Here is a 144179-nt window from a genome sequence, read left to right on the forward strand (position 1 = left end):
GCAATGGACTTTTACACAAAATGAGTCAAAGCTTGAGCCACAAGAAAATCCGATATGTAATGTCCATGGCTAAATTCCTTTATGAGTGTGTAATCACTCGATTTGGGTGTCCTCTTGAGCTTGTCAATGAGACAATGGAACCCATTTCATAAATGAGGTAATATGATTCTTGATACAAGAATTCTTGGTAAATCTTCACCCAATTACCCCCAAGATAAAGGCCAAGTAGAAAGCACTAACAAAACTTTATGTGTCATCTTAACTAAAACTATAGAGGCAAGTTGCAGACGACTGGGAACAGAAGATTCTGGCTACACTCTAGGCTTATCACACATCATACAAAGTGGCCATTAACACCACACCATTTAGCTTAACATATGGAAGTGAAGCGGTCATTCCTAGGAAATTCTTGCCTACCTACCAAGATTATGGGTCACATTATAAGAAAGGCTCACTCGTAATGTTTTGGAGCAATTGACTCTTTGAGCTTGAGAAACTCAACGAGATGCATCTAAGAGCTATGTATGGTATGATTGTGGAAAAACTAAGGTGCAAGTAATGGCTTGATGACTAGCTCAAGGATAAAGAGATGAATGAGACGAATACGGTCCTTCTTAATAGCATAAAAAGTCACAAAAAGAAGTTTAAATACAAAGGACTAGGACCCTTTCTAGTGACCAAAATAACCCCACAAGGTATTGTACACATTAAAACACTCGATGGCATTGAAATGGTAGGTTATTTAATGATGCTACTACATACCGCTCATGCAAAATGCATTGAAGGCACAATTTGTCTCAAAAAGGAGGGGGAAAAAAATAGAGTGAGATGAAAAGGCAACACAAAGGGAAGCCAAGGAAAAGCAAGCAAAACTTAGAGGAAATCAAATCTTTGTGAACATGGCTTAGGGTAGTGGACCTAGAAGAAGAGGATGGGGAAGTCAAACCTGCCCATTTATGGTTTGGAATGACCACACTGACAGGTTTTACCCAAAAGTTAGCACTTGCAAACACGAGAGTTAATCATAACTTGATTTCCTCTATGACACATGGAACTCTCTTGATCAACCAACTTTAGTCCACACCCTCGCCACCCACTGCCACTACCCATTGCTTTGAATTGTGTTAAATGCCTAGCAATTAATTCTTATAGTTCTATTTCACATTGGGAATAACCCCCTGGAAGGAAAGTTCTATGTCCTGCCCCACAGAGACGGTGTGAGAAGAAATTCTCCTCGGAACAGGATGGATGGGCCACAACAGGTTCACATTAACTGGGAAGCAAGGACAGCAACACTACAACTTACCTCAAGAGGCAAGTTATAGTCTTCATAATAGATGAAGAGCCAGAGCCGCGGATCCCACCACCACAAGGCATACAATCCTCTTCACCAATCCCAACTCCCATGAACACTGAATAAGATAAAATTCTATTGCCAAGAAAGAGGCCAATCCTTTGCATAGAGCCTCTCTCCAACAAAGCCTCATTAGTGACAAACTCAACAATCTACCAAGCCATGCCAATGACACCTCCTAACACTGCTGACTCGACTAACACTACTAATTTCTAGTAGGTCCTGCCCCAAACCATTTCACGACGTGAGACTCTTCGTTCACAAAAGCAAAAATCAAAATCAAAAAATCAAAATTTATAAAATCCGTGAAGTCCGCTTCACGGCATGAAAAGAGGTCCGCCGGCAGCCAAAAAAAAACCTTAGAAAACACCCCTGTTTGGAGGCCCTATCTTCTAAACTGTATATCCGATGAAAGCACTCTAAGGCTCATTAGAAAGCTGACATTGAGCTCTTCATCTTTGGACTTGGTCATCCGAAGTCAAAATCGATCATTTTGGCTTTCGACCAGTAGCCTCAAAATTTGACCCAAAAATCGAGGCAAAAAACAGCCCAAAAACCACGAAAAATCATTAAAAACAACGCAAAAAACGACGACGAGTCATATTCGGGCTACTTTTTGAAAATACAAACGACAAAATCACGGACGACTCAAGGAAACAAAGTTGTAGTACTCTAAAAATACTACAACTCTCTCGTACAGAGTTTTTCAAAATTTCTTTTGGAACACCCTCAAAAACATGCTGCGAATTAGTGAAAAAATTCTTGGAAAATTTTTTTTTCTTGAGACTGATGGAAAATAGATTTTAGGAGCTCCTCTTCCATCTGGGAAGTTACTAGCATACACTTTTTTCAAAAAATTACGGTTCGCGTGCGTATAACACCTAAGTTAATTAGAGCGAAAGGACACTCGTTTGACCCAACGAAGAGAACGCCAGGTCTCTTAAGGCTGTAACGCACTGTGAGAAAATATAAAAAGCAAAAAAAAAACTATGTTTGCTCATTAAGGAGCATTTAGGCATGGCCACGATAGAGGGATTGCCAGGGATCACACAAGGACTGAACCCAATGGTGGCTGACATCCTCGAGCCATTGAGATCTATGTCGTAAATGCACCTCCCAATACCATTGGCTATGCTTATAATAAGCATGGCATCGGGTTTTACACTCCCTGTCACTTTGATCCCACTGAGCTTTAGTCCCTTACCTAACATTTCCACAAATGCTATAGGTACCAACCCTCTCCTAGATGCCCACACCCTGGAGATTCTGACTAGTCTAGGAAGGGGGATAGCCCAAGGACTCAGTGAGTCTCTCCCAACAAAAGCATTCATATACGACCTCAGTGACTCATACAGAAATACGACCGTACAATTTTCTAAAATTATGGACAAATACGACGGAACAACAGACCCTGTTTAAGTCATTCAAATGTTTGAACAAAGATGTGAAGCCTTTGGAAATCTCAACTGTCCCACTAAGGTACATACGTTGAACCTATGCCTAGGGGAAAAAGCTAGTCGATGGTTCAAGACCAACTTCAAAACCTTGAAATCGGCCTTTATACATGGCTTTTCCAGACAAGGTGATCGGGGGAGTGTAACAACAGAACTCTATTCAATTGAGCATCAACCAAATGAATCCATTAGAGGTTTTATCCTTCAGATAAAACTCTTGGACTCACGATATGAGTCATGGAAAAAATTAAATGATATTCAATTGAAGAGATGTTTCATGATGGGCTTAAAGAATAACACCTTACACAACTTGATCATTGTATCAATCCAGAAACATTCGATCAATGTTGTAAATGAAGCAATACGTTTAGATGACAACATGCTAGAAGATGATCATGCTACGAGATGTTCCTCATCTACACCAAGTGAAGCAATGGCAAAAGAAAGATCGATCTCGAAATTGATATTCCATGAATTCTATGTAGCCTTGCTTAAAACCTTCCAATCAACATCTCTAAGAGAGGATGAGCTCCTTCAAAACTAGACATCCTTAATACCTCTACAAGTGAGGAACGAAATGCCTTGTGGTGAGTGCAATCACTCTACGACCATCCCAATCCTCATTGTGCATACAAGACACCTGTTTTTCTATACTACATATATTGTAAAACCCATGACCATGATACTAAAAAGTGTTCCACTTCATCCACAATTGACTCAAAACCTCCATCTCCCATGTGTGCGCTTTTGCCGCATGAGTCGTAGCTGGGGACTTGCTGAACACCGTATGTGAGCCACGAATGGCTGCAAGCATACAACCAGGAAAGCAAGCTCAAACAGAATGCAAAGGTGTGTCACTCACCGCTCTAACCGCCGCCGTGAAGGATTCCCGCGTCGCAGCAGTGAAGGAGGAGCCACCGTCGCCGCTCTACCGCCTCGCCGCCGCCATGCCGCTACACAGTGCTCGATCGCTCTCTCTCTCTCTCTCTCTCTCTCTCTCACGTAGGAGAAGGAAACAAAGGAGATAAGGCAAGAGCACTCTTATATTCAACACATGAGAATGAGAGTTTTAGGGTTACATTTGACTCTTATAGGTGACTTGGCCATTCACACATGGGCGTCCATACATGGCCAGTCGATCCTAACCCTTACCCTGCTGATATTCAAGGTGCGCCTCTCATCGGCGATCACCCAATCCCTTTATCCTTAACATATGGTGCCGACAAGCCCCCGGCCCATGACTCAGAATATTTAAATTAATGACGTAAAACATAATACGTCTCAATGTCCGTCATAGGTTAACATGCCCCCCTTCCTGATGTAGATTCCGTCCTCGGAAGCTATGGTATGGTAAGCTCGATAGGGTTGTTATGGTAGACCGTCTGCAAAACAGGGAAGTAGAGTGAAAGTATGCTGGAATTCAAAAGATATAAAGTGTATAAATTCAAGCATGTTAGACCACAATGGATGTTGCTATGAGACTTAGTTTAAGGGGTCACATGAATGAGCTAGTGTAGCAAATTAACAGGAGTTTAAAATTATTGAAAGTAAATCAAGAGTTAGCAAGGTGTCAAAGGTTAATCAAGGTTTATAACTGGCCTAAGTCAAGGAAAATAACCAAGCTTAATAAATAAACAGATGACCACACTGTGTCTACTCTAAGAACAAGTTAATACCGTGACCCTAGGGACACAAGAAACATCAGAGTTACAGGAGCCTTTTGCCTTTATTTTTTTATGCACGTGACAATTTGTACACATAATGGCGACCTTCCTAAGGCAAAACTAACATCGATCCTGGTACCATGTTTAACACAAGGTATTATCCAGGAATCTATTAGTTCACCTTAGGCAAGGCTACGCCCTACCAACCAAGGCATCGGTCTGGAGTAGAATACTCCTCGCCTACCAAGTATCAATAAGGCGATAGGCCAACATTAAAGCACATCATAGACTTGTATTACCATTTATTGTAGGTTTTTTTTTAAATTTATTTCTTTTGATCTTCGCTCCTGAACTATAATTTGTCTTGCATCCTTTCGACAAAGGGGTAAAAGTTATGTCCTAGAGGTCAACACACACATGACCAGGTGTCAAACATTAAGATGGTTTGACCCTAGACCTAAGATAATCATATTCCAAGGTTAACTAAAGACATCATGCTGCCTAGGAATATATCCAATAAAGTTAAGCTCATTAATGATTTACACTAGCACGTCAAGCAACTTCAAAAACTAAGTAGTACATTGACAATTTTCATGTGGTCATGCATTATAGTTCATGCAATTAATTGAACAGTAAAAACGAAAGAGAGTGGGTATTGAAGAATTACACCTGTATTTTGGAGATCTCCTTGATTCGATGAGAAAAATGCCCGTAATTTGATGAGATATTTATGTATGAGCATTGCGGCTATCTCAGGACTTGAAAGCGAACCCACCTCAAACTTTTCCACCTGTACAACCAACTAACAAGCACTATACCTCGAGAGGCACATCAGTGTGAAAAATTAAAGACTCGTTTAAGGAATCCAAACTTGAAAAAACTTGAAAACACTAACCTACCTACCAGTCACTACACTACTACTGAGGATACGGTAAGAGGATGTTGTAGAGTCCTGGCTCTAGCCTTAAGGCTAAGCCTCTATCCGCATCATCCAAATAAATAAAGTCAGCCTCAGTAGTGCCATGAGTTTCATCCGTCCATTCATCGTCGTCAGATATATCTTTTTCGTATTCCCATCCACATAGACTCATCAAGAATGTAACCATGCGAGGATAGTCATCTTGTGGAAAAGGAAAGCATTGGGCTATCGGGGATATGTCCTCTACTACGGAGTAGGGGTCAGTCATGGTCAATAGGCGAATTAGCCATTCTAATTCCTCAACATTTTCCTCTCTGGCCTGTACATCTATATGATCCCATTCAGTTTCAATTACAGGATAGCACATGTGAAATATCTGAGAAAGGTACAAATGATACCTCTCACCAAAGGTGGGAGTGGATGAAGTGTATGATGATCGTGCATCTGCCATATCTACAAACACAGATATAGCATCAGTAGGTTTATGATAGGTCAATCTAGTTCTTGATTGTATATACGGATATTTCTGCTCTTAACGTGCTCTTGCTTTTTTTACTATTTTTTGCTTTTCTTTTCTTTTCTTTTCTGTGTATGAAGCTATATATATACATCCCCTTGAATTTGGCAATTACATGGTCAGGGGATAAGGTTAAGGAGGAAGCATTAGAATGTCGAGCGTGAGTACATGCTCCCCCTTTCCTTGGGTAGATCATATTTTTTGCAATGATGTTGCAGCCTCTTGGAACCAATTTGTCCAGTGGGTCATAGGTTGTGATGTGGGCAGATAGCTTTTTATGACCCTTGTGGCCACATCCAATTGCAGAGATGTTAGTGTACGCTCCCATTGACGAATGGAGGAAATGGTTTTCGACGATACTATTACAAGGGGAGATGTAGACTCATCGGTCTTTTGTTGGGGTGTTGACAAGAGTAGGTGTAGAGCATGTAGAAACTTCTATATCAGCGTGGGCCTGGCATGAGGAGCTAGAAGCTTCATGTGGCTCCCCCTTCCTGAGCTAGGTGGTAATGATCGATATCGTTTGGGAATCCAAACTAACTCTGGAAGAAGTGGTGCGGAGCACTCTGTTACCTTTCCCTTACCACGGTCTTGAATTGTCGTTAGGGTGGCAACAATTGGTTTGCAAGGTTTTACAAGTGATGTGGATTCAGCTTATGCTTATTAGGGACCCAAATATGGTCATTCCCTTCGTAATACCCTTGGGCTACTAATAATTTTTTAGGGATCCATCGTGATGTTACATTGCCCTTTCTCGGGTGGGTAGCTGTTTTCTTCCTACGAGGCTTCTTGTTTGTACGAGATTGAGCAAGGGAAGTAGCTGTTAAAACAAAGCTTTTGGGACCCATTTGTATGTATTTTTTGGCATAGTAAGCGGAGCTTTAGAGACCACCCTGCATGTTTCCACTCTTGGCATTGAAGCGTTAGAGGGGTGGCAAACAATCAAAGATGGTTTTGCCACTGGACTTTGTGATTTTTCATTATCTAACATTTGAGTGGATGACTTAGGTGCGGGATTTTGAGCGGTCAGACCTAGTGTTGGTTCTTGCATTGTGACTCGTCTGGTTGCCCAATCGATATTGCACTTGGTGGCCATCATCCATTTGCGCCCTAAGTTTACAGTCCCTTCCATGGTACCCGCAGGCATAACCAAAAAACTTTGAATTATGGTCCCCTTGTCATAGGCAACCGGAGTGTGCAGAATTCCTGAGACAGGGGTTTTCTTCTTGTTGATTCATTGAACTTGGATAGCACTCTTGGATAAAGGTGGTTTTCCAAGTTGACACCACACGCCATATGATAACAAATTGTGTTGAGCTCCTGTAACCAATAATGCATTATACAGCACCTCCCCGTAAAAGGACTCTGTAACTCAATTGGGTATCTTAGAGGCGGGTCAGATTCCAGTGAATCCTCGTTTGCCTCCTCAAAAAATGCTTGTGTAATCCCCAAGTTAGCTTCTCGTTGGTGCCTAGCACGCTGTTGACGTTCTTTGGCTTCAATTCTTGCTTGTATCTTTTTAAGCTCAGCTTGTTCTTTAGCTGCCTTCTTTTGATGGATTGCATGTAACTCCTCTTGGCTCAGGGGATCATAGTACCTTTTGAATTTACTCCCATTAAGGAATCCAATGGTTTCAACTCCGTCGAGAGTCTCCACTCGGATGGTACCTTGCGGGGTAATTTCACATACTCTATACGGTCCCTTACCAGCATATTTGAGCTTCTTCTTCTCGTTACGCACTCCATACATCAGGACTTTATCCCTAACCTTGATGTCCTTGTCCTTCAGGTGGCGATCAAACCATTTTTTCCTTCTATCCTTCTCCACAAGGGCATTGTATACAGCCAATTGTCTTTCTTCGTTTAGCCGCTCAAGGATATATAGATGCTCTACTAAGGGATTACCATCCCAACCCTCTTGAGTAGCAACACGAAGACTAGGAATGACAAATTCCCACGGCATGACCGCTTCTTGGCCACATACCATTTTGAATGGTGTGCAATTAATAGCCACTTTGTACGCAGTACGATAGGCCCATAAAGCTGTCGTAAGCTTTAGATTCCAATCTGTGCGATGAGCTTCAATTGTCTTTGTCAAAACAGAGATTGTCTTGTTGGTACTCTCAGCTTGGCCATTCGCTTGCGGATAGTAAGGAGTAGATTTATGATGGGATATCATGAAATTTGTTGTGAGCTCCTTAATCACTTCATTTATAAAATGCGTACCATTGTCGCTCACAAGTTCAAAAGGACAAAAGAAGCGTGTGATTATATTTTCAAAGAGGAACTTGGTTGTTTTCCTTGCATCTGCCTTACGTGTCACCTTCGCTTCAGCCCATTTGGTCATATAGTCAGTGGCCACAATAATATAGCGAGATTGTGTGTTTCGGGCCGCTGGGCTAATTGGACCTACAAAACCCCACTTTTCAAATGGTCGATTTACTTTGATTGGATGTAGGGGCATCTGATCCTTCCGCTGGGTTTTCTTGTATCGTTGGCATTCATCGCAACCTCTCACAAAAAGTGATGCATCTTGGAACATAGTAGGCCACCAATACCCCGATTGTAAGATCTTTCACGCAGTTAAATCTCCTGAGAAGTGACCACCAGCTACGCCCATATGTGCCTCTTGCAAAATGTATAGATACTCATCCTCTCGAGCACAACGCCTAAGAACGTCATCCTTTCCTCTTTTATAAAGAGTCCCCGCTATCAGGCAATAGGGTTTGCATTCTTTGATCAGCTTTCGAGCTAGATCTTTACGAAGCTCCTTGGGTGGAAAGACATTAACCAAAAAGTTAACAATCTTCTCACTCCATTCAGGCATTGTCTTCACCATGAACAGGGAAGTGTCAGGTAAGTCATCATCAACCCCCGTAGGAGCCTCACCATTAGGTATGCAAGACAAATGATCAGCCATAACATGTTTTTTGCCAGGTCTCACAACAACAGTGAAATCAAACTCAAGAAGAATCAATAGCCATCGTGTGATTCTTCCTGTGGAGCATGGTTTGTTTACCAGATACAACAATGCTTGATGATCCACATAGAAAACAAACTTGGTGGCAAGGAGGTAATAACGAAATTTCCTTACTGCATATATCATTGCCAACCCTTCTCGCTCCATAATGGTGTAGTTCATCTCAGCATCGTTCAACGACTGGCAAAGCTAATGGGGTAGTCTAGTTTGTGTTCTCCAAGTTGAGTTAACACACACCCAATAGCAAAGTTTGATGCATCAATATGCACATGGAAGATTAAATCCCAATTAGGCATTCTCAAGATTGGAGCACTCGCCAAGGCCTTCTTTAATAGCTCATAGGGACGGTCACATTCTTCGGTCCAAATAAACTCGATGAGAAGCTTATACAATGGTTGAGCTATCTCGGCGAAGAATAGAATAAACCTTCGATAATAACCAACGTGGCCCATAAAGCGTTGGACTCCCTTATAGTTGGTGGGTGGGGGCAATTCCAGAATGACCTTGATTTTACTCTCGTCAGTGGAAATCCCATTTTTGGACACTATATGCCCTAAGATAACTCCGTGTTTAACCCAGAATTGGCATTTAAAAGGATTTAATGAGATACGATATAATCTACACCTTTCAAATATTTTTCGTAAACACATCAAGTGCTCGTCCCAAGAGGAATGAACACAAAGATCATCTAAGAAAGCTTCACAAAAGTCCCTTAGATATTCCTTAAAGGCCGTGTTTATCAATCGTTGGAATGTTGCAGGTGCATTGGTCAAGCCAAAAGCCATGACGCGAAAGGCAAACACTCCAAACTCCGTGATAAATGTTGTTTTAGCTTGGTCCTCGACTGCAATTGTGATCTGATTGTAACCCGAGTACCCATCTAAAAAGCTATATACCTCCTTGCCTGCCACTCTTTCAAGCACATGTTCAGAATATGGCAAGGGGTAATGATCCCTTCTGGTGGCTGCATTAACCTTTTTGAGATCAACGCACACTCTGAGTTTCCCATTCTTCTTTGGTACGATCACTATCGGAGAAACCCATTCTGAGTGCTCAATTGGGTATATGAATCCACATTTTACAAGCTTTTCAATTTCCTCTTGTACAATCTTTGCGTACTTAGGATTCATTGGGTAGGGACGTTGCTGGACTGGTTTAGCAGTGCTAATCATTGGAATCGTGTGTGGCACACCACCGAGGGGGTGGAACACCCTTCATATCATGATATGTCCAAGCAAATATGGCCTTGAATTCTTTAAGAAGCTTCTTAAGTGCAGCTTCTTCCGTCTTGGTAAGGTCTTGAGCAATAAAAACTGGTTTAGACTCCTCACCCGGATCTGCTAAGTCTATCTCCTTAACTACCCCCAGGGCCATCGTAGACACTGCTACTCCCATTGGTAGGCATTCGTTGGGCTTTTGTGTAGACCACTTTATGTTCCCATGTGGTGAATGATTTGAAATGCTCGGGTGCGGGATGTAAGTCTACTGGTTCTTGTTGTGCCAGGCTTTTTTCTTTCAATTCCGCCTCCTTTTGTTGCTGAGCTAACTCTTGGTTTTGCCGCCTTCTTGCAGTACGACTTAGTTTCGGCTTCTCTTCGATTTCTAATTGGGCAACATCATGAGGTTGCGGAATACACCACATGACACTTTGGAGATATTGTCCCCAATTATCCGCTAACTTCCGATGATCGTCAATAGCTCCTACATAACTAAGCCATTCTGCAGTGGATCTCTCCTTGTTTATTGTTGCAGTTCGTACATTAGCTCGATAGCATTGTCGCTTATGTCTCATTTTCTTCTTACCAAGTTTTATATTTTTGTTTTTGTCAGATTCGAACTCACTTGGTCGATCTTCACTTGTGTCCCCCTCACTTTCGGATGAACTGTAGGAGGTCACTGTCCTAGGCCTTGAGCATCTTGCTTCCACATTTGGGTGAATATTTGATTCATCCCCCCTCCCATCAGGCTCAGAGTCAGTTTGTTCTTGAGATTCATACTCAGAGTTACATTGGTCAGAGTCTTCACTACTGTCAGTTGAGTTTGCCACTTTCTTGCCATCAGGAGTCAAGTGCATAACACCTATCATGTTTATTGGCACTAACGGTGGCATATCTTGCCCCTCAGGTGTTACCCAACTTGTGCCTCTATTTCCCCATGTGTCTATGGTTGCCGCTAGGTGTACCCAATCCACATTATTCGACTCAGTCATACCCGGTAGGACATCCATATAAGGAGAATCTTTCCCATCATCAGTCTCTTTTCTGCATGTATAGCAATACCTTAATGGGGCGGAGTGAATAGTGGTATCCGATCGATTATCAATGATAACCTTGCTTCCTAAAGGATGTGCACAACCATTCTCAAGATCAACTCGAATGACAGAGTCCTGGAATTATAGGTAGACATGGTTTTTCGACCAATCATGCACCATTTGTGATTCCCTCATAAAAGGACGTCCTAAGATCATTTGATATGACATAGGATGCTTGGAGAAATCCATTACAATGAAGGTATGTCTTACCTTGTACCCTAGAACCTTGATCTTAAGGTCCCTTAACATTCCAATAGGTTTAGCAATAGTTCCGTTTGCCATCTTAACCACTATGTTTGTGACTTCGAGGTGAGGTCTCCCCATAGATTCCCAACAGTTTTTAGTCACAATGCTCACTCCAGCACTGTGAGGTCCCTATTCCCACCGAGCAACGGATTCGGGGTACTAGCAACGGAAGTAACACATCAAGTGCGGGTAGGGGTCTCACACTCGGGCCTCGCCCACGGATATCCGGACAAGAGACTAATCCGTCGGTTTGTCCAAAACCGAAACCGGAAAAACTTCCTTTACCCGGAAAGCATGGGCAATTCCACCAGGATAACTCTTTACTCTAACGTAGTCAAGATCATTACGGATCAACTGATCTGACTGCACCTTTAACGGTACTTGGTCAAATCAAGGAAGAAACTTGCACTTGGATCATCGCTTTTTTCCCCATCAAGAGGCACAGCCGTTGATTCCTATCCATAGAACAATTTCTATCCGGGATTTACTTCATCTATCGTAATAATAGAAATTAAATCTCGATTTACGGATCCATCAGTCCAGCCTAACCCCATCCGATCCCATGGGTTAGCCAACCGCCCAACCACTGTAGTGATGGGATCCAATTTGGAATTTGGTTAGGTTTTGTCCCGGGTACCAAGGAAAAGAGTTCCAAGGCCCCCTAGCCGGAAATTCATACAAACATAAAACTAGCCACACCACTTACACACCCAATATGAAAATTGCCTTTTTCTTAGCATCAGCTAACTTTAAAACAATCCTTTAATGAAACCATAGTACCACTGATCACAATCTTCCAATTTATCCAGTTGATTCATAATTTCCCATCATTCCTTCATCAGAGTATCTATGGCATCATTGGCAACTAGAACGCTCACCACCTGTCCACACAGGGGCCTTTTCAATAGTTCCTAGCCCATAATACTCGGCAATATAATCACTTATAAAAATCAAGATGGACTCTCGTTGAAGATCAGCAAGATCAACCAACAGATCCATATAAAGAGCCATGGACTCATCCATTGAAGACCAGCAAGGTCAATCAACCAGATCCATGCCCGGTTTCACAAAACAACTCTTACTCCTTGTTCCAATATCTTCCTCGACGCACGCGTGGGTATCCTGGGCGACCCAGAGCCCGAGCACCGTATGGTCAGCACCCTCTAGGATCCTTCGCAGGTGACCTAGCGCTTCACTCATAGGCCGCTTCCTTGGTCCCTCATCCACCGTACCGGAAGCTCACCATTTTAATCGAACCGAGGCTGGTCAAGACCTCGGCCGACCTTGCTACGCGAGACGTCCTCCATTGACTCTCCGTCAGCAGTTGCAACTTTATCAGATAGGTCTCCACGACCTTAATCACAAGACGGTCAAAATGCTTTCCCAGCATTCTTGACATAAAACAGCCATTTACAAACAGCATTTACAAACAGTTTACAAATACAATTTCTATATTAACTCTCATTTTTCCACATTATCCCTCATACAATCCACATTACTTATTCCACATTTCATTTATATGTGTACTCATCCAATCACATCATTTTCCATCTCTTCACTTCAGATTCCTTCACATCACATATCATATATTCACATCCATATCCACACCCATACATCCACATCCACATCCACATTCACATCCATACATCCACACATACATGCTTATCTCCATTTTCACATCCTCATTTATACATCCACATCCCATATCCACATTCATACATACACATCCATATCCACATCCATATCCGCATTCATACATACACATCCATATCCACATCCACATGCATACATTCATTATCACGTCCTCATTCATACATCCACATCCACATACATACATACATCCACATCCACATTCCCATTCACATCTATACATCCACATCTACATCCACATTCACATACATCCACATCCACATTCCCATTCACATCTATACATCCACATCTACATCCACATACATACATACATCCACATACATACATACATACATCCACATCCACATTCCCATTCACATCTATTCATCCACATCTACATCCACATTCACATCCACATTCCCATTCACATCTATACATCCACATCTACATCCACATTCACATCCATACATCCACATTCACATCCATACATCCATATCCACATTCCCATTCACATCTATACATCCACATCTACATCCACATTCACATCCACATTCCCATTCACATCTATACATCCACATTCACATCTATGCATATACATCTTCATGTATACATCTATTTTCACATTCATACATCCATACTCCCATCTCCACATCCACACATCCATATACATACATCCATTTCCACATTCCCATTCATATAACCCCATATGCCTTCACATCTAATCTTTTACATCACATCCATTCTTGCCCTATCACAACCCATATACATCTTATCCTATCACATACACTTCTTACCTCATCCCATACACATCTTATCACATCTTAATTCATCTTATCACCTCTTATCACCTCTTATACACCTCTTATCACATCCTATCACATCTTAATTCATCTTATCACCTCTTATACACCTCTTATCACATCCTATCACATCTCATATCTATTTATAGAATACAAGAGAATTCTTATATTTGATATAAGATTTCTTTACACATTTACTTATCCATAAATTCTATTTAAGGAGATTAATACTTCCGAAGTAAAATCAATCTTTTATGCATCTTCCTATGCATAATTTCATTTTAAATGAAAATGACACTTTTGAATTAAAATTCAATCTTTTATGCATCTTCCTATGCATAAATTCAATTTAGATGAGAATGATACTTTTGAATTAAAAATCAATTTTTTTATGCATCTTCTTATGCATAAATTCAATTTGGTAGGAATTACACTTTTAGAATTAAAAAAATTTCTCTTATGCATAAAATCCATTTATGATGAAAATCACACTTTTAGTGTAAAAAGAATATCTTTTATGCATACCTATATGCATGAAATCTAATATGATAAAAGTAACACTCTTACAATAAAATAATCAACTTTTATGCATACTTCTATGCATGAAAATTAAAAATGATAAAAGTAACACTTTTGATATAAAAAAAAATTCTTTTATGCATACTTCTATGCATGAAAATTAAAAATGATAAAAGTAACACTTTTGATATAAAAATTTTTCCTTTATGCATACTTCTATGCATGAAAATTAAAAATGATAAAAGTAACACTTTTGATATAAAAATTTTCCTTTATGCATACTTCTATGCATGAAAATTAAAAATGATAAAAATAACACTTTTGATATAAAAATTTATCTATTATGTATACTTCTATGCATGAAATAAAAATGGTAAAAATAACACTTTTGATATAAAAATTTATCCATTATGCATACTTCTATGCATGAAATAAAAATGGTAAAAATAACACTTTTGATATAAAAATTTATCCATTATGCATAATATTAAAATTCAATTTCTCCATGATTGTAATGAAATTCTTTCAATTAATCTAGGATGATAATTCCTAGAATATGGTAGGAAGTCCTCTTTTTATGCTTTGAATGAAATTATTTTATGCATAATTTTTATAAAAATTTTGCCATAGCTCCGCTGCTATGACTGATAAATCTCAATTTTTCTAAGGGATAAAGCTTATCATTAAGAAAATAATTAAAATGATCTCTAATTGGATTATCAATCCATAATGGATTGAATCATTAATATACATAAACTAAAAGCATAGAAAAAAGCCATTAATTTGGCCTCAAGCATAGCTTAATCTTGGGTTAAGGAAAAGCTTTATGAAAAGCTTGATTTGGATTGAGAACGGTTCATGAGTATGACCATTTCTTGAGTGAGAGAGAGAATTTACATAAAAATCATTAGAATTTAAACATAAATGAAAATTAACTTCAATAGCATTATGTAACTCTTCACTACTATTCAAACTTCAATAGCATTAAAAAAAAACCATACCAATTAAACTTCTCAAGCTTGAGAGGGGTTGAGAAGAGAGAAACATTGAGAAATTATAGAAAAGATAAATATTCACTAATTACCTTACAAATTGCTTGATTCTTTGTTCACGGTAGAGGCCCCCAACCAATCAATTGGTTAAGTATGTTGATGGAGCCACTAATGGGGATTGAAGAAGAGGGAAGCTCCAAAAACTAGTGAATTATTAAATGAATTCACAGTTCTTGGCTTAGGTGGAGTAGAGTAACGATGCATAAACACTATCTATTTTTCAACAAGGGGGAGGCTTCTATTTATAGGAAAAATTGAGCTCCTAACCAAACAAACTGATTCTAGAATTTTCTAAATCAGTTTGGTCAATATTTGACCATTTTTAGGTCAGTTAAGCTAACTTTTTGGAACTAGACTTGAATGAGGAGAGAGGAGAGATGAAATATCTCAATTTTTATGAGTTTAAAACTCATTCAAGCATGTGAAATATGCACCTCCTTTAAAGAACTCATCTTCCTTACATATGTGTCATAATGGAATCATTTTAATATTGCTCATAGTTTTTTTACTAATAATCCTTGTACATTTTCAACTCTTCATCTTATGTGAAATATGCACCTCCTTTAAAGAATTCCCCTTCCTTACATATGTCATATTTTTAATATTGCTCATAGTTTTTTACTAATAATCCTTGTACATTTTCAACTCTTCATCTTATGTGAAATATGCACCTCCTTTAAAGAATTCCCCTTCCTTACATATGTCATATTTTTAATATTGCTCATAGTTTTTTACTAATAATCCTTGTACATTTTCAACTCTTCATCTTATGTGAAATATGCACCTCCTTTAAAGAATTCCCCTTCCTTACATATGTCATATTTTTAATATTGCTCATAGTTTTTTACTAATAATCCTTGTACATTTTCAACTCTTCACCTCATGTGAGCATTTACTCATTTTTGGGTATTTTCTTTTTACAAGTTGGATTTATCTCCTCCCTACACATGGATTGATGCTATTGGTCCATAGGAACCTTAATTGGACCATAGTCTAAAGATTTCTGAAAATCTAGACCCTTAGACTAAGGTTCTTTATACCTATTTCCAATTAATTCCAATTGCACATTGGAAAATTCTTTTTGAATTTCTGTTTCAGGGGAACTCATCTGAATTATAAGAGATATTTTTCTATCCAAAAATATTCAAAATTTGAATATTCTCTCTCTAGAATAATTTCTCTCTCTCTAGGCTAAAATAGTTAGCAACAGGGTCTTTATATTTCTGAAGAGGGTTGATTACAGGGGAAGATACTAGACATCAAAAAGGGGTTGGGGGAGGAATCTTACATTCTACCCCACTTAAAAAATGCGAGATGTCCTCATCTCGCAACTTGTGATAATTTCGCAACATTCACGAATATGAGACTTAGAAAAAAAATTTAATCAAGATTAACCACCAAGATAAGTCTTAAAGAGAGCAAGATTCAAAATACGAACAAGATTTAAACTTTATTCATTCTCGGAACTTATACAGTAAAGATAGAGGAACTCTTTACACTTCCATAAGCCCGTCCATCATATGGTCACAAAAGCAGTCCTCACAAGCTGCACAAGTATAAGGTAACTCATCTATGGGAATGATTCTGTGGGTTATTGCTGCGCCTATCTCAGTGGTATGAGGTGTTCTAACAAAAGGACCTCTGAGAGGCAAGCCAAAAACGGGGTAAAGGCATATCTTCTCATGAGGAAGAAAACACGCCAGTAAGAAGACCCGCTCAGAAAACCCAGGATGCCTTGATCTCATGACGCAGTAGTATCGGGGACCCAAACCCAAAGCTTCAATAACCATGGCCAAGCGGACATTGTTACGAAAGTGCTGCTGACCCCAGGGTGTTACCCTAGTTATGTTTTGATAGGTCCGCCATTTGGTTTGCGCTACAGAAGTTCCCAAGTGAGGGAAAAGTGAGCGCTCATACTGCTCTATAAAATCCTTCTTCACAGATTCACTTGTGTCTTGAAGGTGAGGAATCATTATGGATAAAACTAGTTCTTGTTGCCAAGCCATGAAGGAGATTAAGAAAGAAAGGAGATCGATGGAAGTAAGATTACTGTGAGCGACAAGTAAAAGTTACGACTTATATAAAGGAAGGAGCTAGCGTAACTTAGAAGCCAAACGGTAACTTGCCACTGAAGTTTTACCGTCTTTCCATGATTTGGGTTTGGCACATATTTCTATGAAATACATTAAGAACTTTGAGATGAGGAGATAAAAGAAGCTCGTAAGCTAAGTCGCTTACTTTCTTTGAATTCAGATAAGGCTCAGAATATCTGGTGAGATGAGGAGATAAAAGAAGCTCGTAAGCTAAGTCGCTTACTTTCTTTGAATTCAGATAAGGCTCAGAATATCTGGTGGATAACTTCTTAAACTCCCCAATAGATAAAGAACTTCTTTTGGGCCGTACTCGAATGAAGACCAAAACCTTGGTATCCAAAACACCGATTTTTACTTCTGAACTCATTGTTCTGAATCCTTAAAACAGGTGGAACTCCTGAGAAGTATTCTAGGGAAAAGGTCTTTCTTTCTTAAACAGAATCTTTCTTTTATTTTAGAGATCAAAAAGGGAGATTCTTACTCCTGTATACCTCGAAGGCTGGGGAGGAATCTTACATTCTTCCCCACTTAAAAAGTGCGAGATGTCCTCATCTCGCCAAGTAGAGGACAACTCTTTTTTCTAATTTATTCTAGGGTTCCTTATATTCTGGTCAACCCAACAGAATACGGGGATAAATATCCCTTATATAGAACTCATCATTAAATAACAATTCATTTTAGATCATATCATTCATGTCTTTAACACGATAATGGTCTATCAGATCGAAATTTTTTTCTTTCTGAACATTCCTCCACAGGAATTTCAGTCAAGCAAGTTTTCAATTTGTCATCCCTTAACTTGATATACCGAGTCAAGTGTTAACAGTAGCACTTTGACAGCACAACCCACTAATCTCATAGTGATTTGCTGAATTCATTATCATCATTCTAGTTATGAATATCATCACAGGGACTCGTCCCATTCCCCCTCATTGTGGTTTCATTATATTTCAACTAATTTTTAAAAATCATCATTTTTCAATCAAAATTTTCAATCAGAATCCAAATCAATTCATCCATTCTCAAACAGAATTAAAAATCATATCAATCACATTCGAAATCATCATCTAGATAGCATTAACGCTTATAATTTCAAGTCTTAGATTTACTCGTATATACTGTCAGTAAAGAGCTGCAGTATACTCTCGGTATATACGGGTAGTCACGGCCCTTGGAATTATAAGGTAACTACTATCATGTCTAGGCCTCAAGAAGTCAAGGATTCTATATAATTGCGGTACTTCCATCTGAAGACCCAACTACCAAATTACGAATTTCAGTTTGAATATCAAATTGTATGAATTATCTCACACAATTATAACCTTTTTGTGTTTCTTCATAAATTTTTGATATATTTGTCTTCTCAGTTGATCTTTATTAACCAAATGCTCTGATACCAACTGTGAGGTCCCTATTCCCACCGAGCAACGGATTCGGGGTACTAGCAACGGAAGTAACACATCAAGTGCGGGTAGGGGTCTCACACTCGGGCCTCGCCCACGGATATCCGGACAAGAGACTAATCCGTCGGTTTGTCCAAAACCGAAACCGGAAAAACTTCCTTTACCCGGAAAGCATGGGCAATTCCACCAGGATAACTCTTTACTCTAACGTAGTCAAGATCATTACGGATCAACTGATCTGACTGCACCTTTAACGGTACTTGGTCAAATCAAGGAAGAAACTTGCACTTGGATCATCGCTTTTTTCCCCATCAAGAGGCACAGCCGTTGATTCCTATCCATAGAACAATTTCTATCCGGGATTTACTTCATCTATCGTAATAATAGAAATTAAATCTCGATTTACGGATCCATCAGTCCAGCCTAACCCCATCCGATCCCATGGGTTAGCCAACCGCCCAACCACTGTAGTGATGGGATCCAATTTGGAATTTGGTTAGGTTTTGTCCCGGGTACCAAGGAAAAGAGTTCCAAGGCCCCCTAGCCGGAAATTCATACAAACATAAAACTAGCCACACCACTTACACACCCAATATGAAAATTGCCTTTTTCTTAGCATCAGCTAACTTTAAAACAATCCTTTAATGAAACCATAGTACCACTGATCACAATCTTCCAATTTATCCAGTTGATTCATAATTTCCCATCATTCCTTCATCAGAGTATCTATGGCATCATTGGCAACTAGAACGCTCACCACCTGTCCACACAGGGGCCTTTTCAATAGTTCCTAGCCCATAATACTCGGCAATATAATCACTTATAAAAATCAAGATGGACTCTCGTTGAAGATCAGCAAGATCAACCAACAGATCCATATAAAGAGCCATGGACTCATCCATTGAAGACCAGCAAGGTCAATCAACCAGATCCATGCCCGGTTTCACAAAACAACTCTTACTCCTTGTTCCAATATCTTCCTCGACGCACGCGTGGGTATCCTGGGCGACCCAGAGCCCGAGCACCGTATGGTCAGCACCCTCTAGGATCCTTCGCAGGTGACCTAGCGCTTCACTCATAGGCCGCTTCCTTGGTCCCTCATCCACCGTACCGGAAGCTCACCATTTTAATCGAACCGAGGCTGGTCAAGACCTCGGCCGACCTTGCTACGCGAGACGTCCTCCATTGACTCTCCGTCAGCAGTTGCAACTTTATCAGATAGGTCTCCACGACCTTAATCACAAGACGGTCAAAATGCTTTCCCAGCATTCTTGACATAAAACAGCCATTTACAAACAGCATTTACAAACAGTTTACAAATACAATTTCTATATTAACTCTCATTTTTCCACATTATCCCTCATACAATCCACATTACTTATTCCACATTTCATTTATATGTGTACTCATCCAATCACATCATTTTCCATCTCTTCACTTCAGATTCCTTCACATCACATATCATATATTCACATCCATATCCACACCCATACATCCACATCCACATCCACATTCACATCCATACATCCACACCTACATGCTTATCTCCATTTTCACATCCTCATTTATACATCCACATCCCATATCCACATTCATACATACACATCCATATCCACATCCATATCCGCATTCATACATACACATCCATATCCACATCCACATGCATACATTCATTATCACGTCCTCATTCATACATCCACATCCACATACATACATACATCCACATCCACATTCCCATTCACATCTATACATCCACATCTACATCCACATTCACATACATCCACATCCACATTCCCATTCACATCTATACATCCACATCTACATCCACATACATACATACATCCACATACATACATACATACATCCACATCCACATTCCCATTCACATCTATTCATCCACATCTACATCCACATTCACATCCACATTCCCATTCACATCTATACATCCACATCTACATCCACATTCACATCCATACATCCACATTCACATCCATACATCCATATCCACATTCCCATTCACATCTATACATCCACATCTACATCCACATTCACATCCACATTCCCATTCACATCTATACATCCACATTCACATCTATGCATATACATCTTCATGTATACATCTATTTTCACATTCATACATCCATACTCCCATCTCCACATCCACACATCCATATACATACATCCATTTCCACATTCCCATTCATATAACCCCATATGCCTTCACATCTAATCTTTTACATCACATCCATTCTTGCCCTATCACAACCCATATACATCTTATCCTATCACATACACTTCTTACCTCATCCCATACACATCTTATCACATCTTAATTCATCTTATCACCTCTTATCACCTCTTATACACCTCTTATCACATCCTATCACATCTTAATTCATCTTATCACCTCTTATACACCTCTTATCACATCCTATCACATCTCATATCTATTTATAGAATACAAGAGAATTCTTATATTTGATATAAGATTTCTTTACACATTTACTTATCCATAAATTCTATTTAAGGAGATTAATACTTCCGAAGTAAAATCAATCTTTTATGCATCTTCCTATGCATAATTTCATTTTAAATGAAAATGACACTTTTGAATTAAAATTCAATCTTTTATGCATCTTCCTATGCATAAATTCAATTTAGATGAGAATGATACTTTTGAATTAAAAATCAATTTTTTTATGCATCTTCTTATGCATAAATTCAATTTGGTAGGAATTACACTTTTAGAATTAAAAAAATTTCTCTTATGCATAAAATCCATTTATGATGAAAATCACACTTTTAGTGTAAAAAGAATATCTTTTATGCATACCTATATGCATGAAATCTAATATGATAAAAGTAACACTCTTACAATAAAATAATCAACTTTTATGCATACTTCTATGCATGAAAATTAAAAATGATAAAAGTAACACTTTTGATATAAAAAAAATTTCTTTTATGCATACTTCTATGCATGAAAATTAAAAATGATAAAAGTAACACTTTTGATATAAAAATTTTTCCTTTATGCATACTTCTATGCATGAAAATTAAAAATGATAAAAGTAACACTTTTGATATAAAAATTTTCCTTTATGCATACTTCTATGCATGAAAATTAAAAATGATAAAAATAACACTTTTGATATAAAAATTTATCTATTATGTATACTTCTATGCATGAAATAAAAATGGTAAAAATAACACTTTTGATATAAAAATTTATCCATTATGCATACTTCTATGCATGAAATAAAAATGGTAAAAATAACACTTTTGATATAAAAATTTATCCATTATGCATAATATTAAAATTCAATTTCTCCATGATTGTAATGAAATTCTTTCAATTAATCTAGGATGATAATTCCTAGAATATGGTAGGAAGTCCTCTTTTTATGCTTTGAATGAAATTATTTTATGCATAATTTTTATAAAAATTTTGCCATAGCTCCGCTGCTATGACTGATAAATCTCAATTTTTCTAAGGGATAAAGCTTATCATTAAGAAAATAATTAAAATGATCTCTAATTGGATTATCAATCCATAATGGATTGAATCATTAATATACATAAACTAAAAGCATAGAAAAAAGCCATTAATTTGGCCTCAAGCATAGCTTAATCTTGGATTAAGGAAAAGCTTTATGAAAAGCTTGATTTGGATTGAGAACGGTTCATGAGTATGACCATTTCTTGAGTGAGAGAGAGAATTTACATAAAAATCATTAGAATTTAAACATAAATGAAAATTAACTTCAATAGCATTATGTAACTCTTCACTACTATTCAAACTTCAATAGCATTAAAAAAAAACCATACCAATTAAACTTCTCAAGCTTGAGAGGAGTTGAGAAGAGAGAAACATTGAGAAATTATAGAAAAGATAAATATTCACTAATTACCTTACAAATTGCTTGATTCTTTGTTCACGGTAGAGGCCCCCAACCAATCAATTGGTTAAGTATGTTGATGGAGCCACTAATGGGGATTGAAGAAGAGGGAAGCTCCAAAAACTAGTGAATTATTAAATGAATTCACAGTTCTTGGCTTAGGTGGAGTAGAGTAACGATGCATAAACACTATCTATTTTTCAACAAGGGGGAGGCTTCTATTTATAGGAAAAATTGAGCTCCTAACCAAACAAACTGATTCTAGAATTTTCTAAATCAGTTTGGTCAATATTTGACCATTTTTAGGTCAGTTAAGCTAACTTTTTGGAACTAGACTTGAATGAGGAGAGAGGAGAGATGAAATATCTCAATTTTTATGAGTTTAAAACTCATTCAAGCATGTGAAATATGCACCTCCTTTAAAGAACTCATCTTCCTTACATATGTGTCATAATGGAATCATTTTAATATTGCTCATAGTTTTTTTACTAATAATCCTTGTACATTTTCAACTCTTCATCTTATGTGAAATATGCACCTCCTTTAAAGAATTCCCCTTCCTTACATATGTCATATTTTTAATATTGCTCATAGTTTTTTACTAATAATCCTTGTACATTTTCAACTCTTCATCTTATGTGAAATATGCACCTCCTTTAAAGAATTCCCCTTCCTTACATATGTCATATTTTTAATATTGCTCATAGTTTTTTACTAATAATCCTTGTACATTTTCAACTCTTCATCTTATGTGAAATATGCACCTCCTTTAAAGAATTCCCCTTCCTTACATATGTCATATTTTTAATATTGCTCATAGTTTTTTACTAATAATCCTTGTACATTTTCAACTCTTCACCTCATGTGAGCATTTACTCATTTTTGGGTATTTTCTTTTTACAAGTTGGATTTATCTCCTCCCTACACATGGATTGATGCTATTGGTCCATAGGAACCTTAATTGGACCATAGTCTAAAGATTTCTGAAAATCTAGACCCTTAGACTAAGGTTCTTTATACCTATTTCCAATTAATTCCAATTGCACATTGGAAAATTCTTTTTGAATTTCTGTTTCAGGGGAACTCATCTGAATTATAAGAGATATTTTTCTATCCAAAAATATTCAAAATTTGAATATTCTCTCTCTAGAATAATTTCTCTCTCTCTAGGCTAAAATAGTTAGCAACAGGGTCTTTATATTTCTGAAGAGGGTTGATTACAGGGGAAGATACTAGACATCAAAAAGGGGTTGGGGGAGGAATCTTACAAGCACCACCATCAAGGATTCCCTTTAGAGTTAATCCCTTGGTAGTAATGGGGAGGGTGGCATTAGATTCGTCACCTTCAAAGTACTGTCCCAACTTGTTCACAGGTATTTCAACGACCGAGTCTTCATCTAGGTTGGGTTGTAGATCCCAATGTTCCCCTTCATCTTGAAGCGTGTCGGGTCTATCCATATTTGCAAATTGTGGTAGCCCCGCCTTTAGTTCTCCATTGAGAAATGCCCGAAGAGCTAAGAATAGCTTAGGATCTCCCTATAATTTGGATATGATCGTGGTTCTGATTTCAGAGGACATGAAATCCATTAGCTTAGACACATTCAACGGTACTTTTCGAGACATCGCCCCTTGACTAGGGATTGGTGAAGATGGAATCACTGCCTCTTCGATGGGGTTAGGCATTCCCTCACTAAACATTCTTTCAAGCAAAAAGGGTGTTTTCCCACTTCCTGATGTCCTATCCTCACTTTCTTCCCGAATGATACTAGGTATAGCTAACGGTTTATGGTTCCTGTGAGAGGCTAAACTTGCGTAGGAAACACTGTGTCTGGAATTTTGATTTTTCTCGGGTTTGGCTCCAGTTCTCTTTGTGTTTCTTCCACCAAACCCCTTAAGTGTTGCACTTGTTCAATCTCCTCAACTAGGTTTGGGTAAGTTCCAATCTTTTTCTTGAGGGTTTTTGGCCCACGTGGCTTGTCTTGGGGAGTCTCAGTCAGTTTGGGTGGTCGAGAGGGCATTAACTGACTTGGTTGTGGGGCCGAGGAAGTTTCCTTCTATTTTCCCTTATTTCTGTACTCGCTTGATTCTCCTTCGTTGAGCTCCCGAGTGGGCTCCTCCCTTAAGGCAGTGGCTTTGGTTCCCATGGTTTCTATTGAATCGGAATAATCTTCAGGATCATTCATATACACGGGGTCGTCTCCTGTCCCTATGTTAGTCTTTGAACTAGGCTTGGAGCTCGTGGCATTAAGCGATCTCTTCCGTCGCGTTTTCTTTTTATTTGCTCGAGCAATTGATGCAATATCCCTCTCTTCGAGAATGTAGTTCTGATTTTAAAGCATTGACCGTGTAACTACATTCGCGAGTACGACAAGTATGGTTCCTCGTGCCTGGTTGGTGACCTCAACCAAATTCAATGGCGTAATCTAGGGTGCATTAGGATTATGTGGACATTGAGCAATCAAATGATCTATGCCACAACGATTACATGTAAGTACCGGCATTCCCGATGTGTTCCCTTGATTTGGTTGCATCTGAGTAGCAATCTTCTGTAGCCTATTAGGGCAGTCCGCTACACGATGCGGTCCACCACACTCGTAGCATTGAATAGGTGGTCTCCTCGCCAAGGTATTAAGGTTTTGCCCTCTTGTGGCGAGACCAGCCGCTTGATATACAGGCTTGACTTGCCCGAAATGATCCTCCATGTAGTACTGTGGAGTCATTTCAAACGTATCAATCCCGTATGGAGCAGTGGGGTCTATCTCCTCTTCATAATCCCCACCCGCACTATGTGACTCACAACCCATCTGGTTTATTGGGGTAATCCTTGGATGTGGAGGTTGTGGTCCTAGCACTAGCGGTGGTAACGGCACAGACTGGACTACATTCAGGTTCCTTTGGTTGGTTGCTCGACAGGTTGTGCAAGCATCAGCGCGGGTACTTGAGGTGTGTTTGACCAGGCTAGTGGTGCCTGATTTGCCAACATTGGCTTAAGAACTAGGCAATCTTTAGATTGATGGCCATACTTACCACATGCATTGCAATTCCCATTGAATTTGACTCTGAATGTGGGACATTCACTCGTGCTATGTGGTCCTAAGCAAACCGAACACCATTGTTGCTCTCTTCTTGGGTACATATGGCTATTTTGAGGAGCTCGATTATCCCTAAAGTATTCTTGGAGGGCCTTAGTAAGGTCGGTCACACAGACATTTCGGATATCTTGGGCTCCTTGGCAATAGGTTTTACCATCATTGGCTCGTACCTAGATACTTGCGAACTAACGGATTTTATCTTCGAAGACACCTTTTTACCTGCAATCATCAAGTTGTCTTCTAACTGGATTGCATTGGCACTGCTTCCCACGTTGTAAGACCTCTAATGACTAGGCCATTGTATATGTCCTCGTGGCGCAATCCTCAGATGAATCTATCGAGCAGTTGGTTATTATTGAAGCGCTCATCGGGAGTGCAACGAGAATTTAAATGCTTCAATCGACTTATAAAGTCTCTCACTGACTCCCCTTCCTCGCGTTCAGCTTTTTGGAGTTGAGATGCTACTCCCCAAAGCACACCCTCACGTATGTATTCTTTCGAGAACAATCTCTTGAGAGTGGGGTAGTGAGTGCGCTCTTCAATCCTTAAGGTTCGATACCAATCTCCGGCCTTCCCACTCAAGGTTAAGCCTAAGGCTTTACACTTATGCAGCTCATTGTGCTCTTCCAAGGAATCACACACGTGTTCAAAGACTTCAATGTGCTTCCTAACATCCTCGTTACCACTGAAGTTTTGAGTGAGCTTAGCCACTTGTACCGCCTTGCTTCTGGGTTCTCTCTCAAGCATGCCCCGCATGTTTTCTGTAATAGATCGTCTGATCGTCTGAGCAAATGCTGCGAGATCACCTAGGTGAGCAGGCATAGTTGGTGGAGGCACTTTTGGGATAGCCTGGTTGATAGAAGTTGGCGTTGGTCTGGGTATGTAGGCAACTGACGTAGAATATGATATGTGACTAGGCCTAGCTCCTCTTGGATAAGGGTTGTGATAAGGAGGTCGTGGAGCATACGCCATTGGCATACTAAGAGGCATAGGAGCTACCTGAGCCTGAGTAGCGATAGGTACATATGGTCAATAGGCACTGGCACGCACTTATGTAGGTACTGTTCTACTAGGTAGCAGTGTCGTACTAACTACAGTGGTAACAGGTGCACTTTCTGTCATGCTCATCATTGGGGTAGGCATTGTGGATTCCTTAATGGAAAGTTGAGCCAAGGTTGGAAAGCTAAAGGTACTGCTCGTGGGCTCAACCTGCATTGAGACTCCAGGCGAAACAACATACGAAGGGTTTATGGGACTCACCGAGGGACTCCAATTGTGATAGGGTTGGTTGTTTGGCCTTGCCCGTATCCAAAAATCTCATAGGGCCAGTGGAAACTAAGTTCACTCCCCTATTTTTCCTCTCAATTTGGATAATTCTATGAATAACCTCACATATCATTTGTTGTTGCTCCTCTAGGTTAGTGGTGCTAGATGTAGATCGTAGGACTTCTAACCAACCTACATGGTATGTGTAACCCGTGTATAGGTCAGTTAGAGTCTCTGCGTGTAGATCATATTCCCAATTTTCATTGAGAAATATCCCATCTAGACTTGGTGTGCCAAAGGGTTCTCTTGAAGTGGATGCAATGTCACTTCTTATGGATTGGCTTCTAGGGACCTCTACTTTAGGAAGAGCATCGGAAGGTGGTAGCTCAGTAGGGCCCTCATTAAACGAAGTGGGTAGAATATCCACATGGATACTCTTTGGGAGGGTAGGGTCCACATGAGATGTGAATGGTGAATCCACTACCCCTCCTTCTTCATTTACTTCACTTGTCGCATGTTCAGAGCGTGTAGCTCTACTAAAGGTCTCTATTAGACGACTAAACATGCTAGATCCGGGTTATGGGACCCAAACTGGCATGTTTTGGCTTGTCTCCTCAGGGTTCTTGGTAGGGTGCCCTTCCATGGCTTCTGAGTCAGAGGACGAGTCACTATCCACTATTCGTGGATCTTGGGTTGCACTCCCTTGGGTTCCAGCCAAAGGCCAAGATGCTAACGTGGAGGGATGGTGTGAGCCTGCGTAAACTGAAACTCTTTCTAGTGGCTCAGGCTCTAGTACCCGACCAAAACTATATGCTGTGACGGTTGCTCGACAGGTTGTGCAAGCATCAGCGCGGGTACTTGAGGTGTGTTTGACCAGGCTAGTGGTGCCTGATTTGCCAACATACGCTTAAGTACTAGGCAATCTTTAGATTGATGGCCATACTTACCACATGCATTGCAATTCCCATTGAATTTGACTCTGAATGTGGGACATTCACTCGTGCTATGTGGTCCTAAGCAAACCGAACACCATTGTTGCTCTCTTCTTGGGTACATATGGCTATTTTGAGGAGCTCGATTACCCCTAAAGTATTCTTGGAGAGCCTTAGTAAGGTCGGTCACCCACAGACATTTTGGATATCTTGGGCTCCTTGGCAATAGGTTTTACCGTCATTGGCTCGTGCCCAGATACTTGCGAACTAACGGATTTTGTCTCCGAAGACACCTTTTTTCCTGCAATCATCAAGTTGTCTTCTAACTGGATTGCATTGGCAGTGACTGCTTCCCACGTTGTAAGACCTCTAATGACTAGGCCATTGTATATGTCCTCGTGGCGCAATCCTCAGATGAATCTATCGAGCAGTTGGTTATTATTGAAGCGCTCATCGGGAGTGCAGCGAGAATTTAGATGCTTCAATCGACTTATAAAGTCTCTCACTGACTCCCCTTCCTCGCGTTCAGCTTTTTGGAGTTGAGATGCTACTCCCCAAAGCACACCCTCATGTATGTATTCTTTCAAGAACAATCTCTTGAGAGTGGGGTAGTGAGTACACTCTTCAACCCTTAAGGTTTGATACCAATCTCCGGCCTTCCCACTCAAGGTTAAGCCTAAGGCTTTACACTTATGCAGCTCATTGTGCTCTTCCAAGGAATCACACACGTGTTCAAAGACTTCAATGTGCTTCCTAATATCCTCATTACCACTGAAGTTTTGAGTGAGCTTAGCCACTTGTACTGCCTTGCTTCTAGGTTCTCTCTCAGGCATGCCCCACATGTTTTCCGCAATAGATCGTCTGATCGTCTGAGCAAATGCTGCAAGATCACCTAGGTGAGTAGGCATAGCTGGTGGAGGCACTTCTGGGATAGCCTGGTTGATAGGAGTTGGCGTTGGTCTGGGTATGTGATTAGGCCTAGCTCCTCTTGGATAAGGGTGGTGATAAGGCGGTCGTGGAGCATACGCCATTGGCATACTAAGAGGCGTAGGAGCTACATGAGCATGAGTAGCGATAGGTACATATGGTCGATAGGCACTAGCACGCACTGTTGTAGGTACTGTTCCACTAGGTAGCGGTGTCGTACTAACTACAGTGGTAACAGGTGCGCCTTCTGTCATACTCATCATCGGAGTAGGCATTGTGGATTCCTTAATGGAAAGTTGAGCCAAGGTTGGAAAGCTAAAGTTACTGCTCGTGGGCTCAACCTGCATTGAGATGCCAGGCGAAACAACATACGAAGGGTCTATGGGACTCACCGAGTCTCCAATTATGATAGGGTTGGTTGTTTGGCCTTGCCCGTATCCAAAAACCTCATAAGGCCAGTGGAAACTAGGTTCACTCCCCTATTTTGCCTCTCAAATTGGATAATTCTATGAATAACCTCACATATCATTTGTTGTTGCTCCTCTAGATTAGTGGCGCTAGATGTAGATCGTAGGACTTCTAACCAACCTACATGGTATGTGTAACCCGTGTATAGGTCAGTTAGAGTCTCTGTGTGTAGATCATATTCCCAATTTTCATTGAGAAATATCCCATCTAGACTTGGAGTGCCAAACGGTTCTCTTGAAGTGGACGCAATGTCACTTCTTATGGATTGGCTTCTAGGGACCTCTACTTTAGGAAGAGCATCGGAAGGTGGTAGCTCAGTAGGGCCCTCATTAAACGAAGTGGGTAGAATATCCACATGGACACTCGTTGGGAGGGTAGGGTCTACATAAGATGTGAATGGCGAATCTGCTACCCCTCCTTCTTCATTTACTTCGCTTGTCGCATATTCAGAGCGTGTAGCTCTACTAAAGGTCTCTATTAGACGACTAAACATGCTAGATCCGGGTTGTGGGGCCCAAACTGGCATGTTTTGGCTTGTCTCCTCAGGGTTCTTGGTAGGGTTCCCTTCCATGGCTTCTGAGTCAGAGGACGAATCACTATCCGTGGATCTTGGGTTGCACTCCCTTGGGTTCCAGCCGAAGACCAAGATGCTAACGTGGAGGGATGGTGTGAGCCTGCGTAGAGTGAAACGCTTTCTAGTGGCTCAGGCTCTAGCACCCGACCAGAGCGTAGATACATATGACGTGGGTACCCTACGGGCGTTGGTAACTACCCTTGAAGTCCACACAAGTGGTTTCTTAGGTGTTTCACATCCCGTTTTTACTTGTTTTTATATTGTTTTTAACCCGTTTCTAACCCCCTTACTTATGGTCGAACCTGAACTAGGGCGTGTGATAGCTCAAAACGAGCGTGCTTTACAGCACCGTGTTCGCCTATCCAGAGCTCCTATGGTCCTCAAAACAGTCTGTTTCCTTGTGGGAGAAAGGGTGAAGGCCTATTTGCTTATGGAGGAAAGGGTGAAGGCTTTATCCCACATGCTCACTTCACTCCTTGGGGAGTGGGCTACATATAGGGCTCAACTCCCCATAAGCTCTCACTTGAAAGAAAGCTATGGAGGCTCACTCTCCTATATATATATATCAAAAGATCGTGACCGCGGCCGGGATCGGGGTGTCGGGGTCAATTGGGGGTTTTTCTTTTCAAAAAAATTTTCTCCAAACAAAAAATCCTTCCTCTCCACACGTTTGGTTTTTTTCTAGAAAAAAATTTAAATTTTTTTTTCTAATTTTTTTTTTCTTTTTTCTTTTTATTTTTTTTTTATTTGGGATAAGTTTTCTAGGGTTTCTTTCTAAGGTTCAGACTTTGCCGCAGCGCAGTTCGCACACAGCGCAGGCCTGGGGATTCAGAAATTTTCCCTCGCGTAGAAAACCAGAGAACAGAACGCACACCCACACGCGGAGCGAAAAAATAACAAAAGAAACAGAAATGCAGAAGACAAATTGCACGAACAGATTGCAGAACACGGGAACACATCAACATCAAACACACAGTCGCCTTTTCTACAGTGTAAATTTCACTTCACGCAGCAGCCCGAGCTGCAAACTGGAGCTTGGTGCAGGGCATCTCCCCGGCAGCGACGCCAAAAATGTGCGCTTTTGCCGCACGAGTCGTAGCTAGGGACTTGCCGAACACCGTATGCGAGCCACGAATGGCTGCAAGCATACAACCAGGAAAGCAAGCTCAAACAGAATGCAAAGGTGTGTCACTCACCGCTCTAACCGTCGCCGTGAAGGATTCCCGCGTCACAGCAGTGAAGGAGGAGCCGCCGTCGCCGCTCTACTGCCTCGCCACCGCCGTGCCGCTACACAGTGCTCGATCGCTCTCTCACTCTCTCTCTCTCTCTCTCTCTCTCTCTCTCTCTCACGCAGGAGAAGGAAACAAAGGAGATAAGGCAAGAGCACTCTTGTATTCAACACATGAGAATGAGAGTTTTAGGGTTACATTTGACTCTTATAGGTGACTTGGCCGTTCACACATGGGCGTCCATACATGGCCGGTCGATCCTAACCCTTACCCTGCTGATATTCAAGGTGCGCCTCTCATCGACGATCACCCAATCCCTTTATCCTTAACATATGGTGCCGACAAGCCCGGCCCATGACTCAGAATATTTAAATTAATGACGTAAAACATAGTACGTCTCAATGTCCGTCACATAGGTTAACACCATGCACCAAACGAAAACGGTCCCAAGGGTAGAAAATGCTCAGGAAGAAGCAGTTAATCGAACACTTCAATATTTCTATTATCGTGGACCTCACAAGGTGGCAGACTGCACAGTTTGGAATACTTCCATGTCCATAGTCTCACTGACACTTTATGACCCATGTATGAACAATGTGGCATTGATCACATGTTCCAAGATTTTCCAAGACGAGTTGCTTCAATGCAACTTGCCTCACAAAATAAACTCTTAACATCTTAAGTGTACAAAACGGGCAATTATCCACGGTACCCTTGAATGTGCTTACATGCTTATTTACAAGCCAAGGCACAAGAGACGATCAAAAAGGATACAAAAGACAGTACCTCAACCTGGGTAGAAGAACATGCTTTAAAGAAGAACCCAAAACAGAAAACAAAACCTTCTAAACCCAAGAAAGACAAGGAACTACAAACTATCAAAACCAAGGTTGAATTAAAAGATATGGAAAAAGAGCCTATGGAGAATATAAAACCAAAAGAACCAAAGCTACACATGATGCAGAAGCATCCACATCAAAGGCCACCATACAATCCACAAAACCCATATGTGTGACATAGGGTACAAAAACCCAAAAGAAAATTCAATCTCGTCGCTCGCATGGACAAACATAATGAAAAACTGACAATCCAAAGAAAGTAAGAAAAAAAAACAAGTTCTAGTACGTCACTAAGTGAGGATGAAACAAGTTCTAGTACGTCACTAAGTAAGGATGAAACAAGTTCTGACTCTTCACTCAGTGTACCACATAGACCAATCAAGATACTAGAACCCACCCAACCATCCCAAATTGAGAATCATGATCACTTTAGATATGTGGAATGCAAAAAGTAAGCTCAGGATAGCTTGCTTAGCTTGGTTGAGTGTCTTACAAGATCACCGATTGTGATTGAGCCTCATAATGCCAATCCAGATTTAATCTTAGGACATAAATTGACTATTGCTGCCCAAGCACCACTGTGCTTTGCTAGCGATAGAGTCATCATGATGGTCAACGAAAAGTTGACGAGACCGTACTGCAAGAAAGAGGATCCAACTTTAATGGATTTCTATGATGTTGAACACACAAGGTTACAAGCCTCTTCCACACAAGCCCCTCTATACAATGACCTACCATCTGCGTCAACGACCGACTCCGATAAAGCATCCACTCCTTCAACCCCATCCTCACCAATGAAGTTCAATGTCAAAATCTCGCAATCAACAACTATTCCTGAGGAAGTTCCCACAACTCAACTATCTATCTCTAACAAGAAACTCAAAGGAAAAGCCTCGGAACCTACGCATCTTCATCAACAAACCTCACCAAAGGAGAGAACCACATGCTCGAAGGCCTCGTCGTTGACAACCACTCCACAAGAGACTCTAGCCTCATCATCATCAACAATGCCCATGAGTCTCAAACCTATAGCCTCCGCGTCAAGGGTCCCAAACCTTCCACATCAACCCAAAAGAAAACTCCACCAAGACAACCACAAAAAAGATATCTTAATAGTATCAAGATATGGATGGAGAAGCAGCTCAAGGCTACTATGAAGACACCAATCAAATTTGGGTGTCTCGACAGTCAAAGCCTCTTCCTCAACGTAGCACTCAGAGTCCAAGGAAAAAGAAAAGTACTCCATAATACCATCCACCAAAGCCTATGCGAGTTCCTCAAAGAACTTCACCAACTCAACAAGTGTGGGTACTAAAAACATTACTGCAAGCACAAGGATACTACCAAAGAACTACCAAAGCTTGGATCCCCTGGCGCATCACAAAGTCCCCTACGCTTGCACAAAGAAAGCCTCACCACCAAGCACATCCACCACCTGTTTGTAATGCTTATCAAAGATGGGTGCTTGTGCATGTGCTTCAACAACAAGGATACTATGATGGTAATCCTATCATATGGTTGCCAAAATCGAACAATGTGAAGAAAGCCTCACCACCGACTTCAACCTCAACAGCTTCACCTAAAGTTCAACAAGAATGGAGGCCCAAGCAACAAGCAACAAGCAACAAGCAACAAATCACTTAACCACTCTCGTGCACTCAACAGCAACACAAGAGCTTATGTATTCAAGTAAACAATCAGCAATCTTACCTACTGCCTCGACAACATTTGTGCAACAAATTCAAGAATCAATACCCACGTCTGCGAACGACGGAGACTTATGAGTGTATCAAGGACAAAATAACAGTGCTCTTGTCACCCCTCTGGATGTGAGAAATAAGTACACAAGAACTTGTTGCTCGCAAGCCATGCTCTAGCTGACCCATAAAATCAATTAAAATAAAAAAACATCAAGGTCAAAACCTGTAACTTCACGAGGTCAAAACCTGCAATTTCACGAAACTATACTTCACAGAATTCCATCTCACTGAAAGAGTCTATATAACTCAATTCTTATATTTTATGAATATCTGCTTCATAAGAACACTTAAATATACATAAAAACATAAAAAGCATATGGACAGAAGAAAGCAGGAACAGGTCCTACTCAACAACATTTGACAAGAATCCTGCCACATAAAGGGACATCATCGAAGGCCAATTTCTTCAAATGATGAATGTCGCTTCAATGAATCAAATGAGGAACTCAGAATCACCATCTCGTTCTGATGATTAAGTCTATGTTCCTCTGGATCATTCTCTCTTCTCTCCCATTATTAACATCTCTTAGTATTCCCACTAATAAAAATCACATGTAACCTTGCTGATGATTGCTAAAATTTTACAAAAACTGAGCTAATATATATATATATATATATATATATATATATATATATATATATATATATACAATCATTCGTAAAAAAAAGCCCACCTCCCACCCCGTTAAGAATTTCCAATAAACCACTAACCTCTTCATTCACTAACTAGCTTTTCTTATTTCTTCCGGAAAAACAAAGACCATTCAACGTCACTGCCATTGACAAAGCTTGTTTATTCTCTCCACACAAAGATCTTCAACGCGATCACGAGGACACGATCGTCATCAGAAAAGAAAAGATGTTAACCCAATTCTAAGATTAACAAGAGCTACCATCATTATCTTACATCAAGAAATCACAATAAATACACCAAAGGGTCATACATTCAAGATATGAAGCAATAATGTCCAACGCTACAACTTGGACGGACTCCCGTAAGGTGTGACGGAGTATTTATGATGATTCCCACTTTAAGAGTGTGTGATAGTAAATTAGGATAAAGTCCTAAGTAATGTACCTCATAGATATATTATGAGAATAATCATTGTAATAGTATTAGACCTCTTATAAGCTTACAATGCCCGACCAGCCACGATTTAAGTAAGTGTGAACACTTATGACCATGTATATAAGTGAATCTCTCTCATAATACAACATACTCTCTCATTGTGCAATTAAGTCTTGCTTTTGCTAATCTTCTTGCTAATCTCTCCCTAATGCATGCTAATGAGTGTGTGAGTGAAGTGAGGTGAGAGGAGGGACGAGTACCCGTAGTGCAACGCGACGGTATGACAACGCTCGTGGGAGGCACACTAGAATTGCTTCTCAAAGAGTTGTAGAGCTTGGAGACCTCAAGGATTACGAGCTCGGCCATTAACGACAGTTGCGGTTCACCAAGTAATCTCTTATTGGATGTGTTTCAAGGAGGATTAAGGTGAGCCATAATAGTACTTTATGATGGATATTAAATTCTTGGATGGTAGCTTTCTATCTCGAACATTGTCCACAAGCTCAAAACTTGGGTGAGTTGTAAACTGATGAAACTACATCATCGCTATACGTCAAGAATAAAAGAGTCAAAGGATGTAGAGTCAAAAACAGTTTTGCCCATAAGTAGGACAATTTATTTTCATTGGCTGTATACATGCTTTTACAGAAGTCATTAAAAGGGTTCAAAGCCCGTTAGTAAAAAATTGAAGTAAGAACGGTTTTGTCCATAAGTTGGACACTATTTTCATTGGCTGTATACATGCTTTTACACAAGTCAAAGCCCTTAAGTAAAAAACTTACAAAAACCAAGAAGTAGACAACGTTTACTAAGTATGGTGAAAATAGCAGTAATGGGGATTTAGACCATGGATCTCATACAGAACTTGTGTATTCACCATTTATTGTGACCGTTGTCAAGCATTGGAGGCTTTAAAAACTACCCTAGTGCAGTGCCGCTACCTTGGATGGAAATGGTACAAAGATCTATTTTCCTACTGTGGTCAGTAAAATCTCAAGTGGCCTCCACCTTTGTCATTGGGAAAATCTGGTCTATAACATCATTGGACAAAATGCCATTGGGATCAAGATCCTTTCTAGCTTTATTGAGGGCCTCCACTGGAAAATGCTTGCTCAGCCTATCTTGCATCCATCCTTCGCTCTCTTCATCGTCAGCAACCTACAATTGAAAGAATATGTTACACACTTCCAAGCAATATGCACTATGTACAAAAACAGACTGTAAATAGAAGATTGATAATCTTAGCACCTCAATCTTTGCCCAGTGCTCAAATGCTGCATAGGCATCCCAAATCTGCCTCTGAGCTGCATGCCGATATTCCATGAAGCGGTTGGTGATCACCTTCCTCTGCTCTTCATCAGATGTAGGAAGATACATAATGATTCCGACCTGACAAGATACGTCAGTTAGGATCTCTGCACCACCTTGCCAACCTCAATCACTCCGATGGACAAAGACACCTTGACTTGAATTCAGAAAAAGGGCATTGCATTGACTGAAGGCTTAGCAGAATAAACCCTTCAAGGCCTGAGTTATTCATAGACTCACTTACCCAGGAGAAAAGAGAATCTTTCAAAGGGCTAAATGCCGGGCTAAGAGGACTCCTGCTACCAGCCGTCCAGCGTTGCTCGATCGGAGCAGGTGCAGGTATGCCTTTTTCCTTTATCAGATCCAGCAGATTCTCCATGTAGCTTAAATCTTTGCCATTGGGTCTTTTGAAGGAGCCAGCAGGAAAACAAACTTCTGAAACCCACTGCTGCCCTCCACAATCGAAACCAAGTATCTCATCGCTCCACCCCACCCTGTATCCTTCACAGCGTTTCCAGTACTCTGCTTCGACTTTGTTCACTCGCACAACGTGTTCACGATTTAGAGGGTCCATAGCAAGTAGTTTATCCCTGAGTTCAGTGAAAGATAGATCTGCCAATTCTGCATCAGAGAGTAATGTGACAGTTCCTGTCCTTTCAACATCTGTTTCACCAGGTGCTGAAGATGACGGTGTAATGCTATCCCCACCAACATCATTTGAGATGGCTTTCTCAGCTGCTCTGTATTCACAGCAGCAAACCGCAATGTCAAGATGAAATCGCATCGTAGAACAGCTGCCCATGATTATACATGAATATAGACATGACCATATAAAGGTTCAGAAAGCAGTAGGAAAAAACATGTGCACCTAAAGTGACAAACCTGTATTTGACCGCTGACTCTTTGTAAAAGAAGCGCACATGTTTCAACCGCTCTTCATCACTGTACTTGGATTTGAAAACAGGCGGTTCTTTGCCTTCAGGCAAAGGATTACATTTCACTACAACCACAGCATCTGTATCCGGAATCCACATGTACCTCAGATGCTTGTTCTCCTGCAGCCACTTCCTGTGTGACGTTTACAGGTGAGATTTCTGTTCACTACAAGAATGCAGGATGTCTCTCCTCTAAGCAAAAAAATACTTACTTGTGCTTTTTCCGGACTTCCTTTCTGGTGGTAACAAAAGTGTGTTCCAATAACTTCTGCACTGGTACGCATTGCAAGGTGACCTCTGCAACCACTCCAAGAGTACCGAGGCTACATCGGGCAAGGTAGAAAAGCTCTGGATCCTTTTCAGCAGAGAGATCCAACGTTCCTTTAGCAGGAGTGACCAGCTTTAAGCTCACCACTTGCTCATCAACAGGAGGTAAAGCCGCTCCAGTACCATGGGCACCAACCTACAACATCAAGAAACAACACGTGTTTGTTTTTCCTTCAGTAGATCCTTCTGTAGTCACGATTTGGAACCCGCCAAAGATGGCTTGGTCTCCCCACCTAAAGGTATTACAACTTGTGGTCGCGAAGCAGCCACTACCATCCATAGCCTGTGAGGATGGGACCTCCCCTCCCCGAGTCTCAATCTCTCACCACTAGGCTACACGCCTGTTGGCAGAAACAACACATATTTTAAGAAACTGTATCACTACACTGCTCTTGAACAAGTCCTTTCCATTTTCTGAAAACCTAATCACCCCTTTACCATCCCTATGCCTAGCACACTATTCATGTTCTAGGACTGGCTGTCCAGATTGATGGAGCAAGCTTTGAATAGGGTCAATGCAGCAGCCAGGGAAACCATGAAGAAGTGCTTGAAAGCAATATAAACACTAGTGCAGAAACCAGTTATAAGCATCAGGCCAATCAGAGCAGACACGATGTCAGGACAACATTGAAGACTCTGTACTTGTAAATGGAAACAGTGGGTCCAAATTTCTATCAAGGATTCTGGGTGTTCTCCTATCACTGAAGTTATGAATGATGTAACTGGGATGACCTGCTTTCAATCGAGACTGCACTACAGGTCTCCCTTCCATCCCTGTTGTTTCAAGTTAGGAAAAATGTGTCAATGCATCAAGAACTCCCATTATATACATGTCATGTGCATGCCCAGTTGGGGCATCCCATGGATAAGAGGCTGTATGTGGGCTGATGGGCAGCAGACAGGTGGCAGACAGGCGCCCATGGTGGTGCTTTTCCAGCTAGCCAACCAGCACCCACCAGCTGACCAGCCCTGTAAATAGATATAAAAGGGCAGTTGAGAATCATTGTAGGGCATCATTCAGAGTCTACAAGCTTCTGGATCCTCAGATTTGCAGGCCTCTTCTGTGTTTTTCATTTACGCACAGCAGGACAGCATGACTTGCATTGCATGGTAGTTATGCATAGATATGCACTACAAATCTTAGTGTCAATCCGGGAGCACATTGTATATATTCATGTTTTGGCAATATTCAGAAGTTTAGGGTCTCCCTTGCCTCCTTTCTATTGTATGTTTGCTAAGTAGGATTAGCATTAATCTCGGTTTTGCTTAGCATTAATCCAGAACAGCTTCTGCTTGCATATCACAATACATGTGGACATAGCAAGCAGAAGCTTAGAAGAGGGTGAGATCAAAATAACGAGATGTCATCCACAAAAGAGGACGAAAGATAGCTACTGAGTGAACACACCAAGGACGAGGATGTACTACCCTTAGGCAAAGCGCACAGGCTACAGGAGTGAAGGAAGCAGACAAACATGAGCCAAAGGGCATATTCAGCTTGCAACTCGGCTTATTAACGCCCAAAAAGATCATGTAGGACAGCTAGACCAGTTATGATGGTGCATATAGCAAGCAGGATAAGTGTACCACACAGGCCACATGCACCAGAAAGCAAGACTTGTGGAAGACCACGAGCATCTGATGGTGTACCTGGCCAACCTGCATTGCCCTGCTTTGAATAGAAAAGCCAGCTGACCACTTGGACAAAAATTTCAAAACATTTCCACGATGTGGGGAAGCCCCCTATTTTGAGCATCTTACCCAGACCTTGGACAAGGCTGGTCTAGGGCTGTCTTTGGGCTGGAAATAGGCCCTGAAACAGTCTCCAAACTTGCAGTTAAATGTCTGTGCTGCCAAAATCTGCTCTCCACACTTTGCTCCATCTGTTCCCAACAAGTCATTCTCATAGGCCTTGCCTACAAGAACTAAAATCCCCATCACAAGCGTGCAATTGCTCTACCCAAAGGCATCACAGCCTGTCGTAACTCTTGATGGTCTTGTCCCTTTATCAAACAGGCTCACAATAGCCTGTATTCCTCCTAAAATACCCATTATAAAGGAGATGGCCATCCAAATGGTCCACCCTTGCTTTGTGCCTTGTGCTCTAGACTAGCGCACATTTGGGGTCAGTGGATCCTTGCCTGGATCCTCGACGATACGGCTTTCTGGTGGGCCTGAGTGACCTTTTTCCGTACCCGGAAATGCCTGCAGATTTTACCAATTTCATGAACGAAGATTCATCCATGCCAATGGTGCATTGCATGTTGGTAAATAGAGTTTAGCATAGATTAGGGTGGAAAGCAGAGTGGATTAAGCATGGTGATTAAGCTAATGATAATGATCAACACAAGAGAGAAGAGCTTCAGACACAAAAGAGATTAGAATTTAGCACAATAGCCAAAAGGTCTTTTTTCTCCATTAATTGTTGAAGCCTATTAAGGCACCAGCATACATCAAAATGAACACCCTATTGGCATATTTGTTACTCTTAAAACCTATGAACCCTGGCCAATGAGGCGATAGCTCAAGTGGTGAAGGTGTTTGCCTAGGACCAGCAGGTCCTGGGTTCAAAACCCCCCTTGGTGCTTCCTGCCCCTATGGGCAGATAATTAAGCACCTACAGGCGGTGGAAATTTGGAAAATCAAACTACGGGAAGATCTTGGGCCTAAGGCCAGTCGGGAAAAAAAAACTATGAACCTTGGCTCACTCCATTGTTGATGGATGATTATTTGCTATTTCTAACATTGCATACATGTGTGCATTGTTGGAAACCCTTTTTGCATGATGTTTTACATGCCTACCTGGTTTGTGTGTTTAGTTCCGAGTAGGGGACGCCCCTGTGAACTATGCGCATGAAATTGTTTGCTGACATGTTTCCGTGGCATGTGAGCAAGTGGTAAGTATTGTTTAAACCTTTGTTCAGAGTTACGGGTTATTTCTTTCTATTTTGCAGATTCACCCTTCATTTAAGTGTGGGCGGACAAGTTATAAGTCAATTTGATTCACACTTTATTAAAGTGTGGACAGACAATTTATTAGAGAGTTTGAGACTCCGGTCAGTCAGGCAAGAATTCACATGCCCGTTTTTAATGAATGTGGGCATCGACACCTGTGTGGCCACTAGCACTTGGCAGTGGGCACCTTCTCCACTTATGGGAGAGGGGTGGCCATGAGAGAGGTGGTCCGATGAGGTCTCTCTTCCCTATAAAAGGCCATAAATCTATCCACTCTTTCCCTCATGATGATCTACGCGGGGAAAATTTTGCCCACACGCACCACATATTGGTTCCCATTCTTGACAATCTTTTTAACAAAGCACTCTGTGAAGGCTTCCCACCCTCCTGGACTACCAACACCATTGTCCCCATCCACAAAGCAGGAGACCCAACGGACCCAGGTAACTACAAGACTATCACGATTGGTCACACAGTGGCCAAAATCTATGGGGAAGTACTGGAGGACATGATGAGCTCTATGGCAGAGAGGATGGGAAACAGAGCATCGAGCCACGTAGGCTTCAAGAGAAACTTCTCCACACTTGACCATATCTTTACTTTACGGGCTATCATAGAGGAGGGGAGGTCCTCAAAGAGACATGTGTATTGTTGCTTTGTGGATTTCTGCAAAGCCTTGGACTCTGAACCTTGATCCCGTCTCATAGGACGCTTGCAAGAGCTCCAATTCTCACATGAGATGATATGGGGTGTGATGGCACTATATGAGGCAGTACTCGGCCGAGTATATGCACCCGGTGGGACCTTAGGAGATATATGTAGCACTATTGGGCACATTTCCAAGAACCTCGCACTAAGAGCTGGCTCTTTGATACTCTAGCACGACCAAGGCTGACTGGAGGAGCATAGAGAGGCTACAAGTGATGATGTTGTCACGCATGATCAGAAGTAAGCCATCTGTACCACATGACATTCTACATGCAGAGTTCGGGGTGGCCGCAGATCAGTTAGTTACTCCTCAAGAAATTATAGATGTCGAGGACATGACATTTGTTCCGCACGAACCTGAAAAGATTCTTGGATTTCGTGAACGAAGATTGCGTAATACGCTTATCACGGAATACAAGATCAAGTGGAAGGATCGTGTTGAGGAGGACGCTACATGGGAGACATTGACTACTCTTCAGAGAGATTACCCTGGCTTTTTAGTGAGCTCAGGAGTGAGCTCTTAGAGGAAGGGGAGTATGTCATGTGCACAGTATGTATCTACCGTGTGCTATACGCAGTTTCGAGGCTTGGGGAAGCTTGGAACTAGGCAGGCTGATTGACGAGCTGAGTTAGGGAAATACTAACGTGCGGGCACCCAAGTATGGACGGGCGGGCACCCAAGTGTGGACGCCCGATGACCGGCCAAGAGCCTATAAAAGGGTGGCCAAGGTTAGTTATTGTATTATAGAGAGTCTCGCAAGTTTGTGAGAGCTCTATGGTCTTGGAGCTTGGATCTAGTGCAGACGTGCACCTGCTTTATGCAGCCGAGGCCGACAGCAGTCTCGAGGCCCGCGAGGGCAGCTTCGTGGCGGTATGGGACGTCGCGAGGAGGAGATTGGTCGGTACGTCATCCTAGTTAGCTCAGCTCGTGGCTCGGTGGGGACAGCCAAGACTATGGGCTTGCCCACGGCTGTCATGGTAGGGAGGTGAGTCAGGCCTGCACCCCCTTTGCTTGTTTGTTTGTTCGTTTGTTTGCAGGATTCGAGTTTCGAACCAAGATCGATCACGAGGGGATCCGTGGGGATTTGACATAGTATCTGCATCTTCCTCTGCCAATGCATCACCCAAGGTATCTTGATGAATTTGAGGCATTTTAGGATCAATTTGGGGCAAGTTCAGCTGCTGATTTTGCTGGTTTTAAGCAGGCATAGGTGGCTGTAAATGAGCCGAAACTGGCTCTACATTGTCCACATTTGAATTGAATAAAGGCAACAAAGTATCAAAGACATCTTCCAGCCCAATAGACGGCTGTTTGGTACATGAGACAAGTGGTTGAGATGCATATTCGTCAAAGATAACATCTCTTGACACAATGATCTTGCCTATATTAGGCACATAGAGTCTGTATCCTTTACTCTCAGTACTATAACCAATGAAAATGCATTTGATTGCCTTTGCATCAAGCTTATGTCTTTGTTGTGTGGGCACATGCATATATGCCAAACACCCAAAGACTCTCATATGAGTCACCACTGGAATCCTCCCATTCCATGCTTCATAGGCAAGTCTTAGATTTCAAGGCTTTAATGGGGCAACGGTTATGCACATAATTGGCACACATAACCGCCTCAAGCCAAAACTTACTGGGCAGATCCTTGCTTTTGAGCATGCAACGTGCCATCTCCATGAGTGTACGATTACGTCTCTCTGCAACTCCATTTTGCTGAGGAGTATAGGGTAGTACACTGATGAGAATGTCACGTGCATCCCGCACTTGGATGCCACGTAGACATTTCTGTACAGAAGGTGCAGGACCTGGGATGGTGAACTGGTCCCATGTGAGCCCAGTCCGGGACGAGTCAGCCAGGGATCCATCTCAGTCGTCCGAGGTCAGGTGTGCATTGTCCTGCACATGAGTCCAAGGTCAGGTGTGCATTGTCCTGCACATGAAGCAGTGCCAATCCGCGCTGTGAGTCTCCCTCTGGAATGATGTCAGATGTGCTGTGTATCTGGTTTGCAACTGGATGCCAGGCCTCTGTAGGCATGTAGTTTGCATGTAGAGATGGGGCCAGCCCATAGGGCTACCCCAGGGCAAGGATTTGCATTTGCATAATTAGCATGGGCATGGGGGAGGTATAGAACCACCCCCAAGGGGCCAGGAGGGCCCAAGATATTGCCCACCAGCCAAGGCAAGGGCTGGAGGGGCTGTCGGCCAGCTCCAGAGCTTCTGGACAGGCAGCCGACAGAGTTTAAAGCCCTAAACAGCAGTCGACCAGGTGTGGGAGGCAGTCCCACACCCATGCGCATGGTGTCCAGTAGTTAGGAGGCTGTCCCAGAATATGTGCGCAGGCTGGACAGCCATTAAACAAGTGTGAAAACACTTTATTAAAGTGTGTGAGTATTTTATTAAAATACTCAGTCGTGAGGCTGTCCTGAAGCCAGCCGACTGCATGAAGGGAGTAGTATAAAAGCCCAGCCCATAATTCATTGTAGTCATCTCACAATTCACCAAGTGCTCCAAGCAACCAAGGGCCAGGACAGCCAAGAACATTGCTAAAGCAAAGGGGTGAAGGACTGAAGGTCAAGGGCAGGTTTTCCAGCCAAGAAAAGGTCAAGTACTTTGTATTTGTTTCAGATTTACATCATTCTAATAAAGCAAATACACCATCCGTGGTGGGGGCCCTACAGAGGGTAATTGGGACCCAATACTGTGTCCTTCTCCATCTTCCCCTTCTCTCTCTATTTTCTGCACATCGTCTTTCAGTTTGTGCGTTAATTCCGTCGCGAAAAGAGTGCTGTTTTCTGAGTTTGAAGTACCGATCCTTCTCCGAAGTTTCCGCATATTACAGTGGTATCAGAGCCTACTTCAAGGACGAAGATTCAGCAAAGAAAACCAGAAAATTTTTTCGCTCGTGTGGTTGGTTTTTAGACGCCGGTGGACTCCCCCTTTCGGAGTGACTCCTGTCCCTCGAAGGACGGTTGGTTTTTAGCCTCCGGAAGCCTCCGGAAGTCTCCCACACAGATAGTGGATGGTCAGATTGCGTTCCGGAAAGGAACTGCATTTTCCCGCTATGGCGAACTTCGGCGACGAGAGAGAACCAGAACCATGGGACCAGGGTGCACCAAGCAGCCCAGCGAGGGCAAACGGCTTGAGTGTACAAGACATGTTCCAGCAGATGATGTGAGCAATCGCAGACCAGACAACCAAGTTGGATGAGCAGAAGGCGCGGATTTTGGCTCTGGAGGAGCGTTCTCGCTCTCCAGCGTCGCGTTTTCCATCTCCTCCTCCCTCTCCTTCCGTACCCCAGATACCAGATCCTCGTCACAGGGACCCTTTCGAGGGGTCACAGCCGCAGCCAAGCTCCTTGCTTGAGATGCAGATGCGTGCATTGGAGATTCGACAACGAGAAGACGAAGCCATGGGACGAGTGGAACACGAGCGTTACCTCAGAGCTTTGGACGCCAGATTGACACCAGCAGCGCCCTCGAATCATTTTCCCGAGAAAATGAATTTCAGTAAGTATAATGGTAAACTCGATCCCACTACTCTGTATTCATGGTTACATCAATTTGAAGCTTACTTTGCCGCAGTTAGGAAATCAGATATTGACAAAGTGATCTTAGCCAGTTGGTATTTGGAAGGTGAGGCCATTCCTTGGTGGACTCAGTGGGCTCATGCCCACACCAGATCAGGTATGGCAGCTTATGGGTGGGACGAGTTCGTCCGTGACCTTAAGCAGCGGTTTCTACCGCCCCACTACCTTGAGCGACTCGAAGACGAGTTCAGGGGTGCGCGTCAGAATGCGCAACCAGTCCTTCAGTTTGCCAATAGAATTTCGACCTTGTGTCTACAATTAGGCTTATCTGATGCGGACAAGAAAGGGCAGTTTTTGTATGGCCTGGACACGCACATCCAATGGGAGGTGCGTATGTTTAGACCAGCCACCTTTGAGGACGCACTCTCGCTTGCGCAGAGTGCAGAAATGAAACACAATGGTGGCAAGCCCAAGACTTCCCAGCCGGCTTCTCCCAAGGCTAACGCTTCGGGGGGCAAAAGCCAGAACCAGACGGGGTCTTCCCCAGGACAGAGCCCGGGAGCCTCTGGCTCCAAGAACTCGAACAATGCGTCTAAGCTTACTCCAGACCAGAAAGCGGAGGCAGGCAAGACAGGTGGCAAGTTGAGTGCTGAGGAGCTTGCTCAGTACAGGAAGGAGGGTAGATGTTACTTTTGTCACACAAAAGGACATACTTCTCGGGATTGTCCGAAGAAACCTCCAAAGGCCGCCGCCGCCTCCACAGCTTCCGTGGTGAGCACAGCTCCCACACAGACCCCAGCGGCTACCCCTAGTTCTTCCACCCCCGGTGCTTCAGTTGGAGCAATTATTAGCCGGGAGCTCGAAGATAAGCAGAAGGGCGCCCATGACCAGGAGTATGAGCGCAACGAATTGCTCAAGTCCTTTGGCTACATAGGTGGCCAGAGAGTCGTTGTCTTGTTTGACAGTGGCAGCACGGAGGATGTGATCACGGAAGAGGCCGCTAGGCGTGCCCGTTTCGAGCTAACTCCGGTGGACAAACAAGTTGAGGGTTTTAGCACAGGTATGACAACGAGCGTCAAGTATGAAGCTCTAGGTGCTAAATTAGTGATTCAGGGCATAGAGTTTGTGCGTGACTTTATGGTTGCCCCTCTTGTAGGAGCAGACATAATTTTGGGTATCCAGTGGTTCCACAAGTTTCTTCCTGATGTCAAGTGGGACAAGCACACGTTCCAGATTGATCGGAATGTGTCAAACACCCCGGTGACCATTAAGTGTGAGCCAGGTATTCCAAACTTTCCGCTCATAAGCCACTTGCAGGCTAAGCGAGCAGTCCGGAAAGGCGCACAGTGTGCGATGATTTACATCCAGACAGCCCAGACGGTGGCCAGTGCTTCCGAGAAGTACTCGGTTCTCCATGAAAAGTTCCAGAAGATTTTTCTTCGGGACAGTCTCCCTCCCCAGCTCCCCCCGTCCAGACCGGAGGATCACAAGATAGACCTCCTCCCAGGCTCGGAACCCCCGAGCAAGTTTCCGTATCGCCTTTCTAAGGCAATGGAATCGGAGTTGGACCGCCAACTCCAAGAATTGTTGCAAGCTGGCTTCATCCGCCCCAGCGTGTCGCCATTTGCAGCACCGATCTTATTTGTCAAGAAGAAAGATGGGTCTTCTCGGTTGTGTGTCGATTATCGTGCACTCAACAAGCTGACTATCAAGAGCCGATTCCCGATGCCTCGAATTGACTACATTCTCGAGAGGCTGAATGGAGCTAAGGTGTTCTCTAAATTGGATTTAAAGAGTGGGTACCACCAGGTTCGGATTGTTGAGGGGGACATCCCCAAGACAGCTTTCCGTACAGAACGGGCCCACTATGAATTTGTGGTCATGCCATTTGGTTTGACGAACGCCCCAGCTACATTTAACCGCATGATGATGCGTATTTTCCGGGAGTTGATTGGAGTGTGTGTGTTCATATTTCTGGACGACATACTCATATTTTCAGCTACAGTTGAGCAGCATGACATTGATGTGGAGAAAGTCCTTAAGTTGCTGGAAAGCAACGAGCTCTATATCAATGAAAAGAAGTCAGAATTTTATCTGTTCCAGGTACATTACTTGGGATATAAGTGGCCGAGATTGTTAACTGGGAAGTACCTCAGACTGCTTATGACATTAGATCATTTGTGGGTATATGCCAGGCATATTCCACCCACATTGATAAGTTTTCTGATCTCTCGGCAGACCTCACCGATCTGCTAAAGGGAGTGAAAACAAGGAGGCAAAAGATTCGAATGACTCCACGAGCGTTGGAGGCATTCCAGAACCTCAAGGTGGCTTTGTCAGAAGCGCCTTGTCTAGCCCTTGCCTCGTGGGACGAACCATTTCAGGTGATCACCAATGCGAGTAACATCGCAATTGGAGGTGTATTGCAACAGAATGGTCATCCGGTAGCTTACATGTCTCGTAAGTTACTGCCCGCCGAAAAGAACTACTCAGTCTATGATCGTGAACTCCTAGCAGTCATACAGGCCTTGAAACATTGGAAACATTTTCTGTATGGCCGTGACTTCGAGGTTCGCACTGACCATCAGGCATTGCGCTGGATTCAGACGATGCCCAGTGCACAGTGGAGTGATCGACAGCACCGCTGGAGTCAGATATTCCAGCAGTTTGGTGGCATGATTGAGTACCTTCCAGGAAAGGCCAATCCAGTGGCCGATGCTTTGAGCAGGAAGGGACAAGTATCTACGATTCAGACCACTAGACTAGACCTTGTTGGTACAGGACTAGAAGACATGAAGCACACGTACGCGGATTCCGAGGAATTCGGTACACAGTGGGAACAGGCATTGGATGCCACAGGACCATGCCATTTTCTGATACGCGATGGTTGGCTTTACTACAAAGGCCGACTATGTGTCATGAAATCATTCCGGGCAGCTCTTCTCCATGATGCCCATGACGCCATTACAGGTGGTCACAGGGGCATGAATTCGACTCTGGAGAAATTAGAACGGCAATACTATTGGCCAAAGATGAGGCGTGATGTGTTTACCTATGTACAACGCTGTGACATTTGTCAAAAGGTGAAAGCTCCTCGTGGAAAGAAGATAGGGTTGTTACAGCCTTTGCCAATTCCTGAGGGTCCTTTCCAAGACATTTCGATGGACTTTGTCACAAATCTGCCTCCCAGTCCGAGTAAGCGTAATACACAGTGTTTGACTATTGTTGACAGGTTCAGCAAATTTGTGATGCTTATTCCTTGCAGGGCCAATGTGACCGCCGAGGATGTTGCCCAGCTATTCATTCGGCATTGGTACCCGATTGGTGGGATTCCTAGGACCATAGTGTCAGACCGAGATGCCAAGTTTACCAGTCATTTTTGGAGGGCATTGTTTGATAATTTTGGTACTAAGTTGAATTTTTCCAGTGCATTCCACCCACAGACAGATGGCCAGACAGAGATATACAACCAGTTGGCCTTTGATGTGCTGAAGTGTTATGTCCACGATCAGCAAGGTAAGTGGGAATCGTTTTTGCCTTTAGTTCAAGCTGTTTTGAATGACTCTTTTTCTTCAGCTATTGGCAGGACTCCATATGAGGCAGCGTTTGGAAGGCCTTTCCAGTCGTTGTTAACCAGGACTTCGTCTTCCGTACCGGAGGCGAACAGAGTGACGGAGTCTTACCAGGAGATCCTAGAGTCCGTCAAAGACATATTGGCTAAAGCGCAAGAGGCCTACACTCGACAGGCCAATAAAGACCGAAGGGACATGAAGTTTTCGGAAGGAGATTGGGTATATCTTCGGATTATGAAGCAAAGATTAAAGCAGGTGGGCAAGCGATGCCCAAAGTTGTCTTTCAGGAGCTTCGGACCATTCCCTATCCGGAAAAAGATTAATGAGGTGTCTATGCAGTTAAAGCTACCTCCGAGTTGGACTATGCACGATGTATTTCATGTCAGTTGGTTAAAGCCATATGCAGGTCCACCCCCTTCAGAGGTCAAAGACGAAGCGGAACCAGACATCATTGATGAAGCAGCAGTAATGGTTCCAGAACAGATCCTTCTGCACCGTTTCAAGCATGGCTCAGGCCGAAGACTACGACAGTTTCTCACGAAGTTTCAGGACCGAGGAACTCATGAAGCGGTATGGCTCGACAAAGAATTTTTCGAAGACTATCCGGCTTTATTGACGGATTATTTGGAGGCTATGCAGCTTCCGTCAAGTTAAGCAGAAGGGGATGTCACGTGCATCCCGCACTTGGATGCCACGTAGACATTTCTGTACAGAAGGTGCAGGACCTGGGATGGTGAACTGGTCCCATGTGAGCCCAGTCCGGGACGAGTCAGCCAGGGATCCATCTCAGTCGTCCGAGGTCAGGTGTGCATTGTCCTGCACATGAGTCCAAGGTCAGGTGTGCATTGTCCTGCACATGAAGCAGTGCCAATCCGCGCTGTGAGTCTCCCTCTGGAATGATGTCAGATGTGCTGTGTATCTGGTTTGCAACTGAATGCCAGGCCTCTGTAGGCATGTAGTTTGCATGTAGAGATGGGGCCCCAAGCAGCCCAACGAGGGCAAACGGCTTGAGTGTACAAGACATGTTCCAGCAGATGATGCGAGCAATCGCAGACCAGACAACCAAGTTGGATGAGCAGAAGGCGCGGATTTTGGCTCTGGAGGAGCGTTCTCGCTCTCCAGCGTCGCGTTTTCCATCTCCTCCTCCCTCTCCTTCCGTACCCCAGATACCAGATCCTCGTCACAGGGACCCTTTCGAGGGGTCACAGCCGCAGCCAAGCTCCTTGCTTGAGATGCAGATGCGTGCATTGGAGATTCGACAACGAGAAGACGAAGCCATGGGACGAGTGGAACACGAGCGTTACCTCAGAGCTTTGGACGCCAGATTGACACCAGCAGCGCCCTCGAATCATTTTCCCGAGAAAATGAATTTCAGTAAGTATAATGGTAAACTCGATCCCACTACTCTGTATTCATGGTTACATCAATTTGAAGCTTACTTTGCCGCAGTTAGGAAATCAGATATTGACAAAGTGATCTTAGCCAGTTGGTATTTGGAAGGTGAGGCCATTCCTTGGTGGACTCAGTGGGCTCATGCCCACACCAGATCAGGTATGGCAGCTTATGGGTGGGACGAGTTCGTCCGTGACCTTAAGCAGCGGTTTCTACCGCCCCACTACCTTGAGCGACTCGAAGACGAGTTCAGGGGTGCGCGTCAGAATGCGCAACCAGTCCTTCAGTTTGCCAATAGAATTTCGACCTTGTGTCTACAATTAGGCTTATCTGATGCGGACAAGAAAGGGCAGTTTTTGTATGGCCTGGACACGCACATCCAATGGGAGGTGCGTATGTTTAGACCAGCCACCTTTGAGGACGCACTCTCGCTTGCGCAGAGTGCAGAAATGAAACACAATGGTGGCAAGCCCAAGACTTCCCAGCCGGCTTCTCCCAAGGCTAACGCTTCGGGGGGGCAAAAGCCAGAACCAGACGGGGTCTTCCCCAGGACAGAGCCCGGGAGCCTCTGGCTCCAAGAACTCGAACAATGCGTCTAAGCTTACTCCAGACCAGAAAGCGGAGGCAGGCAAGACAGGTGGCAAGTTGAGTGCTGAGGAGCTTGCTCAGTACAGGAAGGAGGGTAGATGTTACTTTTGTCACACAAAAGGACATACTTCTCGGGATTGTCCGAAGAAACCTCCAAAGGCCGCCGCCGCCTCCACAGCTTCCGTGGTGAGCACAGCTCCCACACAGACCCCAGCGGCTACCCCTAGTTCTTCCACCCCCGGTGCTTCAGTTGGAGCAATTATTAGCCGGGAGCTCGAAGATAAGCAGAAGGGCGCCCATGACCAGGAGTATGAGCGCAACGAATTGCTCAAGTCCTTTGGCTACATAGGTGGCCAGAGAGTCGTTGTCTTGTTTGACAGTGGCAGCACGGAGGATGTGATCACGGAAGAGGCCGCTAGGCGTGCCCGTTTCGAGCTAACTCCGGTGGACAAACAAGTTGAGGGTTTTAGCACAGGTATGACAACGAGCGTCAAGTATGAAGCTCTAGGTGCTAAATTAGTGATTCAGGGCATAGAGTTTGTGCGTGACTTTATGGTTGCCCCTCTTGTAGGAGCAGACATAATTTTGGGTATCCAGTGGTTCCACAAGTTTCTTCCTGATGTCAAGTGGGACAAGCACACGTTCCAGATTGATCGGAATGTGTCAAACACCCCGGTGACCATTAAGTGTGAGCCAGGTATTCCAAACTTTCCGCTCATAAGCCACTTGCAGGCTAAGCGAGCAGTCCGGAAAGGCGCACAGTGTGCGATGATTTACATCCAGACAGCCCAGACGGTGGCCAGTGCTTCCGAGAAGTACTCGGTTCCCCATGAAAAGTTCCAGAAGATTTTTCTTCGGGGCAGTCTCCCTCCCCAGCTCCCCCCGTCCAGACCGGAGGATCACAAGATAGACCTCCTCCCAGGCTCGGAACCCCCGAGCAAGTTTCCGTATCGCCTTTCTAAGGCAATGGAATCGGAGTTGGACCGCCAACTCCAAGAATTGTTGCAAGCTGGCTTCATCCGCCCCAGCGTGTCGCCATTTGCAGCACCGATCTTATTTGTCAAGAAGAAAGATGGGTCTTCTCGGTTGTGTGTCGATTATCGTGCACTCAACAAGCTGACTATCAAGAACCGATTCCCGATGCCTCGAATTGACTACATTCTCGAGAGGCTGAATGGAGCTAAGGTGTTCTCTAAATTGGATTTAAAGAGTGGGTACCACCAGGTTCGGATTGTTGAGGGGGACATCCCCAAGACAGCTTTCCGTACAGAACGGGCCCACTATGAATTTGTGGTCATGCCATTTGGTTTGACGAACGCCCCAGCTACATTTAACCGCATGATGATGCGTATTTTCCGGGAGTTGATTGGAGTGTGTGTGTTCATATTTCTGGACGACATACTCATATTTTCAGCTACAGTTGAGCAGCATGACATTGATGTGGAGAAAGTCCTTAAGTTGCTGGAAAGCAACGAGCTCTATATCAATGAAAAGAAGTCAGAATTTTATCTGTTCCAGGTACATTACTTGGGATATAAGTGGCCGAGATTGTTAACTGGGAAGTACCTCAGACTGCTTATGACATTAGATCATTTGTGGGTATATGCCAGGCATATTCCACCCACATTGATAAGTTTTCTGATCTCTCGGCAGACCTCACCGATCTGCTAAAGGGAGTGAAAACAAGGAGGCAAAAGATTCGAATGACTCCACGAGCGTTGGAGGCATTCCAGAACCTCAAGGTGGCTTTGTCAGAAGCGCCTTGTCTAGCCCTTGCCTCGTGGGACGAACCATTTCAGGTGATCACCGATGCGAGTAACATCGCAATTGGAGGTGTATTGCAACAGAATGGTCATCCGGTAGCTTACATGTCTCGTAAGTTACTGCCCGCCGAAAAGAACTACTCAGTCTATGATCGTGAACTCCTAGCAGTCATACAGGCCTTGAAACATTGGAAACATTTTCTGTATGGCCGTGACTTCGAGGTTCGCACTGACCATCAGGCATTGCGCTGGATTCAGACGATGCCCAGTGCACAGTGGAGTGATCGACAGCACCGCTGGAGTCAGATATTCCAGCAGTTTGGTGGCATGATTGAGTACCTTCCAGGAAAGGCCAATCCAGTGGCCGATGCTTTGAGCAGGAAGGGACAAGTATCTACGATTCAGACCACTAGACTAGACCTTGTTGGTACAGGACTAGAAGACATGAAGCACACGTACGCGGATTCCGAGGAATTCGGTACACAGTGGGAACAGGCATTGGATGCCACAGGACCATGCCATTTTCTGATACGCGATGGTTGGCTTTACTACAAAGGCCGACTATGTGTCATGAAATCATTCCGGGCAGCTCTTCTCCATGATGCCCATGACGCCATTACAGGTGGTCACAGGGGCATGAATTCGACTCTGGAGAAATTAGAACGGCAATACTATTGGCCAAAGATGAGGCGTGATGTGTTTACCTATGTACAACGCTGTGACATTTGTCAAAAGGTGAAAGCTCCTCGTGGAAAGAAGATAGGGTTGTTACAGCCTTTGCCAATTCCTGAGGGTCCTTTCCAAGACATTTCGATGGACTTTGTCACAAATCTGCCTCCCAGTCCGAGTAAGCGTAATACACAGTGTTTGACTATTGTTGACAGGTTCAGCAAATTTGTGATGCTTATTCCTTGCAGGGCCAATGTGACCGCCGAGGATGTTGCCCAGCTATTCATTCGGCATTGGTACCCGATTGGTGGGATTCCTAGGACCATAGTGTCAGACCGAGATGCCAAGTTTACCAGTCATTTTTGGAGGGCATTGTTTGATAATTTTGGTACTAAGTTGAATTTTTCCAGTGCATTCCACCCACAGACAGATGGCCAGACAGAGATATACAACCAGTTGGCCTTTGATGTGCTGAAGTGTTATGTCCACGATCAGCAAGGTAAGTGGGAATCGTTTTTGCCTTTAGTTCAAGCTGTTTTGAATGACTCTTTTTCTTCAGCTATTGGCAGGACTCCATATGAGGCAGCGTTTGGAAGGCCTTTCCAGTCGTTGTTAACCAGGACTTCGTCTTCCGTACCGGAGGCGAACAGAGTGACGGAGTCTTACCAGGAGATCCTAGAGTCCGTCAAAGACATATTGGCTAAAGCGCAAGAGGCCTACACTCGACAGGCCAATAAAGACCGAAGGGACATGAAGTTTTCGGAAGGAGATTGGGTATATCTTCGGATTATGAAGCAAAGATTAAAGCAGGTGGGCAAGCGATGCCCAAAGTTGTCTTTCAGGAGCTTCGGACCATTCCCTATCCGGAAAAAGATTAATGAGGTGTCTATGCAGTTAAAGCTACCTCCGAGTTGGACTATGCACGATGTATTTCATGTCAGTTGGTTAAAGCCATATGCAGGTCCACCCCCTTCAGAGGTCAAAGACGAAGCGGAACCAGACATCATTGATGAAGCAGCAGTAATGGTTCCAGAACAGATCCTTCTACACCGTTTCAAGCATGGCTCAGGCCGAAGACTACGACAGTTTCTCACGAAGTTTCAGGACCGAGGAACTCATGAAGCGGTATGGCTCGACAAAGAATTTTTCGAAGACTATCCGGCTTTATTGACGGATTATTTGGAGGCTATGCAGCTTCCGTCAAGTTAAGCAGAAGGGGATGTCACGTGCATCCCGCACTTGGATGCCACGTAGACATTTCTGTACAGAAGGTGCAGGACCTGGGATGGTGAACTGGTCCCATGTGAGCCCAGTCCGGGACGAGTCAGCCAGGGATCCATCTCAGTCGTCCGAGGTCAGGTGTGCATTGTCCTGCACATGAGTCCAAGGTCAGGTGTGCATTGTCCTGCACATGAAGCAGTGCCAATCCGCGCTGTGAGTCTCCCTCTGGAATGATGTCAGATGTGCTGTGTATTTGGTTTGCAACTGGATGCCAGGCCTCTGTAGGCATGTAGTTTGCATGTAGAGATGGGGCCAGCCCATAGGGCTACCCCAGGGCAAGGATTTGCATTTGCATAATTAGCATGGGCATGGGGGAGGTATAGAACCACCCCCAAGGGGCCAGGAGGGCCCAAGATATTGCCCACCAGCCAAGGCAAGGGCTGGAGGGGCTGTCGGCCAGCTCCAGAGCTTCTGGACAGGCAGCCGACAGAGTTTAAAGCCCTAAACAGCAGTCGACCAGGTGTGGGAGGCAGTCCCACACCCATGCGCATGGTGTCCAGTAGTTAGGAGGCTGTCCCAGAATATGTGCGCAGGCTGGACAGCCATTAAACAAGTGTGAAAACACTTTATTAAAGTGTGTGAGTATTTTATTAAAATACTCAGTCGTGAGGCTGTCCTGAAGCCAGCCGACTGCATGAAGGGAGTAGTATAAAAGCCCAGCCCATAATTCATTGTAGTCATCTCACAATTCACCAAGTGCTCCAAGCAACCAAGGGCCAGGACAGCCAAGAACATTGCTAAAGCAAAGGGGTGAAGGACTGAAGGTCAAGGGCAGGTTTTCCAGCCAAGAAAAGGTCAAGTACTTTGTATTTGTTTCAGATTTACATCATTCTAATAAAGCAAATACACCATCCGTGGTGGGGGCCCTACAGAGGGTAATTGGGACCCAATACTGTGTCCTTCTCCATCTTCCCCTTCTCTCTCTATTTTCTGCACATCGTCTTTCAGTTTGTGCGTTAATTCCGTCGCGAAAAGAGTGCTGTTTTCTGAGTTTTGAAGTACCGATCCTTCTCCGAAGTTTCCGCATATTACAGAGAAATACCACGTAACTGCATGTAAGCTGTGAAATCATTTGACAAATATTCCCCTCCTCGATCTGTACGCAATGTGACAAGCTTGTGTCCACAAGCATTTTCAGCCATGGGACGGAAGTCTCTGAAAGCTGCAAAGGCACCTGACTTCATTTTTAAACCATACACCCAACAAAACCGAGTGTAGTCATCAATGAACGTGATGAAGTACAAGTGTCCTCCAAAAGATGGAGCCCTCATGGGGCCACAAAGATCACTATGAACAAGCTGTAATGGTCGGACAGCCCTCATAGCCCCATCTTTAGGAAAGGAATTCCTGTGCATCTTTCCACGGATGCATCCCTCACATACATGCTTGAAGGGAACCTGCATAGGAGGAAGCTCATGCACCATACCTTGCTTCTGCAACAAGCGTACAAGAGATGGGAAGTTCAAGTGACCAAACCGAGCATGCCATAACTCAGTGTCACTCAACACACGGGATGTGGAGGCAATCATAGCATCATGAGAATAAGTACTCCTGTCATACATATCAAGCCTATACAAGCCACTGCATAATGTCCCAAAAAGCATAAGAGAAGCTGAATCTCTGCTTTCATACACTGAGCAACAATGATCAGAAAACTGAACCTTAAACCCAGATAATGCAAGGGCTGAAACCGAAATGAGATTCTTCTTAATGCCTAGTACATATAAAGTGTCACAAAGTAAAGCTATCCCCATCACATGGGGTTAGCTCCACATTGCCAATGCCTTTAATGGAGTAAGAGGCATCATTAGCACACATAACTATGCCACCTGGAGGTGAATCCTACAAATTAGCAAAGAGATCTCTTTTCTTTTCACTCTCAATGCGCTTCCTACATTCCTCAATAAGATGGCCAGGTTTTCTACAATAGTTGCATCTCTTCTTTTTCTTGTTGTCACACTCTTTAGACGAGGTAGAATCTGAATGGGCATGTGGTTTGCCCTCAGGTTTACCACTAGATGAAGCCCCAGATTTACCTTTGTTTCGATCAAAGGCACCAAATGCTTGATCAGCAGAAAGCATAGTGGTCCTATTAGAACGAGACTACTCCTCCTGCAGTAACAGAGTCACCAACTCATCAAAGGTATACAAGTTTGGATTACCCTTCACCTGAGTAGACGAAGAGTAGTAGCAAAACCTTGATAGGATTCTGGCAAACCCTGAAGCACTGTAGATACAAGTGAACCATCTGGAATGACCTCATCAATATTGATGAGCTGCTCTCGCAAATCCTTGATGCGGGTAAGGAACTTGTCCATTGAGTCACCCTCATCCATATGCTCAGACTCAATCTTCTTGCGAAGATAGGCAACACGGGCCTCATTGGGAACCTGATACAAAGAACCAAGTACATCCCATGCACCCTTAGAAGAAGTGCATGAACGAATGTGCGGTATAACCTGCCTTCTTCTGCATAAGAGGGCAATCAAAGCATGTGCTTGAGCATCCTTGGCATCCCATCTCAGCTGTTCTGGAGTGGGTGGCAAAGGTACAGAAGATGTAGCACCACCTGAAGATACATCATCACCTGCATCCATGGTTCCTGAAGTACTTGCTGCTCGTGCGGCCTGACATCAGCCCCTGATACATAAACCAACAAATTCTTTGCAACAAGTACATGTTTCATCATGTATGCCCACATAGGATAGTTGGTGCCATCCAACTTATCCTCAACGGAAAGCATACCAAATAAATCACCAGTATTCCCAGACATGGTGGTCACAAGTGTGTTCAAACAAGTAGTAATGCTGCAATAATGCTGTAACTCCCAAAAAATTTGGGAGAAATGCTCCAATGCCAACGAAATGTGCCTACAATACCCAAAATTGCCTACAAAAAGTGCCAATTTCTGCAAAGTCGAGTCTATTTCTGCAAAATCCCCAAATTTCTAGTGCAATTACGCACCAAATCTGCTGAAATCAATGCCAATGTTGCAATTGTAGGCTGAGGGCTCAATGGTGAAAAGCCCCAAAAATAATGCAGTTAATTTGCTAATTTTCTAGCAATTTCTGAATTTTTAAAAGATTGCAAAAAAAATCAGTAAGAAAATTACTAAGCTTGCAGTGGGCGGCTTCAACAAGTTGGAAGGCAGGCAGCACATATAGTCGGCACACAGGTTTAGTCGGCAGGTGCGAGGTCGAAAAGAGCACAGCCACTTCAGTCAACACACAGCAAGACTTGGCGGCGAACAGCAGGGTGGCGCACGTCTGGGGCAGGGCGACGCAGATCTGGGGCAACGAAGGTACAATCAACGGGCGGCGCTGCGCAGCGAGGGCGCACAGGGCGTCAGCGCTGAGAGGCAGCATGCAGTCGGGCGCATAGGGCGGCAAAACGTACGGTGCAAGTACAGCCGGGCGACGGCGATGCTGGCGAGGAATTCACCGGGCTGTGGCAACAGCGCGTAGAACAACAGCACGCAGAAGTACAATCAGGCAGTACATGGGAGAATGTGGCGTGTACGCACAATAGGCTGAAGCTTTGATGGGCAGCAGGGGGGCAAACCCTAATGCTAACCCAGCCAAGCTCTAATACCAATGTTGGGTAGGAGCATGGTTAGTTAGTACGAAAGGTACGGTACGGTACGGTACGATAAAATACGGTACTAATTGGTACCTTAAAATTTTTTGAGGTACGGTACGCTATTAGTACGTTTTTTTTTAAGAAATACTTCCTAAACTTAAAAATTGTAGACAAGAAGTTACAAAATAGTAGAACCATGAACATAATGTCATCATGCCATTAGAGTACAAAATTGCTACAAAAGGATAGGCCAAAAACTCATGGCATGGGTGACCGCCAACATGCGTACATACATGATACTACATACTACAATACATCATCTATGGGCTAGAAGGAGATAGATGCCCAATGCCTAGAGAGCTATAACATATCAAAAGTCTACATCATCACCAACATCTGCATGATCATCAACATGATCACTACTAGAGTGTCCATCAAGAGAGTTCTCTGAAGAGGACTATTCGAAGGTGGACGAGACACTCTGGGGATCATTCTCGCTAAGTAGGTTGCCATCATCATCAAACAAGGACTCTCTAGGCCGTGGGGTATCATCATGAGGGGGCAATGGAATATCATCATGAAGGCGGGGATTGGAGCTCGAGGATCCCCGTCTCACATATGTGCGAAGGCCACCCTTTGCCGATACCGAAGGAGGAGGCCTATGAACTCCAACTGCTCAGCCCCGTCCATGCTGACTCCTGGTGCTGCGAGTATCTGCTGCCACAAGCTCACTATAGAGCTCCATGAAGATTGCCTCCTCCTCATCAGGCAATATGATCACTTGCCTAATATGGCAATGGCAAGTGCACATGCTCCTGACAAACAACTCCCTATAGGCTGCAAAGGGCAATGAATGGCTCTCTAGAAGACTGAAATTGCTCCACGCAACAACAACACTGCAAAGGGCAATGAATGGCTCTCTAGAAGACTGAAATTGCTCCACGCAACAACACCACTGCCAAAAAAAAAAAAAAAAAAAAAAAAACGTGCGGTATCGTACGAATCCGTACGGTACCGTACCGTACAACAGGTACGTACGACTGAAATCGTACGACGTACGGAACTAACCCTGGGTAGGAGGGAAGCTAGCCTGCACACACATACACATGCACACAACCTCAAGCACAGAGAAACGTGAGAGTACCGGAAAAGATATACTCAATAATATTATAATATTGTTAGTACATAAAGTAGCCTAGGGTGAGGTGCCCAACACACATAAGTGTGTTCACACGGGGAAAAAACTTGGGTCCAGTGTCACACGGAAAAAGTGCCCGTGAGTAAGCTGTGTTCACACCTGAACTAGCCGGGAGTGGTCATGACCAACAGACTTTCTGGCCACCTATGTAGCCAAAGGTCTTGAGCAATTCGTTGCGCTCATACTCCTAGTCATGGGCACCCTTCTACTTATCTTCGAGCTCCCGGCTAATGATTACTCCAACTGAAGCATTGGGATTTGAAGAACTAGGGGCAGCCACTGGGGTCTGTGTGGGAGCTGGGCTCACCACGGAAGTTGTGGAGGCTGCGGCGGCGGTCTTTGGAGCGGTAGTCTTCTTAGGACACTCCTGAGAAATATGTTCTTTTGTATGACAAAAGAAACACCTACCCTCCTTGTACTGAGAAATCTCCTCAGCACTCAACTTGCCACTTGTCTTGCCTGCCTCCACTTTCTGGTCTGGAGTAAGCTTGGACACATTGTTTGAGTTCTCGGAGCCAGAGGCTCCCGTGCTCTGTCCCGGGGAAGTCCCCGTCTGGCTCTGGCCTTTCCCCCCCGACGCGGTAGCCTTGGGAGTAGCCAGCTGGGAAGTCTTGGGCTTGCCACCATTATACTTCATTTCTGCACTCTGCGCAAGCGAGAGTGCATCTTCGAAGGTGGCTGGCCTAAACATACACACCTCCCATTGAATTTGAGTGTCAAGGCCATACAAAAACTGCCTTTTCTTGTCCGAATCAGAAAAGCCTAATTGCAAACATAAAGTCAAAATTCTATTAGCAAACTGAAGGACTAGTTGCACGTTCTGACGCGCTCCCCTGAACTCATCTTCAAGTCACTCAAGGTAGTGGGGCGCTACTTAAGGTCGCGGACAAACTCATCCCACACATAAGCTGCCATACCTCAAAACCACATGTTTTCCTTTGATTGCCACTGAGGGATCTCCAATGTCGATGAAAGGGATAGCTCTGCACAGCTTTCTTTGTAGAATCTCGCATTCCGGGACATAAGTATCATTCGCAATCTCCTCGTCCTCCAATACCTCCACCTGTTCCCAACCCTCTGACAAACCAACCACCCTAATTTCTTTTGCAATCCATTGCTGCTCGTTCTCTTCATTAATCTGTGATAGTACTTCTTTAATGAGAATTTCTTTAGGCTGTGGATCAAGTAAATTTACCTGTGTGATTTCCTCCCTCTTTTCTTTTTCGTGTTGTTGTTCCTTAATCTGTTTCTCCAGGGTTGAAAGATGTTGTTTTGTCTGAAGTAGTTCATTTTGCAAGGCTGAATTTGTTTGCTGAAGATGTTGAATCATGCTCAAGAGGTACCGCTCCCATGGTGATGGTTTTTCATTGGGTTTGGTAGGAGGGGAGATAAGGGTTTCGGAGAAGGTTTTCTTGCTGGCCATGTCAAACTGCTGAACTGTTTGAGAGGTTGCTCTTCACGAACCCCACCCCCATGATGTGCAAGCCCTTACCTGCTTGGGGATGGGTTACAACCCTACCCTACAACTAAGGTGCGCAGGTGGGCAATAGGTGCACAAGTGTGTATGTGAGTAGTAGGAGAGGTGGGCAACGGAAAAGGTGGGCAGCGAGAAGGAAAGAAGGAGAAAGAGAAAAAGAAAGAGAGAGAGAGAGAGAGAGAGAGAGAGAGAGAAAGAAAGAAAGATTTTATTAACGTCTTCCAAAAGACCGAACTCGGCCTATGAGACAAATCGGAGTACCTGTATGGGGTATCCTCTGTCATCCCAACAAAATAAAAAAGTACTGAACAAAAAAAAGCTGAATCTGGGTGTGCAGGGGATGGAGCTCTACTACTAGGAGAATGCAAAGCTATATGCATGGAGTATACAATCATGATATGCAACCTAGCTAGCTCCATCCTGTACCATACTGGGGGTATAAAATGGTATACATCAGTGAAGGGGGTGTCCACAGCTCCCTGAAGAACATGCCTGGGTGTGCTCTGAAGCGAGCCAGTCGCTCCGCACCCTCTCTGTGAAACTGAGCTCTGATCTCTGTCATCTCTCTCTGGTATAGGCATGGTGTCCGAAAGCCAGGTGTCCTCTGTCTCCTGCGGGCTCTAAGTGTCTCTGCTCTCTGGAGTAATTCCCTGCCGTGTAGGGGCTGGGAGGGGGATGGATCTCTGAAAAAATGTAGTAATCTGTGTCTGTCGCCCCCCCTCTGGAGCTGTCTGAGCCTGTAATAATGTCTCTCTGTGGCGCTGTATGTCTAGAATGTATCTCCCCAGTATGCGCTGGTCTGCTGCCTCAAAGATCTGGCGTAGGGAATGTGGCTCTCTGAATAAAATGGGATATCTCTCTCTCATGGCTGTATATGCTCTACATCTGCATACATAATGCTCCTCACTCTCCACCTCCTCTCTGCACAATCTGCATACCCTCTCCTCTCGGGGGATCCGTGCTGCTCTGCCAGTCTCAGTCTCCAATCGGTGTGATGAAACTCTGAGCTGACAAATAGCCACTCGGGAGCCGTGTGGTAAAAAGCCCTCCATGTATCTAGGCCTCTCTATAAATCCATCATCAGTGATACTCATGAAGTGATCTCAGTAGTATAGCATCTTCGGTGGAAGAGGCTGTGTAGGCGATATCCATGTCTCTCGTGTATAGAGCTGCCATAGATCCTGTCTCAATACTCTGTTCCTCTCACTATGAGAGAGACGGATATGTGGTGCATCCCTGTCATACTGGAATGGTGGTAGATGATCCATGTCTAGGCCATGCTATGAGAACCAATGTGTGACATGTGCATACCATGATCCTCTGTCTCCTGCCTCAACCAACTGTCTAGATGCCTGAAAAGCTCTGTATGATAATCTGTCCTGTGGCATCTCTCTAAATCTGCATATAGACTGAAATATGGCCTCTACCATCATAGGAGGCGCAGCAAACTCTACTCGGATAATGTCATGAGGTACTGACGGTTTGCTGCGTATCATGCGTGCCATCATGAGGGCCTATGGTCTCTCTATCTATGTCCACCAATGGGTAGCAAGGCCTGGCGCCCATACTGCTGCTCCATACATCAATGCCGATGTGACTAATGTGTCAAATAGCCACCCCTTCGTCCGGGGCTCCTGAAAATGCGCCTGGTGGCATTGTCTCTCTAGCATAGCCAATGCTGCATATCCCCGTGTCAATCTAGCTCTGGCTGCTGAACCCATGGTGAAGCGTGTGGCTGCTGCAGAGAAGGTAACCCCTAGGTACACGTATGATGTCACCACCTCCACCTGGCATCCTGCGAGAGTGAATGTCAGCTGACTCCTGCCCTATCTCGATGTATGAAAGACCATAACCTTGGTTTTCCCAAGGTGACCCCTCTGTGTGCAGAAATCATCGAGTGCATGTAGATGCTGCTGTAGACCACCTGGGGACTCAGACACTAATACAATATCATCAGCATAGAGCATAATATGTACTGAGGTACCTGCTAAATCAACTCCATCTCTGCCTCCCCGTGTAATGAAGTCAGCCACCTCATCAATGTATAACCCAAATAGCATGGGGGAAAGTAGGCATCCTTGCTTCACACCAATGGTGCTAGCAATAGTCTCGGACATACCTCCTAGACATCTGACTCGCCCAAAAACCTGCTCATATAATGCATAGATGCCCCATGTCATATCTGCTGGTATGCCAAGAGACTGCAGGCGCTGAAAGAGCCTCTCTCGTGGTACTGTGTCAAATGCCTTGCGGAAATCCACAAAGCAGCAATAGAGCTTTCTCTTCCTCACTCTGGCCTGATCAATCATACATCTCAAAGTGAATACATGGTCAGTGGTAGAGAAAGCTCTCCTGAAGCCTACCTGCCCTGATGAGCGTAAACCTGCTCGCTCAGCATATAAGCTAAGCTCTTGCTCCAGCACTGCACCATATAGTTTAGCCAGCACGTGGCCAACCATAACCGTCCTATAGTTGCTCGGATCGAGCATATCCCTTGTTTTGTGAATCGGCACAATGGTGTGCATCGTCCACTCCGCAGGCAAACCCTCTGCTAGTGCCCTGTTAAACAGGTGTGCAAGAAAAGGAGCTAAAGAATCTACTGCATATATGAGATGCTCACCCTTCAGGCCCATATGGTCGGCGGCCCGTCCATGCTGTAGGCGGCGGATAGCTTCCTGTACCATCGAGTGGGTAAAGAAGCTAGCTGTGGTAGGTCGAGGCTCCTGTGGCTGAGGTATAGGTGGCTGCTGTGGGGCATGGTATAGACCCTCTGCATATGTGTGCCATGTCTGTGGGTCTGCAAATAGGTGTCGGGGTCCGGGGCTCTCTGAAGTGCCGCCATGAGACAGGGCTATCTCTACTCATGAAGAAATGAAAGATCTCTAGCTCCTGTATCTCTGCGAAGGCCCGCCTTTTGCGGCGAGTAAGTCTCCTCATCTCTCTCCTCGACTCCTGCTCTGTGATGGCTCCCAAGGCTCTCTGCATGCGGAGCCGTGAGTATAGGGCTCTGCACTCATCATCATACCATCTGTTATGGGGCATAGTCCCAGGTCTCGCAGGCTCTCCTGAGTGTACACGATGTGGGAAGCTCTGTACTGCAGCCGTGTGTAGGAGTGATGCCAGCTGGGCTGTAATGGTATCCATAGATGCCAGGGGATCCATGAGTAGGAGCCCATCCTCTACTCTGCCAGTGTATATGTCAGCCATGTCATGTGTGAAGTAGATGGTAGTGTGTGGTGTCGGTACGTGGGGGGCTGGTGATACTGGTGATCCGGCTAGTGAAAATGCCAAGTATGTATGATCTGCCCCAATAGGACAAGGTGGAATGGAGAATGAGGTGACAAGCTGTGATGCCTCCAAAGACCCCATAATGTAGTCTACCACCGTGCCTCCGGTCCGTGTATGACCCCCATGTGGGAAGCATGTCAGCCCTCCTGATCCCGGCCGCTGTAGAAAGAAAGAAAGAAAGATTTTATTAATGTCTTCCAAAAGAGAGAGAGAGAGAGAGAGAGAGAGAGAGAGAGGGGGAGGGGGGGGGGGGGAGAAAGAAAGAAAGAAAGAAAGAAAGATTTTATTAACGTCTTCCAAAAGACCGAACTCGGCCTATGAGACAAATCAATGTACCTGTGTGGGTTATCCTCTGTCATCCCAACAAAATGAAAAAGTACTGAAGTATTGGGTCCCGAATACCCTCTGTAGGGTCCCCACCACGAATGGTGTATTTGCTTTTATTAGAATGATGTAAAATACTGAAATAAAAGACTGATTGAACCTTTCTTGGCTGAGAGGAATCTCTGCCCTTGACCTGCGATCCTTCACCCCTTCTACGTTAGCTTGATCTAGGCTGTCCTGGCTCTTGCTTCAGCTTCAGCACTTGACAAATGATGAGATGAATGAACTGAACTGAGGCATGGGTATTTATACCCCTCTAGACAGCCAGTTGGCTGGTTTACAGCAGTCGGCTGTCTCAAATCTGCCCCATGACTGAATAAATACATTAAAAAGTGTAATAAATGCTACGCAATACTCCACACTAGGCTGGACACTTATGCGCATGATCAAATGGCTGCTTGGCACTTAGGCGCATGGAAAAAGGGGCTAGGCACTGTGTGCATGCTGTACTGTAGGCTGAGCAGCCTGTATGGGCTGCCCCACACTTGCCCTACAACCCTCCTAGGGCTGGATAACTAGTCGGTTATCCTTGCAAAGCCCCTAGGGCTGTCCTACAGCCTTCCCATGACCTACCAATGGCTGGTGGGTACAGCCAAGGCCTTCCTGGCCCTTAATGGGGATTGTCTTATGCTTTCCCCATGCCCACATGAGTTCCTGGGGTAGCCCTATGCGCTGGCCCCTTTTCCTAAATGCAAACCCTAACTGTCTACACAGTGCTTTGGCATCCAGTATCATACATATACACAGTCACTGACATCATTCCAGAGGGAGACTCACAACACGGACTGTGAAACCGGCCTCTGGTAGAAACCAAAGTGCGGTAGACTAGCAGTCACCCTTCCACTTGTAGTCCAAATAAAAATAACAAATTTAACTGGAGCTAGAGTGCCCCAAAGCTGAAATGAGAACGACACCTGTTGGCCCCAAAGCTTGGCGCCCCTTTCGGTATTTCTTTATTCAAATTCAAAAAGATGTAAAGCTGAGTACAACAAAGCCAGCCAGGAGAATACACATGTATGTCCAATCTGGTAGCCCACAAGACCTCTTAGCACAGAGGATTCACACACAGATCTGTGTCCCACAAAAGCAACACTCTGTGCTTCCCTCTGATCAGCCAAGACAATTCAGCCGGGCAGCCTTGAGCACACATCTGGCATATCCCATGAACATGGTTCCACAACTCAGCACAAACATACATCCACTGTCCAATCTCTGTTTCCACCCTTTCAATCTGCCATACCCCTCCTCTCACAAGGGGCCAGATAACACAAGTCTGGAGCAGACATAAGCCAATGGAAAGAAAGAATGATGGACAAGTTCAGAGCTTACCAAATCAGCACGTGGTTCTGCACTCGTGGGACAGTTCGTACCAGTCTATACTTGACAACGACTGTCTGTACTCTTCCCCCTGCAACCACTTGACTGTTGCACCAAATAAACTCTGATAAAATCTCTGCCTGCAACAGTCTCTGCAGCCACCTGTACCGTACAGGACAGCACTTGCACAGCAGCCGCCGGCTGTCTATTCCTGCCAGGGCAGACTGTACCAGCGCCGCCAGACCCTGCTCTGTCCGTACAACTGTACCTGCAATCGTACAGCTGCCACGTGGACTGTACCTACAGCTGTACCTACCTACGCCGCCTGAATCTGCACAACTGACAGCCGCCTGCAGCCGCCAGTACCTGTTGTACGGTACCCTGTCAGCGCCACCTGTACCTGCAGTCGTACACTTGTACCTGAAGTCGTACAACTCTGTACGGCCTGTTTTTCTCACACACAGCAGCTGTTAGAAGTCATCTCCTGTCTATATTTATACACCAGGGCCTCTGTTGTGGGTGTGCCCGCCCTGTATAAGAAGTTTTATCATTTTTCCACACTCCCCGTATTTTTCCCTATTTTTTCCCATTTATTCTAGTGGTGGGGAAGGTTGCCAGAGGGTGGCAGGAGCACTCCAGTGCTGGCCGACTGCATACAAATGAGTCGTGGGCTACTGGACTGCTGGCCGACTGCACTTTCTCAGTCGTGGGCACTTCTCTGCTGGCCGACTGCATTTATGCAGTCGTGGGCACCTTTTCTGCAGTCGTGGGCACTTTTTATGCTGGCCGACTGCTCTCCCAGGGGCATATATATAGGCCCCTTGCCCCCACCACTCATTCATTCAGTTTTCTCGGGATCTTGTGTATAGAGAAGAGTTTACACACCTATCTCTCTGTGTTTCTTGTGCTGTTTATTTTTTGCAGTCTAGTTTGGTTATCATTTCCGCTGCATATTCTGACATGGTATCAGAGCCCTAGGCTCGAGATAGATCTTGGGAGTTTTTCTGAGCAAGAGGGGGAGCGTTAGGCTGCTGATTGGTGGACTGTTTTGGGCTGTACGGGAAGAGAAGGTGCAAGAGGAAGGCGGGCTAAGGTGCTGGACAGCCACTTGCAGGTTTTCAGATTTTTTTTCCCACCCACCCACCCTTTCAGGCTACTCTCCGCGATGGCAGATTTACTAGAGATGGCTGAGAAGCACGTGAAGATTCCGACTCTCCCCACGTTCCCAGTGGATCGTCAGTTGGACGGGTCCAATTACGGCATCTGGAAGGTCATGATGGAGTCGGTGCTGGAGTCATATGACCTTGCTGATTTTATCATCATCGGGGTTCCACGGCCGGAAGCTGAGGAAGGGGAGTTACTATCGACGAGGAAGGACCGAGAGGCACAGGCACACATGTGGGATCGTGTCAACGCCAGGGTCCGGTCGTTTATTTTCCTCAATTGCACACCACAAGTAATCAATCATGTGAAGCACATGACGCTGGCGAGAGGCATATGGGAGCACTTGGCTTCTTTGTATAACAGGGTATCCCCCATGAAACGGATCTCCTTGGAAGTGCAGATGCGGGTTATGAACCCTGCAAAGTCTTCGACGATGCGGGAACACATCAACAAGCTGCAGCCCCTTCAGCAGGCAGCTGGGAAAGAGATATCATCTGAAGATATGGCCATCACTTTGCTTTCCCACCTGCTTGGTCAGTATTCTGCTTTCTATTCCTCGTTGATCACGAGTGGCAAGCTCAGCACCATTACTTGGGAGGAGCTTGTGCCAATGGTCTTGGACCAGGAGGAACGTTTCACGAACCCTCCTCACAGCGGAGGTTCAGAGGCCTTAACTGGCCAACGGTCGAAAGGCCGGAATAACAACAAGGGCAAAGGGAAGGCTTCACCGGAGAAGTCTTCTGAGAAGAAGCCTCATCCACAACGAGAGAAACTGAAGGCGAAAGATCTTGTAATGATTGTGGCGAGAAAGGCCACTACTGGAGGAAGTGCCCTAAGCGGACAGGGAAGAGTGCTGATTCCTCAGCCTCAGCTACCAAGACTCCAGCATTTGTGCACTTAGAGATGGTGGACTCTGATGCTTCATCATCTTCGAGCGAGGAGGCAGTTGGCTTCACCGCAAAGGATACCCGGGAATGGATTCTCGACAGTGGTGCTTCCAGGCACATGACTCCATCCCGTGACTTCTTTCTAGATCTAAAACGGCAGTCAGGTCGTATCTTTATTGGCGATAACTCCACTATTCCGATACATAGTGAGGGCCGGATGGAGATTATTCCCGACGGCAAGGGGGGCAAGCATGCTTCCCGTGTTCTTTATGTCCCTGCTCTGGGCTTTCATCTTCTGTAAGTGCATGAGGTATGCAAGACTGGCTTTCGGGTGGAATTTGAGGAGCATTCAGTTGCTCTAAGGGACCGAGAGACTGGCAAAGTTGTTTGGGAAGGCGGTGTGGAGAATGGCATCTACAAGCTCTCTGCACTCTCCTCATTGACAGGTTCTCAGGTCGGAGATTTGTGGCACTTTCGTTTTGGCCACTTAAATGTGGATGCTTTGAGGCGCGCCTTCCGGGACCAGATGGTGGTTGGCTTGCCAGATGTTGGTAGTAGGCAAGGGCGTTGCAACTCTTGCATACGTGGTAAGCAGCACAGGGAATCCTTTCCGAAGCAGGCTTCCAGGCGGGCTTCGAAACCATTGGAGTTGATTCACACTGATTTGTGTGGACCTCAGCAGATACCATCTTTGGGAGGATCTCTCTACTTTATGCTGCTTGTTGATGATTGTACCAGATTCACGTGGGTCTACTTTCTTTCCCAGAAGGACCAGGCTTTTGCTCGGTTCAAGGATTGGCACGTGATGGTGGAGAAAGAGTCTGGATTTCAGGTCAAGACTCTCAGGGCTGACAAAGGAGGTGAATTCTCCTCGACTGTATTTTTCAGATTTTGTGCAGATCATGGCATCAAAAGGGAATTGGCCAATACCGGATCGCCTTCGGAGAATGGAGTTGTTGAACGTAAGAACAGGACTGTGGTGGAGATGGCGAGGACCATGCTGGAGCATCGTGATCTTCCTCGTCCACTTTGGGGTGAGGCTGTGGCAACAGCTGTCCATACCATCAACCGCTCTCCGACGACTTCAGTACCCCATATGACTCCATTTGAGGCATACTTTGGCAGGAAACCCGATGTCTCGCACTTCCGTGTCTTTGGGAGTGACGCGTATGTACATATTCAAAAAAAGCAGAGGGGGAAGCTTGACTCCAAGCCCCGCAAGCTGATATTTGTGGAGTATAACTCTCTTTCCAAGGGATACAAGTTGTATGATTCAGATAGGAATGAGATTGTTGTCAGCCGGGATGTGGTCTTTGACGAGCATGTTCCAGCATCCACTGTCGAGGAGCCGCCACTTCTTGGAGATCCAGATGAGTCTGATGATGACTGATGATGATTCCCAGACTATCATTCCAGTTGATCCACCTCAGTCATCACAAGAGGTTGAGCCCGCAGCTGGAGTAGAGCCCCCGCGACCACAGGAGGCTCCACGATCTGTTCGAGTACCTAGGTGGTTGTTAGACACCCTTCGGGAGTCAGGTGTCACGGAGCTACCCTCCGAGTGGACCACAGAGGACGGCCCTCGAAGATCACATCAAGTCCGAGATAAAAGCAACACGGCGGAGCTTCTTCAGGTGAACTATGCTTTGATGTCTCGTATCATGCGGGATAAAGAGCCCACTTCCGTAAAGGAAGCCCTTTCACAGGATACTTGGAGGAAAGCCATGCAGGTGGAACTTGATGCCATCTAGAAGAACAACACTTGGGAGTTGGTACCGAGGCCGTCGAAGCGGTCAGTCATTGGTGTCAAATGGGTCTTTAAGACCAAATACGCGTCTGATGGGTCGGTGGACAAACACAAAGCCAGGATTGTGGCTAAAGGTTATGCTCAGCGGCCAGGCATCGACTACGAGGATACCTTTGCACCGACAGCGCGGATGTCCACGATTCGGACCGTTCTTGCCCTTGCTTCCTCTCAGAGGTGGCCCGTGTATCAAATGGATGTAAAATCTGCGTTCCTTAATGGTGACCTGCAGGAGGAGGTGTACGTTGAGCAGCCTCCAGGCTTTATTGTTCCAGGATTAGAAGGGATGGTTTACAGGTTACATAAGGCCTTGTATGGTCTTAAGCAGGCTCCCTGGGCTTGGAATCAGAAGATTGATTCCTTCTTTATTCGGACTGGATTTCAGAGATCGGTTGCAGATCCGAACCTGTATCTCTTTCGGGAACGCGGCATGGTCACGCTTATCATCCTTTATGTGGATGATCTCATTATCACCGGCGGTCATGTGGAGCACATTGGAGTGACAAAGGCTACCTTGTCAAAGGAGTTTGAGATGACCGACTTAGGCTTACTCCACTTCTTTTTGGGATTGGAGATCTGGCAGACCCAGAGGGGGTTTTTCGTCTCTCAGCAGCGGTATGTTCATGAGTTGCCTGAGGCCTTTGGGATGGAGAACTGCAAGCCTATCACTTCGCCGATGGACCCGAACACAAGGTTAACCGTTACAGATCCTTGTGAGCCAATTGATGCCTCGCAGTACCGGAAGTTGGTTGGTTCATTGATCTGGTTGCTGAACACCAGATTGGACTTGAGCTTCTCCGTGGGGCTGTTGAGCTCTTTTATGCAGACGCCATTGAAGTCTCATTGGGACGCAGGATTGCGGATCTTGCGGTATCTACAGAGTACGAAGGATCTAGGACTCTTTTACACAGGAGGGAATGGAGTCAAGCTCCAAGGTTGGAGTGACTCAGATTGGGGAGGAGATCCAGACACGAGGAGATCTACTTCAGGATACAGTTTTACCCTCGGCTCAGGAGCAGTTTCTTGGAGCAACAAGAGGCAGCCAACTATTGCCCTTTCTTCGACAGAGGCAGAGTATTGGGCTGCTTGTGGTGCTGCTTGTGAGGTTGTATGGTTGCGGAGGCTGCTAGGCGAGATTGGGTTTCCACAGAGGGAGCCCACAGTCATCCAGTGCGATAACCAGAGTTGTATAGCTATTGCTCGGAACCCGGTTTTCCATGCCCGGACCAAGCATATAGAGATACAGTATCACTTTGTACGTGAGAAGATCTTGGCTGGTGACATCTTGCTACTCTATTGTTCGACGGAGGACAATGCGGCGGACCTCTTCACGAAGTCTCTACCTCAGGCTACGCTCAGGCGGCACTCCAGCTCCTTTGGGTTGGTTTCACAGCCAGGAGCTGAGAGGGGGTGTTAGAAGTCATCTCCTGTCTATATTTATACACCAAGGCCTCTGTTGTGGGTGTGCCCGCCCTGTATAAGGTGTTTTATCATTTTTCCACACTCCCCGTATTTTTCCCTATTTTTTTCCATTTTTTCTAGTGGTGGGGAAGGTTGCCAGAGGGTGGCAGGAGCACTCCAGTGCTGGCCGACTGCATACAAATGAGTCGTGGGCTACTGGACTACTGGCCGACTGCACTTTCTCAGTCGTGGGCACTTCTCTGCTGGCCGACTGCATTTCTGCAGTCGTGGGCACCTTTTCAGCAGTCGTGGGCACTTTTTATGCTGGCCGACTGCTCTCCCAGGGACATATATATAGGCCCCTTGTCCCCACCACTCATTCATTCAGTTTTCTCGGGATCTTGTGTATAGAGAAGAGTTTACACACCTATCTCTCTGTGTTTCTTGTGCTGTTTATTTTCTGCAGTCTACTTGCTCTTGTCTACCCAAGTTTGGTTATCATTTCCGCTGCATATTTTGACAGCAGCAACCAGTCCAGTCGACTCTTCCTCTCCTCCACGCAGGTTTCTTGCATGTATTCACAAAAGCAAGAAAGAGAGAGATGAGAGGCGTGTAACTCCAAAAGCGGAGTGGCCTCTCTCCAAAATTATCCTAGGCTCCCAACTTTAATGTTTATTAAAGTTTCCTAGGGGCCACCCATGATTCAAACATTAATTATATTAATGTTCTTGGTCCCCCTTCACACCTGGAGATGTCCACACATCATTCTCTTTGTGCGGGCACCCCAAATGTGAATCATTTAATATTTTTGCTCAGCAACCACCATGCCCACACTTGTGCTGTTCCATTTTCACAGGGTCATGACATACCCCCCTCTTGAAAAATGACAAGCGTCCTCGATTGCATTCTGGTGATACAGCAAAATATCCAAAGTGAAATATACAATATGGCAAGATCAGCGTCCCAATCTCTCTAAGCCATGCACATGTAACATCATTCACTGCAAACCAATGGTGTAGTAGTAGTCCAAGTTGTATACCACTGTGAACCATACACAACCACAACATCCAACGTGACTAGTACACATATATCACAGAAGTCCCATAAACAAATGTAATGTCAGCCATCAGTACCTTCGGAGACAAAAAACTGCACCATGCGACCTCTAGATGTGATCTGAGCCTGTCTGTGTCAAGGGAGTGGAGGTGCTACCCCCCTCTTGAGCATCAGGCAATGCTCCAGACCCATGCTCTGCTGAACCTGAATGAGTCATAACAAGAGTCGGCTCCAACTCAAAGGCATCGAGATAAAGCTGCAAAACCTGAGGTGAATCTGTTAAGTCACCTTCCTCCATCCACTTCGCATCCATCGGTGAATAGTTCTTGAACTTCACAAGATAGCGACGGGAAACTTTACCTCATACCTTTCTTTCCTTATATGCCAGTATCTGCTCTGGAATAAGAACCTCATCAAGTTCCTCAACTTCCGACTGAGCCTCATCTAATACATCCCCAGGCACATCCCCACGGAAAGGTCTAAGGAGACTCACATGAAATGCATTGTGAATCCTCCAGCGATCTGGTAGCTTCAAGCGATAGGCCACCTCACCAATCTTTTCCAATACCTGAAAAGGCCCATAATAACGCATGCTCAACTTAGGGAATAAGCGCTCTTTACCCTTCATCTTCTTGAGTCTAGCCTTTTCAAATCGCAAAAGAACCCAATCACCCAATGCAAACTCTAATGCACGTCTGTGACGGTCTGCTGCTTTCTTTTGCTTCTACTGAGTTTTCTGGAGTGCCAACTTAACTCTCCGATAAGCTTCATCCATATTCTCCACATACTGCCCATCTGGAAAAAGATTAATGAGGTGTCTATGCAGTTAAAGCTACCTCCGAGTTGGACTATGCACGATGTATTTCATGTCAGTTGGTTAAAGCCATATGCAGGTCCACCCCCTTCAGAGGTCAAAGACGAAGCGGAACCAGACATCATTGATGAAGCAGCAGTAATGGTTCCAGAACAGATCCTTCTGCACCGTTTCAAGCATGGCTCAGGCCGAAGACTACGACAGTTTCTCACGAAGTTTCAGGACCGAGGAACTCATGAAGCGGTATGGCTCGACAAAGAATTTTTCGAAGACTATCCGGCTTTATTGACGGATTATTTGGAGGCTATGCAGCTTCCGTCAAGTTAAGCAGAAGGGGATGTCACGTGCATCCCGCACTTGGATGCCACGTAGACATTTCTGTACAGAAGGTGCAGGACCTGGGATGGTGAACTGGTCCCATGTGAGCCCAGTCCGGGACGAGTCAGCCAGGGATCCATCTCAGTCGTCCGAGGTCAGGTGTGCATTGTCCTGCACATGAGTCCAAGGTCAGGTGTGCATTGTCCTGCACATGAAGCAGTGCCAATCCGCGCTGTGAGTCTCCCTCTGGAATGATGTCAGATGTGCTGTGTATCTGGTTTGCAACTGAATGCCAGGCCTCTGTAGGCATGTAGTTTGCATGTAGAGATGGGGCCCCAAGCAGCCCAGCGAGGGCAAACGGCTTGAGTGTACAAGACATGTTCCAGCAGATGATGCGAGCAATCGCAGACCAGACAACCAAGTTGGATGAGCAGAAGGCGCGGATTTTGGCTCTGGAGGAGCGTTCTCGCTCTCCAGCGTCGCGTTTTCCATCTCCTCCTCCCTCTCCTTCCGTACCCCAGATACCAGATCCTCGTCACAGGGACCCTTTCGAGGGGTCACAGCCGCAGCCAAGCTCCTTGCTTGAGATGCAGATGCGTGCATTGGAGATTCGACAACGAGAAGACGAAGCCATGGGACGAGTGGAACACGAGCGTTACCTCAGAGCTTTGGACGCCAGATTGACACCAGCAGCGCCCTCGAATCATTTTCCCGAGAAAATGAATTTCAGTAAGTATAATGGTAAACTCGATCCCACTACTCTGTATTCATGGTTACATCAATTTGAAGCTTACTTTGCCGCAGTTAGGAAATCAGATATTGACAAAGTGATCTTAGCCAGTTGGTATTTGGAAGGTGAGGCCATTCCTTGGTGGACTCAGTGGGCTCATGCCCACACCAGATCAGGTATGGCAGCTTATGGGTGGGACGAGTTCGTCCGTGACCTTAAGCAGCGGTTTCTACCGCCCCACTACCTTGAGCGACTCGAAGACGAGTTCAGGGGTGCGCGTCAGAATGCGCAACCAGTCCTTCAGTTTGCCAATAGAATTTCGACCTTGTGTCTACAATTAGGCTTATCTGATGCGGACAAGAAAGGGCAGTTTTTGTATGGCCTGGACACGCACATCCAATGGGAGGTGCGTATGTTTAGACCAGCCACCTTTGAGGACGCACTCTCGCTTGCGCAGAGTGCAGAAATGAAACACAATGGTGGCAAGCCCAAGACTTCCCAGCCGGCTTCTCCCAAGGCTAACGCTTCGGGGGGGCAAAAGCCAGAACCAGACGGGGTCTTCCCCAGGACAGAGCCCGGGAGCCTCTGGCTCCAAGAACTCGAACAATGCGTCTAAGCTTACTCCAGACCAGAAAGCGGAGGCAGGCAAGACAGGTGGCAAGTTGAGTGCTGAGGAGCTTGCTCAGTACAGGAAGGAGGGTAGATGTTACTTTTGTCACACAAAAGGACATACTTCTCGGGATTGTCCGAAGAAACCTCCAAAGGCCGCCGCCGCCTCCACAGCTTCCGTGGTGAGCACAGCTCCCACACAGACCCCAGCGGCTACCCCTAGTTCTTCCACCCCCGGTGCTTCAGTTGGAGCAATTATTAGCCGGGAGCTCGAAGATAAGCAGAAGGGCGCCCATGACCAGGAGTATGAGCGCAACGAATTGCTCAAGTCCTTTGGCTACATAGGTGGCCAGAGAGTCGTTGTCTTGTTTGACAGTGGCAGCACGGAGGATGTGATCACGGAAGAGGCCGCTAGGCGTGCCCGTTTCGAGCTAACTCCGGTGGACAAACAAGTTGAGGGTTTTAGCACAGGTATGACAACGAGCGTCAAGTATGAAGCTCTAGGTGCTAAATTAGTGATTCAGGGCATAGAGTTTGTGCGTGACTTTATGGTTGCCCCTCTTGTAGGAGCAGACATAATTTTGGGTATCCAGTGGTTCCACAAGTTTCTTCCTGATGTCAAGTGGGACAAGCACACGTTCCAGATTGATCGGAATGTGTCAAACACCCCGGTGACCATTAAGTGTGAGCCAGGTATTCCAAACTTTCCGCTCATAAGCCACTTGCAGGCTAAGCGAGCAGTCCGGAAAGGCGCACAGTGTGCGATGATTTACATCCAGACAGCCCAGACGGTGGCCAGTGCTTCCGAGAAGTACTCGGTTCCCCATGAAAAGTTCCAGAAGATTTTTCTTCGGGGCAGTCTCCCTCCCCAACTCCCCCCGTCCAGACCGGAGGATCACAAGATAGACCTCCTCCCAGGCTCGGAACCCCCGAGCAAGTTTCCGTATCGCCTTTCTAAGGCAATGGAATCGGAGTTGGACCGCCAACTCCAAGAATTGTTGCAAGCTGGCTTCATCCGCCCCAGCGTGTCGCCATTTGCAGCACCGATCTTATTTGTCAAGAAGAAAGATGGGTCTTCTCGGTTGTGTGTCGATTATCGTGCACTCAACAAGCTGACTATCAAGAACCGATTCCCGATGCCTCGAATTGACTACATTCTCGAGAGGCTGAATGGAGCTAAGGTGTTCTCTAAATTGGATTTAAAGAGTGGGTACCACCAGGTTCGGATTGTTGAGGGGGACATCCCCAAGACAGCTTTCCGTACAGAACGGGCCCACTATGAATTTGTGGTCATGCCATTTGGTTTGACGAACGCCCCAGCTACATTTAACCGCATGATGATGCGTATTTTCCGGGAGTTGATTGGAGTGTGTGTGTTCATATTTCTGGACGACATACTCATATTTTCAGCTACAGTTGAGCAGCATGACATTGATGTGGAGAAAGTCCTTAAGTTGCTGGAAAGCAACGAGCTCTATATCAATGAAAAGAAGTCAGAATTTTATCTGTTCCAGGTACATTACTTGGGATATAAGTGGCCGAGATTGTTAACTGGGAAGTACCTCAGACTGCTTATGACATTAGATCATTTGTGGGTATATGCCAGGCATATTCCACCCACATTGATAAGTTTTCTGATCTCTCGGCAGACCTCACCGATCTGCTAAAGGGAGTGAAAACAAGGAGGCAAAAGATTCGAATGACTCCACGAGCGTTGGAGGCATTCCAGAACCTCAAGGTGGCTTTGTCAGAAGCGCCTTGTCTAGCCCTTGCCTCGTGGGACGAATCATTTCAGGTGATCACCGATGCGAGTAACATCGCAATTGGAGGTGTATTGCAACAGAATGGTCATCCGGTAGCTTACATGTCTCGTAAGTTACTGCCCGCCGAAAAGAACTACTCAGTCTATGATCGTGAACTCCTAGCAGTCATACAGGCCTTGAAACATTGGAAACATTTTCTGTATGGCCGTGACTTCGAGGTTCGCACTGACCATCAGGCATTGCGCTGGATTCAGACGATGCCCAGTGCACAGTGGAGTGATCGACAGCACCGCTGGAGTCAGATATTCCAGCAGTTTGGTGGCATGATTGAGTACCTTCCAGGAAAGGCCAATCCAGTGGCCGATGCTTTGAGCAGGAAGGGACAAGTATCTACGATTCAGACCACTAGACTAGACCTTGTTGGTACAGGACTAGAAGACATGAAGCACACGTACGCGGATTCCGAGGAATTCGGTACACAGTGGGAACAGGCATTGGATGCCACAGGACCATGCCATTTTCTGATACGCGATGGTTGGCTTTACTACAAAGGCCGACTATGTGTCATGAAATCATTCCGGGCAGCTCTTCTCCATGATGCCCATGACGCCATTACAGGTGGTCACAGGGGCATGAATTCGACTCTGGAGAAATTAGAACGGCAATACTATTGGCCAAAGATGAGGCGTGATGTGTTTACCTATGTACAACGCTGTGACATTTGTCAAAAGGTGAAAGCTCCTCGTGGAAAGAAGATAGGGTTGTTACAGCCTTTGCCAATTCCTGAGGGTCCTTTCCAAGACATTTCGATGGACTTTGTCACAAATCTGCCTCCCAGTCCGAGTAAGCGTAATACACAGTGTTTGACTATTGTTGACAGGTTCAGCAAATTTGTGATGCTTATTCCTTGCAGGGCCAATGTGACCGCCGAGGATGTTGCCCAGCTATTCATTCGGCATTGGTACCCGATTGGTGGGATTCCTAGGACCATAGTGTCAGACCGAGATGCCAAGTTTACCAGTCATTTTTGGAGGGCATTGTTTGATAATTTTGGTACTAAGTTGAATTTTTCCAGTGCATTCCACCCACAGACAGATGGCCAGACAGAGATATACAACCAGTTGGCCTTTGATGTGCTGAAGTGTTATGTCCACGATCAGCAAGGTAAGTGGGAATCGTTTTTGCCTTTAGTTCAAGCTGTTTTGAATGACTCTTTTTCTTCAGCTATTGGCAGGACTCCATATGAGGCAGCGTTTGGAAGGCCTTTCCAGTCGTTGTTAACCAGGACTTCGTCTTCCGTACCGGAGGCGAACAGAGTGACGGAGTCTTACCAGGAGATCCTAGAGTCCGTCAAAGACATATTGGCTAAAGCGCAAGAGGCCTACACTCGACAGGCCAATAAAGACCGAAGGGACATGAAGTTTTCAGAAGGAGATTGGGTATATCTTCGGATTATGAAGCAAAGATTAAAGCAGGTGGGCAAGCGATGCCCAAAGTTGTCTTTCAGGAGCTTCGGACCATTCCCTATCCGGAAAAAGATTAATGAGGTGTCTATGCAGTTAAAGCTACCTCCGAGTTGGACTATGCACGATGTATTTCATGTCAGTTGGTTAAAGCCATATGCAGGTCCACCCCCTTCAGAGGTCAAAGACGAAGCGGAACCAGACATCATTGATGAAGCAGCAGTAATGGTTCCAGAACAGATCCTTCTACACCGTTTCAAGCATGGCTCAGGCCGAAGACTACGACAGTTTCTCACGAAGTTTCAGGACCGAGGAACTCATGAAGCGGTATGGCTCGACAAAGAATTTTTCGAAGACTATCCGGCTTTATTGACGGATTATTTGGAGGCTATGCAGCTTCCGTCAAGTTAAGCAGAAGGGGATGTCACGTGCATCCCGCACTTGGATGCCACGTAGACATTTCTGTACAGAAGGTGCAGGACCTGGGATGGTGAACTGGTCCCATGTGAGCCCAGTCCGGGACGAGTCAGCCAGGGATCCATCTCAGTCGTCCGAGGTCAGGTGTGCATTGTCCTGCACATGAGTCCAAGGTCAGGTGTGCATTGTCCTGCACATGAAGCAGTGCCAATCCGCGCTGTGAGTCTCCCTCTGGAATGATGTCAGATGTGCTGTGTATTTGGTTTGCAACTGGATGCCAGGCTGTAGGCATGTAGTTTGCATGTAGAGATGGGGCCAGCCCATAGGGCTACCCCAGGGCAAGGATTTGCATTTGCATAATTAGCATGGGCATGGGGGAGGTATAGAACCACCCCCAAGGGGCCAGGAGGGCCCAAGATATTGCCCACCAGCCAAGGCAAGGGCTGGAGGGGCTGTCGGCCAGCTCCAGAGCTTCTGGACAGGCAGCCGACAGAGTTTAAAGCCCTAAACAGCAGTCGACCAGGTGTGGGAGGCAGTCCCACACCCATGCGCATGGTGTCCAGTAGTTAGGAGGCTGTCCCAGAATATGTGCGCAGGCTGGACAGCCATTAAACAAGTGTGAAAACACTTTATTAAAGTGTGTGAGTATTTTATTAAAATACTCAGTCGTGAGGCTGTCCTGAAGCCAGCCGACTGCATGAAGGGAGTAGTATAAAAGCCCAGCCCATAATTCATTGTAGTCATCTCACAATTCACCAAGTGCTCCAAGCAACCAAGGGCCAGGACAGCCAAGAACATTGCTAAAGCAAAGGGGTGAAGGACTGAAGGTCAAGGGCAGGTTTTCCAGCCAAGAAAAGGTCAAGTACTTTGTATTTGTTTCAGATTTACATCATTCTAATAAAGCAAATACACCATCCGTGGTGGGGGCCCTACAGAGGGTAATTGGGACCCAATACTGTGTCCTTCTCCATCTTCCCCTTCTCTCTCTATTTTCTGCACATCGTCTTTCAGTTTGTGCGTTAATTCCGTCGCGAAAAGAGTGCTGTTTTCTGAGTTTTGAAGTACCGATCCTTCTCCGAAGTTTCCGCATATTACAGAGAAATACCACGTAACTGCATGTAAGCTGTGAAATCATTTGACAAATATTCCCCTCCTCGATCTGTACGCAATGTGACAAGCTTGTGTCCACAAGCATTTTCAGCCATGGGACGGAAGTCTCTGAAAGCTGCAAAGGCACCTGACTTCATTTTTAAACCATACACCCAACAAAACCGAGTGTAGTCATCAATGAACGTGATGAAGTACAAGTGTCCTCCAAAAGATGGAGCCCTCATGGGGCCACAAAGATCACTATGAACAAGCTGTAATGGTCGGACAGCCCTCATAGCCCCATCTTTAGGAAAGGAATTCCTGTGCATCTTTCCACGGATGCATCCCTCACATACATGCTTGAAGGGAACCTGCATAGGAGGAAGCTCATGCACCATACCTTGCTTCTGCAACAAGCGTACAAGAGATGGGAAGTTCAAGTGACCAAACCGAGCATGCCATAACTCAGTGTCACTCAACACACGGGATGTGGAGGCAATCATAGCATCATGAGAATAAGTACTCCTGTCATACATATCAAGCCTATACAAGCCACTGCATAATGTCCCAAAAAGCATAAGAGAAGCTGAATCTCTGCTTTCATACACTGAGCAACAATGATCAGAAAACTGAACCTTAAACCCAGATAATGCAAGGGCTGAAACCGAAATGAGATTCTTCTTAATGCCTAGTACATATAAAGTGTCACAAAGTAAAGCTATCCCCATCACATGGGGTTAGCTCCACATTGCCAATGCCTTTAATGGAGTAAGAGGCATCATTAGCACACATAACTATGCCACCTGGAGGTGAATCCTGCAAATTAGCAAAGAGATCTCTTTTCTTTTCACTCTCAATGCGCTTCCTACATTCCTCAATAAGATGGCCAGGTTTTCTACAATAGTTGCATCTCTTCTTTTTCTTGTTGTCACACTCTTTAGACGAGGTAGAATCTGAATGGGCATGTGGTTTGCCCTCAGGTTTACCACTAGATGAAGCCCCAGATTTACCTTTGTTTCGATCAAAGGCACCAAATGCTTGATCAGCAGAAAGCATAGTGGTCCTATTAGAACGAGACTACTCCTCCTGCAGTAACAGAGTCACCAACTCATCAAAGGTATACAAGTTTGGATTACCCTTCACCTGAGTAGACGAAGAGTAGTAGCAAAACCTTGATAGGATTCTGGCAAACCCTGAAGCACTGTAGATACAAGTGAACCATCTGGAATGACCTCATCAATATTGATGAGCTGCTCTCGCAAATCCTTGATGCGGGTAAGGAACTTGTCCATTGAGTCACCCTCATCCATATGCTCAGACTCAATCTTCTTGCGAAGATAGGCAACACGGGCCTCATTGGGAACCTGATACAAAGAACCAAGTACATCCCATGCACCCTTAGAAGAAGTGCATGAACGAATGTGCGGTATAACCTGCCTTCTTCTGCATAAGAGGGCAATCAAAGCATGTGCTTGAGCATCCTTGGCATCCCATCTCAGCTGTTCTGGAGTGGGTGGCAAAGGTACAGAAGATGTAGCACCACCTGAAGATACATCATCACCTGCATCCATGGTTCCTGAAGTACTTGCTGCTCGTGCGGCCTGACATCAGCCCCTGATACATAAACCAACAAATTCTTTGCAACAAGTACATGTTTCATCATGTATGCCCACATAGGATAGTTGGTGCCATCCAACTTATCCTCAACGGAAAGCATACCAAATAAATCACCAGTATTCCCAGACATGGTGGTCACAAGTGTGTTCAAACAAGTAGTAATGCTGCAATAATGCTGTAACTCCCAAAAAATTTGGGAGAAATGCTCCAATGCCAACGAAATGTGCCTACAATACCCAAAATTGCCTACAAAAAGTGCCAATTTCTGCAAAGTCGAGTCTATTTCTGCAAAATCCCCAAATTTCTAGTGCAATTACGCACCAAATCTGCTGAAATCAATGCCAATGTTGCAATTGTAGGCTGAGGGCTCAATGGTGAAAAGCCCCAAAAATAATGCAGTTAATTTGCTAATTTTCTAGCAATTTCTGAATTTTTAAAAGATTGCAAAAAAAATCAGTAAGAAAATTACTAAGCTTGCAGTGGGCGGCTTCAACAAGTTGGAAGGCAGGCAGCACATATAGTCGGCACACAGGTTTAGTCGGCAGGTGCGAGGTCGAAAAGAGCACAGCCACTTCAGTCAACACACAGCAAGACTTGGCGGCGAACAGCAGGGTGGCGCACGTCTGGGGCAGGGCGACGCAGATCTGGGGCAACGAAGGTACAATCAACGGGCGGCGCTGCGCAGCGAGGGCGCACAGGGCGTCAGCGCTGAGAGGCAGCATGCAGTCGGGCGCATAGGGCGGCAAAACGTACGGTGCAAGTACAGCCGGGCGACGGCGATGCTGGCGAGGAATTCACCGGGCTGTGGCAACAGCGCGTAGAACAACAGCACGCAGAAGTACAATCAGGCAGTACATGGGAGAATGTGGCGTGTACGCACAATAGGCTGAAGCTTTGATGGGCAGCAGGGGGGCAAACCCTAATGCTAACCCAGCCAAGCTCTAATACCAATGTTGGGTAGGAGCATGGTTAGTTAGTACGAAAGGTACGGTACGGTACGGTACGATAAAATACGGTACTAATTGGTACCTTAAAATTTTTTGAGGTACGGTACGCTATTAGTACGTTTTTTTTTAAGAAATACTTCCTAAACTTAAAAATTGTAGACAAGAAGTTACAAAATAGTAGAACCATGAACATAATGTCATCATGCCATTAGAGTACAAAATTGCTACAAAAGGATAGGCCAAAAACTCATGGCATGGGTGACCGCCAACATGCGTACATACATGATACTACATACTACAATACATCATCTATGGGCTAGAAGGAGATAGATGCCCAATGCCTAGAGAGCTATAACATATCAAAAGTCTACATCATCACCAACATCTGCATGATCATCAACATGATCACTACTAGAGTGTCCATCAAGAGAGTTCTCTGAAGAGGACTATTCGAAGGTGGACGAGACACTCTGGGGATCATTCTCGCTAAGTAGGTTGCCATCATCATCAAACAAGGACTCTCTAGGCCGTGGGGTATCATCATGAGGGGGCAATGGAATATCATCATGAAGGCGGGGATTGGAGCTCGAGGATCCCCGTCTCACATATGTGCGAAGGCCACCCTTTGCCGATACCGAAGGAGGAGGCCTATGAACTCCAACTGCTCAGCCCCGTCCATGCTGACTCCTGGTGCTGCGAGTATCTGCTGCCACAAGCTCACTATAGAGCTCCATGAAGATTGCCTCCTCCTCATCAGGCAATATGATCACTTGCCTAATATGGCAATGGCAAGTGCACATGCTCCTGACAAACAACTCCCTATAGGCTGCAAAGGGCAATGAATGGCTCTCTAGAAGACTGAAATTGCTCCACGCAACAACAACACTGCAAAGGGCAATGAATGGCTCTCTAGAAGACTGAAATTGCTCCACGCAACAACACCACTGCAAAAAAAAAAAAAAAAAAAAAAAAAAAAAAAAAAAAAAAACCGTGCGGTATCGTACGAATCCGTACGGTACCGTACCGTACAACAGGTACGTACGACTGAAATCGTACGACGTACGGAACTAACCCTGGGTAGGAGGGAAGCTAGCCTGCACACACATACACATGCACACAACCTCAAGCACAGAGAAACGTGAGAGTACCGGAAAAGATATACTCAATAATATTATAATATTGTTAGTACATAAAGTAGCCTAGGGTGAGGTGCCCAACACACATAAGTGTGTTCACACGGGGAAAAAACTTGGGTCCAGTGTCACACGGAAAAAGTGCCCGTGAGTAAGCTGTGTTCACACCTGAACTAGCCGGGAGTGGTCATGACCAACAGACTTTCTGGCCACCTATGTAGCCAAAGGTCTTGAGCAATTCGTTGCGCTCATACTCCTAGTCATGGGCACCCTTCTACTTATCTTCGAGCTCCCGGCTAATGATTACTCCAACTGAAGCATTGGGATTTGAAGAACTAGGGGCAGCCACTGGGGTCTGTGTGGGAGCTGGGCTCACCACGGAAGTTGTGGAGGCTGCGGCGGCGGTCTTTGGAGCGGTAGTCTTCTTAGGACACTCCTGAGAAATATGTTCTTTTGTATGACAAAAGAAACACCTACCCTCCTTGTACTGAGAAATCTCCTCAGCACTCAACTTGCCACTTGTCTTGCCTGCCTCCACTTTCTGGTCTGGAGTAAGCTTGGACACATTGTTTGAGTTCTCGGAGCCAGAGGCTCCCGTGCTCTGTCCCGGGGAAGTCCCCGTCTGGCTCTGGCCTTTCCCCCCCGACGCGGTAGCCTTGGGAGTAGCCAGCTGGGAAGTCTTGGGCTTGCCACCATTATACTTCATTTCTGCACTCTGCGCAAGCGAGAGTGCATCTTCGAAGGTGGCTGGCCTAAACATACACACCTCCCATTGAATTTGAGTGTCAAGGCCATACAAAAACTGCCTTTTCTTGTCCGAATCAGAAAAGCCTAATTGCAAACATAAAGTCAAAATTCTATTAGCAAACTGAAGGACTAGTTGCACGTTCTGACGCGCTCCCCTGAACTCATCTTCAAGTCACTCAAGGTAGTGGGGCGCTACTTAAGGTCGCGGACAAACTCATCCCACACATAAGCTGCCATACCTCAAAACCACATGTTTTCCTTTGATTGCCACTGAGGGATCTCCAATGTCGATGAAAGGGATAGCTCTGCACAGCTTTCTTTGTAGAATCTCGCATTCCGGGACATAAGTATCATTCGCAATCTCCTCGTCCTCCAATACCTCCACCTGTTCCCAACCCTCTGACAAACCAACCACCCTAATTTCTTTTGCAATCCATTGCTGCTCGTTCTCTTCATTAATCTGTGATAGTACTTCTTTAATGAGAATTTCTTTAGGCTGTGGATCAAGTAAATTTACCTGTGTGATTTCCTCCCTCTTTTCTTTTTCGTGTTGTTGTTCCTTAATCTGTTTCTCCAGGGTTGAAAGATGTTGTTTTGTCTGAAGTAGTTCATTTTGCAAGGCTGAATTTGTTTGCTGAAGATGTTGAATCATGCTCAAGAGGTACCGCTCCCATGGTGATGGTTTTTCATTGGGTTTGGTAGGAGGGGAGATAAGGGTTTCGGAGAAGGTTTTCTTGCTGGCCATGTCAAACTGCTGAACTGTTTGAGAGGTTGCTCTTCACGAACCCCACCCCCATGATGTGCAAGCCCTTACCTGCTTGGGGATGGGTTACAACCCTACCCTACAACTAAGGTGCGCAGGTGGGCAATAGGTGCACAAGTGTGTATGTGAGTAGTAGGAGAGGTGGGCAACGGAAAAGGTGGGCAGCGAGAAGGAAAGAAGGAGAAAGAGAAAAAGAAAGAGAGAGAGAGAGAGAGAGAGAGAGAGAGAGAGAGAGAGAGAGAAAGAAAGAAAGATTTTATTAACGTCTTCCAAAAGACCGAACTCGGCCTATGAGACAAATCGGAGTACCTGTATGGGGTATCCTCTGTCATCCCAACAAAATAAAAAAGTACTGAACAAAAAAAAGCTGAATCTGGGTGTGCAGGGGATGGAGCTCTACTACTAGGAGAATGCAAAGCTATATGCATGGAGTATACAATCATGATATGCAACCTAGCTAGCTCCATCCTGTACCATACTGGGGGTATAAAATGGTATACATCAGTGAAGGGGGTGTCCACAGCTCCCTGAAGAACATGCCTGGGTGTGCTCTGAAGCGAGCCAGTCGCTCCGCACCCTCTCTGTGAAACTGAGCTCTGATCTCTGTCATCTCTCTCTGGTATAGGCATGGTGTCCGAAAGCCAGGTGTCCTCTGTCTCCTGCGGGCTCTAAGTGTCTCTGCTCTCTGGAGTAATTCCCTGCCGTGTAGGGGCTGGGAGGGGGATGGATCTCTGAAAAAATGTAGTAATCTGTGTCTGTCGCCCCCCCTCTGGAGCTGTCTGAGCCTGTAATAATGTCTCTCTGTGGCGCTGTATGTCTAGAATGTATCTCCCCAGTATGCGCTGGTCTGCTGCCTCAAAGATCTGGCGTAGGGAATGTGGCTCTCTGAATAAAATGGGATATCTCTCTCTCATGGCTGTATATGCTCTACATCTGCATACATAATGCTCCTCACTCTCCACCTCCTCTCTGCACAATCTGCATACCCTCTCCTCTCGGGGGATCCGTGCTGCTCTGCCAGTCTCAGTCTCCAATCGGTGTGATGAAACTCTGAGCTGACAAATAGCCACTCGGGAGCCGTGTGGTAAAAAGCCCTCCATGTATCTAGGCCTCTCTATAAATCCATCATCAGTGATACTCATGAAGTGATCTCAGTAGTATAGCATCTTCGGTGGAAGAGGCTGTGTAGGCGATATCCATGTCTCTCGTGTATAGAGCTGCCATAGATCCTGTCTCAATACTCTGTTCCTCTCACTATGAGAGAGACGGATATGTGGTGCATCCCTGTCATACTGGAATGGTGGTAGATGATCCATGTCTAGGCCATGCTATGAGAACCAATGTGTGACATGTGCATACCATGATCCTCTGTCTCCTGCCTCAGCCAACTGTCTAGATGCCTGAAAAGCTCTGTATGATAATCTGTCCTGTGGCATCTCTCTAAATCTGCATATAGACTGAAATATGGCCTCTACCATCATAGGAGGCGCAGCAAACTCTACTCGGATAATGTCATGAGGTACTGACGGTTTGCTGCGTATCATGCGTGCCATCATGAGGGCCTATGGTCTCTCTATCTATGTCCACCAATGGGTAGCAAGGCCTGGCGCCCATACTGCTGCTCCATACATCAATGCCGATGTGACTAATGTGTCAAATAGCCACCCCTTCGTCCGGGGCTCCTGAAAATGCGCCTGGTGGCATTGTCTCTCTAGCATAGCCAATGCTGCATATCCCCGTGTCAATCTAGCTCTGGCTGCTGAACCCATGGTGAAGCGTGTGGCTGCTGCAGAGAAGGTAACCCCTAGGTACACGTATGATGTCACCACCTCCACCTGGCATCCTGCGAGAGTGAATGTCAGCTGACTCCTGCCCTATCTCGATGTATGAAAGACCATAACCTTGGTTTTCCCAAGGTGACCCCTCTGTGTGCAGAAATCATCGAGTGCATGTAGATGCTGCTGTAGACCACCTGGGGACTCAGACACTAATACAATATCATCAGCATAGAGCATAATATGTACTGAGGTACCTGCTAAATCAACTCCATCTCTGCCTCCCCGTGTAATGAAGTCAGCCACCTCATCAATGTATAACCCAAATAGCATGGGGAAAAGTAGGCATCCTTGCTTCACACCAATGGTGCTAGCAATAGTCTCGGACATACCTCCTAGACATCTGACTCGCCCAAAAACCTGCTCATATAATGCATAGATGCCCCATGTCATATCTGCTGGTATGCCAAGAGACTGCAGGCGCTGAAAGAGCCTCTCTCGTGGTACTGTGTCAAATGCCTTGCGGAAATCCACAAAGCAGCAATAGAGCTTTCTCTTCCTCACTCTGGCCTGATCAATCATACATCTCAAAGTGAATACATGGTCAGTGGTAGAGAAAGCTCTCCTGAAGCCTACCTGCCCTGATGAGCGTAAACCTGCTCGCTCAGCATATAAGCTAAGCTCTTGCTCCAGCACTGCACCATATAGTTTAGCCAGCACGTGGCCAACCATAACCGTCCTATAGTTGCTCGGATCGAGCATATCCCTTGTTTTGTGAATCGGCACAATGGTGTGCATCGTCCACTCCGCAGGCAAACCCTCTGCTAGTGCCCTGTTAAACAGGTGTGCAAGAAAAGGAGCTAAAGAATCTACTGCATATATGAGATGCTCACCCTTCAGGCCCATATGGTCGGCGGCCCGTCCATGCTGTAGGCGGCGGATAGCTTCCTGTACCATCGAGTGGGTAAAGAAGCTAGCTGTGGTAGGTCGAGGCTCCTGTGGCTGAGGTATAGGTGGCTGCTGTGGGGCATGGTATAGACCCTCTGCATATGTGTGCCATGTCTGTGGGTCTGCAAATAGGTGTCGGGGTCCGGGGCTCTCTGAAGTGCCGCCATGAGACAGGGCTATCTCTACTCATGAAGAAATGAAAGATCTCTAGCTCCTGTATCTCTGCGACGGCCCGCCTTTTGCGGCGAGTAAGTCTCCTCATCTCTCTCCTCGACTCCTGCTCTGTGATGGCTCCCAAGGCTCTCTGCATGCGGAGCCGTGAGTATAGGGCTCTGCACTCATCATCATACCATCTGTTATGGGGCATAGTCCCAGGTCTCGCAGGCTCTCCTGAGTGTACACGATGTGGGAAGCTCTGTACTGCAGCCGTGTGTAGGAGTGATGCCAGCTGGGCTGTAATGGTATCCATAGATGCCAGGGGATCCATGAGTAGGAGCCCATCCTCTACTCTGCCAGTGTATATGTCAGCCATGTCATGTGTGAAGTAGATGGTAGTGTGTGGTGTCGGTACGTGGGGGGCTGGTGATACTGGTGATCCGGCTAGTGAAAATGCCAAGTATGTATGATCTGCCCCAATAGGACAAGGTGGAATGGAGAATGAGGTGACAAGCTGTGATGCCTCCAAAGACCCCATAATGTAGTCTACCACCGTGCCTCCGGTCCGTGTATGACCCCCATGTGGGAAGCATGTCAGCCCTCCTGATCCCGGCCGCTGTAGAAAGAAAGAAAGAAAGATTTTATTAATGTCTTCCAAAAGAGAGAGAGAGAGAGAGAGAGAGAGAGAGAGGGGGAGGGGGGGGGGGGAGAAAGAAAGAAAGAAAGAAAGAAAGATTTTATTAACGTCTTCCAAAAGACCGAACTCGGCCTATGAGACAAATCAATGTACCTGTGTGGGTTATCCTCTGTCATCCCAACAAAATGAAAAAGTACTGAAGTATTGGGTCCCGAATACCCTCTGTAGGGTCCCCACCACGAATGGTGTATTTGCTTTTATTAGAATGATGTAAAATACTGAAATAAAAGACTGATTGAACCTTTCTTGGCTGAGAGGAATCTCTGCCCTTGACCTGCGATCCTTCACCCCTTCTACGTTAGCTTGATCTAGGCTGTCCTGGCTCTTGCTTCAGCTTCAGCACTTGACAAATGATGAGATGAATGAACTGAACTGAGGCATGGGTATTTATACCCCTCTAGACAGCCAGTTGGCTGGTTTACAGCAGTCGGCTGTCTCAAATCTGCCCCATGACTGAATAAATACATTAAAAAGTGTAATAAATGCTACGCAATACTCCACACTAGGCTGGACACTTATGCGCATGATCAAATGGCTGCTTGGCACTTAGGCGCATGGAAAAAGGGGCTAGGCACTGTGTGCATGCTGTACTGTAGGCTGAGCAGCCTGTATGGGCTGCCCCACACTTGCCCTACAACCCTCCTAGGGCTGGATAACTAGTCGGTTATCCTTGCAAAGCCCCTAGGGCTGTCCTACAGCCTTCCCATGACCTACCAATGGCTGGTGGGTACAGCCAAGGCCTTCCTGGCCCTTAATGGGGATTGTCTTATGCTTTCCCCATGCCCACATGAGTTCCTGGGGTAGCCCTATGCGCTGGCCCCTTTTCCTAAATGCAAACCCTAACTGTCTACACAGTGCTTTGGCATCCAGTATCATACATATACACAGTCACTGACATCATTCCAGAGGGAGACTCACAACACGGACTGTGAAACCGGCCTCTGGTAGAAACCAAAGTGCGGTAGACTAGCAGTCACCCTTCCACTTGTAGTCCAAATAAAAATAACAAATTTAACTGGAGCTAGAGTGCCCCAAAGCTGAAATGAGAACGACACCTGTTGGCCCCAAAGCTTGGCGCCCCTTTCGGTATTTCTTTATTCAAATTCAAAAAGATGTAAAGCTGAGTACAACAAAGCCAGCCAGGAGAATACACATGTATGTCCAATCTGGTAGCCCACAAGACCTCTTAGCACAGAGGATTCACACACAGATCTGTGTCCCACAAAAGCAACACTCTGTGCTTCCCTCTGATCAGCCAAGACAATTCAGCCGGGCAGCCTTGAGCACACATCTGGCATATCCCATGAACATGGTTCCACAACTCAGCACAAACATACATCCACTGTCCAATCTCTGTTTCCACCCTTTCAATCTGCCATACCCCTCCTCTCACAAGGGGCCAGATAACACAAGTCTGGAGCAGACATAAGCCAATGGAAAGAAAGAATGATGGACAAGTTCAGAGCTTACCAAATCAGCACGTGGTTCTGCACTCGTGGGACAGTTCGTACCAGTCTATACTTGACAACGACTGTCTGTACTCTTCCCCCTGCAACCACTTGACTGTTGCACCAAATAAACTCTGATAAAATCTCTGCCTGCAACAGTCTCTGCAGCCACCTGTACCGTACAGGACAGCACTTGCACAGCAGCCGCCGGCTGTCTATTCCTGCCAGGGCAGACTGTACCAGCGCCGCCAGACCCTGCTCTGTCCGTACAACTGTACCTGCAATCGTACAGCTGCCACGTGGACTGTACCTACAGCTGTACCTACCTACGCCGCCTGAATCTGCACAACTGACAGCCGCCTGCAGCCGCCAGTACCTGTTGTACGGTACCCTGTCAGCGCCACCTGTACCTGCAGTCGTACACTTGTACCTGAAGTCGTACAACTCTGTACGGCCTGTTTTTCTCACACACAGCAGCTGTTAGAAGTCATCTCCTGTCTATATTTATACACCAGGGCCTCTGTTGTGGGTGTGCCCGCCCTGTATAAGAAGTTTTATCATTTTTCCACACTCCCCGTATTTTTCCCTATTTTTTCCCATTTATTCTAGTGGTGGGGAAGGTTGCCAGAGGGTGGCAGGAGCACTCCAGTGCTGGCCGACTGCATACAAATGAGTCGTGGGCTACTGGACTGCTGGCCGACTGCACTTTCTCAGTCGTGGGCACTTCTCTGCTGGCCGACTGCATTTATGCAGTCGTGGGCACCTTTTCTGCAGTCGTGGGCACTTTTTATGCTGGCCGACTGCTCTCCCAGGGGCATATATATAGGCCCCTTGCCCCCACCACTCATTCATTCAGTTTTCTCGGGATCTTGTGTATAGAGAAGAGTTTACACACCTATCTCTCTGTGTTTCTTGTGCTGTTTATTTTTTGCAGTCTAGTTTGGTTATCATTTCCGCTGCATATTCTGACATGGTATCAGAGCCCTAGGCTCGAGATAGATCTTGGGAGTTTTTCTGAGCAAGAGGGGGAGCGTTAGGCTGCTGATTGGTGGACTGTTTTGGGCTGTACGGGAAGAGAAGGTGCAAGAGGAAGGCGGGCTAAGGTGCTGGACAGCCACTTGCAGGTTTTCAGATTTTTTTTCCCACCCACCCACCCTTTCAGGCTACTCTCCGCGATGGCAGATTTACTAGAGATGGCTGAGAAGCACGTGAAGATTCCGACTCTCCCCACGTTCCCAGTGGATCGTCAGTTGGACGGGTCCAATTACGGCATCTGGAAGGTCATGATGGAGTCGGTGCTGGAGTCATATGACCTTGCTGATTTTATCATCATCGGGGTTCCACGGCCGGAAGCTGAGGAAGGGGAGTTACTATCGACGAGGAAGGACCGAGAGGCACAGGCACACATGTGGGATCGTGTCAACGCCAGGGTCCGGTCGTTTATTTTCCTCAATTGCACACCACAAGTAATCAATCATGTGAAGCACATGACGCTGGCGAGAGGCATATGGGAGCACTTGGCTTCTTTGTATAACAGGGTATCCCCCATGAAACGGATCTCCTTGGAAGTGCAGATGCGGGTTATGAACCCTGCAAAGTCTTCGACGATGCGGGAACACATCAACAAGCTGCAGCCCCTTCAGCAGGCAGCTGGGAAAGAGATATCATCTGAAGATATGGCCATCACTTTGCTTTCCCACCTGCTTGGTCAGTATTCTGCTTTCTATTCCTCGTTGATCACGAGTGGCAAGCTCAGCACCATTACTTGGGAGGAGCTTGTGCCAATGGTCTTGGACCAGGAGGAACGTTTCACGAACCCTCCTCACAGCGGAGGTTCAGAGGCCTTAACTGGCCAACGGTCGAAAGGCCGGAATAACAACAAGGGCAAAGGGAAGGCTTCACCGGAGAAGTCTTCTGAGAAGAAGCCTCATCCACAACGAGAGAAACTGAAGGCGAAAGATCTTGTAATGATTGTGGCGAGAAAGGCCACTACTGGAGGAAGTGCCCTAAGCGGACAGGGAAGAGTGCTGATTCCTCAGCCTCAGCTACCAAGACTCCAGCATTTGTGCACTTAGAGATGGTGGACTCTGATGCTTCATCATCTTCGAGCGAGGAGGCAGTTGGCTTCACCGCAAAGGATACCCGGGAATGGATTCTCGACAGTGGTGCTTCCAGGCACATGACTCCATCCCGTGACTTCTTTCTAGATCTAAAACGGCAGTCAGGTCGTATCTTTATTGGCGATAACTCCACTATTCCGATACATAGTGAGGGCCGGATGGAGATTATTCCCGACGGCAAGGGGGGCAAGCATGCTTCCCGTGTTCTTTATGTCCCTGCTCTGGGCTTTCATCTTCTGTAAGTGCATGAGGTATGCAAGACTGGCTTTCGGGTGGAATTTGAGGAGCATTCAGTTGCTCTAAGGGACCGAGAGACTGGCAAAGTTGTTTGGGAAGGCGGTGTGGAGAATGGCATCTACAAGCTCTCTGCACTCTCCTCATTGACAGGTTCTCAGGTCGGAGATTTGTGGCACTTTCGTTTTGGCCACTTAAATGTGGATGCTTTGAGGCGCGCCTTCCGGGACCAGATGGTGGTTGGCTTGCCAGATGTTGGTAGTAGGCAAGGGCGTTGCAACTCTTGCATACGTGGTAAGCAGCACAGGGAATCCTTTCCGAAGCAGGCTTCCAGGCGGGCTTCGAAACCATTGGAGTTGATTCACACTGATTTGTGTGGACCTCAGCAGATACCATCTTTGGGAGGATCTCTCTACTTTATGCTGCTTGTTGATGATTGTACCAGATTCACGTGGGTCTACTTTCTTTCCCAGAAGGACCAGGCTTTTGCTCGGTTCAAGGATTGGCACGTGATGGTGGAGAAAGAGTCTGGATTTCAGGTCAAGACTCTCAGGGCTGACAAAGGAGGTGAATTCTCCTCGACTGTATTTTTCAGATTTTGTGCAGATCATGGCATCAAAAGGGAATTGGCCAATACCGGATCGCCTTCGGAGAATGGAGTTGTTGAACGTAAGAACAGGACTGTGGTGGAGATGGCGAGGACCATGCTGGAGCATCGTGATCTTCCTCGTCCACTTTGGGGTGAGGCTGTGGCAACAGCTGTCCATACCATCAACCGCTCTCCGACGACTTCAGTACCCCATATGACTCCATTTGAGGCATACTTTGGCAGGAAACCCGATGTCTCGCACTTCCGTGTCTTTGGGAGTGACGCGTATGTACATATTCAAAAAAAGCAGAGGGGGAAGCTTGACTCCAAGCCCCGCAAGCTGATATTTGTGGAGTATAACTCTCTTTCCAAGGGATACAAGTTGTATGATTCAGATAGGAATGAGATTGTTGTCAGCCGGGATGTGGTCTTTGACGAGCATGTTCCAGCATCCACTGTCGAGGAGCCGCCACTTCTTGGAGATCCAGATGAGTCTGATGATGACTGATGATGATTCCCAGACTATCATTCCAGTTGATCCACCTCAGTCATCACAAGAGGTTGAGCCCGCAGCTGGAGTAGAGCCCCCGCGACCACAGGAGGCTCCACGATCTGTTCGAGTACCTAGGTGGTTGTTAGACACCCTTCGGGAGTCAGGTGTCACGGAGCTACCCTCCGAGTGGACCACAGAGGACGGCCCTCGAAGATCACATCAAGTCCGAGATAAAAGCAACACGGCGGAGCTTCTTCAGGTGAACTATGCTTTGATGTCTCGTATCATGCGGGATAAAGAGCCCACTTCCGTAAAGGAAGCCCTTTCACAGGATACTTGGAGGAAAGCCATGCAGGTGGAACTTGATGCCATCTAGAAGAACAACACTTGGGAGTTGGTACCGAGGCCGTCGAAGCGGTCAGTCATTGGTGTCAAATGGGTCTTTAAGACCAAATACGCGTCTGATGGGTCGGTGGACAAACACAAAGCCAGGATTGTGGCTAAAGGTTATGCTCAGCGGCCAGGCATCGACTACGAGGATACCTTTGCACCGACAGCGCGGATGTCCACGATTCGGACCGTTCTTGCCCTTGCTTCCTCTCAGAGGTGGCCCGTGTATCAAATGGATGTAAAATCTGCGTTCCTTAATGGTGACCTGCAGGAGGAGGTGTACGTTGAGCAGCCTCCAGGCTTTATTGTTCCAGGATTAGAAGGGATGGTTTACAGGTTACATAAGGCCTTGTATGGTCTTAAGCAGGCTCCCTGGGCTTGGAATCAGAAGATTGATTCCTTCTTTATTCGGACTGGATTTCAGAGATCGGTTGCAGATCCGAACCTGTATCTCTTTCGGGAACGCGGCATGGTCACGCTTATCATCCTTTATGTGGATGATCTCATTATCACCGGCGGTCATGTGGAGCACATTGGAGTGACAAAGGCTACCTTGTCAAAGGAGTTTGAGATGACCGACTTAGGCTTACTCCACTTCTTTTTGGGATTGGAGATCTGGCAGACCCAGAGGGGGTTTTTCGTCTCTCAGCAGCGGTATGTTCATGAGTTGCCTGAGGCCTTTGGGATGGAGAACTGCAAGCCTATCACTTCGCCGATGGACCCGAACACAAGGTTAACCGTTACAGATCCTTGTGAGCCAATTGATGCCTCGCAGTACCGGAAGTTGGTTGGTTCATTGATCTGGTTGCTGAACACCAGATTGGACTTGAGCTTCTCCGTGGGGCTGTTGAGCTCTTTTATGCAGACGCCATTGAAGTCTCATTGGGACGCAGGATTGCGGATCTTGCGGTATCTACAGAGTACGAAGGATCTAGGACTCTTTTACACAGGAGGGAATGGAGTCAAGCTCCAAGGTTGGAGTGACTCAGATTGGGGAGGAGATCCAGACACGAGGAGATCTACTTCAGGATACAGTTTTACCCTCGGCTCAGGAGCAGTTTCTTGGAGCAACAAGAGGCAGCCAACTATTGCCCTTTCTTCGACAGAGGCAGAGTATTGGGCTGCTTGTGGTGCTGCTTGTGAGGTTGTATGGTTGCGGAGGCTGCTAGGCGAGATTGGGTTTCCACAGAGGGAGCCCACAGTCATCCAGTGCGATAACCAGAGTTGTATAGCTATTGCTCGGAACCCGGTTTTCCATGCCCGGACCAAGCATATAGAGATACAGTATCACTTTGTACGTGAGAAGATCTTGGCTGGTGACATCTTGCTACTCTATTGTTCGACGGAGGACAATGCGGCGGACCTCTTCACGAAGTCTCTACCTCAGGCTACGCTCAGGCGGCACTCCAGCTCCTTTGGGTTGGTTTCACAGCCAGGAGCTGAGAGGGGGTGTTAGAAGTCATCTCCTGTCTATATTTATACACCAAGGCCTCTGTTGTGGGTGTGCCCGCCCTGTATAAGGTGTTTTATCATTTTTCCACACTCCCCGTATTTTTCCCTATTTTTTTCCATTTTTTCTAGTGGTGGGGAAGGTTGCCAGAGGGTGGCAGGAGCACTCCAGTGCTGGCCGACTGCATACAAATGAGTCGTGGGCTACTGGACTACTGGCCGACTGCACTTTCTCAGTCGTGGGCACTTCTCTGCTGGCCGACTGCATTTCTGCAGTCGTGGGCACCTTTTCAGCAGTCGTGGGCACTTTTTATGCTGGCCGACTGCTCTCCCAGGGACATATATATAGGCCCCTTGTCCCCACCACTCATTCATTCAGTTTTCTCGGGATCTTGTGTATAGAGAAGAGTTTACACACCTATCTCTCTGTGTTTCTTGTGCTGTTTATTTTCTGCAGTCTACTTGCTCTTGTCTACCCAAGTTTGGTTATCATTTCCGCTGCATATTTTGACAGCAGCAACCAGTCCAGTCGACTCTTCCTCTCCTCCACGCAGGTTTCTTGCATGTATTCACAAAAGCAAGAAAGAGAGAGATGAGAGGCGTGTAACTCCAAAAGCGGAGTGGCCTCTCTCCAAAATTATCCTAGGCTCCCAACTTTAATGTTTATTAAAGTTTCCTAGGGGCCACCCATGATTCAAACATTAATTATATTAATGTTCTTGGTCCCCCTTCACACCTGGAGATGTCCACACATCATTCTCTTTGTGCGGGCACCCCAAATGTGAATCATTTAATATTTTTGCTCAGCAACCACCATGCCCACACTTGTGCTGTTCCATTTTCACAGGGTCATGACATACCCCCCTCTTGAAAAATGACAAGCGTCCTCGATTGCATTCTGGTGATACAGCAAAATATCCAAAGTGAAATATACAATATGGCAAGATCAGCGTCCCAATCTCTCTAAGCCATGCACATGTAACATCATTCACTGCAAACCAATGGTGTAGTAGTAGTCCAAGTTGTATACCACTGTGAACCATACACAACCACAACATCCAACGTGACTAGTACACATATATCACAGAAGTCCCATAAACAAATGTAATGTCAGCCATCAGTACCTTCGGAGACAAAAAACTGCACCATGCGACCTCTAGATGTGATCTGAGCCTGTCTGTGTCAAGGGAGTGGAGGTGCTACCCCCTCTTGAGCATCAGGCAATGCTCCAGACCCATGCTCTGCTGAACCTGAATGAGTCATAACAAGAGTCGGCTCCAACTCAAAGGCATCGAGATAAAGCTGCAAAACCTGAGGTGAATCTGTTAAGTCACCTTCCTCCATCCACTTCGCATCCATCGGTGAATAGTTCTTGAACTTCACAAGATAGCGACGGGAAACTTTACCTCATACCTTTCTTTCCTTATATGCCAGTATCTGCTCTGGAATAAGAACCTCATCAAGTTCCTCAACTTCCGACTGAGCCTCATCTAATACATCCCCAGGCACATCCCCACGGAAAGGTCTAAGGAGACTCACATGAAATGCATTGTGAATCCTCCAGCGATCTGGTAGCTTCAAGCGATAGGCCACCTCACCAATCTTTTCCAATACCTGAAAAGGCCCATAATAACGCATGCTCAACTTAGGGAATAAGCGCTCTTTACCCTTCATCTTCTTGAGTCTAGCCTTTTCAAATCGCAAAAGAACCCAATCACCCAATGCAAACTCTAATGCACGTCTGTGACGGTCTGCTGCTTTCTTTTGCTTCTACTGAGTTTTCTGGAGTGCCAACTTAACTCTCCGATAAGCTTCATCCATATTCTCCACATACTGATCAGCCTCAAAGATCTTATCCTTTGTATGCAAAATGGGTGGTACCTTCTTTCCTCCTTCCACAAGCTCAAAAGGCACCTTGCCCGTCGAGGTATGGACAGTGTTGTTATATGCAAACTCCACCAAAGGAAGATACTTTTCCCATTGTTGCTTGTGCTCTGACACATAACACTTAAGAAGATCTAACACTGTAGAGTTAGCCTCTTCTGATTGACCATCTGTTTGTGGATGAAATGAAGATGAAAACTTGAGAGTTGTACCCATGTTGTCAAACAACCCTCTCCAGAATAAACTCGTCATCCGTGGATCACGGTCACTAATGATAGACGTAGGCAAGCCATGATACTTGAAGATGTTCGTCATGAACAACTTCACCATATGATCCACTTTGATCATCTTACGCACGGGAATGAAATGAGCCTGCTTACTGAACCTGCATATGATAGTCCAAATGCCATCATTACCCGTTTGTGTCCGTGGAAGATCAAATACAAAATCCATGGCAATGCTCTCCCAAGGTCTATCTAGAATAGGTAAAGGCTGTAGTAACCCTGGTGTCTTTTGACGGTCAAACTTTACCTTCTGACAAACGATGCATTGCCTAACAAAGGCATCAACATCTCTTCTCAAGGTTGCCCAATAAAAGAAAGTCTCCACTGCTTTTACCGTGGCGTCAATACCTCTATGACCTGCATACAATGGAGCAAGACTTTCAATCATAACCTTGAGTCTCAATTGCCTGGTAGCACACAACCTACCATGCATCAACAAAAACCCATCTCTGAGAGTATAGTGCTCATGCCGCTGACCCTCAGATATCTGATCATACCTTTCGAAGTCCTCATCATGGGCATACTGCTCTTTCATTTCATCAAGCTCATGATGATAAGCAAGTGAAACTGCTAAGACCTGTGGCTTGCGTGACAAAGCATCTGCCACAACATTCTTTTTGCCTTCCACATGCACAATCTGGAAGTGTAACATAGACAAAAAGTTTGCCCATCGCATATGCTTCTCTGAAAGCTTAGTTTGCGTGAGGAAATAACGCAAGGTCTGATGTCTGCACAGTGAAATCAGCCCCAAGCAAATAGTGTTTCCATGTAGAAAGAGCATGAATTACAGCCAACATCTCTTTCTCATAAACCTGTAAATGCTTCTCAGCATCTTGCAATATTCTACTCTCATAGGCTATCACATGTCCTTCCTACATGAGAATGGCCCCAATGCTCCTTCCACATGCATCACACTGGACAACAAAAGACTTTCGGAGGTCCGGTAATACCAATACTAGATCCGAAGTAAGCTTTTCTTTAAGCTTTTTGAAGGCTGTAATTTCCTGATCAGCCTATCTAAACGGAGTTGCCTTCTTTGTTAAGGCATGAAGGGGCGAAGCAATTTTAGCAAAATACCGTATGTACCGCCTGTAATAGGAACACAATCCCAAAAAGCTGCGTACATCATGCACGGTCCTCAAATCTGGCCAATTAAAAATTGCTTCCACCTTCAATGGATCCATACGGACTCCATGCTTAGACACAATATGCCCCAAGAAATGTATCTCTTGCAAGAAGAACTCACTCTTCTTGCCATTAATAACCAGCCTATGGTTCCTGAGTTCTGCAAACACAATGGCCAAATGCCTTCTATGCTCCTCCTCAGTTTGTGAATGCACAATCATATCATCAAAGAATGTGCCCACAAAAGCTCTATGAGGCCGGAAAATCCTGTCCATCATTCTGTTAAATGTGGCAGGTACATTGGTCAAACCAAAGGGCATAACCAAAAACTCATACAACCCAAACGTGGTTCGAAATGCTGTCTTATGCACATCCTCAGGTCTAATACGTATCTGATGATACCCGCTTTTCAAGTTAATACGACTAAACACTGTGGAGCCCTATAAGCGGTCCAAAATGTCATCGATCCTCGGAATGGGGAATCGATTCTTGATGGTATTCTTGTTCAGCGCCCTGTAATCAATACACATGCGCCAAGAACCATCCTTCTTTTGCACTAGGAGTACAGGTGAGCAAAAGGGTGATGAGCAAGGCTGTATCAACCCTTTATTCAAAAGCTCCTGTACCTGACTCATAATTTCTTCTTGTTGGGCTGCACTAACACGATACGGCGGTTTATTTGGTGGAGTACTACCAGGAATTAGATCAATGGCATGATCTTCTGGCCTCTCCGAAGGAAGTTCCCCTGGCAATGACTCGGAAAAACAATCTTGGAACCCACATAAGAAATCAGTCCTGTCCTTATCTAACATAGACAAATTAGACTTAGACTCATCATCTTTTGCATCCTTTACATAAATCAAGTACGTGGAAAGATGCTTTTTCATTACTGATGAAATTGCCAAAGCTGATACAATAGGAACAGATTCCCCTTTAAGTTCTACATCCAAAACATGTTCTTTCCCTCTACGAGTCAAAGTGATCTTCCTATTGTATGTATCCACCACCGCATGTACTCTGTGGCACCATGGCATTCCCAACAAAACATCACATCCATCAAGTGGCATGATGAAAAACTCTTCGCTGTCCACATAACCCTGCAAAATGAAGCCTAAGCTTCCCAATAATAGGAGTGACGGGTTCAGCATACCCTGGACAAGCCATGTTAGCCTCATATAACGGCCCCATCTCCTCTACACTGAAGGAGCTAAAGAAGCTCAGCTGAAACAGTTAGGGTTTCATGTGGGAGACACACACAGAGAAGAAGGGAGAGAGAGAGAGAGAGAGAGAGAGAGAGAGAGACACATGTGGGGATAAGTCAACTCACAAAGTATATGAGTGTGTGACTCCCCTATCACACATGTATATTTGCTCTAGTGTACATAGTGCACTTAGTACTTTTAATGTACTAAGTGTACTATGTACTATAAAACTTATGGGCTTGTACACACTATAGGGGTGGGCATAATGCCTTTCCCACAACAACCTCCCACTTAAAGGCAATGTGCCCTTAAGTGAAGGAAAAGAAAATAAAATCAGCATGTACATGATAATATACAAGGCCATATCAAGGCTGAAACTGGCCTCATCCAATGCCCATCAAGTGTCTGCAATGAGCAAATAGCTCTGGAGGCAAACTCTTTGTCAACAGATCAGCCGGGTTGTCATCCGTATGAATCTTGACGAGCTGAATCAGCTTGTCCTCTATCACCTCTCTGATGAAGTGATACTTCACATCCACATGCTTCGTCTTTGCATGAAAGACTGGGTTCTTTGCCAACTGGATGGCACTCTGACTGTCACAATGCAACAATGGAATATCCCCTGTATAACCCAAATCAACCACTAACCGAGATAGCCATAATGCCTCCTTGCAAGCCTCTGTGGCTGCAATATACTCGGCCTCTGTAGTAGATAAGGCAATGCACTTCTGCATCCTGGATATCATGACACAGCACCTCCTGTGAATGTAAACACATAACCGGTAGTAGACTTCCAGTTATCTGGATGACCGGCATAATCCGAATCCATGTAACCATGCACTAATGCATCCTGATTGCCAAAGCAGATGCACATATCCTGTGTGCCCTTCAGGTATCTCATGACACCTTTCACTGCTTCCCAATGCTTCTTGCCAGGGTTGGCCACGTATCTAATAACCACTCCCACTGCAAATGCAATGTCCGGCCTGGTAGCAACCATGGCATACATGAGACTGCCACAAGTTGAAGCATACGGAATCTTGGCCATATCAGCCCTGTCACTATCCGACTGTGGGCTGTCCATAGCACTGAGTTTCACGTATGGAGGCAAAGGAGTACTAGTCTTCTTCCCCCCCTCCATATTGAACCTCTGCAAAACTTTGCCAATGTATTCCTTCTGAGACAAATACAACACATGCTGATTTCTGTCCCGAAGTATCCGCATACCCAAAATGTGATTTGCATCACCCAAATCCTTCATATCAAAGGTCTGATGCAACCTCTTCTTCAAGGCATCCATCTCTTTACGAGATTTCCCGGCAATCAACATATCATCAACATACAAGATGAGGATCAATAGACTGCCATCCAAAGCTTTCTTGGTGTATAAGCAGTGATCTATGTCACTCCTCCTGAAATCCTGGGATTTCATGAATGTATCAAATTTATGATATCATTCCCTTGGTGCCTGTTTGAGCCCATAAAGACTCTTTTTCAGCTTGCATACAAGCTTCTCCTTTCCATTCACTGCGTAACCCTCTGGCTGTTGCATATATAGCTCCTCATGGAGATCACCATGAAGAAAAGCAGTCTTCACATCCATCTGAATCAAATCCAGATCATCATGAGCAACCAAAGCTAATACAACTCTAAGTGTGGTCATTTTGACCACTGGAGAGAAGATCTCATCAAAGTCCACACCATATTCTTGCTTGAAGCCCTTAGCCACTAACCTGGCTTTGTATCTTGGCTTTGCATCAGGTGCAACTTTGAGCCTGTAAACCCACTTGCATGGCAAAACCTTCTTGCCTGTAGGCAAATGCACCAACTCCCATGTTCCATTTTTGTGCAGAGAATCCATCTCTGACTTCATAGCACGCTCCCAAAGAGCCTTGTCTGCCCTCTGTAAAGCCTCCTTATAACAAGAGGGCTCCCCACAGTCAGTGAGCATCAAGTAGTCAACCCCTGGAACAAACCTGTCAGGGGGTCTGGAGGGTCTTGTGGACCTCCGTACCCAATGATCATCATTTGCAGGTTGCTGTCCAGCCTGCATAATATCACCTATTGGTGGCTCCTGTTCCATGCCATAAGGTTGAAAGATCATGCCCGGTATATCCTCTAACTGTGGGATATCCATAGGGATATCTTCTGCCATCTCTGGCTGTCCATTTGGACCATTTTCAGCACCATTTAAGGGCTGGTTTTGTTGCTGTAATGGCTGATTTACAGCCCTTGGTTGTTGTCCATGATGTCCATCATCATCAAAGATGACTCTGCCAGGCTCTTGTTGCCTTGCAGGCTCCTTATACATGCATGTTTCATCAAAAATGACATCATTGCTGCGTATAATCTTACCCCATTTCACCTCTGTCACCATATCCTAGGAATATGCATTTGTGAGACTTAGGATCAAGTTTGGTGCGTATTTCCCTGCGTATGTGCACGTACGCAACGCAACCAAACACTCTCAAGTGCTTGTAGGACAGAGGCTTCCCTGTCCATACTTCCTCTGGCACTTTCCCACCAAGCCTCGTGTTAGGTGACCTGTTTATAAGATGAACGGCTGTCATAACAGCTTCAGCCCAAAAACCATGAGGTAACGCAGCATGTGACAACATAGAACGGACCTTCTCCTGAATGGTCCTGATCATCCTCTCTGCTGTCCCGTTTTGTGGAGGATCATAAGGAGCAGAGAGCTCCCTCTTGATGCCTTTAGCATCACAAAAGTCCTGAAACTTTTGGGACTGTCTCTTGGGACAATTAAAAGACATATGTCCCTCTTCTGTACAATAGAAACATTTCCGGGCATCCCTCAAAGCCTGTCTCTCCTCAAGAGTTCTCTTGGGCATTGGCAACTTCTTATACCGCTTCTCTGTAGACCCTTTTGCATCACGCGAAGCATGCCTTGACTTTTCAGATTTCTTGCTCGAGTTCTTACTGCCTTTAAACCCAGATGAGACTCCAGTGAGTAACGCATTTGCTGTCATAGCATTCTCTATCATCTGTGACATGTTTGTTGCTCGAGTCTTGATGCAATAGTCACGCACTTCCTTGGGCAGCCCACAACAATACTTCTCTACCTGCTCAGACAAAGGCACTGCACGATAAGAAGTAACTAGGAGTAGAGCTTCCCAAAACTTCTTGTTATAATCTTCAAGATTTTCACACTTTGATGCATCCAACTTGTGCCATGCTGTCATTACATCCACCTCAAAAGTAGATGTGAGCCATACGGAAGAGAACACTTGTTTAAATTGTACCCAAGTAGTTGGTGCTATGCCCTGCAAAAGAAGAGTAGACCACCACTGCAATGCATTGCCCTTGAGAAAAGTCGCAGCTTTTCTCACCTTAGAGGACTCCATGTAATTACCACCAGAGAAAGCACCATCAAACTGCTGTAAGAAGGTAAGTGCCTTTAACTTATCTTTGGCCCCACTGAATGTATCAAATTTCACAGCAGCTCCCCCTTCCTTATAATCCTTCGCCTTACCCATAGGCGTTAGATTATCGTAAGGAAGTGGCTTCACAAGATTGCTACCTCTAGCATTCATGCCCATCATAGGGTCAACATTACCAATTCCCACACCTGGCATGCCATACATTCCAGCCATGTTTCCAAACATACCATTATGCATACCGGGCTGCATGCCCCCATACATATTTGCTTGCATTCCAGGTTGCATGCCTCCAAACATGTTTCCTTGCATTCCGGACTGCATACCACCATACATATTCCCCTGCATACCAGGCTAAAAATTAGCTCCAAAAGTCCCTGGCATACCCATGCCTCCCTGAGGGTAACCCCCAGTCATAGATTGGAACAAACACAGAGCCACCACCAAAATAACCTGGATGCATAGTCTGCTGAGGAATAGATGGCTATCCGAAGAAAGAACTCTGTGAGTTAGCACCAAAAGCATGCTGCATGTTCGGAAACTGTCCAAAAGATGGATCCTATGTGAAGGCAGCACTATGACCCTGAGGAAGGTTCTTAGAACGCACCTTCTTCTTCTTCTTTCCGGGCTCAGAACGGGATCTCATAAATTCAACAAACTTCTCACTTTGTGTGAGCTGCATAAACACATCCATAACACCAGCCAAACGATTTTTAAACTGAGCATCATCTTCCTCTTTACTAGGCATATCTTCTGGCTGTGTTACATCCTCATATTGCTCATCATCTGCAGCCTGTTCTCCTGCAAGAATATCCTCAGATTCATTTCTCTCAAGAGAGGTCTCTTGCTCTTCCTCTTCATGATAAAAATATTCGTCTTCTGTATCAGACATGTTGCTGAATTTTTCAGCGATGACTTTCCTCGAGTCAACCACGAGCTCACCCCCTTAAGAAAGTTGATAATGGGTCCCGGCAAATGGAACCTTGAAACTGGCCTCTGGTGGAAACCAAAGTGCGGTAGACTAGCAGTCACCCTTCCACTTGTAGTCCAAATAAAAATAACAAATTTAACTGGAGCTAGAGTGCCCCAAAGCTAAAATGAGAACGACACCTGTTGGCCCCAAAGCTTGGCACCCCTTTCGGTATTTCTTTATTCAAATTCAAAAAGATGTAAAGCTGAGTACAACAAAGCCAGCCAGGAGAATACACCTGTATGTCCAATCTGGTAGCCCACAAGACCTCTTAGCACAGAGGATTCACACACAGATCTGTGTCCCACAAAAGCAACACTCTGTGCTTCCCTCTAATCAGCCAAGACAATTCAGCCGGACAGCCTTGAGCACACATCTGGCATATCCCATGAACATGGTTCCACAACTCAGCACAAACATACATCCACTGTCCAATCTCTGTTTCCACCCTTTCAATCTGCCATACTCCTCCTCTCACAAGGGGCCAGATAACACAAGTCTGGAGCAGACATAAGCCAATGGAAAGAAAGAATGATGGACAAGTTCAGAGCTTACCAAATCAGCACGTGGTTCTGCACTCGTGGGACAGTTCGTACCAGTCTGTACTTGACAACGACTGTCAGTACTCTTCCCCCTGCAACCACCTGACTGTTGCACCAAATAAACTCTGATAAAATCTCTGCCTGCAACCGGAGATACACTGCCTGCTATTGCTCAGAACTGAACAGATCTGAAACCGGCTATACCTGTCCGTACAGGTCAGTAAAACCCTACTGTACCTGTCCGTACAGCCTCTGCAGCCACCTGTACCGTACAGGACAGCACTTGCACAGCAGCCGCCGATGCACACCTGACCTTGGACTCATGTGCAGGACAATTCGGACGACTGGGATGGAACCCTAGCTGACTTGCACAGGACTGGGCTCACATGGGGCCAATTTACCATCCCAGGTCCTGCACCTTCTGTACAAATATGTCTACGTGGCATCCAAGTGCGGGATGCATGTGACAACCGTGACCCCATTGTGAGCCCTCGGTCCAGGGACAATCAGGCACGAGCTATGTAGGTTAGTCTCTAAGCCTTAGAGATCAATCAGTTGTCAATCCTCAACCCAAGTCCGGTGCTGCCCGACTGTGAGGCAAGGCCATGGCTGCCTTTTGGCTGGCCTTAGGGCTGCCCCCCTTCTATGTTAATGCACCTTAAATGATTTATATGCAACTACTGCTAAGGTTGACACATACATGCTCCTGAATGATGCTTTCTCCAAGAGGTATGGTGGGCAGCCGACGACTGTGCATAGGGCAATCGTGCGCATTTATGAGCCAGCCGACTGAAGGTACAGTACCCGACCAGCATTTAATGCTGGCTGACTGGCTTTTCAGCAGTCGTGAGGGTATTTTCATCAGCCGACAGGCTTTTGCAGCAGACGTGGGGTATATTTACAGCAGCCGACTAGGTATACCCAATCGTGGAGGCTTTTTGCACCAGCCGATTGCTGTTTGAGGGGGGTATAAAAGCATGGACTTATTTCCCACTTCAACATCCAGGTATTCAGAAGAAAGCGACTCCAGTTTGCAGCATCTTGCTCATCTCCAGGTAACAAGGAAGTCACTCTACATCTCAGCCAGCATATGTGCAATCCTTCAGTCATTTGGACTTGCATCAGTGGCCAAGGAGAGTCTTCAGCAGAGCCTCGGGATAGCTGGATACTCCGCTGACGTTTGGGTCTCCTTGTCCTTGCGATGTGCATTCATATCATTTGTACTCAGCATTGTACAGCATTTCTCCAAAGAATAATATAAGCAAATACTCCTGCTTGCAGGGTGGCGGGAAGGGGGGGGGGGGGTGAGGGGGGGGTTCAGTGGGTATTGGGACCCAATACGGTGTCATCTTCTACATTCTATATTCTCTACTCTCTCCCTATTCTCTCAAGTTGATGCTACATATTCTCACCACATAAAGGTATAAAGAAGGCCTTGTTGCGCATTACCACGATCAACCTCCGTGCATGTAACAACTTGTAAGCTTGATTATAGAAACCACCATATCCATATGGAAAGAGTGTTGAACATGGGCACATAAAACCAACTCCATACTTTGAGGATAAAATCTGTGAATCCATAAATCCTTAGACCAAGCTGTCCACTATTCATGACTGCTTCCATAAGCTTAATAGCAAAATTGTTGGTATGTGTAGTCGTGTCGAGGCTGTATGGCTGCTGTGCAGCTGTCTAAACCGACCAGCTGAGTGAGGACAAAGGAAACGATCAACCACAGTGTACTGTACGGCTAGCGCACAGTAAAAGAGCTGTTGTACAACCAGATTCTGCATTCAGCTGTACGGCCAGAATCTCCAGCTGCAAACGCTGTACGGCCAGCGCTGAAAGAGAGGGAGAGAGAAAGAGAGTTGCAATCGGCCAACGGATGCATGCACCTCGTTTCAAAAGATAGCCCCTCCTCCTCCTTTTAATAAAGTCGACCAGCCTATAATAGCCCATGCTTTTCTTTTAAGCCAAAAGTGGCTCAACTTGTTAAAAATAACTCCTTTTGTGCTTTTCCCAAACTTGCTGCCCAAGTTTATGCTAGGCGCCTCTTTTCGTCAAGGATCCATGCCCAAAATAATAATAAGTCCGGCCACACTTTAATGATGTGTGAACCTCTTAACTTGTAAACCTTATAAGCCACATTAATGAATAAATCCCAATGTTATTCATGCTCTGTAGCCATCTTTCAAGCCAAAATTTGCCAGTGAATGCTTTTAGCTTTCTTCTGTGGAAAATCCCCATTCTCACCTTGGTTATGTTCTGTGTATGGGCTTGCCCCAAACACCAATCAAGACTGGTGGAGGGACCAAATGGTGACACTAAGCCATGGCCGCCTAGCTAGGCTGGCCTCTAAGGCCTATCGGCTGGCTGGCCAAGCCCTAATGGTCTCGCCGACAGCCTGCCAAGCCCTTTCATGGGCTGGCTAACAACCTGCCAAGTCCTTTCATGGGTTGGCCAACAAGGCCACAGCCTCCTAAAGCTGGTGGGCAAGGCCATGGACCATCTTAGCCCCTTGGGTGGTCCAAGGCGGCCCACTCCATGACCAAGTGCAAGGTATTCCGTCCCTCTTCTGATGGGGTAGCCCTAAGGGCTGGCCCCCTTCTACATGCAACCTACATGCTTCCTATACAAATGCTTGGTGTCCGACTACAAACCCAACACTCAGAACACCTGACATCAATCCAGAGGGAGACTCACAATACAGTCGGGCACTGCTTCATGTGCAGGACAATGCACACCTAACCTTGGACGCTTAGAGTGGAACCCTCACTGACTCGTCCCGGACTAGGGCTCACATGGGACCAGTTTCCACTCCAGGTCCTGCACCTTCTGTCCAGATATGCCCATGTGGCATCCAAGTGCGGGAAGCACGTGACATTGCAATTGGCGTCCTTAGCAGGTTCTCAAATCAACCCCATGAGAATTACTAGAAGGCAAGGATATGGGTGTTGAAATACATCAAAGATACCATTGGACATGGCATCACTCACAAATCATGCAATTCCTTCACTGGATTGTGTGATTTAGATTGGGCAAGAGATTGTGTAACAAGAAATCTGTTTCTGATTATTGTTTTTTTATTGGGTCTAGAATTACATCTTGGATCAACAAGCAGCAGCCTACAATGGCACTTTCTTCTACAAAGGCAGAGTACAAGGCTGCATGCTTTGCTTCATGTGTTGCAGTCTGGTTAAGAAGGATCTTATGAGGCATGGGTAATGCTCAATAGGAAGAAACAATGTTGCTGTGAAAATCAAAGGCGATCGCCAAGAACCCAGTGTTTCATCCTCGCACGAAGCACATTGAGATACAATATCATTATGCCCGTGAACTTATTATGGATGGAGAGGTGGATCTTGTCCATTGCCCAACAACAAAGAATTGAGCGGACATTTTCACAAAGGCTCTAGGGAGAGATTTGTTGGAGCGCCATCTTCATCAACTCGACGTTGGACCAAAGAGGTAGTTCACTACGGGCGGACATTGAGGGGGGTATTGGAAAAGCATTTGCTCAACACTCCACCCCCCTATTGTTTTGGCAGGTGACGAATGTACTCTATTTTGTAATGCCCCCTTTCTGAGGAGTAGCTGTTGTGGTGAGCACCCGGGCACCCGAACAGTTCCAAGTTTAGACATTGTGGATGGTGGCAAAGCCTGGCCAGATAGTTAGGAGACGGCTTATGTAGACTCGGCACTCTACCAAGTAGGACGCATGCTTGTGCGGGCTATGTGATCGCATTAGTGAGTGCTGTACAGCAAACCGACGACACATTGTTCTCAGATTGCAGGGCCCGTTTAAGGGTCCAGACGGTCTCAAATGGCCATGGGAGCTAATAAGCATGTAATGGGATTGGACAGCAAGCTAGAAAGTAGCAAACAAGGAGCATGGCTTGCGGACAATGAGGCAGCAGCAGTCTAGACAAGTGGGAATGCAGGCAGCACCAATCTAGACAAAGTGCATGGTTCATGGGCAGTTCTCACCAGGTGGGAATGTGGGGCACCAGTCTAGACAAGATGCATGAATAGTGGGCATGTGGGAACCCAGTCTAGACAGACTAAACTCAATGGGCTGCATATAAGGATTAAGTATCAGAGCACATGGGGTGTAAAAGGCACCAAAAAAGTGTTCGCCCAAAAGCCCGTCAGCCCTCCCATAAGTCGGTGGTGGTCACTTTAAGAAACCTATTTTTTTTAAAAACAATGCAATCTTGGAACCTTCAAGAGCAGCCAAAATCTCTGGGTGGGCAAAACTGATTAGTCTTCCCCCCCAAAAAAAGGCATTTACTTAAAATCAGCAAGCTGCAAGAAATTAAGAAAAGCAGTCAGTTATGTTAACCCTCTAATCATCAAAATGTAAATCATTAGGCATCTATTGCAAGTATCATCTTAGGTGGTGTCTTTTTAAATCTGGTAGGAGACTCCATGTCAGCCATAATAAAACTGGTATTTGGCTGATTCAGATGACTAGCAAAGCAGGAGATTTCATATCAACCCTAATAAACTTTATGATTCAGCGCTGCTAACAAGTATCCCATTTCTGATATTTATGAGGAGGGATAATCTAGGGCTGGACAGTTTCAGCCTTGAATTATGAAAGAGCTGCATTGAAGAAGAGATCCAAAATTCTCCAATTCAAAAAAAAAACCCGCCCCCTTTTCTAACAGAAAAAAGACAAATCCATGGGATGGATTGGTCAGCCATAATAAAACTGGTATTTGGCTGATTCAGATGATTAGCAAAGCAGGAGATTTCATATCAGCCCTAATAAACTTTATGATTCAACGCTGCTAACAAGTATCCCATTTCTGATATTTATGAGGAGGGATAATCTAGGGCTGGACAGTTTCAGCCTTGAATTATGAAAGAGCTGCATTGAAGAAGAGATCCAAAATTCTCCAATTCAAAAAAAAAAAACCCGCCCCCTTTTCTAACAGAAAAAAGACAAATCCATGGGATGGATTGCATGCATGGATGTTGTGCTAATTTATAAAGCCATGAGATGCATTGCATGTACGGGATGTTGCACAAAGCTATAAAGCCATGAGCTGCACTGAATGCATGGGATGTTGCACAAAGCTATAATACAGCAAGTAGTAGCTAAAGCCATGGGATGAATAGAATCTATAGGCATGTAATAGGTTTCCTTTACCTGTGTAAAGCCACCAATCTGCTGCTGCCTGATTGAAGCAAAGTTTTGCAATGTGAGGCCATGTGGGCGGAGGGCCTCCACCACTTGCTCTACTCTTGCACCCGCCTGGACAGTGACACGCTTTGTGTCCATGTCGATGTCAACAATCTCATCCATGAGGGCAAGGTTCACCATACCATCATCAGACAATCCTATGCCGTTAGGGGAGAGTCCAGAACCAACTGGCCTGAGCTTCTGTTTCCTGGAGTTGGCAAGGCTCACAGCTGCCTCCAACTCTCGTAGGGACTCCGGCTGTATGTACACATCGGTCTTGGCTTCATGGGTGCCACTCCAGTTGGTCACAACATGCTCTTCTTCATGCGAATCCTGGGGCTTTTGTGGGCGAGGGAAGCAGTAGTATGTGGCCACCCCACATACGATGACAAGAAGCAGGTTGCCTATCATCTTGGCAGCCCCAGAGGGCAGAGATGATGAAGACTTACCTGCTGATGATGAAGAGAAAGATCTGCTGTATGCAGACCCTCTGCCGAGAGCCCCAAAATCGAAGTGCCCAAATCCATTAGCAGCAGTGGTAGACCTGTGCAGGAATCTCCTCCAGCTTGAACTTGCCCCAAGTTCTTCTGTTAGAGGAGGGGCCTTGCTGAGGGTACTGTCCAGCAATGAAGAGGGATATCTGCCGTAGATAGAACGGGTACCGAAATGCGCAAGTGGGCGTATCAGGCCCTTCTTCAGATTGCTGCAGGCATTCATCCTCAAGAGATGCAAAGGATAATGATGAACAAAAATCCAGAACCCGCCTTTTGAGACACAAGTCCTGACAGCTACTCAAAGCTTTTCAGATCTCTCTCTCTCTCTCTCTCTCTCTCAGAGCCGCAAGCGGCACTGTCACATGCAATCATTTTCCTCACGACAGTACAATTTCCATTAAGTGAAACTGTCCCCTTATTATATTCAAATTTAGACATGAGATATATAGTCTCCTCGGGACTATTTGACACCCAGGGGTCAAATGGGATCGATGGGGCTGGCATGGCTTGTAGTTGGGACGCCATCGGATGGGAAATTAAGAATCTTAAGATTCTTAAAGGGGAATGGGGGAATATTACGGGCATTAATGCCGCAAGTGCTGCTCGCCAGGCCGTCGCCCTGCGCTGGCACCGAGTTAGTGCCTCTCTCTCTAGGTGGGCTTGGGGTTCGCAGGGCTGCACGGCTGCTATCTCCTCTCTGAACGGCTGCAAGCAAGGCTGGGTGAGGGGGTCCTCTTGTCTCCCGGTTGCTCCTGTGACTCCCGACTGTAGGAAATTAGCTTCACAGTATGCCAAGGAGCTCTAGGTACTCTCTCTCTCTCTCTCTCTCTCTCTCTCTCTCTCTCTCTCTCTCACACACACACACACACACACACAGAGGCACATTCACATGAGTATATCGCCTCTTAAGCTCTTTCCTCTCCCGATCAGAGACCTTTGGCTTGATCAAGCCTTGAGGAGGTAAAATATTTTGATATTTTCCTGAAGCAAAATATTAAGACCGAAGCACCTAAATGCATTTGAAGCATTGCTTCCACTAGTGTGGGTCGAGAGAACTTAAAATGTGTGTTTCAAAAGACGGTTATGAGAAGGTTTGATATCTTTATGGTGTGTTGTCTATTAGTCAAGATGCATGGTTTTCCTTTTTCGTTATGTGAGCATTCATACAAATGCTTCCTTTAGTGCTAGGCTTCATTATGGCTGCCCTTGATCTACGGAGTCTATACCTTGCACTTTCCTTTAAAGGTGGATTTGGGCTTATCCTGGATTCATCTTGGTATATATATTGTTTGAAGAGGTGGTTTGTGCCATGCGTGGCAGATGACAAATATAATTAAGGCATAGTGTAGATAATTTTGGATGCTTTTGATTGAGGAAGTTCCTTTGCCCCCTCATGTGAAGATACACATGTGAAGTTTTCGTCCAAGTTACGACCAGTTGATATTGTGCTAATTCTTCCTATCTTTCTGTGGTGCATATGCCCTATCAACCCCCTTTTTTGTGCTATTTTTTCCTATTTAATGCTTCTATTAGTGATAGGTTTCATTATGGCCAAGTCCGCCCTTGATCTCCGAAGTCATACAGAAACTCAGTCTGTTGAACTTTGTATTGATGTATGCTCGTGTGTGTGGGAGAGCATATATTGGTACCTAATTCTACAACCGCTATTAGGCGCTGACGACGTTAGTAGGGTTGTTGTAGTATTTAGTCAATACTATGCATGATGGAGCTAATGGTTATATGGTCTTGTGGATGGCTACCATGAGTCTATACCTTGCACTTTCGTTTAAAGGTGAATTTGGGCTTATCCTGGATTCATCTTGGTATATAAAGAAGGGAAGTAAGAAAGTCACATTAATGACTTTTTGAGGCCGAAGTTGGCCTATAAGACAAATTAGATACAGTATTGGCAGTACATTCCACACTTTGAGATGCTATAAATGACACTAAGAAAAAGCAAAAAAAAAAAGTAAAAGCGCATCAAATAGAAACTGCTCTCGATAAGTGAGAGAGGAGAGAGTTGTGTGTGTGCGTCTTTGCATTGAGTCGCTTAATTACCTTTGCATTGAGTCATTGAGTCATACTTGAGTTGTGGATGAGCTTCACATGCTTAAGAAAAGTCCACTAATGTATGGTGTTTTTTTCATAAGGTCAATGGCCACCGATGAAACACAATTGTTTGAAGATGTTTTGCTTGACGACGGTTGTACCGCTCGTTTATGCATTGCTACAAAGGAGTGTCGCAGGTTGAATGTACGATACCTCAGGCGAGGTGATATGATGGACCATTTACGCAAAAAGCATCATATCAATGTAGATATTCCTATGCGAAAGGGTGGTCGTCCTCTAGGTCATCGCACTCAAGAGGCCCCAAGAGCTTTGTACACAAAGCAATGTCGTGCGTGCTTTGAAAATCCGGACCACAAGCTCAACAAAAACACGAGGACTCAAGAAGCTCGACTTAAAAAGAGGGCTGAAGAGGATTGGGACGCAATGGGTGATGATGAAAGATCGTGCTTTGAAAGCAAGGATACTTACATTAGAGAGAAGGTCGAGAGTGCAATGCAAAAATACCTCGCGGGAAAGGATGTTCGCTTGAGTCGCATCAACAAGTGGATTGCTGAAGGCTATAAGAAACATGTGAGTATAGAATAATTGCTTTGGTTGGTAGTGCATTATATTCATGTGTGTTTGCATCATTTTGAGTAGTGTTTTATTTATTTAGAGGCGCTTAATAGCGAAGGATAATGCAACGACGTCCACAGCCGCCGCCAATCCTTTAAATGATGGATCACATGAAGTACGTGACGAAGTAGTCACTCCGGTAATACTCTCCTGACAGAGGCTTAATGCTTTTTTCTCATTCTTTCTTACAACGTGGTAGAGGTTCTTTTATTGTCATCATTAAATTTATATTGCTCATTCTCTTTTGTAGGAGAAGTTGGCGAGCTTTGACGATCAAGGGCCACTTTTAGCTCCTATGAAAGAGGATAGCGCTTGTAAGTTCTTCGAGGGAAGCCGAATCTTGTGCTCATTGCAAATCGGTGAGCCAATGGAAACTCCCCTTGCAACTCGTGCAAAAAAGCGAAGGTGTGTTAAAAATAAATTCCTTGTTTATGTAAACGTTGCTTTCATAAAGTGTAGAATGGATATGTATCAAATGTTTCTCTAATTTTGCATAGGTTAGCATATCCACAAGGCTTGGGTCTCCTACTATTATTAGTGACTCCCCTCTACCTAGCACAAGTGCTCCCATTACCGTGGTCATTGTTGCGAATGGAAGCACACCTATAGATGCTAACTTAAGTCAACCTTTGAAATGTGATGATTTCATTAAGAGGTAAGGCTATTTAATAGAAGTCTTTTATCTTTCATGTGTGAATCATTTTCTACTTGCATGTATGATCATATGTCTTTTACACTATCTAGGTTTGAGAGTGGTCTTGCTATTCAGTTTGTGTCTCATGCATCGAATCAAGTTGTTGAGGTTGATGGTAGCCTTTTGGAGTCAATTGTGACTCAAAAAGCATCGACACGGACAATGAATTTGTGTCATATGTAAGTCTATTTTTAAAAAAAGGCTTGATCTTTTCCATATGTATATTGCACGGGTGTGACATAGACCCGCTTAATTTATAGGTGGTTCGAGAACACAATGCCAAGCCATGTCTTCGAAAAAGCATGGTTTTGTGACAGCCTTTGGTATGCCTTTATGAAGGCATGTCGAAATCAAGAGGCAAAAAAGCTTGATAGTTACTTTGGAGAGGTAGATGTGGCAAAGTACTTGTTTATCTTCTTTCCAATTGTGGATGGGTAGGTCTACTAACTTAGTACCTTTGATGTTCAAACTATCTATTAGGATGCTTAATGGATTAATGTGTTCTTGTTGCTTCTCATTCTACAGACATCATTGGCAACTTTTTGTGTTGTACAACAATATCCATAAAAGGCTAGTGCGTTGTCCATGGGAGACTCATGGATTACTATATCTTGATCCACTCTCAAGGGTAGTGTCTCCAACTCATTTGTCATCTGTTTATTACAGGTACATATTGGCTACTTGTTTTGTTATCTTAGAACAAAAAAGCCCTTTTTTTACCATCTACACCAACTATGCTTTTAGGGCTTTGCAAATCATGGCTTCACATTGCTCTAACAACTCATTGAGGGAGTTTATAGAGAGGCCAAGGAAATCCTTGGATACCTTGGAGAAACCACATGTAATAATCTTGGCACCCTTGTGATCACTAACCATGAAAATTTGTATTGGTTCACTCATTCTTTGATTCTTTGGGTGCCGCAACAGCCTAATGCTATAGATTGTGGATTCTATGTCATGGCCTACATGAAACGGATGATTGAGGGGGCATACGGCAAACGATCGAAGAGCTATGTTAGATGCTTCTCTTGAGCCTTATCTCTAAGTTTCACAATTAAGGAGTTGTCCTCATTCGATTTTATTTTCTCTTATGTGTGCAGTTGACTAGGACCTGGTTCAAACATGAGGCCGTGGAGCAGTTGAAGCTAGATTTGGCCGCATGGGTGAAGAAAAAGATCTTGGAGATACAATGAGTTCACCTTCTTTGTGTCGGCATAGTTTTGGCTTCACATGATACTCATTTTGTATTGTGGCAACGATTTTGGGAATGAAATATTGCAAAGTTAGTTTGTATCGTGGCAAACTTATTGACAAACTTAGTTGTCTTATGACAAATATTTTGGCAATGATAATTTGCATTGTTTCTTATCTTCTCTTGTTTTTCATGAATAACTCTACTATGTTGTGAATGTGAAGTCCCTCATGCTTCTTTCTAATGTGAGTTGTTATGGATAATTTCTTGGCAAACACAATTTCTTTAAAGATTGTGGTTCTTTCTTGATATTTAACTCTATTATGATGTGAATGAGAAGTCCCTTATGCTAATTTTAAATGTGAGTGGTCGTGGATAATTTTTTAGCAAACACATTGTCTTTATGGATTGTAAATCTTCCTTGATGGAAAACTCCATTATGTTGTGAATGAGAATATCCTTATGCTAATTTTTAATGTGAGTGGTTGTCGGTAATAGACAGACAATGGTCTGTACTCCCTTTGTTCTCAAAAAGGGCTCCTAAGTAGATGAACATAATCCTTAGAGGGTATGTGAATAAGATACTCATGCTTGTAATCCTTGTGTGATCCTAAAGTGAAACCTGTGTGAACCTTGTGTGAACCATGTGTAAACCCAATGAACTCATGGCAGTGAGTCCCGAGAACATGTACCTTCGAGAAAATATTCACAGGGTTGTAAACCCTGAGTGTACCATGTGTGAACCATGTGAAATCCAATTGAGATCCAAGTGTGAACCATGTGTGAACCAAGAGTGAACCCCATCAATTTATGGCAATGTGACCTGAGAGCATACAATTTTAGAAAAGTATTAGCAGGGTAGCGAACCCTGTGTGAACCATGTGTGATCCAAATGTGATCCAAGTGGGAACCATTTGTGAACCATGTGTAAACCATGTGTAAACCATGTGTAAACCATGTGTGAACCCAATAAATTCAGGGCAATGTGACCCGAGAGCATGCACCAGACAATATTCACAGGGTTGTGAACCATGTGTGAACCCATTGTGAACCTTTTGTGAACCATGTGTGAACCCCATCAATTCAAGGTAATGTGACCCGAGAGCATGAACCTTTGGGAAAATATTTACAAAGTTGTGAACCCTGTGTCAACCTTGTGTGATTCATATGTGAACCATTTGTGAACCAAGAGTGATTAACACTGCTTGAACCCCATCAATTCATGGCAATGTGACCCGACAACATACAACTTTAGAAAAACAATAACAAAAATGAAAACCTCATTTGAAGTGAACCATGATCATAAAGACACAGTAAAGAAAGCAAGACTCTTAATTCATTGAGGATGGAGTTGTGTAAAGCTTGATTACAAGAGAACAAGCATCCACTCAGAGGCCAACACGTTGTGTAGCATGTCTCCATTATCTTGAGCCAAGGAAAAGCATCTCTCTTGATCTACATCACCGTCGAGATCACATGACACAATTTTAGCAGTAACGCTAGAGGAGATCCCACATATTCTTATCACTTTTCCAACAAGAATACAATCGCCACCATTTGGGGTCTGCCTTGATGTCAAGGGTAATATTGCATGGCATGTGCAACAAGTTATGGTCACTTTAGGGTCCAGCATAAAAGTCTTTGAGCAACAATGGGGACACCAAAGCCATGGTTTTTCTGGGAATCTCACTCGTTGCCGACCATGTTGATGCTTTCTTCTCAACACTATGGTGAGTCTTTTTGGCCTGGAGGGTTGACAAGTTCCTATTTGCTCCTCCTCACTTATTGAAGATGCCCTTTGTATGCGTTGAAAAGATGTAGGGGGGAAGAGAGCTTGAGCTCTTGCAAGCACACACACACACACTCACAAAACCCTAATAGAGAACACACAAGGTGAGAGGCTGAAATCTTCTTCTTCTTCACTCAACGCTCAACACACCATATACAAGAATAAGAGCACACAATATGAAAGGTACTCAACCAAATACATACACGGGTTCTCTATAGTGTGAACCCAACTAAATGAGCTGGCGCTATAACTATGCCACAGTCTCTAGAATGGCTGTCACACAGCCTCTCATCCCACTGGCCGCATATCACCCAAGATCTCACCAACCATGCCAGTGGTGTAAGTGTGGGGCCTATCCCCCAGGCGGGTCATCAGTGTCCACTGCCTCACTAGACGAGCTCGATATCTGAATACTCCCCCTCGAGCTCAACTCCATCTCATGTACACCAAGCGAAGCCCTGAATCTGCGGAGCTTCTCTGTACCCAATGCTTTGGTGAAGATGTCAGCTACCTGATCCTCTGTGCTGACATAAACAAGGTCAAGATCTCCTGCCAAGACCTTCTCTCTGACGAAGTGGTAGTGGACCTCTATGTGCTTCGTACGAGCATGAAAGACTGGGTTCCTGGCCAACTGTATACTGCTAATGTTGTCACAAAAAATGACAACTTGTCTATCCACTGATAGACCCAAATCTGCAAGTAGCTTTCTCAACCAAGCTACCTCACATGCTGCCATAGCAGCTCCTCTGTACTCGGCCTCTGTACTGGATAGAGCAACCGTAAGCTACTTCTTGCTGCTCCAAGTCACAGCAGCACTCCCCAAAGAAAACATGAATCCACTGGTAGATCTTCTATCTAAGATACTACCAGCCCAATCAGCATCTGTGTACCCATGTACACATATCTCTGTCCCAGTCTCATAGAATAGTCCACAATGCAAAGTAGACTTCACATACCTCAGTATGCGTCTCACTGCATCCAAATGCGGTTTCCGTGGAACCTGCATAAACTGACTCACCAACCCAACAGCGATCGTCATGTAGATCAAACTTCCTACTATGCGCTTGTACATAGTAGGATCCTCCAAGACCTCTCCTGAATCTGCACTCAACTTGCCATTCTGATCTAATGGCACAGAAATAGGCTTACAGCCTGTCATACCATACTTGGACAACATGTCCAAGCCATACTGTCTCTGCAGTAATCCAATACCATGTGGTGACCTAATCACCTCGATGCCCAAGAAATATCTGAGCTCCCCCAGATCCTTCATCTCGAACTTCTGTCTAAGCAAGATCTTTACATCAAAGATCTCTGCATCATGGTCCCCCGTAATGATCAAGTCATCTACATAGATGACAACAAGCACAACTCCTCTATCACCATGTCTCACATACAGCGAGAAATCTGCATTGGCTACATGAAAGCCAATAGTGACAAGATATTCAGAGATCTTGTCGGACCATGCTCTTGGTGCTTGCTTTAAGCCATACAAGGCTTTCTTCAACCTGCAAACATGCTCGGGGTGACCCACATCCTCATAACCAGGTGGCTGCAACATATACACCTCTTCTTGCAAATCCCCATGCAAGAATGCATTCTTTACATCCATCTGATGTAAAGACCATTGCTTTGACGCAGCCACTGCTATCACAACTCTCACCGTTGCCATCTTGGCAACTGGGCTGAAAGTTTTCTCATAATCAATCCCATATGTCTGCACATATCCTTTTTCTACTAATCTAGCCTTGTACCTATTTATGCTCCCATCACTGTTATGTTTAACTTTGTACACCCACTTGCATCCAATGGCTTTCTTGCCTTCAGGCAATTGCACTAAATCCCAAGTTTCATTTCCATATAGTGCATCCATCTCCTCATCCATAGCTTTCTCCCAACACACATTTCCAACAGCCTCATCTATGCATGTGGGCTCTACAACCTGCACAACCTTTGCCATATATGCATAGTGATGTGCCACATAACCATCATATGTAAATCTCTGCACAGGGTTCTTCACTCTCCCTGATCTTCGCAGCTTTTCATTCATGGCTTCCATAGCCTTCTTTACACTAGGTGTTCTCATAGCTGGGATCCCAAGCTCCTCATTAAGGCTCATATCTGAGCCACTAGACTCTCCATCAACATGAGAATGCCCTGCAGAAATGTCAGGCATACCAAGGGGCTCAACCACTTTCTCTTTTCCTTTATGTGATGTACTAATCACATTTGCAGGACTGGTATTATGACGCAGCCTACCACTCCATGGTCTATCAATAGACCCACTAGATGAGGACTCTCCTGGTCAACTCAAAGACTGTGATTGCTGACCTGCATTCTGTGCAACCACTCTTCCACTCACATCAGCCCCAACAGCTTCTTTTTCAGCAGCATATCAGCTGCTCATCTCATCAAAGACAACATCCCTACTTACCCTCAACTCACGTGTAGCAGGGTTATAACACCTGTATCCCTTTTGCTCAAGGGAGTATCCAATAAACACACATTTTTTAGCTTTTGGATCCAGCTTAGTTCTCAGCTCATCTGGCACATGCACATATGCAATGCATCCAAAGACTTTCAGATGAGACAAATCTGGTTTTCTGCCAGTAAACCTCTCCTCTGGAGCTACATCATGTATGGCTGCAGTTGGAGTCCTGTTCATGATGTATACTGCTGTAGAAACAGCCTCAGCCCAATAGCTATGCGGCATCAATGCTCACGCAATCTCAGCAATGTACCTGTTTTTCCACTCAGCAACTCCATTTTGCTGCTGCGGAGTGTATCTGCATGTAAACTGTCTCCGAATACCATTCTTCTTAAAAAATTCAGAGAACTCATTGGAGAAGTACTCTCCCCCTCCATCTGACCTCCCTGTTTGCTTTTCAACCAAAACTCTGAAATTCTGAAAATGAGTGAACACCTCACTCTTCTTCTTCATGAAATATACCCACACTTTCCTTGTGTGGTCATCAATAAACATCACATAATACCTGCAGCCTTCCATAGATATGGTCTTTGTAGGACCCCATACATCTGAATGCACAATATCTAGTGCATTTCTGCTCACATATCTGTTACGTGGAAACACATGCTTTGTTTGCTTCCCAAATTGGCATGCTTCACATATTTTCTGCATACCTTCCACTTTAAATTTTGGCAGCCCTGTCACAATTCCTTTTGTCTGCATAGACTTCAATCTCTGCACATTTACATGTCCAATCCTTTTATGCCAAATGTTTGTGTCTGCAACAATTCCTGAACCATTTGCAAACATCGCATCACTCATTTTAAGCATGTCTACATTCAATGTAAACATTCTGCCCACTTTGTTGCCTTTTGCAACCAACCTGCACTTGTCTTTAAAATCTTCAACATAACAACCATCAGGGTTAAATCGAACCTACAAACCCTGCTCAATCATCTGGCCAATTGAAACCAGATTCTTTGTTATGTTCGGAACGTGAAGTACATCTGCAAGGTACTTCACTTTGCCATCCTGCATAGACAATGGCACATCTCCAACATGGGCAATTGGATGAGCAGTGTCATCCCCTGTTTCCACAAAACTTGGTCTTTCCAGGTTTTTCATCTCCTTGAACCACTCCCCATGACTTGTCATGTGGTTCGAAGCGCCTGAATCCACATACCATATGTGAGATCCCTATCCCCACCATGCGATGGATTCGGGGTACCAGCAGCGGAAGTAGCACTTCATGCGCGAGGCAGGGTCCCACACTCTCGGGGCCTTGTCCACGGATATCCAGACAAAAGACTAATCCGTCGGTTTTTCCAAACCGAACCCGAAAAATCTTCCCTTATCCGGAAAGCACGGGCGATTCCTCCAGGATAACTTTTTACTCTAACGTAGTCAAGACCATTAGTGATTAAACTGATCCGACTGCACCTATAAAGATACTCGATCAGATCAAGGAAGAGACTTGCACTTGGATCATTGGGATCAACGCTTTTTTCCCCATCAAGAGGCACAGCCGTTGATTCCTATCCATAGAACAATTACTATCCGGGATTTACTTTATCTATCGTAGTAACAAAAATTGAGTCTCGATTTACGGATCCATCAGTCCAGCCTAACCCCATCCAATCCCATGGGTTAGCCAACCACCCAACCACTGTAGTGATGGGATCCAATTTGGAATTTGGTTAGGTTTTGTCCCGGGTACCAAGGAAAAGAGTTCCAAGGCCCCCTAGCCGGAAGTTCATGCAAACATAAAACTAGTCACACCACTTACACACCCAATATGAAATTGCCTTTTTCTTAGCATCAGCTAACTTTAAAACAATCCTTTAATGAAACCATTATGTCACTGATGACAATCCTCAAAGTCTCTAGTTGAATCCTTATTTCCAGTCATTCATTCATCGGTATACTTATGGCATCATTGGCAACCAGAACGCTCACCACCTGTTCACTCAGGGGCCTTTTCCATAGTCCCTAGCTCATAGTAACCGGCAATATATTCATATAATAGAATGGAATCTCCGTGGAAGATCAGCAAGATCAACCCACAGATCCATATAAAAGAGCCATGGACTCATCCGTTGAGGACCAGCAAGGTCAATCAACCAGATCCATGCCCGGTTTCAAAAAACAACTCTTACTCCTTGTTCCAATATCTTCCACGACGCACGTGTGGGTATCTTTGGCGACCCAGAGCCCGAGCACCGTATGGTCAGCACCCTCTAGGATCCTTCGCAGGTGACCTAGCGCTTCACTCATAGGCCGCTTCCTTGGTCCCTCATCCACCGTACCGGAAGCTCACCATTTAAATCGAACCGAGGCTGGTCAAGACCTCGGTCGACCTTGCTACGCGAGACGTCCTCCATTGACTCTCCGTCAGCAGTTGCAACTTTAACAGTTAGGTCTTCATGACCTTAATCCACAAGACGGTCAAAATGCTTCCCCAGCATTCTTGACATAAAATAGTCATTTATAAACAGTCACAAAATATAGTTTTTAAATCGAACTCTCGTCTTTCCACATTATCCCTCCTTAGTCCACATTACTTATTCCACATTCCATTCAATGTGTACTCGTTCTCATCCATTTCCTCATATCGACGACACATTAATTCACATACACATTCACATTCACATCCATACATCCACATCTACATGCATACACCCATTTTCACATCCTCATTTATACATCCACATCCCATATCCACATTCATGCATACACCCATTTTCACATCCTCATTTATACATCCACATCCCATATCCACATTCATACATACACATCCATATCCACATCCATACATCCACATCCACATCCACATCCACATTCACATTCATACATCCACATCCACATTCCCATTCACACTTCCATTTCCACATCCACACATCCACATTCATATTCATACATCCACATTCACATACATAGATACACATCCATATCTACATTCATACATCCACATTCACATTCATACATACACATCTACATGTATATATCCACATCACATTCATACAACCATATTACATCCATTCTCGTCCTAACACATCCCATATACATCTTAACACATCCTAACTCATCTTAACACATTCTATCACATCTCATACACCTCTTATCATATCTTATCACATCTCATATACATCTTATCACATCTTTTCACATCTCATATACCTCTTATCACATCCTATCACTTCCCATATGCATCTTATCACATCTTATCACATCTCATACACCTCTTATCACATCTTATCACATTTCATATCTTTTTATAGAATACAAGAGAATTCTTATATTTGATATAAGATTTCTCTACACATTTATTTATGCATAAATTCCATTTAAGGAGACTAACACCTTCGAAATAAAAATCAATCTTTTATGCATCTTCTGATGCATAAATTCAATTTGGTAGGAATTACACTTTTAGAATAAAAGAATTTGTCTTATGCATCTAAGTTATGCATAAAATCCATTTATGATGAAAATCACACTTTTAGTATAAAAGAATATCTTTTATGCATACCTCTATGCATGAAATCCAAATATAATAAAAGTCACACTTTTAAAATAAAATAATCAACTTTTATGCATACCTTTATGCATGAAATTCAAATATAATAAAAGTCACACTTTTATAATAAAATAATCAACTTTTATGCATACCTTTATGCATGAAATCCAAATATATTAAAAGTCACACTTTTATAATAAAATAATCAACTTTTATACATACCTCTATGCATGAAATCCAATTATGATAAAAGTAACACTTTTACAATAAAATAATCATCTTTTATGCATACATCTATGCATGAAATCCAAATATGATAAAAGTAACACTTTTACATACCTTTATGCATGAAATTCAAATATGATAAAAGTCACACTTTTATAATAAAATAATCAACTTTTATGCATACCTCTATACATGAAATCCAATTATGATAAAAGTAACACTTTTATAATAAAATAATCAACTTTTATGCATACCTCTATGCATGAAATCCAAATATGATAAAAGTAACACTTTTATAATAAAATAATCAACTCTTATGCACACTTCTATGCATGAAATTCAATTATGATAAAAGTAACACTTTTATAATAAAATAATCAACTTTTATGCACACCTCTATGCATGAAATCCAATTATGATAAAAGTAACAATTTGATAATAAAATAATCAACTCTTATGCATACTTCTATGCATGAAATTCAATTGCGCTAAAAGTAACACTTTTACATTAAAATAATAATCTTTTATGCATACCTCTATGCATGAAATCTAATTATGATGAAAGTAACACTTTTATGTTAAAATAATAATCTATTATGCATACCTCTATGCATGAAAATCAATTATGCATAATATAAAAATTAATTTCTCTATGAATATCTTCAATTAATCTAGGATGATAATTCCTAGAATATGGTAGGAAGTCCTCTTTTCATGCTTTGAATGAAATTATTTTATGAGTAATTTTTATAAAAATTTTGCCATAGCTCCGCTACTATGACTGATAAATCTCAATTTTTTCTAAGGGATAAAGCTTATCATTAAGAAATAATTAGAATAATCCCTAATTGGATCAATAATCCATAATGGATTGAATCATCAATATTCATGAAATACATAAACTAAAAGCATAGAAAAAAGCCATTAATTTGACCTCAAGTATAGATTAATCTTGGATTAAGGAAAAGCTTTATGAAAAGCTTCATTTGGATTGAGAATGGGTCATGAGTATGACCATTTCTTGAGTGAGAGAGAGAAATTTCATAAAAACCATTTGAATTAAGCATAAATGGAAATTTATGTAATTCTTAACTATCATTAATCAATTAACTTCAATAGCATTCATCAAATTATGTAACTCTTCACTACCATTCATCAATTAACTTCAATAACATTCAAAAACCATTCCAATTAAGCTTCTCAAGCTTGAGAGGGGTTGAGAAGAGAGAAACATTGAGAAATTATAGAAAATGATCAAAATTCACTAATTACCTTACAAATTGCTTGATTCTTTGTTCACGGTAGAGGCCCCCAACCAATCAATTGGTTAAGTATGTTGATGGAACTACCAATGGGGATTGAAGAAAGAGGGAAGCTCCAAAAAACTAGTGAATTATTAATGAATTCACAGTTCTTGGCTTAGGTGGAGTAGAGTAACGATGCATAAACACCAAATATTTTTCAACAAGGGGGAGGCTTCTATTTATAGGAAAAATTGAGCTCCTAACCAAAAAAACAGATTCTAGAATTTTCTAAATCAGTTTGGTCAATATTTGACCCTTTTTAGGTCAGTTAAGCTAACTTTTTGGAACTAGACTTGAATGAGGAGAGAGGAGAGATGAAATATCTCAATTTTTATGAGTTTAAAACTCATTCAAGCATGTGAAATATGCACCTCCTTTAAAGAACTCCCCTTCCTTACATATGTGTCAAAATGGAATCATTATACTCAAAATATCTCATATTTTTAATATTGCTCATAGTTTTTTACTAATAAACCTTGTATATTTTCAACTCTTCATCTTATGTGAGCATTTACTCATTTTTGGGTATCTTCTTTTACAAATTGGATTTATCTCCTCCCTACACATGGATTGATGCTATTGGCCCATAGGAACCTTAATTGGACCATAATCCAAAAATTTCTGAAAATCTAGACCCTTAGGCTAAGGTCCTTTATACCCATTTCCAATTAATTCCAATTACACATTGGAAAGTTCTTTTTGAATTTCTGTTTCAGGGGAACTTATTTTAATAAGATGAGATAATTTTCTATCCAAAAATATTAAAAATCTGAATATTCTCTCTCTAGAATATTTTCTCTCTCTAAGTTAAAACAGTTAGAAACAAGTCTTTTATATTTCTGAAGAGGGATTGATTACAGGGGAAGATGCTGGACATTTTGAGAGGCTGGGGAGGAATCTTACATTCTCTCCCACTTGAAAAACGCGAGATGTCCTGATCTCGCAAACTTGGGATAATTTCGCAAGATGCACGAATATGAGACTTAGAGAAAAATTTAATTAAGATTAACCACCAATTAAAAAAGTCTCAAGGAGAGTAAGGGTCAAGACAAGAACAAGATTTAAACTTTATTCATTCTTGGAACATATACAGTAAAGATAGAAGAACTCTTTACACTTCCATAAGCCCGTCCATCATATGATCACAAAAGCAGCACTCACAAGCTGCGCACGTATAAGGTAACTCATCTATGAGAATAATTCTGTTGGTTATTGCCGCACCTATCTCAGTGGTATGAGGTGATCTAACAAAAGGACCTCTAAGAGGCAAGCCAAAAACGGGGTAAAGGCATATCTTTTGATGAGGAAGAAAACACGCCAGTAAGAAGACCCGCTCAGAAAACCCAAGATGTCTTGATCTCATGACGCAGTAGTATCGGGGACCCAAACCCAAGGCTTCAATAACCATGGCCAAGCGGACATTGTTACGAAAGTGCTGTTGACCCCAGGGTGTTACCCTAGTTATGTCTTGATAGGTTCGCCATTTGGTCTGAGCTACAGAAGTTCCCAAGTGAGGAAAAAGTGAGCGCTCATACTATTCTATAAAATCTTTCTTCACAGACTCACTTGCGTCTTGAAGGTGAGAAATCATCATGGATAAAACTAATTCCTGTTGCCAAGCCATGAAGGAGATTAATAAGAAGGGAGATCGATGGAAGTAAGATTACTGTGAGCGACAGGTAAAAGTTACGACTTATATAAAGGAAGGAGCTAGCGTAACTTAGAAGCCAATGGTATCTTGTCATCACTGAAGTTTTACCGTCTTTCCATGATTTGGGTTTGGCACATATTTCTATGAAATACATTAAGAACTTTGAGATGAGGAGGTAAAAGAAGCTTGTAGGCTAAGTCACCTACTTTCATTGAATTTAGATATAAGGTTCACAATATTTGGGAGATAACTTCTTATACTTCCGAAGAGATAAAGGAATTCTTTTGGGCCGTACTCGAATGAAAACCAAAACCTTGGTATCCAAAACACCGATTTTCACTTCTGAACTCATTGTTCTGAATCCTTAAAACAAGTGGGCTCCTGAGAAGGTATTCTGGATAAAGTGTGTTCCTTTTTTAAACAGAGTCTTTCTTTTATTTTAGAGAGGGAATAATTTATAAGATCAGAAAAGGAGGTTCTTACTCCTGCATACCTCGAAGACTGGGGAGGAATCTTACATTCTACCCCACTTAAAAAGTGCGCGATGTCCTCATCTCGTAAAGTAGAGGACCACTCTTTTTCTTAAGATCCAATTTATTCTGGGATTCCTTATATTCTGGTCAACCCAACAGAATACGGGGATAAATATTTCTTATATAGAACTCATCATTAAATAACAATTCATTTCAGATCATATCATTCATATCTTTAACACGATAATGGTCCATCAGATCAAAAATTTTTCTTTCTGAACATTCCTCCACGAGAATTTTAGTCAAGCAAGTTTTTAATTTGTCATCCCTTAACTTGATATACCGAGTCAAGTGTTAACAGTAGCACTTTGACAGCACAATCACATAATCTCATAGTGATTTGCTGAAATCATTATCATCATTCCAGTTATGAATATCATCACAGGGACTCGTCCCATTCATCCTCATTGAGGTTTCGCTCAGCTTATTACATTTCAACCAATTTTCAGGGATCATCATTTTTCAATCAGAATCCAAATCAATTCATCAATTCTCAAACAGAATTAAAAATCATATCAACCACATTCGAAATCATCCTCTGGATAGCATTAACGCTTATAATTTCAAGTCTTAGATTTACTCGTATATACTGTCAATAAAGAGCTGCAGTTATACTCTCGGTATATACGGGCAGTCACATCACGGCCCTTGGAATTATAAGATCATACACCTCTTATCATATCTTATCACATCTCATACACATCTTATCACATCTTTTCACATCTCATACACCTCTTATCACATCTTATCACATTTCATATCTTTTTATAGAATACAAGAGAATTCTTATATTTGATATACGATTTCTCTACACATTTATTTATGCATAAATTCCATTTAAGGAGACTAACACCTTCGAAATAAAAATCAATCTTTTATGCATCTTCTTATGCATAAATTTAATTTGGTAGGAATTACACTTTTAGAATAAAAGAATTTCTCTTATGCATCTAAGTTATGCATAAAATCCATTTATGATGAAAATCACACTTTTAGTATAAAAGAATATCTTTTATGCATACCTCTATGCATGAAATCCAAATATAATAAAAGTCACACTTTTAAAATAAAATAATCAACTTTTATGCATACCTTTATGTATGAAATTCAAATATAATAAAAGTCACACTTTTATAATAAAATAATTAACTTTTATGCATACCTTTATGCATGAAATCCAAATATGTTAAAAGTCACACTTTTATAATAAAATAATCAACTTTTATGCATACCTCTATGCATGAAATCCAATTATGATAAAAGTAACACTTTTACAATAAAATAATCATCTTTTATGCATACATCTATGCATGAAATCCAAATATGATAAAAGTAACACTTTTATAATAAAATAATCAACTTTTATGCATACCTTTATGCATGAAATTCAAATATGATAAAAGTCACACTTTTATAATAAAATAATCAACTTTTATGCATACCTCTATACATGAAATCCAATTATGATAAAAGTAACACTTTTATAATAAAATAATCAACTTTTATGCATACCTCTATGCATGAAATCCAAATATGATAAAAGTAACACTTTTATAATAAAATAATCAACTCTTATGCACACTTCTATGCATGAAATTCAATTATGATAAAAGTAACACTTTTATAATAAAATAATCAACTCTTATGCATACTTCTATGCATGAAATTCAATTGCGCTAAAAGTAACACTTTTACATTAAAATAATAATCTTTTATGCATACCTCTATGCATGAAATCTAATTATGATGAAAGTAACACTTTTATGTTAAAATAATAATCTATTATGCATACCTCTATGCATGAAAATCAATTATGCATAATATAAAAATCATTTTCTCTATGAATATCTTCAATTAATCTAGGATGATAATTCCTAGAATATGGTAGGAAGTCCTCTTTTCATGCTTTGAATGAAATTATTTTATGCGTAATTTTTATAAAAATTTTGCCATAGCTCCGCTGCTATGACTGATAAATCTCAATTTTTTCTAAGGGATAAAGCTTATCATTAAGAAATAATTAGAATGATCCCTAATTGGATCAATAATCTATAATGGATTGAATCATCAATATTCATGAAATACATAAACTAAAAGCATAGAAAAAAGCCATTAATTTGACCTCAAGTATAGATTAATCTTGGATTAAGGAAAAGCTTTATGAAAAGCTTCATTTGGATTGAGAATGGGTCATGAGTATGACCATTTCTTAAGTGAGAGAGAGAAATTTCATAAAAACCATTTGAATTAAGCATAAATGGAAATTTATGTAATTCTTAACTATACTTCAACAGCATTCATCAAATTATGTAACTCTTCACTACCATTCATCAATTAACTTCAATAACATTCAAAAACCATTCCAATTAAGCTTCTCAAGCTTGAGAGGGGTTGAGAAGAGAGAAACATTGAGAAATCATAGAAAATGATCAAAATTCACTAATTACCTTACAAATCGCTTGATTCTTTGTTCACGGTAGAGGCCCCCAGCCAATCAATTGGTTAAGTATGTTGATGGAACTACCAATGGGGATTGAAGAAAGAGGGAAGCTCCAAAAAACTAGTGAATTATTAATGAATTCACAATTCTTGGCTTAGGTGGAGTAGAGTAATGATGCATAAACACTATATATTTTTCAAGAAGGAGGAGGCTTCTATTTATAGAAAAAATTGAGCTCCTAACCAAACAAACAGATTCTAGAATTTTCTAAATCAGTTTGGTCAATATTTGACCATTTTTAGGTCAGTTAAGCTAACTTTTTAGAACTAGACTTGAATGAGGAGAGAGGAGAGATGAAATATCTCAATTTTTATGAGTTTAAAACTCATTCAAGCATGTGAAATATGCACCTCCTTTAAAGAACTCCCCTTCCTTACATATGTATCAAAATGGAATCATTATACTCAAAATATCTCATATTTTTAATATTGCTCATAGTTTTTTACTAATAAACCTTGTACATTTTCAACTCTTCATCTTATGTGAAATATGCACCTCCTTTAAAGAACTCCCCTTCCTTACATATGTGCAAAATGGAATCATTATACCCAAAATATCTCATATTTTTAATATTGCTCATAGTTTTTTACTAATAAACCTTGTACATTTTCAACTCTTCATCTTATGTGAGCATTTACTCATTTTTGAATACCCAAAATATCTCATATTTTTAATATTGCTCATAGTTTTTTACTAATAAACCTTGTACATTTTCAACTCTTCATCTTATGTGAGCATTTACTCATTTTTGGGTATCTTCTTTTACAAATTGGATTTATCTCCTCCCTACACATGGATTGATGCTATTGGCCCATAGGAACCTTAATTGGACCATAATCCAAAAATTTCTGAAAATCTAGACCCTTAGGCTAAGGTCCTTTATACCCATTTCCAATTAATTCCAATTGCACATTGGAAAGTTCTTTTTGAATTTCTGTTTTAGGGGAACTTATTTTAATAAGATGAGATAATTTTCTATCCAAAAATATTAAAAATCTGAATATTCTCTCTCTAGAATATTTTCTCTCTCTAAGTTAAAACAGTTAGAAACAAGTCTTTTATATTTCTGAAGAGGGATTGATTACAGGGGAAGATGCTGGACATTTTGAGAGGCTGGGGAGGAATCTTACACCATACATTATCTTTTTGTGCTGCATCAACATTTTCAGACATGGCATTCACGACATGCTGCATAACAAACAACCTTTCATTATCCTCATTATTTCTGCTTGAGGATGCATAGTTGTTTTGCTGCACTTTTCCATTTTGCATGTCAGCCTGCTTCTTATAACATTCTGGCTGCACATGTCCAGGCTTACCATAATAATAGCATTCACGTGCATCATTATATTACCTTTGCCAATTTCCTCAGCCTCTTTGACTCCCCCTGCCTCTGAATTTGCCTCTTCCACCTGCGTGTTGTTGTTGTTGTTGATTCTGGGACTGTTGTTGTTGCTACTGCCTGCTGGCCATAATTCTGATTACCTGTTCGGACACCTCCTTGATCGCGTCCACGGCCTCCTCTACCTCGTCCTTTTCCTGAACTCGTGTAGAAGGCCTGTTGCTCTGAACTGTTTTTGCTTTGTGAAGACTGTTGGTCTTCACCCAAGCTCTTCTCTTCGATAATCAGCATAGACACCAAATCTGTAAAGTTGGGAATGTTTTCCAGAGTCTGAATGGACGTCTTGAACGCCTTGTATTGTGGCCCGAGACCACGTAGACAGACTTCCACCTTGTCATCATCATCTACTGACACACCAATAGATGCAAGGGATTCCACAATACCCTTTATTTTTCAGCGCATAGTCATTCACAGACATGCTCTTTTTCTCCACAGTATGAAGTTCATTCTTCAACTGTATCTTACGTGCCTTGGTATTTGTTTCATAGAGCTTTACCAAGGTGTCCCACGCCTCCTTGGGGGATTTGGCATCCTGAATGTGCCCAATCATGGTGTCCTGTATACTAATGGAGAGCCAATACATAACCTTCCTGGCTCCTTGGTTCCAGTCTTTAAACTCTTTCACATCTGCAGCAGCAGTCGGATTTATATCTGGTATCTCTGGTGCCTCTTCATGCTCACCTTCTATGTAGTCCCAATAACCTTTTCCCATCAGGAAATTTGTCAACCTGAACCTCCAAGCATGGAAGTTATTCTTATCAAGCTTCTCAGCCACGATCTGGGTTATCCCATCATTTGACATCTTGCCAAACACACAATTTTACCAAAACCTACACTCTGGTTTTTCTGCACAAACTGCTGTATTTTCTGCACAACGGTACTGTAGTACTCTCAAATGTCACAACCAGTGACTTCAATGTGCATACATACACCCAATGGCAACTGTAGACCTCTTTGCAGCACCCACAGTGTCTGCACTGTCAATCTGGCTTTCTGCAGTTCTTAAAACAGAGTTCTGCAGAGAATCGATGACTTACCCGCAGTGCGCTCGAAATCGCCTGCTTTCTGAAAAACGGAGGTCCAGACGCGCTCGAAACGCGTTTTTGGCCCAGAAATTTCTGTCCGATATCTCAACATGCGTTTCACCCCATGGCCAAGCCTCGTGCTTGTGACATGCTTCTGTATCTGATGGATGCCTCCTCGAGGGGGCATTTTGATCTGTCTAGGTGCTGGATCATCCATGAGGATGGAGTGCAACTCTTGAGATGGTCCAAAAGAGTTTCAAGCTGAGATGAGTCACTCTCTTGCACACGCACTTCAACTTGATCGAGCATGCTTCTTATTTCATTGATGCTCGCAAGTACACGACTCTTCTGTTCTGAAAGACTAGAGGATGCAACACTAATCTCAGGCATGTTTTGAATGTGCCTCTCACTAACATTAGTAGTATCCTCCATAAGCATACTTCTTGTGTTGTCTATGACTGGGAGGATTGGAATTAGGTGACAAAAATGCTTCTCAATGATTAGCCTTAGGCCATATAGATGCTTGCAGTTGCTTGCAACATCCGAACAATCACAAAAATTGGTCTGCAGACTAACATGATACCATTTATTAGATGAAGCACTTAACATCTTGAATAGCAAATTTAGCTCATTTACTGCAATCACGGAAGAAGGCCGTTCTTCAAATCTTTGCAGCAATTTTTCTCCTTCCCGTAAACGTGTTGTTTGCTGTTGAGTATGTCCATAGATATTGAATCGTCCGGAGTCAACTAAGAGAGGAGCAAAGGAGTTAAGTTAAGAAGTGAACATATTACTATGCAAAAGCAACCAACATAGTACCTATCTCTTGTTTTTGCTTGAAAAACTCTAATAAGGTCCCACCCATGCGAGTGCCACTTTGCGAGTCACCAATGATTGCATGTACCAAGTCCAAAACAGATCGATTAATCTGTGCATTCAATAATGTGTACTTTATATATTGCCATAGTCTCTCCACAAGGTTTGTAGTGTCCACATTTCCATAATTGAAGTGGTGACCAAATCTTGGCCATCTAGTTCGCCAAGGGCAATCACTCCCACACCAACCATTTGTAACATATCTCTGCACATTTATGTTTAACTCATAATTTTGCAAGAGAATTTCGTAGTTAAGCTCAAATGCAGCTTCCATATAGCTATTCAAAAGGGTACACATTGAGGAGTAGAGATGGTCTTGGGACTCCTTGGGAACCTGCAGAATACATTACCAAACATTAATGAAGCGTATGGTAACCAATGAGAAGCATTACATTGGAAGTCAATGAATACCTTTGGGAGTAAGTTCTCTACCCACGCTTTCTTTGCATGGAACCAGCAGAGAAGGACATGGCATGCCACTTGTTGTTGGCCACCTAAGCCATTGTCTATCCAACAATAAGGATCTTCTTGCACCACTTTGTTGAAAGCCTCAAGCTCCATGTGTGACTTGTCAATTACCAAGGCAGCTGGACGAATATCTCTCATTCTAGATAGCACTGTCTTGAGAGTAACCTGGAGAGCAATTGCTTCTTGTTCAGACCCTGGATCATTTGTGCATAACATAAACCAAATAGGTATGCCAATTCCATTTTGATTGGGCAATACTGCAACATACAATGGTAGCCCAAAAATGTTTGTTTTAAATGTACTCTCAATTGCCCATGAGTTGCTCAAAGAAAAATGCATTGCCATGTGCAGCATCAACTCATCTTGAATTATTACAATGAACGGTCTTTTTTGAGCAACCTCCGCAGAAGGATTGTAGGGTTGACAATAACACACCTGCAATGCCAAGAAAATCTTGTTACTTTTTCAAGCTGCACTGGGCCTAGCACCTTTCACACATGGCCAACTAAATTTCATACCTTGCCTTGTTTTTGCAATAGCTGTACCTCTTTCCACATTGCAACCCAATCATCTCCAGATAGCCTCCCTACAAAAGACAATAAATGCCATCGTTTGTTCATCACATTATTGCCAATTCAGTGAGAGGTATGTGCTAGTATGCTTTGTACCTTGCCGTCTTATTTGGAAGGACATCATCGACACTTCTCATGGTATCACCTATAGTTTACCTTATCCACATTAGAGGCATTATCATAATGCAACTTCTCCTTTGACAAGGACATTTTTGCCACATGACGCAGAATTCCCACATCAAACAAGTCCTCTGTACAACATTGGAGGACATTTTGATGCACAGGTAGATGATACAAGTCTTCTCGTGAGCCTGGCACATGTCCTTGATGATAGGGATACAAAGTGATGGAAGCAATATCAGAGACATGTTCAATACGTATTGCAACACGAAAAGGACATCCACACCTTTTTGATTTTCTTAGCCTTCTCTTGCTTCCTTGCCTTTGAGGTTCCCTGCCTCTATGACATGCATAGTCAATTACCTTTTTCTTTCCACATGAACTATTTCTAGAGTGAACAAACACTAGCCGTACTTTGTGCTCAATGACAATGTCATCTAGTGCTTGACCCAAATTAGAAACTGCGATGTTCACGTATTCCTGCTTTGCTAGATTTGTGTTCAACCTGTTAATACCATTTGTTCTAAGCGCTCTTTTGGAATCTTCACTATGCGAACAACTACAGCTATGTAGAAGATCTTTTGCAAACTGTATTGGGATGCCTTACCTTCTTATATCCATGCACTAGGCGCTCTTGAGCATGCACAAAGTGTCATGAATATCATGGTGGGATACTCCATCTTCTGTCATGTGACATTCTCTAACAATTGTGGCCCACTCATTTATATGGGATATTTTTAAATGTGGTGAAGAGACCAAGCATAGGTTAGAGGACCCATCTTCATTCTTTTGTAGCCGCAAATTGTCCCATAGTTTTCTCCATGGCTTGAGATCCAAAGAACCTGTGCTGTCACATGCCTTTATCTCCTCTAATCTCGTGGAATCGTTATTTTCAAGAGCTCCCTTCATTAAGTTGTAACTTGCTTTGTTGAAGGAGTAAAATCGTTGAGAAACATACCAATGTGGATCAAGCGAAAAAAAATACTTGAGTTGATCTCCAAGTTGAGAGGTGGTCTTGGGGCTTCGCATGAATGGCCTTCATTGGAGCTTGTTTCAATGATATTGTCCTTGGATGTAGAGAGTTCACTGCCAATAATACTATCATTGGATGTAGAGAAGTCAGAATCATACTCACTTGATTCACACCATAGCCAATCCTCAAATGACCACACCGGTCTGTCAAGATCACTGCTTGCAAAGAAAGATGCCATAACACATTCCTTGAATAGTTGATAACTTTAATCTTGCACTAGTTTACTAAAAAAATCCCATCATTGTTTAAACCAGAAGCCGACCCGTTCACATCAAGATCACACAAGGTTCACACCGGGATGACATTGCTAATAGGTCACATTATACTCAGAAATAGGCCTCACCACCAAAGGGAGACTAAAGGGAGCCAAATGGGGATAAATGATCCAAAGGGGGTGATAAAGAAGCTTTAATTCAAAAAAGATGCCTTGCTTTAAAGTCCGCACCCTCTTTAATGCTGACAAAAGCGCGTCCTGACCGCCGCCGCCACCCCTAGTTCACACAGGGATCACAAGATGAGATCACACAGGGTTCACATTTGGATTACACAGGGATTACAAAATGAGATCACACAGGGTTCACATTTGGATTACACAGGGATCACAAGATGAGATCACACAGGGATCACATTTGGATTACACAGGGATTACACATGGATCACAAAATCTGACAGCCCACCTGATCCTTGATTTTTGAGCGACAATGTCTGCCATTGATCCCCTTTGAAAAAAGGGGTGTCAAATAGTCCCAAGGGATTTATGTGTTGTATGTGTGTCATCCACGCACCCCATGCATATGCCCCAAAACAATTGCACAGGTCTCTAATGGTAGTAGTAGAACAAGGAGGGAGGATCTCTCTCTCTCTCTCTCTCCCCCCCTAGCAAGAACACATAGCTTCACCTCTGACAAGATCACGATCTCTGTATGTGAGCTTTCGCCACCTTGCTCATTGGATGAAGTATGCATTTCTAGCCAAATGTGAGGTGGATTTGTATCGACTCTACTTGAGTCTAGATAGCTCCAATGAAGTAGAGTCTAGATAGCTCCAATGCCTGGTGCCTCTTTAAAGAAAAAAATCCACCCACCCCTAATAAGTGAGAAGATTATGCACATCATCTCTATGATGTCCCAAATCAACACATACCATAGCGACACACCCCAAGCCCCGTTACGCCCTTCTTTTCAACATTATTGAATCTGCATGTCGAGGCTAAGGATCATGAGGACCTTCAAGTGGAACACTTTGCACATGGGCACAAAATCCTAGTGCCCTTTCTTCAATAAAGGGCTTATGTGAGGGCTTCCCCCCTTTATTAGCATCCCATCCATGAAGCAAGAGACCTCTCCAATCCTAACAACTACAGGAACATTAATGTAGGAGGGCATACGATGGCTAAGACCTATAGTGCAATTTTGGAGGTTGAGATTAGTTTTTTGGCAGAGAGATGGAGAAAGAGAACCACATCCTACATAAGCTTCAAAAGAAACTATTTGCGCTATGAAGTATAAAAGACAACTTCTCATATTTGTAACTCATTCCCCCCATTCATGCAATAGAGTTTAGTGTTCTCTTTATTTTCTCTTTTGCAACTTTAATCTAACATGTGTGGATATGATTAGGATCAGGGTTTAGGTATGCTTTGTGTTAACCGACTTGCCTTCTTTTACTTCTCCATCTATTCCCTCTTTCTTGAGTGGCACATAGCATGCAAGGATTGTCACTTTGGCCATTGCGAGGAGCTATTTTACCACCCATTGGGTGCATGCGTGTAGGAGAATCATGGCATCCAGCTACACTCCATACACGAGGGTAAAGCTCTCGAGCTCAACAATTCATCATTAAGTTCCCCACACTTTGGATCACATCTTTACTCTTTGAGCCACCACTATGAGCAAGCAAGGGCGGTGAAGCAACATGTATATTGTTGTTTTGTGGATTTTCGGAAGGCCTTTGGCTCATTGGAACTTTAATTTCCATTAGATATAGTATGGGACGTGATGGATTTTTAATGAGGCCATGATTGGTAGAGTCCATGCACCTCGAGGGCTCTCAAGAGACATCCACATTACTATTGGGGTCAAGTAGGATTGTCCGTTATCTCCTACACTATTTAGGCTATATATAGATGAGATCATGTCATTTGTCGACAAATTTGGAGGGAAAGGCTCTTAAGAGTTACGCTATATATAGATGGGATCACATCATTTGTGGATAGGTTTAGAGGGAAAGGCTCATAGTTGGCTTAGATGGTGGTGCGACCTCATGGTAAACGTCGATAAAACTAAGGTCATTACTTATTTCCTTCCGAGTGTAGGCTGGCTAATCCTTTCTCCATAGAAGAACCTAGGTGGAGATCATCTCATCTTATGTCTACCTCGAAGTGGTCTTCATAGGTTCAACCTTCTCCATGATACCAGTTGTCTAGGCATGCCTCCCACAAGAGGCATGTGTCTTGCAGGAGGATACACAACCCTAGCACTCCTAGACAGACACTATTTCTAGGCCCACTTTTAGAAGCCTTACACCGAATGTTGGTACACTCCCCCATGCAATGTGGGGTTCCCCTTATTAGTATACAGTTAATGTCCACCTCTCAACATGTATCTCACATCTATGTTTGGTGCACATTTGTAAAGGCCTCCATTATGAGAAGAAACTATTGGTGCACGTGTCTTTGGTGGAAACCCCAGCTTAGACACTGATGGGGTTGTTATTGTGGCCATTGAGGGTTAGGAGATGTCAGGATTTCTAGTAGTAGCAATGGGGCCGTTGGCCCCCCTTGGTGGGGGTATGAGGGCACGAGCCCCCAACCCAATAGCATAGGTTTATTATTAGTGGGTGGTGGTGGTCGGTTGGCCATGTTTGAGGGTGCTGAGACTGTGTCTATGTTACATAATTGCCCATGTTACCACACCACCTATAGCACTAGATATGGATGTAGTTATCATCACAAGCTAAGGTATCCAATGCTTGTGAGTATCCACACCCTCTACACTTAGTACTTCCTCCATCCAAAGTCTGTCTAGATCATCATCTAAGCTCTACTTGTTGAGAGCGCAATTAAAGAGAATGTGGGGGAGAGGGAGAGCTTCAAACTCTAGCAAGCAAACACACACACACACAAGAGAGAGCAAGACACAAGAGAGAGAGCAAGACACAAGAGAGAGCAAGACACACACAAGAGAGAGAGCAAGACACAAGAGAGAGATGGATAGCTGAATTTTCTTCTATCTTCTTCTTCTTAACCAACATACCATAAAGATAGAGTACACACTATATGGGTTAGTTCTTAACTACTACAACATACAAGGGTCGGTCCATAATGTGAACCCGACTAAATGAGCTAGCACTATAACTATGCCAGTCTTTAGTAATCCAAAATGGCTGTCACATAGCCTGTCATTCCACTGGCTGCATATCACCCATAATCTCACCAACCATGCCAGTGGTGTAGATGCGGAAGCTATCACCTAGGCGGGCCATCAATGTCTGCCATAGCACTAGTTGAGCTCGATATCTCAACTCTCCCCCTCGAGCTCAACTCCACACACTACACTCCAAGTAAGCTCCTAAACCTGTGGAGCTTCTCTATGCCCAATGCCTTAAGATTTCAGCCACCTGATCCTCTATGCTGACATATACCAGATCTACATCTCCTACTAGAACCTTTGTTGGAATTAGGGTTGCAAGAAAGCACACAAAGCTTGGAGAAGAAGAAGCAAGAATGCACACAACACATAATGTATTAGATTGTGTCAATGTACAAAAGATAAGTTAGCCCTAGAATAATGGGCGTATATACAAGATAGGGGAAAAAACCTCCTAAAGAGGGAAAAAGTGCCCCGGCGGTCCTAAGTGTGTTCACACACATCACTGCCTATATATATATCAACAAATCCCCCCTGGGAGTGATGGTGTGAATGAGAGCTGGCACTCATGTATAGGGAAGTGCCATGCCCAAAGTAGATCAGTCCACAAAGGGGAGCAAGCCCAAAGCTTTGCGAAAAGCTTCGAACTTCTCACGAGGAAGCGCCTTTGTGAAAAGATCGGCGAGGTTGTCCTGTGTTGGCACATAGACCAAGCTGATCTCTCCTGCTGAGAGTCTCTCCCTGACATAGTGATAATGCACCTCAATGTGCTTTGTGTGAGCATGAAAAACTGGGTTTCTCGCAACTACCAATGCGCTCTGACTGTCAGTGTGTAGATAGAGGTGGCAGACTCCTGTCCAACACCCAAGTTAGCCATAAGCCGTCTGAGCCACACACACTCAACCGTAGCTGTGAAAGCTGCCTTGTACTCAGCTTCACAACTAGAAGTGGCCACAGTAGGTTGCTTCTTGCTCAACCAAGATATGCATGAGCTACCAAGCATGAAACAAAACCCACTTGTGGACACTCTTGTGTCATAGCAACCAGCCTAATCTGAGTCCGAAAAAGCATGTAAATCTGGCGACAACGATCCTCCTTTGGGATAAAACAACCCAAGATGTATGGTGCCACTCAAGTAGCGAAAGATGCATTTAACTGCCTTCCAATGCTGAGACCCAAGATGCTTCCAATGCTGAGACCCTGGGCTATGCATAAACCTGCTCACCTGTGAGACTGTAAACTGAATGTCCGGCCTCGTAATGCATACATAAATGAGGCAACCAACAGCTATCTGATAGAGTGTGACATCAAAGTGATCTCCAGCATCCTGAAGACTCAACTTCAAACCTGTCTCCATTGGAGTAGCAATAGGTTTGCAGTCTTCAAGGCCAAATCTCCGCAACAATGTCTCAATATACTTTGTCTGACACAAAGCAATACCTCCATCACACTGCTTAAATTGTATCCCCAAATAATGATGCAAATGCCCCAAATCTGACATCTCAAAAGAGGCATTCAAATTAGTCTTAAAATCAGCAATATGACTCTCATTTGGTCCTATGCGCAGCATGTCATCGACATAGAGAGCAATGATTAGATGCACATCATCCACACATTTAGCATACAAAGTGCTTTCTGTTCGACTATTTCGAAAACCATGTGTAGTCAAATATGCATGTATCTTTTCACACCAAGCTCGTGGAGCTTGCTTTAAACCATATAAAGCCTTTTTAAAGGTGCACACTTTGTTTTCCTGCCTCTTTGAACAAAACCACGAGGCTGCGATACATACACCTCCTCATGCAAATCTCCATTCAAGAACGCAGTCTTTATGTCCAACTGATACACATTCCAACCATTAGGAGCTACCAATGCACAAATGCTACGAATGGTAGTCATACGACAAGTGGGAGCAAAGGTCTCATCAAAATCAATGCCCTTTTCTTGAGCATAACCCTTTGCAACAAGTCTAGCCTTATAGCGATCAATATTGCCATCTAGCTTTCGTTTCAACTTAAAAACCCACTTACATCCAATGGCCTTCTTACCAATAGGCAAATCACACAAAGACCATGTACCATTCTTCATTATAGCATCATATTCACTTTGCATTGTAGCCAACCAATTTTAGGGTTTAGGGTTTAGGGTTCAGCAGCAGTAGAAGCAGCAATCGGTTTAGGGTTTAGGATTTAGGGTTTAGGGTTTAGGGTTTAGGGTTCAGCAGCAGCAGCAACCGGTTCAGGGTTTAGGGTTTAGGGTTCAGGGTTTAGGGTTTAGGGTTCAGCAGTAGCAGCAACCGGTTTAGGGTTTAGGATTTTTTCAGGTGTGCGGTTGTGGAGTGATAAAGATAAATAATCGGTAGCTGCGGCAGCTAAAAGTAGCTGCGGCAATAAAAAATAAATTTTTCGGGGGGCCGGTTTCGTGATAGTCAAGTGGAGTGTATGCAAGATATGGTGTTGAGGTGTGAATAGTATGAACTTAAGATGGCCACGCACTATGACCAAAAAGTCCAAAATCCCACCTCACGACAGCTAGTCGAAAAGTACGACCAGTTGCCCACGCAAACTAAAGGCTAAGATGTGGGGACAACAACTTGCCGCAAAAGAAATGACTAGTTGCCCACCAAACCAAAGGCTAAGACGTGGGGACAACAACTTGCCGCAAAAGAACGACTAGTTGCCCTCAAAAAATAAAGGTAAGGGGAAAGGAAGGTGTATCAATCGAAATGACACTTAGCATGCCACGCAATATGACATTATGCCAGATCGAAGGAGTATACTCAGCAGAAAGACACTAAACCAGCCAAATTAATGACCAAGTGCCTCTTGCTAAGCACCAAACCAATGGCCTTACTCACACACACAAGAAAGACACTTTACTAGCCCAAAAAAGGACTAAGTGCCTAACATACACAAAACACAAGACAAAATTTGATTTAAGAGACAAAAAAGACTTAAAAAAGTCGATTTCTTGTATTAACTTGAGGGTGTAGTTCCAAACTAGTTTCGCTCTAGAGTGAGCTCTTCAGTGGAACACCCAAGTTTGAGATTACAAGAATGAGAGCTCTCCCTTATGTAGAGAGGGGAGGGCTAGCTTTTGCCTCTTTGCATGTGGGATAATTCAGCCTTTTGTTGTGAAAAAGCAAGCTTAGGACATGAAGAACCCAAACGCAACAAACGATGCTCGAATCAGATAAGTAGAGCTCTCTAAACAAGTAAAAGAAGCTCTCTCATGCAAGCTATGGGTTTTGAACTCATGACCCCTTTCATTAGAGTCACAAGCCTTAACCATTAGGCTAGAGTGGACATGTTGACTCTACATGCAAAAATAAGTTACATAAGGAACCTAGAAGACTAGAGAGATGCATAAAATAGGTGGAGGGTTTTTTCGATAGCAGAACCAAGCATGGGAGGTCTCATATGCTGTTAAGCCGATGCTCCCAAGGGTTGCTTTACAAAGGTGGGTCCATGCTAAAAATAGTACTTACTAAAAATAGAAAGTTACAAATTAGAGGTTCGAAACCTTGATCTGACAAGATAGGAGCGCAGATTCCTTGGATTTCTCCAGCAAATCATAGGTCTAGTAGGTATATGCTTCAGCTCGGGATTTTGTTGGCAAAGCCGAAAAAGTTTAGGGTTTAGGGAGGCCCCCAAGTTTAAAGCTTTGGTATACTTGGAGTAGTCAAGCTTAAGAACTAGGGGGATCCGCTTACTCGAAGAGGTTTCTCGATTGGAAGCCTTTAGAAGTAGAGCTGTTCGCATATTGTACTTGATCTTGCTGAAAGTTTTCCGAAGGAGAGAATCCGGATATCCTCTACCTCGAAGTCGTTGGAAAAACAAAAGCTTTAGCTTGATGTAGCTTTGAAGCGTGCTTTCCCTGATGACATAACGCTTAAGTTCTCCAATGATGAAGGCTTCCTTTTGATGACTAGGGTGCCAGGAAGAGAAAGGGAGGTATTGATACCTGTTCAGCTCTTTCTGAAAACAACTAGTAGAAAGCTTTCCTGTGGTTTGAAAATTAGTACCTTTGAAGAGGTGAATGTCCAAAAAATCCACAGATGAATTGGAGATGACATGTGTTATCTTGATATACTCCTGAAGATTTATTGGATAATTGCTAAGATGTTGAAGCAAAGTGGTGTGAGACCCATGCCAAAAACCTAAAGCATCATCAATGTATCTTTTATAGTAGAGTAGCTCTGGTGTGGGATGTACCTGTTTTTGAAGGTTTTCTAAATAACATAGAAAAAGGCAGGCATAGACAACAGCAAAATTACTACCCATAGCAGTGCCTCTTGTACTAAGAGAGATTGTGGATGGCAGTGTTTGAAACACATTGATCCACCTCAGTTGGGGTCTTTCTAGAGAAAAGCAATAGAGCATAGCGCTAGGGATCTTGGAGAGGGAGCCAAAAGAGGTGCCTTAACGCCGGGGATTTCGAGACCGAGATCGGCTCGGTGGAGCGGATCTGCTTCGTGAATTTTGCCGATTTTGTTTCTGTCCCGAACCAGATTTCTGGGTATTGCGGCCTTGTCGAGAAGACGAAGGCTGTGCAAAGGGGGGGGTGGAAGTCTTCTTCCTTTGAGGTTGATTTCCACCCCCTTGCCGGTTTCCCCGCTGGTTTTTTGGCTGGGTAGACTTGCCTTTATTTGGCTTGTTTCCCTGCTGCTTACCTTGGTGGTTGTTTTGCCGGTCTTTCTATTGATTGCCTTTTTTAGAAGCTTGGTTGCTTCTAGTTTTCTTCTTGTTGTTGTTCTGGCTATTGTTCTGGCTTTTCTTTTGTTGATTATCTTTCCGTTTTTTGTTTGTCCCACATGTGTCATTTGCTAGACTTTTCTTTAGCTTGTTGATCTGTGCTTGAACTTGCTTCTGAACTTGCTCTTTGACTAGCTTGCTTGGCTATAGAGGGTTCAGTAGAAAGAGATTCTGCATCTCCCATGGCTTGATCCTGTGCAGCTTTCCTCTTGGTGAAAGCTGCTTGCTTGATCTTAGAGTTAAGGAGATGAGAGACCCTGAAATTATTTATGGCAGTTTTGAAATCTTTGACCAACTTGTTCTTCCAAGTCTTCATGGTGTTTTCCCATAAAGCGTGTGGGCTGTCCATGAGTTCTAAAGCAGCCATGAGGTTCAAGATTTCTTGGAGACTGGCTTCAAAAGTGGAGGCATAAGCATCCAGCTTCTTTTCTTGATTCTCTACCAGCTTTGCCTGGGCTTCAATAAGGACTTCCAAGCAGCTGCTCCTGTAATTTTACAAAGATCTTGTAGAGTTTGATTGAGAAAGGCCTGTCCTTGTTCATCTTGCACAGTAAGGCAGGGTGGTTTGAGTCGAAGACTGTTAGGTACGGTGCCTTCTTCTCTTTGCTCTCTAAGCTTTTTGAGGTAAGCTTGACTTTTCTCAAAAGCTAAAAACATCTTCTTGTACTCCTCAATAGACTTCTTCAAGAAATCTTTAAGGTGAGAAGGTTGAGCGATGGGAAGAGTAGGTAGAGCAAAAAAGGTGATCATAGGATGATGATGAAGCACCAAGTGTAAACCTGTATTGGTTTTGTGCATTAGCAGTATCTGTAGAATCATCCATTCTTTGCTTAGCACGTTCTCTTTCTCCACTAGCAAATTGAAACGCTCCCTAGCTGGTAGAAGGGTTGTCTTGACCTTCGTTTGCTGCCTCTGGGATAGTGTTCAAAAGCACCATGATAGCAAAGGTTTAGGGTTTAGGGGTTTTTTAAGGTGTACGGTTGTGGAGTGATAAAGATAAATAACCGGTAGCTGTGGCAGCTAAAAGTAGCTGCGACAATAAAAAATAAATTTTTCGGGGCGCCGATTACGTGATAGTCAAGTGGAGTGTATGTAAGATATGGTGTTGAGGTGTGAATAGTATGAACTTAAGATGGCCACGCACTATGACCAAAAAGTCCAAAATCCTACCTCACGAGGACAAACAGCTAGTCGAAAAATACGACCATTTGCCCACGCAAACTAAAGGCTAAGATGTGGGGACAACAACTTGCCGCCGCAAAAGAAACGACTAGTTGCCCACCAAACCAAAGGCTAAGACGTGGGGACAACAACTTGCCGCAAAAGAACGACTAGTTGCCCTCAAAAAATAAAGGTAAGGGGAAAGGAAGGTGTATCAATCGAAATGACACTTAGCATGCCACGCAATATGACATTATGCCAGATCGAAGGAGTATACTCAGCAGAAAGACACTAAACCAGCCAAATTAATGACCAAGTGCCTCTTGCTAAGCACCAAACCAATGGCCTTACTCACACACACAAGAAAGACACTTTACTAGCCCAAAAAAGGACTAAGTGCCTAACATACACAAAACACAAGACAAAATTTGATTTAAGAGACAAAAAAGACTTAAAAAAGTCGATTTCTTGTATTAACTTGAGGGTGTAGTTCCAAACTAGTTTCGCTCTAGAGTGAGCTCTTCAGTGGAACACCCAAGTTTGAGATTACAAGAATGAGAGCTCTCCCTTATGTAGAGAGGGGAGGGCTAGCTTTTGCCTCTTTGCATGTGGGATAATTCAGCCTTTTGTTGTGAAAAAGCAAGCTTAGGACATGAAGAACCCAAACGCAACAAACGACGCTCGAATCAAATAAGTAGAGCTCTCTAAACAAGTAAAAGAAGCTCTCTCATGCAAGCTATGGGTTTTGAACTCATGATCCCTTTCATTAGAGTCACAAGCCTTAACCATTAGGCTAGAGTGGACATGTTGACTCTACATGCAAAAATAAGTTACATAAGGTAACTAGAAGACTAGAGAGATGCATAAAATAGGTGGAGGGTTTTTCCGATAGCAGAACCAAGCATGGGAGGTCTCATATGCTGTTAAGCCGATGCTCCCAAGGGTTGCTTTACAAAGGTGGGTCCACGCTAAAAATAGTACTTACTAAAAATAGAAAGTTACAAATTAGAGGTTCGAAACCTTGATCTGACAAGATAGGAGCGCAGATTCCTTGGATTTCTCCAGCAAATCATAGGTCTAGGTATATGCTTCAGCTCGGGATTTAGGGTTTAGGGTTTAGGGTTTGGGGTTCAGCGTTTACGGTTTAGGGTTTTAGGCTTTAGGGTTTAGGGCTTAGGGCTTAGGGTTTACGATTTAGGGTTCACGGCTTAGGGTTCAGGGTTCAGGGTTCAGGGGTTTTTTCAGGTGTGCGGTTGTGGAGTGATAAAGATAAATAACCGGTAGCTGCGGCAGCAAAAAGTAGCTGCGGCATTTAGGGTTTAGGGCTTAGGGTTTAGGGTTTAGGGATTAGGGTTTAGGGTTTTAGGGTTTAGGGTCTAGGGTTTAGGGTTTTTAGGGGTTTAGGGTTTAGGGTTTAGGGGTTTTTTCAGGTGTGCGGTTGTGGAGTGATAAAGATAGATAACCGGTA

The 144179-nt window shown here is 44.1% G+C and overlaps 1 protein-coding gene across 1 annotated transcript; it reads right to left on the reverse strand.

The window, feature by feature from the left end:
- Positions 1 to 35693: 35693 nt before the first annotated feature.
- On the reverse strand, positions 35694 to 109788 carry GLDH (L-galactono-1,4-lactone dehydrogenase). Its single transcript, XM_086815047.1, has 6 exons — positions 108849 to 109788; positions 37451 to 37701; positions 37186 to 37371; positions 36548 to 37043; positions 36244 to 36384; positions 35694 to 36153 (listed from the first exon to the last, which is right to left on the reverse strand). Exons 1-6 carry the CDS (start codon positions 109596 to 109598, stop codon positions 35989 to 35991), a joined length of 1989 nt encoding a protein of 662 aa, XP_086671173.1. The 5' UTR covers positions 109599 to 109788; the 3' UTR covers positions 35694 to 35988.
- Between the last annotated feature and the right edge of the window lie 34391 nt (positions 109789 to 144179).

Source organism: Cibotium barometz, chromosome 20 (genome assembly GCF_041138505.1).
Source record: "Cibotium barometz isolate CiBa-2024 chromosome 20, ASM4113850v1, whole genome shotgun sequence".
Classification (NCBI taxonomy): domain Eukaryota; kingdom Viridiplantae; phylum Streptophyta; class Polypodiopsida; order Cyatheales; family Cibotiaceae; genus Cibotium; species Cibotium barometz.

Bases quoted from the DNA above. Each gene is read 5' to 3' on its own strand.
- GLDH (XM_086815047.1), bottom strand. From the start codon at position 109,598: ATGAATGCCTGCAGCAATCTGAAGAAGGGCCTGATACGCCCACTTGCG. The intron at 36,385-36,547 runs GTAAGTGAGTCT...GTATCTTGTCAG, and splicing joins AAGATTCTCTTTTCTCCTGG to GTCGGAATCATTATGTATCT. The intron at 36,154-36,243 runs GTGCTAAGATTA...TTTCAATTGTAG, and splicing joins AGCACTGGGCAAAGATTGAG to GTTGCTGACGATGAAGAGAG.